Genomic DNA, 118,253 nt, shown 5'->3' on the forward strand with positions numbered 1-118,253 from the left:
GGCAACCAGGCCCATGTGCCACAACCACTGAGCCTAAGCTCTGGAATCCATGTGCCGCAACTACTGAAGCCCGCCTGCCCAGAGCCCATGCTCTGCAACAAGAGAAGCCCCTGCAACAAGCCTGAGCACTGCAGCTGGAGTAGCCCCTGTTCAGAACAACTGGAGAAAGCCTGTGCACAGCAATGAAGACCCAGGGCAGCAGACCTATTTAAAGAAAAAAGACACCCAAGTTAATCCCAGAATAAACATCCATACTTTATTTTAAAGCATGTGTATATGTGTATTTAACTGACATTTTATAACCTAAATGTACACTGGTGTGAGCTGGTTAAACTGTCTTACCTCCAAAGAATGTGGTCATTATAAAGGTATATGTATAAATTTTAAAAGGGCAATGTCCTGATAGGAAATGACTTCCAAAATATGTTAAGGGAAAAAATACAGAACTCTGTGTGTGTATATATATATTTATTTATTTTGAAGGAAGTGTATATACACTTGAATATAAATATGCAATGTATCTTTAGAAAGATACCTAAGGAACTGGTAATCACTACATCTAGAACAGAAGTACCTTTCATTGTATGGCCTTTGTTCTGCTTGAATTAAAAAAAAAAAAAATTCTGTGCATGCTCTTCCTACTTAAAATTTTAAGAGTATTTTACATGTTACTATATAGGACATGCTTATAAATCAGTAAGATGAAAGCTAAATACTCAAATAGGGAAATGGGCCAATGAAAAGGAAAAGCAATTCACTAAAAAAATATAAACCACCATATATAACCCATTACTAATAAAAAGTAACAAAAGCAAAAAGTATCATTTCTCCTCTCTTGATTTGGTAAAAATTCAAAAGCCTTATAGATCTGATAAGAATATGGGAAACTTTCATTGGTAGAAGTTAAACTTTTAAAGAAGGCAATTTGGCAGTATCCATAAAAACTGAAATGTGCACAGTCCAGCAGTCATGCTTATACAATCTATAATTACACTAAATCAAGTGTAGAAGGATATATTACCTCAGGATACAGGGGCAATATTATCATAGTGACCTAGAGCACAAGGACTGTTATCAGACTGCCTGGGTTTAAATCCCACATCCTAGCTTGGTGATATTGGCAAATTTCTTAATTCTACAGCTGTAGGGTCATATACCGGAGAAGGCAATGGCAACCCACTCCAGTACTCTTGCCTGGAAAATCCCATGGATGGGGGAGCCTGGTGGGCTGCCGTCTATGGGGTTGCACAGAGTCAAACATGACTGAAGCGACTTAGCAGCAGCAGGGTCATATACATTACAGAAAGATCATGCAGGTATCCATTAATAATAAAAATAATTACATGTGAATCAGTATGTGAAGTAGGAGTCAAACTCATTTTTTAAATATTAGATAACAGACCAGGATAAAGATGGAATCCCAACTTAATAGGCATTTATAAGAGAATACAGCAGATTTTCCATATTTACTTGCTAAAATTTCCTAGGGAAAAAAAATGAGAAGCATTTTTGCAAACATTTACCTTACTCTCATGCTGCCTCAGTTATTAGGTGCCATATTCCAAAGAGCAAATGAATTGCACATACCTATAACATTGAGTCCTTACCTTAGATATTATGGTGTATAGAAGTCATAAAATCGAACTGGAAGACAATTTTCTAGTTTGAAGCCTAGTCTCAGTTGGTTATGATTTTAAAATTGTACAAAATTATATTTTCCTTTATGTATAAAAAATTACACATTACAGATAAAGTTCCTTTTGACCACCCTCCACTTAGTAGTCAACGTCATCAATTTAGTGCATACCCTTAGCAAACCTTTTTCTGTTAGTTTACATACTTAAATGTAAGCATCAAAAAATGTATTGTTTTGAAAATTTTTGTTATTATTTTATTTGGCAACATACGTATATGTCTTGACTTTGTAGCTCTAGTTCTAAGAGAATTCTTTTTTTTGGCTATAAAAGTTGAGTTTTGCTCCTTTTTCTCCTCCCTCTCTGGGAAACTTGTGTAACTAAAGAGCCTTTGTGCTACTGAAGGACCTCCCCTCAAGCTTATGTTCTTCACAGATGCTTATGGTAAATGCCAAATAACTTTTCCCCCCAGCCATGCTGTGCAGCATGTGGGATCTTAGTTACCCTACAAGGGAACGAACCCATGTCCCCTGCATTAAAAGTGCAGTTTTAACTACTGGATTGCCAGGAAAAGTCCTCCAAATACATTTCTGAGAGGATTAATGAAAAGAGATTTTTATGAGAATCCAGGAATTACATTTTTTCCTTTATAATGAATACACAACAGCATATTTAAAATTTCAAGCACACCTTCATCACTTTACACACTTTTCTATAACTGCCAGAAGATAATATATTTAAAATAAAAATAAAATATGTAGTCCAAGAACATCTCAGTGATTTTTACATTGATATGTGCTCAGAAATAAACATGATGCTAGTGGTAAAAGAAACCACCTGCCAATGCAGAGACATAAGAGACAGGGGTTTGATCCCTGGGTTGGGCAGATCCCCTGGAAAAGGTCAAGGGAACTACTCCAGTATATTGCCTGGAGAATCGCATGGATAGAGGAGCCTAACGAGCTACTGTCCATAGGGTTGCAAACAGTCGGACACGACTGAAGCAATTTAGCACGCAGAAATAAAACATTTCTTTGGAAAAAATTAAATAGATTGATTACAGAAATAAAGACAATTTAAAAACCAAGTCCAAATAATCTAATTTTAATAGGAACAGTCACCTTAGAGCAATTAAAAAGCATCTGACTAAAGCAAAAGGTTCAATGGTAATACTTCTAAGATAAACATTTCATTAAAAAAAATTTTGGGGGGGGCCACATGGCATGCAGGATCTTAGTTCCCTGACCAGAGATCAAATACGTACGCCCTACAGTTGAAGTACGGAGTCCTAACCACTGAATCACCAGGCAATTCCCATAGATTGATAAAATTTATTGATAACTGATTTATTCACTGTCATGCCACACAGTGTGTGGGATCTTAGTCTGCCAACTAGGGATTGAACTCAGGCCCTCAGCAGTGAGAACACAGAGTCCTAACCACTGGAACACCAGGGAATTCCCTTAAGATGAACATTTTAAAAATGATTAATATATTTGCTGTAAACTGTATAAATTGGTAATTAAAAAATTTTAAATTAAGAAAACTGTTAGGCTGCTTGGTCAAAAAACATTACACTGGCTTAAGGTGAATTACTTAGCATTATATTAGAAAATTACATTGTTTTACAATATATTACTTTAAAAAAGCTTATGTTTTTATTATCAAAAATGAATTAATGTTGAAAGAAATTATATGTACACGAGTGTGTATGTGTCCACATTCACTCTGCACACAAAACATTTAAAATACCACTCAAGGGACTTTGACAACAGTCCAGTGGTTAAGACTATGTGCTTCCACTGCAAAAAAAAAAAAAAAAAACAACCCAAAACACTACAACTTTAATTCATTAGATCTGTACCAAATCTTATTTGTAGCTTTGGAACATCAGGAAGCTCAGTTACCTGTATATCTCTCTCAGAGTATTCCTAGATTCTTTTCTTTTACTTAGCTTAAATATTAGCTCTGGATAATTAAAACCTGTATCAATGTAAATGTAATAAAAATAACTTCAAATGTAAATCAGATAAAAAAAAAAAGTAGCTGTAACAGACTCCAAAACCAAATATAAATCAGTTTTGATAGCTAAATGTGTTGGGTTACCAGTACATCTTTTATTCATCATATAAGTGAACAACTTTTATTCATCGTATAAGCGAACAACCACAACAATCAAGACAACTACAGCAAAATAATCATAGTTCACATTTAGAAAATATTACCTTGTCATTAAATGGCCAGGTTTATTATCTGAAATATCACGTTTTATTATTTTCTCTTTTTAAAGTTCATATTTTAAAACTAATCAGAAAAACTTTACTTCAAATACTACCAATAATATAAACAATTTAATATATTTAGTACAACCTGATTTTAAGGCTTTTCTTTAATGTTCAACCATATAATCTTTTAGGATCAAGATAGTTATGTTATATATTCAAAGGAAAAATTTCCCAAACTTGTCTTTGTAAATTAATAAAGAAATTGTTAATTGAAGAACTTAGAGTCAACAAAGGCTAAAATTAAAATATTTTTATTCATTTATATGGTAAATACTGTCTCCTACTAAAAAACAATGACATTAGTCTTTCAATCTGTCAAGCTTAGCTAAACAGAAAATCATATGTCTCTTTTTGATATCATATGTTGACATGATACAGAATGCAGGATGTAAAACTCAATTTAACACGCATATTAAGTAATTGTATAGATATGTAGAATCTTAGATAAATGGTCAAAATTATAAGTGAATGTTAAATGTGGGCACATGGATATTTCTATGTACACTGATGGGTTTAACAGAAAATACGTTTGCAATGATTTCTGGTAACCAGCTTGCTTTCTGTGAATCTTTAAATACCCAGTTCCAAATCCTCCAGCTCTTGGAGAAGGGCTTTCTCTTTCTGAATTTTCTCCAACTAGAAAAGTTTAAAACAATAAAGTTATTAAACAGGAAATGAAATAATTATTAGATCAATAGGCACATAGCGAAAGAGAAAAAATTTAGAGAAAGAATATACCTGAGACTTTACCAGATTTTTTGGTCACCACCGATTTAAAAAACACAGATTAGAGACAAGGTCTAATTTGTTGTTTGATATGAATCAAGTACTTGGGGGCAATCTCAAAAATGACAATGATTTCTGTTCATTTCCAAGGCAAACCATTCAATATCACAGTAACCCAAGTCTATGCTCCAACCACTAATGCCAAAGAAGCTGGAATGGTTTCTATGATGACCTATAAGACGTTCTAGAACTAACAGCAAAAAAAGATGTCTCTTTCATCATAGGCGACTGGAATGCAAAAGTAGGAAGTCAAGAGATACCTGGAGTAACAGACAACTTTGGCCTTGGAGTACAGAATGAAGCAGGGCAAAGGCTAATAAGAGTTTTGCCAAGAGAACGCACTGGTCATAGCAAACATCCCTTCCAACAACACAAGAAAAGACTTTACACGTGGATATCATCAGATGGTCAATCAGACGGAAATCAGACCGATTCTGTTCTTTGCAGCTGGAGAAGCTCTCTACAGTCAGCAAAAACAAGACTGGGAGCTGACAGTGGCTCAGATCATGAATTCCTTATTGCCAAATTCAGACTTAAATTGAAGAAAAGTAGGGAAAACCACTAGATCATTTGGTCATGACCTAAATCAAATCCCTTACGATTATACAATGGAAGTGACAGATTCAAGGGATTAGATCTGATAGAGTGCCTGAAGAACTATGGACAGAGGTTTGTGACACTGTATAGGAGGCAGTGATCAAGGCCATCCCCAAGAAAAAGAAATGTAAACAGGCAAAATGGTTGTCTAAGGAGGCTTACAAATAGCTGAAAAAGAAGAGAAGCAAAAGGCAAAGGAGAAAAGGAAAGATACATGCATCTTAATGCAGAATTCCAAAGAATAGCAAGGAGACATAAGAAAGTCCTCCTCAGTGATCAATGAAAAGAAACAGAGGAAAACAATAGAATGGGAAAGACTAGAGATCTCTTCAAGAAAATTATGAGATACGAAGGAAACTTTTCATGCAAAGATGGGCACAATAAAGGACAGAAATGGTATGGACCTAAAAGCAGAAGATATTAAGAAGAGGTGGCAAGAATACACAGAAGAACTACACAAAAAAGATCTTTATGACCCAGAAAATCACAATGGTGTGATCACTCACCTAGAACCAGACATTCTGGAATGCAAAGTCAAGTGGTCCTTAGGAAGCATCACATGAAAAAAGCTAGTGGAGGTGATGGAATTCCAGTTGAGCTATTTCAAATCCTGAAAGATGATGCTGTGAATGTACTACACTCGATATGCCAGCAAATTTGGAAACCTCAGCAGTGGCCACAGGACTGGGAAAAGGTCAGTTTTCACTCCAATCCCAAAGAAAGGCAATACCAAAGAATGCTCAAACTACCGCACAATTGCACTCATCTCACATGCTAGTAAAATAATGCTCAAAATTCTCCAAGCCAGGCTTCAACAGTACGTGAACCTTGAAGTTCCAGACGTTCAGGCTGGATTTAGAAAAGGCAGAGGAACCAGAGATCAAACTTCCAGCATCCACTGGATCATAGAAAAAGCAAGATAATTCCAGAAAAAAATCTACTGCTGCTTCATTGACTACACTAAAGCTTTTGACTGTATGGATCACAACAAACTGTGGAAAATTCTGAAGGAGATGGGAATACCAGACCATCTGACCTGCCTCCTGAGAAATCTGTATGCAGGTCAAGCCAACAGTTAGAACCCAACATGGAACAACAGACTGGTTCCAAATTTGGAAACGAATACATCAAGGCTGTATATTGTCACCCTGTTATTTAACTTCTATGCAGAGTACATCATGTGAAATGCCAGATTGGATGAAGCACAAGCTGGAATCAGGAGTGCCAGGAGAAATATCAGTAACCTCAGATATGCAGATGACACCATCCTTATGGCAGAAAGGTTAGAGAAGCTAAAAAGCCTCTTGATGAAAGTGAAAGAGGAAAGTGAAAAAGCTGGCTTAAAACTCAACATTCAAAAGATGAAGATCATGGCATCCAGTCCCATCACTTCATGGCAAATAGATAGGGAAATAATGGAAACAGTCAGAGACTTTATTTTGGGAGGCTCCAAAATCACTGCAGATGGTGAGTGCAGTCATGAAATTAAAAGATGCTTGCTCCATGGAAGAAAAGCTATGACCAACTTAGCATATTAAAAAGCAGAGACACTGCCAACAAAGGTCCTTGTCAAAGCTATGGTTTTTCCAGTAGTCACGTATGGATGTGAGAGTTGGACTGTCAAGAAAGCTGAGCGCCGAAGAATTGATGCTTTCTAACTGTGGTGTTGGAGAAGACTCTTGAGAGTCCCTTGGACTGCAAGGAGATCAAACCAGACAATCCTAAATGAAATCAGTCCTGAATACTGACTGGAAGGACATGCTGAACTTGAAGCTCCAATACTTTGGCTATCTGATGTGAAGAACTGACTCATTTGAAAAACCCTGATGCTGGGAAAGACTGAAGGAAGGAGAAGGGGACAAGAGAAGATGAGATGGATGGATAGCATCACTGACTCAATGGACATGAGTTTGAGCAAGCTCTAGGAGTTGGTGATGGACAGGGAAGTCTTGTGTGCTGCAGTCCATGGGGTCATAAAGAGTTGGACACAACTGAGCGACTGAACTGATGAATTAAGGAGACAAAAGACAGAGCTGTCTTACTGCATTCTCTAAGTCTAATAAATCTTCCATTCTACACTTGGGCTTCAAAGTGTGGAGGACAGGAGGAAGGAAAAGGGGAAACAGGACAGTGTGACCTGAGATACAGAAAAGAAGAAAATTTTCTATTTGTCTAACATAATAAGCCAGCAGCTACAGCATTAGTATGTCTCACAGGAAATAGGGACTCTCTCATTCACCACGATCCACGTTTTCCCCTATCCTTGCGTATTTCAAAAGAAGTTTTAAAATCTATATACTCTTTAATCTGATTAAATAGTTGCTTGTAATAAAAAGGGGAAGGGTGGTAGTAACTATGAGCCCAAATGAAAAATGCAGAAAAGACCTGATTTTTTTCTAGCTGTTTTCCAGTTGCTGCTTGTTCTTTCAGCTGTTCAATTGCTCTCAGTTTCTGTAAACACCAAACAGGAGTCAAAAGGAAGAAAGAATAAGTAATTTCAGAATGCACAAACTACTTTCAAAATTAAACATAAAACTGTGTACATTAAGAACATGAAATTTGGTATTTTTCAAAATTTTAATATTACTATATATGTACATCTATGTATATGTACATGTATGTAAATATATGTCTAATTTCACCATTTATTTCAGTACCTCATGGTACCTGGACCATGTCTTTAGCTTTAAGAGAAACTCAGTAATGTGGCCTGGGAAGCACTCTAGAAACCTGATTTTACCTCTAAGGCCACCATCACACAGTGGTTGCAATTTGACAATTAATAAACTTCCTTTGTCCCTCTTTCTTCATCTTTAAAAATGGGATGAATATCTGTCCTACCTGTCTCACAAGGGTATAATGAAGCAGTGAGTATAAAAATGTTCAAATGTCCATTATTTCTTATTACTCTAAAAATCAATAATAAAGAACTAATATCCCTTAGACATCTGTGAATAAAACTAAAATCAGTACCATTCCTAAGTTACAGTATTTCATGGTGAGAAAGCAACAACAAGGATTGCTACAAACCTCTCAGATGCCTGTCTTTAGGCATCTAAACACTATTTCCTTTATATAATTCTCATGTGTTCTTTCAATAAACACATGTGCTTTTCACTGAAGCCTCCCACCTTCTTTAGGTTCTTGATTTTTTTGTCTGTCTCAGGGTCCCCAGAAGTTGACTGAGAAATAGTATTTCGTGGTGTGCTTTGTGGGGCAGGAGCAGGTGGCATATCTGGACTCTTGTCAATTCTTGCTTCCTGCAGGAAATATTTTCAAGAATTCAGTTTTCAAAAATGAAATCATTGAAGTATTTCAACAAACATAGCCTTTTAGAAAACAAAATATGATTTAGAAAACATAGCCTTTTACACACTTTATATAAAGAAAGCAACTGAACTGCTGGCCTCAAGTATGTTATATCATCCCATAATAGTTATAATGAAGCTTAAAAAAATATTTCAGTACAATGAAATATCCAAAAGGCTAGATCTGTAACTTAAAGTAACATAATAATAAAATAAAAAATAGCATATTGGGGAATTCCATGGTGGCCTAGTGGTTTTAGGTCCCTGTGCTTCTACTGCAGGGCACAGAGGTTCAACCCCTGGTCCAGTAACTAAAGATCCCTCAAGACACGTGATGCAGCCCAAAAAAAAAAAAGGATTTTAGTAATATTAGCAAAATGTAATAAAAATATTATGTTAGTAATGTAAAATGTAATTAGTTATATAATAACAAATGGAAAGAAATGAAATGACCTTAGTAAACGAGATTACTGTTTCAGCCAATAAACATTCTAAATTTTTGGTTATTTTGGGATGTGCCATTATATGGATGATTTGGAAATGTGAGAGGGTTTATCTAACTAAGGTGTGTATGTGAAGTTTCACTCTTGGATATCCTCCAAAACTATGAGTATATAAACTCAAGTACATATAACAGATGATGTTACAGGGTAAGTCCCATAGAGATTTATTTACAATCAGATCAATTCAGCTCAGCAATACTGTGCCATGGAAAACTTTTTAAGTAGGGCTTCTACTTCTTCCTTACAGAGTTCCCCGTAGAATACACAGACTCTGCAAGACTCTAGAATCTCTTAGAGTTCTGGGTGGAATACTCCAAACTCCCAAAGCATCCTAGGGGAACATGGGACAGGGTATCACTTCTAGATCTCCAAATCTAAAAATGTCTGCCGGAGAGTTTTTAGACAGTGCAGAATTCGAGCATTTTATTTCTTTTTTAGAGTCATGTTGGTTCTAATTTGTACACTACAATCCACAAATGTTAATTCCTAACCTTCTATGTGAAAATATTACTGAGCATTTAAGAGTATTTAGAAAGAAATTATTTAGTTTTGACTCTTAAGGAGCCTATAAGTTCTGATAATATGGTGTAGTTTGGTATTTTTCATAATAAAAAAGGAGAAGACTGGATAAAAGGAGAAGAGACATACTTTGCCTACCAAAATTTACTTTTGAAATCTCATTAAAAAAAAAACTTTTTAAAATTATTTATTTTTATTTATTTTGGGGCTGTACTGGGTCAAATCATACTGGGTCCGATCTTCACCGCAGCATGCAGAATCCTTTAGGTGTGGCATGTGGGATCTAGTCCCCTGACCAGCAATTGAACTCGGGTCCTTTGCACTGGAAACGCAGAGTCTTTGCCACTGGATCACCAGGGAAGTCCTCCCAATTTTTTCAATTTAGTTGTTTGTGGGAATATCCTGGCAGTCCACTTTCACAGCTGAGAGCCTGGGTTCCATCCTTGGTGGCAGAACTAAGAGCCTGTAAGCTGGGTGGCATGTCCAAAAAAATAAAAATGTAGTTGTTTGTAATCAGGTGAGAATACTAATTTTCTAGGAAGATTCAGTTCAGTTCAGTCGCTCAGTCGTGTCCGACCCTTTGCGACCCCACGAACTAGAGCACACCAGGCCTCCCTGTCCATCACCAATTCCCAGAGTTCACTCAAACTCATGTCCATCGAGTCAGTGATGCCATCCAGCCATCTCATCCTCTGTTCATCCCCTTCTCCTCCTACCCCCAATCCCTCCCAGCATCAGGGTCTTTTCCAATGAGTCAACTCTTCTCATGAGGTGGCCAAAGTACTGGAGTTTCAGCTTTAACATCAGTCCTTCCAAAGAACACCCAGGACTGATCTCCTTTAGAATGGACTAGTCAGATCTCCCTGCAGTCCAAGGGACTCTCAAGAGTCTTCTCCAACACACAGTTCAAAAGCATCAATTCTTTGGTGCTCAGCTTTCTTCACAGTCCAACTCTCACATCCATGCATGACTACTGGAAAAACCATAGCCTTGACTAGACGGACCTCTGTGGGCAAAGTAATGCCTCTGCTTTTTAATATGCTATCTAGGTTGGTCATAACTTTCCTTCCAAGGAGTAATCATCTTTTAATTTCATGGCTGCAATCACCATCTGCAGTGATTTTGGAGCCCCCAAAATTAAAGTCTGACACTGTTTCCACTGTTTCCCCATCTATTTTCCATGAAGTGATGGGACCAGATGCCATGATCTTCGTTTTCTGAATGTTGAGCTTTAAGCCAACTTTTTCACTCTCCTCTTTCACTTTCATCAAGAGGCTTTTGAGTTCCTCTTCACTTTCTGCCATAAGGGTGGTGTCATCTGCATATCTGAGGTTATTGATATTTTTCCCGGCAACCTTGATTCCAGCTTGTGCTTCTTCCAGCCCAGCATTTCTCATGATGTACTCTGCATATAAGTTAAACAAGCAGGGTGACAATATACAGCCTTGATGTACTGCTTTTCCTATTTGGAACCAGTCTGTTGTTCCATGTTCAATTCTAACTGTTGCTTCTTGACCTGCATACAGGTTTCTCAAGAGGCAGGTCAGGCGGTCTGGTATTCCCATCTCTTTCAGAATTTTCCACAGTTTATTGTGATCCACCCAGTCAAAGGCTTTGGCATAGTCAATAAAGCAGAAATAGATGTTTTTCTGGAACTCTCTTGCTTTTTCCATGATCCACCGGATGTTGGCAATTTGATCTCTGGTTCCTCTGCCTTTTCTAAATCCAGCTTGAACACCTGGAAGTTTATGGTTCACGTATTGCTGAAGCCTGGCTTGGAGAATTTTGAGCATTACTTTACTAGCATGTGAGATGAGTGCAACTGTGCGGTAGTTTGAGCATTCTTTGGCATTGCCTTTCTTTGGGACTGGAATGAAAACTGACCTTTTCCAGTCCTGTGGCCACTGCTGAGTTGTCCAAATTTGCTGGCATATTGAGTGCAGCGCTTTCACAGCATTATCTTTCAGGATTTGAAATAGCTCAACTGGAATTTCATCACCTCCACTAGCTTTGTTCGTAGTGATGCTTTCTAAGGCCCACTTGACTTCACATTGTCTGGCTCTAGGTGAGGGATCATACCATCGTGATTATCTGGGTCGTGAAGATCTTTTTTGTACAGTTCTTCTGTGTATTCTTGCCACCTCTTCTTAATATCTTCTGCTTCTGTTAGGTCCATACCATTTCTGTCCTTTATCGAGCCCACCTTTGCATGAAATGGTCCCTTGGCATCTCTAATTTTCTTGAAAATTAATATCATATAAAAAATTATTAAAGTTAAGTGAAATATGACACAATTTCTTCGTATTTTAAAAAACAAAGAGTAAGTCAAAATGTCTATGTTACTGTATTTAAATTCTGGTCACTCTCTGGAAAGGCTATGCATATGATAAGATTAAACTCTTTGTTTCACTTATTTTTGATAAAGATGATAAGTTCATAGGATCACCATAAATTTATAAAAGTACTTGGTTAGATTATATACATCTGACTCCTTCTCTTTGGTTCCTTAATTCACAGTCAGGCATAAGAAAAACGGTCTGGTTAAGGTGAGGTCCTATCATAGATTGTTTACCTCATTCTACCTCACAATCATAACTTTTACTAACTTCAACCAGTTGTCTCAAAAAAAAAAATAATTCTTTGCATATTGATAGAATTATCTTGAAAGTAGAAAACAGTTTGCTCTCACTGAGAAAACATGCAAAGAGCAACTCTACAATGATGGGTTAGTAGTATCATCTTTAGTAAATAACGTGTGTCGGTGATTATATGGCTGTATGCAGGGGGGTGTGGGAGAGTGTTTCTGTAATTATTACGTTTTACAGTAAAAGCACGCATTGTTTTTTCAAAAGAGCCACAGGGCTATCATTAAGAAAGTCACTATTTTAATATTAGTTTTTCTAAATTAGAAAACTGAGTCTATAACCCTCTTCCCAAAATTTTATGTACTCAAGTATCAGAAAAACACACAAAATAAACGACTAATATTTTATTACAAAGGGAATTTACTTAGCTCAGTACCAGCAATGCTCATATTAAAAGTATCTTTTGATAAAGAGGAAGAAATATCACATAAAAATAGGATTCTGTGTTGAAAAGATTTCTGAAGACCCTTAAATCTCAATTAGAAGGAATCTTATACAGTCATTGTAAAAAACAGGATGGCAGTTCCTCAAGAAATTAAACACAGAGCTACCATATGATCCAGCAATCTCTCTTCTGGGTATACATCCAAAGGAAACAAAATCATTATCCCAAAGAGGTATCTGTACTCCCAGGTTTGTCGCAATATTATTTATAATAGCCAGGGTATGGAAACAAGCCAAGTGTCCATCAACAAAAGAATGAATATAGAAAATGTAATATATCAACATCAAACATATATAGAGTAGAATAGTATCCAGCCATAAAAAAATAAATAAATAAAAAGGAAATCCTACCATTTGCAACAACATGTATGAACCTGGAGGGCATTATGCTAAGTGCAAAAAGCCAGAAAGAGAAAGATAAACAGATAAATACTGCATGGCATCATTTATAAGTGGAATCTAAAAAAGAGAGAAGTCAAAATCACATAAATGGAGAGTATAAATGGTGGCTGTCGGGAGCTAGAGGAAATGGGGGATAGGAGAAATGGGAAGGGGCTGGTGAAAGGGTACAAACTTTCAGTTATAGGATAAATAAGATTTGAGGATATCATGTAGAATACGGAGACTATAGTTGATAATATTTTATTATACTGAACACAGTGATTGAAATTTGCTAAGAAAGCAGAATTTAATTGCTCCATCCCTCAGAATATATGTGTTATACATGTGTTAATTAACTTGACTGTAGGAATCCTATTACAATGTATATCTATATCATATCATCATGCTGGACACTTTTAAGATTTTTATTTGTCAATTACACCTATAATCATTAGCTGGAAAACCAACGACAACAAAAAAGGAATCTTAGCTACTAGTCTGTAACATCAGGCACCAGCAGAGGTCCCTACCCACTCTGATGAGAGACTAAGTCCTGCTTTTAAACAAGTCTAATACGTGGATTAGATTATTTTACTTGTAATCACCAAAGCTTAGGTTATTTACAGATATTTCTGGGGATAAAAATATATCAAATCATTATCATTGGTGTGTACAAAAGAACACACCAATATTTTAAGCTCAGATTTTAGCAGAATATGGTTACACAATGAAATTGTACTGGAGAAGGAAATGGCAACCACTCCAGTATTTTTGCCTGGAGAATCCCAAGGACAGAAGAGCCTGGCAGGCTACAGTCCCTGGGGTCACAAAGAGTTGGACATGACTGAGTGACTGAAGATGAAAGAAATTCTGTACCTTAAAATAGTAACTGTCTACCAAAACACCCAAGTAACCTAGAACTGTCAAAATCTAAGCATTAATAGGCAAGACCAAATTGTCTAAACCTCAAAAATGTGATTACCACGACTTTAACAACCATGTTTCTAGCAGCTGGTCTCACTACCACCATAAGCCACAAGCCATCACTATTTACTTGTCAATTGTTGTTTTTCAACTATGAAGTATATAAAAAAATTCTTTTAGAACAATTCCACTGTTTGGATACTTCTGGTATTTAGATTTCTAGTTGAACAATTTCCTGTAGCAATCTATTGAGTGACAAAATGGCTTTATAATCATGTAATTTCTGGTCTCTCCTAAATACATGGTTTAAGAAAGCAAACTATACCACATCACCCAGGCTCCTCCAAAACAGTCTGTTACAAGTAACACACTACATAATCCCACTAGGGTTTCAGGTCTTAAGGTCAGTCCCAGTTTCCTCAGTCCCACGTTACACATACAGGACTACTGAGAAATTCATAGGTAAACACAAAAGAGACATTTTGGCTACTTATGTCTAACTCCAACTACATTTTATAATCTAACAATCAAGTTTTTAGGACTACAATTCTTTAAACTTTAAGGCATAGAGCTAATTTAACTGGTTTGGTCTGTTTTGGTTTGAAAAGATAAGTGTCCCAAGTACCTGCTTTGCAGCTTTCTTAGCCTCATGCTTCCTTTGATTTTTAAGGGCTGTTTTTGATAATGGCTTCTCATTTCCTGGTTGTGGTTTCATATTCTGAGGTGGTTCTTCTTCGTGCTATGGAAAATACAAATAAATGATTCTGAAATGGAGTCCATGTTTTTAAAAACATATACAACAAATTATACAATTTTGCTAGTACATGACAAATTTATTTTATCAAATTTATCTTAAGTTTACTGACAAAGAACATTTCAAAACTCCTGTGGCAGGTTTACTTCAATGGTCAGGATGGATTTAATAAGGATCTTCCTATTAGTTGATATACGGTATCTTTCAATTACATAAGGGCCAGCAAAATTCACTTTATTTTTATTTAAACAATGGCATTTTTCCTAGTACTACCACTGACACATGATTTTTATAAAATTAGATACTAACAATAGCTTCTTCTGTGGTCCTTTTGGATCTGACTACTGCCAAAAGAAATTCAGTTGCCTCAATTATTTTCTTTGCACAAATAGTCAATTGATACATCTTTACTTGCAAAATCAGAGATTAGAAGATAAATGGAAAAAAAAAACCGACAGTAAGAAAACAAATTGAATAGGAAGGAGTAAATAAATTACATAATTATAAATCCAGCTAACATAATGAAGAAGTCTTTAAAAAACTAAGCAATTTGTCAGACTGTACAATGAAAACAAGCAATCATTTTCATCATCAGGTATTTCTATAATTATTAACTACATTCAATAAGAGGGTGAATTACAGGTAGGATCAAGAAGGATTTAATGTAAAACATGATGACTATACTTGATAACACTGTATTGCATAACTGTACAGCTCAAATTCCTTGAGAGCAAAATTCAAATGTTCTCAATAAATAAATAAATAAGGTGATGGATGTGTTAATCCCCAGGTGAGAGGAAACCTTTTCAATGTATATCAAATCACCATGATGTACCCTCTAAATATCTTATAATTTTATAGGTAAATTATGTTCCAATGAAGCTGGGGAAAAAAAAAGTAACACCAGAGTAATTTCAGGCAACATGTAGTATAAACAACAGTACTCAACTTCTTATCAGATTCATTTACTTATTGATTTCTCTCAACTGCTATAATCTGAATGCTGTCTCTTAAACTCTCCATACTCAGCACATCAAAAGGACCAGATCTCCATGAAGTTTTTTGAGTACTAGATCTCAGAGCTGTGTCGTACTTAACAAGTGCCATAATCAAATGGGCAGGGATCAAACATTTAAGATATAGTAATAGCAAAAAATCATAAGGTGATTTTTATCTTAGCAGCTGCACTAACTATAGAAAGCATCAAAGTTCTATGTGTGAACATACCCTACTTGAAGCAACTGAATATATGAGAATCCATATTTGTAGAAGAGACAAATTTGCAGAGCAAGCCTTTCACTTTTTTTTATATCCACTGCTCATAATGATAGTTAAGATATACTAATATTTACTGAACATTTGTGTTATACATCAACATTCTTTCAATTGTGAGCTCTTCTATATAGTATCTTGCTTTAGTTGAAAAGTTTCCACTCATGAGAACTTCAAAAACAGACAAAGCAATTAAGAAAGATGCAGTAAGAAAGCATGAAGTCTCTTCCACTCTATAACCACCATGTAGCCATTGACAGACTTTCATTTTAGATGAAAAAAATCCACACAGTTATTACGGATCACAGGCTTTTCTGGCTTTAGTATGTGTCTACTCAACTTTGCTATAATCTGAATGCTGTCTTTAAACTATCCATACTCAGCAATTTCATTCTTACTAATAAAACTTGTTTCTTCAGTAACATTAACTCTAACACTGTTTTGATGAACACATCATATAAAAGTGAAGCTTTTCCAAAAGCCAAGAAATACTTCTTTAATTAATATATAAACTTTTTACTTATAAAAAAAGTAACCTTTTTTCTTCAGGGGGAAGAATCCAAACACATTTTTTCCTCCTTCTTCTATGTAACCCTCTTTCTTTGTGAAATTATCAACCAGGCTATCTTTGTTTCTAGTAATTTCTTGACAATATTTTCTTTGCCATTTAGCTCTTTTCTGGAATTAAATACAAAAATTTCTCATTTATAGGCATGTAGCTCCTTCAACTAAAATGATGTGACAGAGTCACATAATCCCCAGGTTATATATAAAAGCAAAAATTTAGTGGAAATCTTAACTGTCAAAAAAGTTTAGTTTTAAGAAGCTCTCACATAGTTTTCTCCCACTTTTTTCAAAGTATATTCTATTTTAATTTTTCTCCCTCCACTGACCAAAACAAATTAGTTTTATGAGTCAGAGAACAAAAATATATACTATTAATAATTCAGAATTTCTTTCTCTTGTGCTAAATTGCACAGATTCAGAAAGCAGGATGGGTTGAGGTCACTTCTTTTTTTTAATCTTGTGTAAGAAAAATTTCAATTGAGAGAGAACAAATTTTAAGACTAATATATCCTTTTTAAAAATCTAAAGACAAAAATAGTAAATAGGGCTTAATTTGTTATATATTTTAACTAAATAACAATGCAACAAAAATGTTTAAATACCAAGCACAGCACAGCACATAAGTGGCATAAGTGAAGCACAGAAATATTTATCCTTTGAAAAAGTATCTACTTCCCTGAGTGCCTAATCATTTAGTGACTACATAGTTGGACACGACTTAGCGACTGAGCACAAGCCCAAGACCATGCATTAGGTGTATATTAGGACAGTACACCTAATGTATGGTCTTGAGCTTGTGCTCAGTCGCTAAGTGGTGATCAACTCTTTTTGACCCTATAGACTGCAATCTGCCAGGCTCCTCTGTCCATGGGATTTCCCAGGCAAGAATACTGCTGTAGGTCGCTATTTCTTCCTCCAGGGAATCTTCCCAACTCAGAGATCGAACCTGTGTCTCCTGCATTGGCAGGCAGATTCTCTACCACTGAGCCACCTGGGAAGTACCTTTCTATTAATACCAGTAATTTTGTTATTCATTCTTTTTTTATTTTTTGTTGTTGTTCATTCTTAGAGTAACTTTATTCCTCAACATCATCACAGAAACTCATGTCATTAATAAATGCTCTCTCCTGAGCTCTGAAACATCTTACAGTAGATCAGAATCTGACGAATACTCGAACCACAATTTTGCATCAGAGGTAAGGATCTAATGGTCCAAGGACAAGTGTGTTTTGTTTGATCAGCAGTGTCTTAAAAAAACTGAGGCATTTCATACAAGCATCCAGACTTGTTTTGTCTTGAAAAATCAAACATTTTGGCAAACTGGGCCTAAAAATCTCCTGTGGAAACAAAAGGCTACTGTTGTGCAGTTGCTATGGCCTTTAAAGAGGGAATGTTCTCTCTCTTCACCCCTCCCCACCACTCACCACTGTCTCACACTACCAGCCTAGCTTGACAGGCATTTGAATTTGAGCCCACACTCTACAGCCAGTTAAGTCACACCCACTCATCTTTCCCAAGATTTTACATTAATTACTTTGCCAAGTTAACAACCTTTCACCATCTTCAGCAGCAGGTCCTCCACAATTTCTACCCTAGAGTTTATATCTTCTAATCAGATACCAAGTAACACAAAAACATGCATAAGAAAAAGATCTAGGGCATAAAGAATGGATGTATGGATACCAGAGCGGGGAAGAAGGGGAGGGATGAATTGGGAGATTGGGTTTGACATATACACTACTGATATTATGTATTAACTAGATAACAAATGAGAACCTACTGTATAGCACAGGGAACTCTACTCAGTGCTCTGCAGTGACCTAAATGGGAAAGAAGCCTAAAAAAAAGGGAATATGTATATACATATAGCTGGTTCACTTTGCTGAACAGCAAAAACACACACAACATTGTAAAGCAAGTATACTCCAATAAAAATTAATAAATAAATTAAAAAAAAGATCTAGGGAACTCTGCATTGAAAAACCTTTTCCTACCAAAGTAGTAAAACTCTACTTACCAGTTTGGAATTGGTGACTGGTTTATTTCTTAAAGCTGGGGGTCTATAAGCTGTTGCAACTTTAGGTTCTTCACTAGGCACATCACTTGGAACTACTTGGTAAGTTATTGCTTTTTCTGGAAATATTCCATCTAAGAATGGCTGCCAAGAAACCTGCCATAATTCTGCATTTGATGGTACATCATACTTGTGCAAGACAGAGCCTGTATAATGCCAAATCTTGTACCCATTATTAACACGTAACCGTGGGGCACATGTGGCTGTTAAAATATGCTCACCATCTGGGCACCAAGCAAAATATGTAGAATCAGAGGCCACTGGTTTAGAGATAAGTTTGTACTTTTTAACATCCCACACTTCCATTTGTCCCCTCAGATTCCCAAATCCAGCTAGTACTAATATATGTCCATGAGGGCTGTAGTAGGCTGCATTACGAGGGCCAGTTCCAAAGTCAAATACGGGATCACACTTCAGGTTGAAAACTGTCGCTTTGGCAGGCATGAACCCATACACGGCACAAAACTCAGTAGAACTAGAATTCCAAACCACATCGTAGATGGGGCCGTTTTTCGCTGGAAAAAGAAGATAAAATCTGTTAGAGATAAAGAATTCTATACAGGAATATAATATTTAGTAGTACAAGTTATAATCATACAATATTCATAAACAAGTCAAACAAGAAAAATCCAAAACTTTCACAGTATGATAAAATTAAGATTTTTTACATGACATACTGTGGGAATTAATGTATATTTCCTTTAAACATTTTGGAAATTTGGACTCATAGAAGCATCAGCTATTATTATTATTAAACTATTGACAGTTTTCCTTGAGAGAGGCAATATATGTATATAGCAATAAAAACACAAAAAAGACATGCCACAAAAATAAGCCTCTCTGGTGGTTCAGTGGTAAAGAACTTGCCTGCCAATTCAGGAGATGTGGGTTCCATCCCTGGGTCAGGAAGAGCCCCTGGAGAAGGAAGTGGCAACCCACTCCAGTATACTTGCCTAGAAAATCCCACTGACAGAGGAGCCTAGCATGCTACAGCGTGGGGTCGCAAAAGAGTCAGACACAACTTAGAGACTAAACAACCATGACACAAGGACAACCAATCCTCTATCATATTTCCTGCATATTATTTCAGAATATTTTTGTTGAAATTAAGGTTCTCTCCCTTAAATACATAAATGCACACACACACACAAAAGTTTTAAACCTTTCTTGTTTCATTTAATACTCCTATCTTGGAAATTCTTCCGTAAAGGCACACTGAGCTTTGCCTCATTCAGCTGCACTGCGTTCCATTACAAACCCTGCTATTTACTTTCCATTTGTGTAAATTTACACAAATAACACCTGTAAGAGAGAAACTGCCTGGTCAAAGGACACATAAATTTACTTGATAATGTACACTGAAATGCCCTTTAAAGAAGTTGCACCAATTTACACTACCAATAATTTTTGATAGCAAAGACTTTCCCCTCATTCTCACTCACTGTTTCATATTTTTATCTTTGCCAACCTACTAAGTGGAAAACTGTGTCTGGTTTCCTTTATTATAAGCTAAGCACCTTTTAATACACTTATACATAATCTTATTTCTTTTTTTAGTGCCCTATAATATAGTCCTGTGGACTATTTTTTACTGTCCTATACCTATTTTTATTTCCTATTATTGGTCTTTGTTATACTTAATATACTATCAAAAATCATCTTTTCTCATAATCATCCCTTTTCTAAAAATATTTTTCCCTAATATATTGTTTGTTTTGCTTAGTTTATGGACTTTTTTCTTCCCCCAATGTAGAAATCTATAATTTCATATACTCAAACTTACCACTTGCCCCATATGACTTCTGTCGTGTTTAGAAAGTCTTATTCTACTTTAAGATTAGAAGAAAATTCTCCCGCATTTTCTTCTAGTTCTATAGTTTTAGACATAATTTTTTGGCCCAGCCAGAACTTATTTTGGTAAACAAGTAGTAGCAAAATCTTTTTGTTACAAATAGCCAACTGTCCCCAAAGCATGTATTAAAAGAGCAGCATTTTTACCCATGATTCAAATGCTGACTTTATTATAAGTCAATGGCTACAGAAGTATGGATCTATTTCTGAATCCTGTTGTTTTCCACTGATTATCTGCCTAACCATAACACAGAACGAAACTGTCTTCATTACAATTGCTTTATATCTTAATAGTATCAGAATCCCTCTTTCCTTACTCTTTTTTTACATAGTTTTCAAACCATTCTTGCATGTTTACTTTTTGATAGCAACTTTGGAACGAGCTTATCTAGTTGTAAAAAAAGAAAATCCACTGGCATTCTAATTTAATTTTTAGATCAGTTTGGAGAGAAATGACATCTTTGTAAAATTCTCACGAAAGGTTAGTTTGCCCTTCGTTAGTTTTAGTTTTCTTCCTATCAGCCCTATATATTTCTTGTTTTTTTGTTGCCATATATGGAATCTTTCCTTCCATTATGCTTTATAAGAGGATGCTGTTTATACTGTGACAATCTGTATGAGCTGAGGTGATTTGCTTTTCACCTTTCAAAACGTATACTTATTCTTTTGATCAGGAATACTGACTAGGTCTTTCAGAATGTTCAACAATAGTAGAAAGTGCATGGGGGGAGTCATCCTTGTTTGGTTCCTGACTTCAATGGGACTACATACTGTTTTAAAAGAAAGTTTACCTTACCCTTAGATGTTCAATTCAAAATAAAAAAGATTACTGAGTTGCAGGAATTTTAAAACTATTAAGTTACCTTAACTCCTTGAAACAAAGTATGAAGTGGCTAACACTCTTCAGTTCTGAAGATGATGCTAAACCCACTAGATCAACTTGCTGTCATAGTTAAATAAGCTCCCAAAGAGCTAATACAGTGGAATTACCTCACTCAGCAAGTTCCCTACTCAACTTACAGCAAAACTAAATTAACTAATTGGATTCTGTCAAAATAGGGTATGTTTGGGGATGAGTTAAATTCCTTAATGAAGATAAATTTTATCTTAAAGGTTGTTAAAATACGTGAGTTCTATCACTTGATCAACAACTTAGATGTGGACTTCCCTGGTGGTCTGGTGGTTAAGAATTTGCCTTGCAATGCAGGGAAAGTGGGGTCAATCCCTGGTCAAGGAACGAAGATCACACATGCTGTGGAGCAGCTAAGCCTACTGAGCCTGTGAGCCACAATCAGAGAGTCTGTGTGCTGCAGCTAAGACCTGACACAACTTAAAAAAAAAAAAAAAAAAGAACTTCGATGGTAACATTTTTATGGCACAGTATTTTTGACTATCATCGATTCTCCCAAAGGGAGACTCCTGGAGCACTCACGTAATTGTACCACGGCACTTTCTCCATTTGTTGCAATGTAGTGCAGCGTCTGTTCCCCATAGTAGGAAGCTCCTGTCTTGTCAACATCTGTACTAGCTATTACCAACACAGCAGTAGCTAAAAGGATAAAAACTTTCATTAGGTTTAAAACATAAATTAACCTAATGTTGATAAGAAGAGCATTAAAAAGTGTAACAGACCATATGTAAATTTTCAATAAACAAACACTGGTAATTTTTCCTTTTTCTATACACACAGGAATATAAGTCTCAATTAATGCTTGATAAACAAAATGGGAGATAAAAAGATATTTCTCATACCTTTTTTATTCCATAGCATTGTGACCTTATCAGCCTTAAAGAAACTTTTATTGGCTAAAGCTGCATGAGGCTCATCAAAGTTGGGGTACTGATATAATCTAACAAATGAAGGTGCACCCTTACTTCCTGGAACATAGACAGCCACCTAAGATACACAGACATAAGTAAATACTTAATTTTTTGAAGCATATAAACTAAGATGGACATGTCTTTAAAGTCACCAAAAACTAGGAAAAGGCTTAATCTCAAACCATTCCACATGAACAAACAAAAACATTAGCAATTACCTTGTATGGTTGGGGTCCAGGTGATAACACAAAATCATTAATTTTTTTCAAATGCAATTTATTTGCAATTGTGTCTAAAAAAAAAAGTAAATGGTGTTAGGTTAATGAGCAAAAGGTAATAGATATGTGTCAAATTCTGAATATATCATAAAAGGTTAATGTAACTATACACAAAATGTAGTCTCATGTAGGCCAGGCAGAGCTACACAGTAGAAAAAGCATGGGGTGAGAGCGAGATAGACCTATGCTTGAATTCTTACTCAGACACTACTAACTGTGTGACCTTCGCCAAGTAAGAGAATCACATACTTAATTCCTAGTACACAGTGCCAGGCACAAAGTAGGTATTAAATAGGTATCTATTCTCTTCCCTTAAACCTCTGAACTAATGTTGTCGTAGAGCCCATCTGATGGGAAAGATGACTAGCTTGCTACTGTAGAATGTGGATATGAAAATTCCGTAATTAACATGATACACAGATCCATAACAATGATAATCACAACAATAGTAACAATAACAATGGCTGGATATTTGTTGAATGATTACTCCGTGCCAGGTAGTAAGAAACCATGTTATCAACACTACTGCTCTCATGGTCAATGGGATCAAGAGCTATTACTCTCCCTTTGTTCAAATATGAGATCAACAGCCGTTCAAAAGTAGCATACCCAGCTGCTAAACTGGCAGCCCCCTCCTTTCAGCATGCTCATGAAGTGGCAAGTAAGATAAATAAGCAAGCTAACCCCAAATCAGCGGGAACAGATTAAGTCTCAAAAGCAGGACATTGAAGGGTACAGCTAAATGACTGTGTGGATGTTATCAAAATCAGCTTGCACACCATCTCTGGTACATGTGAACAGTTTCTAATTCCCATTTTACTTTCTCAACTTACAACATGGTTATGTCCTGATAAACCCATTTTAAGTTGAAAATATCATAAGCTGAAAATGCATGTAATACACCTGATGCATCGCTTATGTTAGACTATCCTAAATGTGCTCAGAACACTTAATGTTAGTCTGTAGTTGAGCAAAATCATTAAACACAATGCTGATTTTATAATAAAATGTTGGATATCTCATGTAATCCATTGAATACTGAACTAAAAATGAATAACATAATCGCTGTAAGAGTCCAGAATAGCTGTAAGTGTATCAGTTGTTGACCCTTGTGATCACATGGCTGACTGGGAGCTGTGGCTCACTGCTGCTGCCCAACATCATGTATCATACCACATATCTCTAGCCCAGGGAAAGATCAACACTCAAAGTACAATTTCTACTGAATATATATAGCTTTCATTTTATTATAAAGTCAAAAAAGATAAGCCAAACTATCCAAGTTGGGGACTGTCTGTACTGAAAAGTGTTCAGTCACCAACAGAATGCTCTAAGGACAAAAGGAACTACAAAATTTCTTCTTTAAAGTATTTTTCAGTAATCATGTTATTGGTGTTATATTGCTGGTACTGCTATTCTAAAAACACTATGTGGTCGAGTAGAACAAAGCAAATGAATAATTATATGGATGTACTATTCTCAAACTATCTCCCCTGGTAGCCCAGAGAACCAGATTCTCAGTGTTAGCAAAAAAACAATACAGATGAAAGCTAAGAAAGAAGAAAAAAAAGAGTAGAAACAATGATCAATCAACACAGTAGCAAAGAGAATCCTCTACACCCAGACTGTAGTCTCTAAATACCATTTTCCACCAAAAGAGAGCAGAGTGTACTAGAGAATTGGCTGATTATACGTATATAGCAAGAAATAAATAAGATAACCCTAGAATGACTTGTCCCACCATACAGCAAAGAAGTCATTAAAGACCAATGACAGGACAATTTAAGCATTAATAAAAATAATTTTTAAATGGATTAATAAAATAATAAAATTTTAATAAAATTAAAAATAATTTTTAAATGGATTAATCATATATGTTTATTAGGTTGGGGGGAGGCTAACTTGTCTAAGGGATCTAGTTGCTAGTGAAAGAATTCATTTCGTTAAAAGTGATAAACGAAAAGAATATTTATCTTGCCTTTCCGATATAAAAAGTAACACTAGGTAACCAAATAGTAGAAAGGGGAATTCTCTTTATAGTGGTAGTATAAACTAACAAATGAGATGAGAAGGAGGGAAACTTTAATATCAGCAATTTCTAACCACTCATAAAATAATGGATCAAGGCACTGAATATTAATGCCAATTAACTATACAAAATTAAGGACAATGAGACATTAGGTGCTTCTTGATAAAAAAAAAATACTGCCTTATGATGATGTAGTCTTGCCCTCATATCTCCCAAAAAGAACTTAAAACTGACCAACTCTAGATTCAAATAGTTATTTACTATTTGAATAGATGAATATGGTAAATTACAGAATAGGATACAAGAGCAAAACTTAAATTATGGGAAGATATATAATACAAGTAACCTTGTTCCTAAAATAATAAACTGCAAGGGGAAAGAAAGAATAGAGAGGAAATCTATATTTAAAGAAACTTATATATATATATCAACTGTAATATGAAAGACATTATCTGGATCTTAAGTTTTAAAAAACTTACATTTGCAATTATTAGAAATTTGAAACTGACCAGATATTTTATAATCTGTGATAACAGTATTATGACTACCTTACTGAAATATTTACAAGTAAAATTATATGATGTTTACGATTTGCTTAAGCAGAGTAAGAGAGATGGTAGGTGAATAGATGCCTGGATGAAGAAGGACTGGCAACAGGCTGATGATTACTGGGACTAGGTGTCTACTTTTGTGTTTGAAATTCTACACAATATTTTAAAAATTCATATCACAGAATTTCAATAGCAACTAAACTCAGTAAGAGCTATTCAAATATATTAATTTAGTAGTAATTAGATGGTAAAAACTTATTATAAAATAGTATATTTGTGTTATAACATTTTACTAGCATTTAGACTTCAGTTACTCAAATGAATTCCTATAACAGCAACTGTTGTTAACATAAAAACAGGATTTAGGAGAACCATATGATGCCATATAAGGCAATAAAAACTGTACACATTTATAGTAAATAATAAAATTATTTCGTAAATCTTTCCATACTAAAGTTGTTGTTTTCAAAAAAGTGAACTTCATTGTTCACATTTCGGGCACAAAGCGTTTCATCTTCTGACCAGGAAGGACACCTACAATGAAGAGCAAGAATATAACTATAGCATGTTAAAGTTTATTATATTGTTTACCATTTAAGGAAGAATACTTATAAACAAAGATCAAGATCTTACTCTACTGTATTTCCACATACAAAATCCTTAAAGATCTGGATTTTGATCTGACAAGTTATATTCTAAATTATACCAGAAAAACAAACAATATACAAAAAATATATTTAAAATATTTAAAAATAACTAATATTTTAAAGCACTTATTTACCAATTTTGCATTTTTTTCTGAATGAAGGACTTCAAACATGTTCCAGTTTTCACATCATAAAGTTGCAGATTGGGTAGCCCAGCTGTATCATCTTTAGAAGCTGCCATAAAAATAAATTTTTTTTTTGCAGTAACTGTCTCCTAACACCAGTAAAAAGATTTCATTCTTAGAAAAAATTTCAACAAGATTATAAAGATCAGGTAAGAGATGCTTTAAATCAATTTTCCCCCTCTAACGTAAGTTATAGATTTAATCGCCCATTCCTAAAGCCATGACGATATGACAGCTGTTTGAGAAGTTCAGTATTTCTGAAATGAGTCAATTACTACAGTTTTTAAAAATACTTAGGAGATTTCTTGTTTGTTAAGTCTGATGTGGTTTGCTGTTAAACAGATTAAACTGTCTTATTATGAAAGCTGTGTCTATAAGTCACACGCATGAAAAAAAGTTACATAAAACCACTCATAGTTCTCAACTGATTCTCCAATTCTTGTTTACTTACCTGGAAAACTAAGATTCATTACAGTCCATGCCTCTTAGAAGAACAAACTCAGAAGGTTTATAACCCTATAATGAACTACTAACTGATGCTGGGAGGGATTGGGGGCAGGAGGAGAAGGGGACAACAGAGGATGAGATGGCTGGATGGCATTGAGATGGCTGGATGGCATCACCGACTCGATGGACGTGAGTTTGAGTGAACTCCGGGAGTTGGTGATGGACAGGGAGGCCTGGCGTGCTGCGGTTCACGGGGTCGCAAAGAGTCGGACACGACTGAGCGACTGAATTGAACTGAACTGAACTGAACATATATTTATTCAACAATATTCATATTATTACATAATGCTTTTAAAAATAAGCTCTATACAAGTGCCCAATATTTTATCACTCATCTACAAAGCAGTTACATAAAATGCTCATATAAAGTATATTAGATCTTTACTTGTTCCAGAAAATGGCACACCATTTCCTACTCTGTCATACCATCCACATTTCTTAGATGATGTGTCTACTGTACTTCCTCTTTATGCTTATATAAAACATTTTATCTTAAAGTTCATTATTATTCTTAATTTTGAGATCTTCTTTATCCAGTGATTATTTACTTTATAAATTTTCCCTTGAGCTTTTTCTTTTCCTCTATCTCATGACAAATCTTCTAACTTGAAATCATTTAAAGTACACTGTATTTGGGGAATGCAAGATTCATTGTTGATTAAAAACATTCTTAAACACTGCTTAGTATTATAAAGATTAATTACTTTCCTATAAGGCTATAACCTTCTCTTTTTTCCCCCACTGAATTGCATTAATCCTATCAGAATATTTTTACAATTGGAATATACTTACTAGTGTAAGGCTGCCATGTTGCCAGGACAGTGTTTTTTGGCGAGAACTCAAGGCAAACTGCCTTTGGAAGGTTGAAGGAGTGCAGCAGTCCCTTTTTAGTGACACTGATAACATTTATTCTGGTTTCAAAAGAAATTACTTCAGCAATGAAATACTGTTTCACAATAGTCAGCACTATCCAAAACATTCATACTTCTTTTTAAATACAGGTCACTCTGAAGTGTTCGTTTTTCATAAAGATCAATTTTCAGTTAGTTCTAGAAAATATCCAATAAATACTCTAACATAAAAAAGTATATGTTTTACCAAAAGGCCCCTATTTAAGGCTGGTGCTGGGAATTACTAAGAGTCAGACACGACTGAGCGACTTTACTTTCACTTTTCACTTTCATGCATTGGAGAAGGAAATGGCAACCCACTCCAGTGTTCTTGCCTGGAGAATCCCAGGGACGGGGGAGCCTGGTGGGCTGCCGTCTATGGGATCGCACAGAGTCAGACACAACTGAAGCGACTTAGTAGCAGCAGCAGCAGCTGGGAATTAAAATAGAATTTCCAGGGAGACACAATAGATGATACCACCTTTAGCCAAAAACAAATAACAGGCCTTTGAGTGAACACAGTGCAAACCCAGACAAGCAAAGGAATATCAAATTCAAGAGAAAACAAAAAGTGTATTTTTTAATTTGAGTAAATGGAAACTGCAGCAGCTGGGGAAATCATCAAGGAGAGTTTTGATGTCTATTAAAATCTCAGAAGCATTCTCCAAAAGACACTACTATAAGAATTGTCATGATACAATAAAGACAAAAATGACAATAACTGTATATTAAAAAAGCAGTTTCCTTTTTTTTGGAATATTTTCTACGTACTATGTTCTGTTTTAACCACTTTATGTACATTTTCTCATTTAATCCTCACAACAATCTCATAAAATAGATATTAACATCTCCATTTTACAAATGGTAAAACTGAAGGTTAGGAAAAAAAAAAAGTGATATGATTTGATGATTTGCCCAAGATCATACTACTAATAAATGCCAGAGCAAGGCTTTGAAACCTGTTTGGCCTGACTTGCTCTTGTGTAGGCCTTAGGATTTAAAAAAAAAAAAAAAAAAGATATTCCTTCTCACTGCAGAAATTCCTTAAGTTATTTTATTCAACTCAAGTTTAAGAACACTGGGTTATGATAAGCAAAAACTGCTTAAACACACAGATACACATGCTTACAACTGTAGATTCTTTACAATTTACTGTAAATTACATATTTTAGAATTACATGAAGTTTTCTGTTGTTGTTAATAAACTTTGAAGTTATTCTTAGTTTAATGAAGGGTATATATTTTATATGCATATATTTAAGGAAAAATCAGCTATAGCTTCTGACTTAATTAACCATGGACTCAGCAAAGACTACAATCAATACTCTACATCTGTTTCTCTCGCCCCAGGAACAATATGTATTGCTGTGGCTGTAGCACCTTAAGGAAATAAATACTAGAGCAAGGTATGAAAGAATATATTAAAAAGATGAATGGACACAACATGTGGGGACATAGTAAAAGGACTGAGTTGAATTCAACAGAAAGCAAAGTGGAGATATGACATGTAAAATAATTAATGATAATTGCCAAAGTGAAAATAAATTTACTTAATAAACTCTAAGTTATCAGAATAAAGGATATATCAAAAAGATAATAGGCAATGAAAAGATACATGGTATATCCTATCAGATAGTAAATTTCTATCAACTTATTACCCAAATAGTACAAACTAAAATATGGATTTAAAAATAATACAACCCAACAGGTTACACCTAAAGAAATAAGTTGAAAGTGCATCCTTTCTTTTGAGACTAAGACTGTTAACATTGTGAATAAGACCCAATATAATTACATTCTTAATAATTTGAGAGTAGTAGTTTGTTGATTGTATTTAGCAACTTACAAAAATATACTAATGAACATTTTTAATTATAAAAGTGAATCCTGCCAGCTACTTATAGTTGTAGAAGTGAATCAACTAACTCAACACAATCTTTCTAGCACTTTTAAAAATCATATGTTTAATCCAACTTGACCTGATAGTCGAAAGACCCGAGAATATATTACCATGGTGTAAGAAACATTTAAAATGCACTTTTCGAACTCATGTAATCGTTTTTCCCCCTTTAAAAATCTAAGCTATTGTATCTGGCTAAACACAACAACACTAAAATAACTTTAAATCAAGCAACAAATATTCGGGCATTTTTCCTGGTTCTGTTAATTAAAATATAGTGACTATGGAAAATGGAAAAGGATTAGTTTTCTGAGTGAAATTATGACACTGAAATCTAAATACTTATTTTTCTTAAAACCAATTTTATAATCTGATTATTTTATGTAATATAGACTATACCAAACATATTTCTGAATAACTTATACTTAATGACACGCTGTTATCTACAACAAAATAGCAATAAATACAGCTGTTAAGTAATTTAACAGCAAAAATATAAAGTATCTAAGATAAAGAAGCAAAGAGAACTACTCTCTAAGTATTAATGCAGAACTCAAGAAACCCTAACCAGTAACTTAGAGCACCACTTAAAACAAACTGCTGGCATTAAATTAATAGCCCGTTTTCATATGTTCCTTTTTAATTCTAAGAAACTAGAGAACTCAAACAAGTTTGACACACAAATAGAAACTAACAACTTTGGAGATGTTCTGTGAATGTTATACTGGAGATAATACCTAATTGTACCAAGACTATAAAGATGGAGTTTATAAATGACATCCAAATACATGTTATTCAAATAAAACAATTATGTTTTATATTCATGACATATACAAAAAAAGTTGTATAAATAAACACTAACTTTTCTCCATTGCCCCAGGCAAACAAGGTCCCATCTTTACTAAAGGTATAGGCTTTGCAATTTTTCCCAGATTCTCTGAAAAATGACAAGAAAAAAAAAAAAGCTTAATAAACATTATTACTTAAAAAAATCTAATCAAAAATCCACAATCTTACTAATTTAGTGACTAAGACCTTACATAGATTTTAGAAAATAATTCTAACATGCTTTCATTTGTCCAAAATACTTTCCCTCTTAAAATGTAGCATTGACCACCACTATAAAGTAAGCTGGAAATCAATTTTTATACCAACAGATCAATCTTAAGTAAGAAATAGAGCCCTTTGGGGTGAATAACTAGTTTGTCTGAAAACCCGAAAAAGTAAGTATATGTGGAAACTAGGAGTTCCCAGGTGGTTCAGTGGTAAAGAATCTGTCTGCAATGCAGGAGACCTGGGTCTGACCCCTGGGTCAGGAAGATCCCCTGGAGAAGGAAATGGCAACCCACTCCAGTATCCTTGCCTGGGAAATCCCATGGACAGAGGAGCCTGGTGGGGCTATTCCATGGAGTCACAAAGGAGTTGGACAGGATTTAGCAACTAAAAACAAACAACAATGTGGAAGTTACCAGCTGTCAATCCTTATCCTGAGACAGCTGAAGGATTTCAACACAGCTTTGTAAAGAATTTCCCAAACTACCAGCGAACAAAACAATGGTGGGTACAATATCCTCAAGTAGCCAACAAGTGCCCCTGGAAGACAAAGATCTTCCATCAATTTCTCCTGTGCAGAGAAAGTATTAACAACCAGAAGAGGATATGCACATTAAATAAATATGGATGCAGGATTCTGTACAAAAACTAACCTGTGGAACTTGGACTTCTTGGCAATCTTCTATCAAATGATGAAAACTTTAAGCACTGTATCTCTCAAAAGGAGATGGCCACTGTGAGCACATCTCCCAGAGATAATGAAGACCCATAAAGAAATATGTGTGTGTGTGTGTGTGTGTGTGTGTGTTCAGTAATGCCCATACATGTAGTCACAACATCAGATCAGAATTTTGTAGCTAATAAATATTTGACTTGTCAAATAACAACACACTGAGAACTCACCAGTACACCCCTTCTAAACAGGGCACTATCTTTGCATTAATTCATCTGATGATGACATTTGTGTTTCTGCAATCACACAATGCCCAGATCTAAAAGCCTGACTAGAAGCAGGTTTTTAAAAATCTTCATAGAAGGTAAATACTACACTGTTCCTATTGCAACTCACCAAGAGACACGCACTGGCTCCTTGTTCTACTCTTAGTGATGCTGAGATTGTACTGGACTCACTATGCGCCTCCTCAGATCCAGTGAATCCTTCCTGCTCCCAGGCGCCAGCCATTCAAGGAAGACGTGGCCACCTCATCTCCTTAACACCACTGGTTGTCTCAGACTCTTCAGGAATGAGGGCCACATTTCAGCATGGCTTCCATTACACCTACCGCAGTAGCAGGAAGAGGAGCACTAGCACTCAGATTCAGCCCAAACAGATCAAGAGAGACTCTGGCTGTAGTCAATTCTGTACCCATCCTCTTAACAATAGGTTGTTCGAAGGCACAGTGGTTTTATACAACCTCGCTGGAGAGATTTGCATGACCAAGCAACCCGGCTGGATTTTGTGAACTGGTGGTCAGCTCAGTGTATCCTATTCTGTGTTTCCTTTCACTTCCTTTTCTCATTTCCCTTTCTCCCTCAGTCCTGCTGCCTTGGGACTGCACATCCCAGTGAAGTGCAGCACAAAAGCTTTAATCCAGACTCATTTTCTAAAGTGGTACTTTTCAAATATTAATGTGCATACAAATCACTGCAGACCTGGTTAAACTACAGATTTTGATTCAGCAAACTGAGTAGGGCCTGAGATGTTATATTTCTGCACTGACTCGAGGTGTTGCTAATACAGTTGACCTTGGGCCCTTATTTTCTGTAACAAACTTCTAGAGAACTGGAGCTCATAAAAAAAATCATCAATAGAGTCAGACGATGACAGTCTGATTATAAAGTTCCCTATCAACAGTTCATCTAACAGTTTCAGCATCTTTTGATGATCATTTGCCTAGATCAGTTGTTCTCAAAGTGTTGTCTCTAGACTTGAAGCATCAGCATTAACTGGGAACTTAAAAATTCTTATTCTTGGGGTCCTGCCCCAGATTTACTGAATCAGAAAACCTAAAGAGGCAACAGTATCCTGTGTGTGTTTTTTTTTAACAAGCTCTTCAGATGATTCTGAGGCATGCAAAAGCTTGAGAACCACTGATACGTGACTTCTTTACGATAAAGAAATAGTGATTATCTAAGCCCAACCTTCCTTCTGGGTTTATTACTGCTCTATAGAGAAGTTTTCTTCATCAACAGTTTGGTTTCTCTGAAAAAGTTTGTACAGGAAAGGTAACATAAATGCTTGATTTTTTTTATCAGTTTTCAAAGTAATGAATAGGATCCCATCAATGTCTAACACTGACCAAAAATATTTGGAAGGAGAAAGATTTTGGAGGGAATGTTTATATACTTGACATGCCTTAATTTTTGGTCATTATTCTCCTTAATCCTCAAATTGTTTTCTCTAAGGTTGGCAGGAACTCTTTCAGGTTGACTCCTATCACAGTTTAGCAAAACCCCCTCAGGCTGTAATTTAATGGAGATGATAGGCAGTGGTCTGGCTATCACATTCACAAGTTTCTCCTCATTCCTCTAAGCCTCAGGCATGAACTAAATTACACTGTTGTCTAGACCTTTTAAATGTACTCAAGCTATTGTTTTCAAATCTAAAGGTCATTTTTTTTGATAGAGAATATGCATTCTTCCCATCTTCTGTTAACATTATGTGATATGTCCCAAGAAACTAGCTTATCTGTTCTTTCTTTCTTTTTGTTCTCTATAACATTACTCAACAAAATAAAACCGTACCTTGGGAACACTGTGCTTTCTGTAAAATGTGGTGGTCCATTTACCATGTACAGCCCTTCTGATCCTCGGACTAGAGGAAAAAAAGGGAAAGAATCACCATTACTTTGTTAATAAATACTCAGTCATCACAAATGTTTAAAAAAGCAAAAAGTTTCCAATCAAAATACTAATAAAATCACTAAATATTTCATAGAACTATTAACATCAGCATTAAATGGGTACATTTTTCTTGCTCTTCTGCATAAGATCATTTAACTGCTGGGAAATAAATAAGTAATGCAATGAGTTGAATGTTTGTGTCTCCACAAAAGGCTCATGTTGAAACCCTAACTCCAATGTGATGATACTTGATGGTGGAGCCTTTCAGAGGGTTATTAGATCACAAAAGTGGATTCCTCATAAATAGGATTAGTACCCTTTTAAGAAAAACACAGAGGATATGTGAGGCTACAATACACTGGCAGACAACAAACAAGAAGAGGGTTCTTACCAGCACCTGACCATGCTGGCACCCTGGGCCAGACTTCCAGCCTCTAGAATTCTATCTTCTGTGGTTTACAAGTTACCTAGTATGCGGCACTGTTATAACAGCCTAAACTGACTAAGGGGCTTCCCAGTTGGCGCTAGTGGTAAAGAACCTGCCTGACAATGCAGGAGACATAAGACATGCAGGTTTGATCCCTGGATCAGAAAGATCCCCTGGAGGAGGGCATGGCAACCCATTCTAGTATTCCTGCCTGAGAATCCCATGGACAGAGGAGTCTGGCAGGCTGCAGTCCATAGCGTTGCACAGAACCGGACACGAATGAATCAATTTAGTGGGCACACATGCAAACTGACTAAGACAGTCAATATTATTCTTATTTTTTTTTTCTGCAGAGCATACTCATTTAGTCTCTGAGGAGATTACTTCAATAAACCCACTTTTATCTATTTTACAAGAAATCTATGAATGCACGTTGAAATATAACATTCATACTTATATCCTTTCATTCAAATGGGAAAAAAGTGATCTTAGTATTATGTTTTCACATTATTTTGTAATCTTATTTCAAAATGTATGGCTGTTGGAAACAGAACTAGAAGCTGAGTCTAAGTTAAATCTTTGTATCAGCTTACTGTTTCAATTAAGTTTTATAAATAAAAGCTCAAAATTGTAACTGTAACCAGTGAAAAGTAGTTGTACTGTAACAGAGAGGACATGAACTCAAAGGCAGATCTCAGTTCCTACTTGTCTGTGGAACCTTAGATACATTACTACCTCAAAGTCTGTGCCCTAATCAACAAAATGAAAACTTTAGAACACTGTGTACTTTATGTAAAATAATAACATGAAAATACAGTATAAATTCATGCAAAGTTATTAAAAAAAAAAATAACAAAACACTATTAATATAGTCACAATTTCTTAAACTAAGAGAATAAGTAGGACGAGACACTGACACCCTCAACGATACTACTGTCCTAAAAAATTAGGTGGGAACAAAGTTCAAGATTAAATAAGCAAAACCATCTACAGGACTAGATTCTACTTTGTTTTAAATGGCTGAATTAGAAGCTTATAAAGCTGAACCAAACAAAATGATCCATTCATTCAACAAATGTTTACAGGGGAAAAAAAAAAACTACCTCTCATGTTGAGTACTACAGATACAATAGGGAGGAAAATCACTCTTGTCCCTGACCTCACTGATCAAATCATTAGTCAAATAGATGGAAATCTATAACTGCATTTGGTGCTACAAAGGAAAGACAGAAGAGGCTACTCGAGTGAATAATTCGGAGTTTTAATCTAAAAATTGAAGGATAGGAAAAGCATCCTTGACTAGTGATTTGTGTGCTGATATGAAAGATAAAATAGCAGTTAACAAGCAAGGAGTAACAGTAACAGATACAGATGCTCCATGGCAGGAGAGATGACAGCATCGCAGGAACGGAAAGAAAGCCTGTGTGGCTGGAAGGAGATGGATCTACAGAAGAAAACAGGGCTCGGACCAAACAGGATCCCGGGGCCTGAGTTAGGCAACACTGGACTGGAGCGGAAGAACCACGGGAAAATTCAAAGAAGTTTTGTGCAGATTTTTAAAACCAGATTTGAAAAGGTCAACCTGACACAGTGTCGACAGAGACCCAGAAGGCAGTGAGAGGGCGTGAAGAGACTGAGAGGCCGTGAAGAGACTGCTCAAGATGGTCTGCAGGAGCCCCGCAGGAGAGATACACAAACTGGGTGATTCTCTGGTGGTCCAGTGGTTACGGACTCTCGTGTTTCTACTGCTATGGGCCCGGGTTTGATCCTTGGTCAGGGAACTATGATCCTGCAAGCTGTGCAGCATGGCAAAAACAAGACAAAAACCTTGGACTAGGGCCAGGCAGTGGAAATGCAAAGTGGAGAATCAGCATGCAATATTCAAGAGAGAAAACTGACAGAACTTGGTGATGAGTTACTATTTTATCAGCTAGAATTCTTGCTAGCAGCTTCAGTACACACCTGAAGAAAAGGTTTTACTGAAGTGCACCCGCTTCCTTTTCTACCAGCTATTTCCAAATCTCCCACTCTTCAGCAGCAAAGCTGGTACCCAAGGGCCACTCGGGCTCCAACTCTGATCCCATTTCCTCTCCCTTCCCAAGGGACAGTTATCATAACACTGATTTTCTGCCTATAGATTAACTAGCTCAATTTTCAGACATTGAGAATTGCTATTTACTTTTCAAAGTAAATGCTTTGAAGTTAGAATGAAAGTAAAAGAACCAGTGACAAACAATCCATGTACTCAACGGAGCTTTCATTGTAGTGGAAAAATGAGAAAAAAGTTGAGTAAACACATAACTGAATGATAAGTTTCTTGTCTACATTCACATGTATACAAGTGGATACCATGTTTCCTCATATACTAAACTGAATTGCCAAACTGTTGTGGCTAATTTGCCCTTGAACAGAATGGAGTCTAGCAAAGTGTTCTACATACCAGTTCAGTTCAGTTCAGTCGCTCAGTCGTGTTCGACTCTTTGTGACCCCATGAACTGCAGCACACCAGGCCTCCCTGTCCATCACCAACTCCCGGAGTTCACTCAAACCCATATCCATTGAGTCCGTGATGCCATCCAACCATCTCATCATCTGTCGTCCCCTTCTTCTCCTGCCCTCAATCTTTCCCAACATCAGGGTCTTTTCCAATGAGTCAGCTCTTTAAAACGGGTGGCCAAAACATTGGAGTTTCAGCTTCAACATCAGTCCTTCCAATGAACACACAGGACTGACCTCCTTTAGGATGGACTGGTTGGATCTCCTTGCAGTCCAAGGGACTCTCAAGAGTCTTCTCCAACACCACAGTTCAAAAGCATCCATTCTTCTGTGCTCAGCTCTCTTTATAGTCCAACTCTCACATCCATACATGACCACAGGAAAAACCACAGCCTTGACTAAGCGGACCTTTGTTGGCAAAGTAATGTCTCTGCTTTTTAATATGCTGTCTAGGTTGGTCATAACTTTCCTCCCAAGGAGTAAGCGTCTTTTAATTTCATGGCTGCAATCACCATCTGCAGTTCTACATATATCAAAACCTAAACTCCTCATAGGACTGCCCACAAGGCTCTCTATCTGGCCCCTGCACAGCTTCATGTGCTACGCATAAGGGTTTTTGTTTTTTTTTTTCACTGTGCAACCCACTTCAGTGCCTGCAGCCTACAGGCAGAGGCTGGGCAATGGTTCGGGGCCAGTTTTTTCTGGCATGGGACACTATGAGAGGCCCAGGGGGACGGGCCTGCCATAAATCCAAACCCATGCATTGTACTAGGGATCTTAAAAAATGAGTCCATCACCGCACTCAAGATAACGGTTTCAAATGAGCTCAGTCCATTGCTACACCTTGAATGAAACATTGATGAATACCTATTCTAAAAATCTCTAATATTTGGTAAACATTTTCTGCCAAAAAATGTTATCTTAGATGACTTGAAAACTATGAAGTTTAATTCTTAACATCAGAAATTCTCAACTGTTTCTTGGTTTTTTTCCTATAGTTTTTGGATGTGGACCATTTTTAAAATCTTTATTGAACTTATTATAATACTGCTTCTGTTTTATGTCTTGGTTTTTGGGCCATAAGGCATGTGGGATCTTAGCTCCCCGACAAAGGATGGATAAAATCTGCACCCTGTTGCACTGGAAGGCAAAGTCTTAACCACTGGATAGCCAGAGAAGTCCCATTCTTGGCCTTTGACTAAAATCAAGTATTCCGTCAAAATTCTCTTACTACACAGGCAAAGCTGTGCTCTTTCCTGTCACCAAGTCAATCACCTGCTGCAATACAATGTATGATACACTGATTTAGAAGAAAAGACACCATTCTTAATACTACAATTACGGTTTTAATAAATATTTGAAGGATTAATAAAAAATGAATTTCCCAAACTAGGGCATATACAGTTATCAGATTCCATGTTATAGCTAGGTTACATAATACTCCATCAGCCTAACAAGTCCCTCTCACAAACTGCAGTGACAGTTTAACTCACTAAGCACTCTCTCAGAATTCTCACACTCATCTAGGAAAACAAAATGGTACATTGTCAGCACAGACCCAATGAATTCACAAATACTTTTTAAAATGTGCCATATGCTGAATGCAATCAAACCATGTTCTACCCAAAATGACTGGCAAAAAAGAAAAAAGCCATCCCCGGCTCGTCTCAACTTCTTATGCTCTCATGGAATTTGTACCTAGTGACCTCGGTCCTCTGTATCTGTTGATTCTGCTGTTATTACCAACCCAATGTTGACTTGATGAAAATTCAAAGGTTTTGTATATTATACTAAACTGGCAGCTGTATCTCAGAACCCAAGAAGGTAGCCTTCTGCCACAGCAGTGGGAACTTTCAGGGTATTCAGGGCAATCAGTACAAGTATAAGATTTTCCTCTTACAAAATTCCTGTCATACTTATATTCCAAACTAAGATAAGTAGAAGATCCCAAAAGAGTTGCTATAGACTGAATGTCTGTGTACTCCGACCCCAAATTCATACACTGAAACTTAATTCTTAATGGTATTTGGAGTGGCTTTGGGGAGGTCATTAGGTCAAGAAGGCAGAGCCTTTATGAATGGGACTAGTGCCCTCATGAAAGAAGCCACCCAGAGCTCCCCTGTCTCTTTTGCCATGTGAGGACATGGTGTAGAATGACTGTCTATAAACCAGGAAGCTGGTGCTCACCAGACACCGAATCTGCTGGTGCCTTGATCTTGGAATTGCCAGCCTCCAGAACTGTAATAAATAAATTTCCGTTGGCTACCACCCAGTCTTGGAGTAGGAAATGGCAACCACTCCAGTATTCCTGCCTGGATGATTCCATGGACAGAAGAGCCTCGCGGCTGCAGTCCATGGGATCACAAGGAGCTGAACACCACTGAGAACTGAGCGTGCATGTACCACCCAATCTATGCTATTTGTGTTACAGGAGCCAGAATGGACTAAGACAGGGAGCAAAACTCCCACTTAACCCTCACTCTTTCATGCAGATTAACCCAAAATCTCAGGAAGCAACACTGACAGAAAAGTCACTGTGAAAACTGCCATGTCCTTCTTGCTCAAGTAGCATTCACTTTTGTGGTTTTCAGTTACTGGTTTTAATATGATTCTGGAGAAGCAAAATCTGAGTCAAATTAATCAACTCCTTTTCAACATGCATATGTTCTCATTCTAAATAAAGAACACTTTAAAAACAAAAATCCACAGTGGTCTATGATCCCGTTTATACAACACTCTTGAAATGACAAAGTATCATGATAGAGGACAGATCAGTGGATGCCAAGGGTTACAGGTGGATGGAGGCTCCAACTAGAAAAGGGTGACAGAGTAGTCCTTTGTGCTGATGGAGCAGTTCTATATTCTGATAGTGGTGGTAACATGAATCTGCACATGTGGTAAAATACATGCACGCACAAACGAGTAAAATCCAAACAGGACAGCAGTTTAGTGAATACTACCATACCAGTATCAATTTCCTGGTTCTGACAATACACTATAGTTATATAAGATATTATCATTGAGGAAAGTTAGGTGAGGGATACACGGGAACTCTCTTGACTCTTTTTGCAACTTCCTGTCTTAATTTACTTCAAAATAAAAAGGCTTTTTAAAAGCCCATCATTTTTCAGTAATATTTTGTTTACAATATTTCAAGAAATGAAACCAATCAAAAGTCTGCCAACATTGTGCAAGAATGGATTTGCTTGGGAATACTGAACAAAAGTGTTAAATTAAAAATCGCATTGACCAAGAATTTCTGTACTAAGATAAAAACATATTCTGCAAGATAAAAGTACATATTAAAATTATTGTAGATGGTGATTGCAGGCATGAAATTAAAAGACGCTTACTCCTTGGAAGAAAAGTTATGTCCAACCTAGATAGCATATTCAAAAGCAGAGATATTACTTTGCCAACAAAGGTCCGTCTAGTCAAGGCTATGTTTTTTCCTGTGGTCATGTATGGATGTGAGAGTTGGACTGTGAAGAAAGCTGAGTGCCGAAGAATTGATGCTTTTGAACTGTGGTGTTGGAGAAGACTCTTGAGAGTCCCTTGGACTGCAAGGAGATCCAACCCGTCCATCCTAAAGGAGACCAGTCCTGGGTGTTCATTGGAAGGACTGATGCTGAAGCTGAAACTCCAGTTAATTTGGCCACCTCGTGTGAGGAGTGACTCATTGGAAAAGACCCTGATGGTGGGAGGGATTGGGGGCAGGAGGAGAAGGGGACGACAGAGGATGAGATGTCTGAATGGCATCATCGACTCGATGCACATGAGTTTGGGTGAACTCCGGGAGTTGGTGATGGACAGGTAGGCCTGGCGTGTTGCGATTTATGGGGTCGCAAAGAGTCGGACAGGACTGAGCCACTGAACTGAACTGAAAGCTACTTTATGCACTAATGATACAGTTGGTTCCCATTAAATTAGACAACTTCTTTATACATGATGCTTTACAGTAGATATGTCTATTATAGGGGAACTAAATATCAATTATATTCATCATAAAAATCATAATGAGTCATTATAGCTTTGTTCATACATGTAAATCACTATTTAAAACAAATATTTTATTATATATTTCCCTACACAGAAATACAACTATAAGAAAGTGCTGTAAAAAATTTTGGAACCACTAAGATATACTACTGATAGTATACTGTATTATAAGTTTGAACAACTTCCACAAATTTGAATACACAGATATACAAAGTTTATCAGATGAAATGCAAAATCAGGTTCATAACAGAACATAAACTGCATTATAAATTAATAAAAGCAAAAATATGGACTCAAAACAAACTCTTTTCAATAACTGAAACAATCTTTTTCTACATGCCTTTCTAATGAATTCATTTTAATTGGAAGTGACTAAATGTAAAACAATGAGTAAAGTGTGGGGATAGCTTAATATAGTGTATTGACATGACATGATTCCTTATTTTTAATGATTTTCCCCTTTAATCAAAAAAGGATCAACATGTTCTATAAAAAAAGAAAAATCAAGTTACAAATGGTTTTCATTAAAGCAACAAATAAACAACAAAGTTCCACAAAAAATTACTGTTTAAAAACAATAATTACGTTAAATACTGTGCCTATATAGTATATTTTAAGCCTTTCTAGATACGTACCATTCATTGCTCTAGGCCTGAGTTAATACGCGAAGACTATGAGGCTCAACAAAAATTGGCCCTAGGTCTGGGATATAGTGATTATATCATACTATTTCCAATCCTTCTACCCACTGAAGTATATATCAATTTAGGAAAATGACTCAATCTTGATTATCTCAATGGCCTCAAGTAGGCAAGCTGACTGAACAACATGAGCTTCATGTAAAGGTTATTGTTCTTTTATGGCCAAACATCCTGGACCCCCTTTACAGGAGACCTTTGTTTTCCTTTGAGAAATATCCAGGGGTGAGAATAATTTGGTTCTGGTGATCCGATTAAAAACTGACTAATTTAGGACTTCCCTGGTGGCACAGTGAATAAGAATCCACCTGCCAGCAGCAATGGAGACAGAGAAGAGATGTGTGGTCACGGGTGTGGGAGGGGTGGGACCAATGGCGAGAGTAGCATGGAAACATATACATTACCATATGTAAAACAGACAGCCAGGGGGACTTTGCTGTATGACTCGGGGAACTCAAACCAGGGCTCTGTGACAAACTAGAGGGGTGGGATGGGGTGGGAGATGGGAGGGAGGTTCTGGAGGGAGGGGACATATGTATACCTATGGCTGATTCATGCTGATGTATGGCAGAAACCAACACAATATTATAAAGCAGTCATCCTTCAATTAAAAATTAATTAATTAAAAAACCAAACAGAAAAAAAAAGTAAATCCTGAGAGTTCTCATCACAAGAAAAAAAATTTTCATTTCCTTAAATTGTATATGAGAAACTTACTGTGATAATCGTTTATTGAAAGAAGTCAAATCATTATGCTATACACCTTAACCTTATATGTGCTGTCTGTAAATCATATCTCAATAAAACTGGGAGAACAACAAAAAGAATCCACCTACCAATACATGAACTTCCTGATGTTCAAGCTGGTTTTAGAAAAGGCAGAGGAACCAGAGATCAAATTGCCAACATCTGCTGGATCATGGAAAAAGCAAGAGAGTTCCAGAAAAGCATCTATTTCTGCTTTATTGACTATGCCAAAGCCTTTGACTGTGTGGATCACAAGAAACTGTGGAAAATTCTGAAAGAGATGGGAATACCAGACTACCTGATCTGCCTCTTGAGAAATCTGTATGCAGGTCAGGAAGCAACAGTTAGAAGTGGACATGGAACAATAGACTGGTTCCAAATAGGAAAAGGAGTACATCAAGGCTGTATATTGTCACCCTGCTTATTTAACTTATATGCAGAGTACATCATGAGAAACACTGGACTGGAAGAAACACAAGCTGGAATCAAGATTGCCGGGAGAAATACCAATAACCTCAGATATGCAGATGACACCACCCTTATGGCAGAAAGTGAAGAGGAACTCAAAAGCCTCTTGATGAAAGTGAAAGTGGAGAGTGAAAAAGTTGGCTTAAAGCTCAACATTCAGAAAACTAAGATCGTGGCATCCGGTCCTATCACTTCATGGGAAATAGATGGGGAAACAGTGGAAAATGTGTCAGACTTTATTTTTCTGGGCTCCAAAATCACTGCAGATGGTGACTGCAGCCATGAAATTAAAAGACGCTTACTCCTTGGAAGGAAAGTTATGACCAACCTAGATAGCATATTGAAAAGCAGAGACATTACTTTGCCAACAAAGGTTTGTCTAGTCAAGGCTATGGTTTTTCCAGTGGTCATGTATGGATGTGAGAGTTGGACTGTGAAGAAGGCTGAGCGCCGAAGAATTGATGCTTTTGAACTGTGGTGTTGGAGAAGACTCTTGAGAGTCCCTTGGACTGCAAGGAGATCCAACCAGTCCATTCTAAAGGTCAGCCCTGGGATTTCTTTGGGAGGAATGATGCTGAAGCTGAAACTCCAGTACTTTGGCCACCTCATGCGAAGAACTGACTCACTGGAAAAGACTCTGATGCTGGGAGGGATTGGGGGCAGGAGAAGGGGACGACAGAGGATGAGATGGCTGGATGGCATCACTGACTCGATGGACGTGAGTCTCAGTGAACTCCAGGAGTTGGTGATGGACAGGGAGGCCTGGCGTGCTGCGATTCATGGGGTCGCAAAGAGTCGGACACGACTGAGCGACTGATCTGATCTGATCTGACCAATACATGGGACATGGGTTCGATCCCTGGTTCAGGAAGATTCCACATGTCCTGCAGCAACTAAGCCTGTGTGCCACAACTACTGAAGCCCAGGCACCTAGAGCCTATGCTCTGCAATAAGAGAAGCCACCGCAACCAGAGAAAGCCTGTGAAAAGCCACGACCCAGAGCATCCAAAAATAAATAAATACATGGGGGAAAAAAAGACTCTTAAAAGATAAATAAATAAATCTGACTAATTAAATGGCGAACAAGAGCCAAGTCAACTCAAAGACAGCCAACCTTAACACAGGCACAGATGTGCACTTTCCTTAGGGGCTGCTGAGCTGGCTGAATGTAAACCTGGAGATCCCAGTTAAAACATTAGCCTGAGAAAAAATTTAACCTGAAAGAAAGCAAGAGCTTAGGGATGAAGAAAAACAGATTTCTGGAGTCATGAGAATACCCAAATGTAACAGTAAAAGCTTTCAGGTACATGAGATTTTTTTTTTTAATCCTTTCACTTGTTTTAGCTTTCTGTCATTTCCAGTGAAAAATAATAACTAATACAATTTATTAGGTAATCGTAAGTTAAAATCATTAACAACTCCAAAATCCCATAAATTTAAACAAGATTTTGGAAGTAAAAGGATCCATTGTTGACTGAAATACCTAAACTCAAAATGTTTAAAAGATTAATCAGTATGTTCCAATGAGAGAGTTCCAGTGAAAGAAAAATGAAACATGGGGTTGAATGATTGAATATAATTCTGACTTCGCCAATTTGTAATGTGAATCTCACCACTTAATTTCTCTGAGCTGCTATAAATGTGAGAATATAATGAGAAGACTGATAACTCTTAAGCTCTTGATTTTAACTTAAGTCCTTGATTTTAAGCATTGTAAGAAAACTGTCACTCTTGGTTAGTCTGACTACAAATAAAGGGGTTATCTTTCATTACTTTATTTTTCCATTAAATATTTAGTGTCTCTTGTATACCAGGATTGTATCTGGTATTGAGGAGACAGGGATGAATAAGACTCTGTCTCTGCCATTAAGGAGTTCACAGTCTACCAGGGGAGAAAAGCATCTGAACAAGTAGATTATCATCCTATGTGATGAATGAGAAGGAAAAAAAAAGTATATACGAGGTACAAAAACAGCCTGAGGAAAGATTGACTATCTGGGAAGATTAAGGAAAGCCTTCATAAAGTAATGACGTCTAAAATAAAATTAAAAAGATAAAAAGAAGTCAGCCAAATCAAGAGAAAGAGGATAGTGTTAGACTAAGGAAACACGTGGCTCAAGGGTTTTAAAGTTCAATATTGATGAAGAACAAAATAGGATGAGGTTGCAAGGAGTAAAATGAATGACAAGAGCTATTCAAAAGATTATAAAGGGTTCCACATGCTGTGCTAAACAGCAAAGAATTTACCCTGTAAGCAGTTACTATAAGGATTTTAAAAGGGAAAAGATAAAACGATTACATTCAAAAATGTATTAATTTTTAAAGTTCAAAAAAGCATTCAGGATTCCTAAATTGTAAGTAACATACAAGCTACCTTTGTGAAATTAGAGAAATAAATTCATTTAGTTAGGTAATTATGCTTTTAGGCAGTACCTGCCTGGCAAGGTATCGAACAAATCAGTCAGTATTTGACAAACGTTTGATGAAAGAACTGTGGTAGCCACACTGAATATGAGTGAGCCTGGTGCTTAACACTGACAACAAAGATCTCCAAATGCAGAATGGCAAAAGGTGCAAAAGTTTTTTAAGGTTCCTTTCAAGTCTCAGGGGGAAGTAACCCCTTTCTCAATGGCTTCTTTTCCTCTACATGTTATTAAGTTATTGGTAACTTAATTTAAGCCTTCTTTTCTCTCCCAACTCCCCTCTCCTTACTTGAAGCTCATATATGAGACTCCAGCCACTACTCTAATCCAGAGTCATCGCCAATATTATCTAAGAGTAAGTTTATTATCTTCTGTAACATTATAAACTGTGCCTCGGCTTCAAAACCTCAGGAATCACAATACTGTTCTAATGTTGCTACTTTGTAATGCTCATTGCTACTCCTCTAGACCACACTCTCATCTACTTAAAACTTACACTAGCACAGCTCCACTCGGTCCCACAAACTGCATTAAAGCAAAGAGAATAGGATTTGTCATTAGTTAAATTTCGGTGTATTTAACGTGCGCGGTTACTCTAGTATTAACAGACTTTCCTGTTACAGAGCTAAATGACTTCACACTGTCAACAGGGCCTGTGACCTGGTAAGCGTTCGAGTACCACCGGTATTGCAGACCCAGGTTAACAAATTCCACTGGCACTCTGTTCTTACGCCCCTTTCGCTATTCCCGTAGAACCTTTAGTGTTAGGAAAGAATGATGGATGGGCAAAAGCGGGGGGCGGGATGCTGGAGCCTCGATGCTAGGGCCTAACTTCCGATTGCCACGCTACATCAAGAAATCCAAAAGGCCCTCCGGCTCTACCGCAATCCACAAAAAAAGGCGGATCTGACGCCAAGGCTGCTCGCGTGGTGCCCAAGGTCAAAAAAAGAAAAAAACTCTGCTCTAAAGAAATAGTCCCTCGCTCGTTCAGAACTCACCTGTCAGGAGTGGCGTGGACGGCGCCATCTTGTCCCGGAAAGAGAAACTCAGATACTTGAGTCAGAGTTCACGAGGGCCGAACCCGGCCCCAACACGTCTCCTCCGGCGTGGAGACGGCGAACTTGTGTTTCCTAGGTCATGAGCCTCGGGGCCAATTCACTTCCGGTCGGAGCGAGACGCTAAAAAGACCTCGAACGCGCGCACGCGCAACTTTGGGGCCGCGCTTTACGGTGCGTGGAGGGGCGGGGCTAGGGTCGGTGCTCCGGACTTCACCTTCCCTCTCCGTCTTCCTCAGCAGGCGGAGCCTGCACTTCCGCGGGGCGGGGCCAGTCCAGTGCTGACGTTGGCAGCGGATCCCGAAGCAGTTTGAGGCGACGGGCTGCTGCACTGTCTCGTTGTTGCGTTGTGTTCGTTTCCTTCCTCTTACATTCCACGCTCCCGGCGGCGGCCAGAGCGGCAGCGCGAGACTATTCTGGCGGCCTGCTCTGCACCTCCCGCGCGCCCGCCTCGCTCGGCCGGACAGTCCAGCGTCGTCAGTCGGCCCGCGCCCCGCTAGGGTTCAGACCCGGAGCCCGCCTCGCCCAGGCCCAGTGGTCGGAGCTAGCGCCCCGCCTGAGAGCCCCCTCGCTCTGGCGGCGCGGCCACCGGGAGCGGAGCGTCGGTCGCAGCGGCCCGAGACGAAGCGAGCGAGCGAGACCGAGGGGTGGCCGGGGCAGGTGGTGGCGCCGCGAAGATGGTTGCCAAGCAGCGGATCCGTATGGCCAACGAGAAGCACAGCAAGAATATCACCCAGCGCGGCAACGTCGCCAAGACCTCGGTAAGGGAAGAGCGGGCGCCTCTCTCCGTTCCGCAGCCGGTTCTGAGGCCCGGGAGCCAGGGCCGCGTCGAGCTCTCTTCCCCAGGCTCCGGCCCGAGGCCGCGAGCTGGACCTAAGTTGGGAGCTTAAAAGATGGGTGCGGGATCTGGTCAACTCGGGAACGCGGGAGAGACCTGTGACGTGCGGGGACCCGGCCACCTGGCCCGGGGTGCGGGCGGTGAGAGCCCGGGCTCAGGCGGGTATTTTATATTGCAAACCGCGGATTTTCCATTTTGCAGAGAAATGCTCCTGAAGAGAAGGCGTCTGTAGGACCCTGGTTATTGGCTCTCTTCATTTTTGTTGTTTGTGGTTCTGGTAAGTGTTTTGGGGTCGACCGTCGGGTTGGGTGTTGGATGACGGGTTTGGGGATGACGTGGTGACCCGTGAGTGGTGAGTCCTACCCGCGTAGTTCTCAACCCACCTGCCGGGAGATCCATATAATTTTCTTTCGTCCGAACCAAATTACTTGCCCCACATATGTACGGAGGGTAGTGCTCTAGAAACTTCTACCCGTTTGATTTGCGCTCACAGGAGAACAGAAAAGGGGGTCAGGTTCTCAGTAATTATCGAGTTGAAAAACATTAGATCAAAACAAAAAAACACCTCCCAGAATGAGAATGTAGAATGTTTAGCAACTTTTGCGAAAGAGAAGCTTGTGAATTTCACGTTCATGGAATTATTCGAACTTAATCTAACGTGTTGCAAAATATAATGTCTTTAAGTCAAAATTGGTTATGTTTTATAAAGTAAAGCTAGTACAAGGAATTAATCCACTGTAGAGGAATTTGTACCTGATTGGCAATTTAATGTGTGAGACAAATGTTTTTAGTTTAATGAAAGAAATGTTTGGCATATGGTAGGAAGAATTAGTTGTCAGGGCAGACTGCTGTTCGAGTGGTAGACTCTTGTCTCTGCGAATGGATTACAGAATGTCTTTCCTCTCTTCATTTATTATCTTAATATGCAGGTTCTTAATATGGAAATAACATGTTTCTGCTTTCCTTGTCCTGACATTTTAAAGTCACTGGAGGTTTCTTTTAACCATTTCCCTTTGTCTGTCTCCTGAACGTTGGCGAAGCTTTCCTGATAAATGGCCAAGAGCCAAGCAGTTTATGTAACGTAAAGATAATTGAATTTCAGCTTCCTAAGAATGAGGAAATATGCATATATTACAGGTCAAGTACACCTGATATTTAGGGTTAAACCAAAATACTTGTATGCTAGAAAAACCTGTTCACTTTGGTACTTTAATTTCTTTCTTAAAAATCACTCCTTATGTGATAACTCTTAGACATTTAGACATAAAATTCAGGAAAGCTAAGGCATAGAAAAGTAATTGTATTATCACAGTAGGCTTGTCTTCATAATACTTGAAGTTACATAGTATTTGCAAGTAATTGTCAGGGTGTTCTTGGATTCTTGAACTACTTTAACACTTGTCAGTTGCCAGGCCTGTTTTATTCAAAGCATGTTTTAATTTTTGCTCTTTCTTTTTACAGCAATTTTCCAGATTATTCAAAGTATCAGGATGGGCATGTGAAGTGACTGACCTTAAGATGTTTCCATTCTCCTGTGAATTTTAACTTGAACTCATTCCTGATGTTTGGTATCCTGGTTAAAAACAATTCAGTAAAGCATCCTGCCTCAGAATGACTGTTCATATCATCCTTCATGTGTCATTCCAAGGTTTCTTCACAAGTCATTCCGAGTTTTCTAGTCCATACCACAGTGCCTTGCAAAAGCACCACATGAATAAAGCAATAAAATTTGATTGTTAAGCTACAGTAGTGGACCCTACTTATTCAGTCAGTAAAGAGTAAGTTTTTGGTTTTTTTAAAAGGTGGTTATTAGAACAAGATATAGAATAGAAAATTAGATTAAATCTGTGTAGACAGGGTCTAGATTTTGTTAGCCCAAATGTGTAAATGCAGTTAGCTTAATTTAAAATTGGGACTCCTACAGTTTTTATATAGCTAGGCACTTTATTACTATTTCTTGAATTGAAAGCACACTCCCACAGAGGGTCGTGTAACTGTCCTGTAATAAGGGACTTATAAATGGAACAACTACACGGCTAGCCTAGTTTTCCCACAATCTTTTAGCACCTAAAATTTTTTAAAAGCTTCTAAATGCCCGATACAAAGGGAGATGCTTACATCCACAATGTCTATTTTAACATTATTATTTCTATTACACTACCTTGGATTGCGCATGAGTGAATATACTAACCGAGGATGCCATAAGAAAACAACTTGGTTGAGCATTTTATAACTTAGTCACTTCAGTTTCACTAAAAGTAGCCATGGTGGAGTAAAGTCAGGGAAGGTTTTTTAATATCACCATTGATTGCACCAGAATTACTTTAATATATCAAAGGGGTCTATTATGGTGAACAACATTTTAGGGGAAAATACTACTAAAAATGGATGCCTCACCAGGACATACTATTGAGTCCAGTGCCATAAGACATCTTAGCATGTTGATAGCACTTTTAATACCAAAAAGGCACATCAACTGAAAAGTTACACTTAGTTTGGAAATACTTTTCTTGATTTATGGTTAAAATTCTGTTAGGATACTAGATATATCAGACTAAAGTGTCATTGGGAATTAAATGGATTTAACTGATAAGAATCAGTCCTTAGTCTTCCCTTTGTTATATGATTTTACAGGTTATGATTGATCAGACTTTGTTTTTACTAATGGTAAGGGTGAGAGATAAGGCAGGTTTGAGGTTTACTGGTACTGTTGAAAATTTCAAGTATTGGCTATTTAAATACTTAGCCCTAAGGTTGATGAAAAAAGCCTGAGAGGTGTCTGTGTGTTAATGAATTCGAGAGAAAGCTGCTTGTTTGCTTTGTTGATTGCCTCAGGATATCTCTTTAAAATAAGCTCTTTTAAGAGGAGCAGAAGGGAAATCTACTACCTAGTCTATACAGTATGAACCTCAAAGCTTCTGATAGCCCTAAGTATGGGGGAGAGTGAGCGAGAGGAGAGGTTAGGATGGTCCTTGACTACTCTGGAATAGGAAAGGAATCCGCTGACCTTGGACCAGCAGGTTTTTATCTGCATTGTTAACCTGCCTTTCTCACCCAGGAAATCAACCCCTGTGTTTGTTTCCCTCTTGGTTAACTAATTCTATTTTGTACCTTTAAAAATGAAATTTATTGTTCTAAATTCATAGCAGGTGCCTTAGTCTTTGCTTTTGAGTCAAACTATTCCATATCTCCATATCAGAATTTCCCTTTGGTTTACTATAGATAGTTGGCTTTAAAACATTTGATTTTTTTTTTTTTAACAATGTCTATTAATTTGATTGTTGAATTGCCATAGTGAGCAATCATTTTACATATGTAAAGTTGCATTCCCTTTGTATTTCATATGTAATTACCAATTGGGTGCATTTTATATTAAGGATGGATTATGCATGTTTGGGTCAATGAAAGCTATGTCTTATTTGATTTACCCTTTAAAAATAAAGATCGCTGAATAGTTGATGTTTTCTAAAAGGAAATGATTTTGTAGAGTTCTTAATCTGAGTATACTTTTTATAGTTAATAGAAGAAGATTTTAAGGAACGCCTGGGATGTTGTACTTGAGTTAGAAGAAATAGTACCCAGAGGCACAAATTTTAAGGTTTATAACTGGTAATAGGTACTAAGAAAAATATATAAAAGCACAATGAGTTAAATACTTTCCCACGTGGAATTTACCCTCATCTCATTATTTGAGTCTGGTACAAGGAAAAAGCACAGTTTTTTTGATCTCCCTTTCCCAGTTGAATTTTATATGTCACCTAATGTTGAGTACAATGTAGAGAATAAATACTTTATTGGGGTGGTCTGCATTATCCAATTACTCTTTTGTAATTTAGCTATAACATTTCAAGGAGTTGTCAATGACTTCATTTTATCTGTTGGGTTGTATATAATGTTGCTCAAAGTAATTAAGTGGGTTTCCAAAATAAGTGAAGATTTTCATTGTAACAGGATGCATTGTAATAGACTTTTATTTACATTAAAGAAGTGTATATATTCAACCGCAAGGCCATGGCTCTTCTCACTGAGGTTCCTGGAGTTTTGGCACATGGGAGATTCCACAACAAAATTATATTATGCTTTAACATCTCTAAAATTTAGGATATCATCAAATTTTCCACTGGAAAATTGTCTTGAAATTTGATTTAACCTTACCTACCTTTTTAGTTTCTTGTCATTTTAGATGCAAACCACAACTTTTAAGAGATAGTTCAGTTCAGTAGCAAATATTACGACACTCCCTCAGAGAATCCTTTCCTGTCTGAACAGTCCCACTCTGCTTGTATTACTATATCTTCAAGTTGAGTTAGAACAAAAATGTCTGAATTTGGACAGAGTTCTAATGAGCAATAAAAGGCTAGAAATTAACTTGAAGGGAAAAATTCCACTGTCTGAACTTAAATAATTCAAAGTAAATTCATATATATCACAGAATCTTAAAGATAGAAATAACATGGGAAATTTAGCACAACTGCCTCAATTTACAGATAAGAAAATTCATTTATTCAGAGGTAACTTAGGTGCCAGCTCTGGAAATAGAGCTGTGAATATAGAGTCCCAGCACTCAGATGTCTTCCAGTCAAGTGTGTTAGTCACTCAGTCATGTCCAACTCTTTGTGACCCCATAAACTGTAGCTGTCCATGGGATTCTCCAGGCAAGAATACTGGAGTGGGTTGCTATTTCCTTCTCCAGGGGATCTTCCTGACTCAGGGATTGAACCTGGGCTGCTCACTTTGCAGGTAGATGATGTACTATCTCAGCCACCAGAGAAGCCAGTAGTAAGGAAAAAATGCAATGAAAACAACTGTAATTGTGATAGGTATTTCAAAAGAAAAGTAAAACCAGATAAATGGAGTCTTTGCCCTCATGGGGCCAGTTGAGGTAGAATAGAAACTAGAGCCAAGGTTTCCTGGCTCACTAAGCCATCTAGAAACCATAGGACTGATTGCAATACATCCACACAAGACACTTCTGTTTTCAAGAACTTTTTGCTTCTGCTTTTAGAAAAGCTCAATTTTTTTTTTTTTTTTTTTGGGCTGTACTGAGTCGTCATTGCTATGCATGCTTTTTTCTAGTTGTGGGAAGCAGGGGTCACTCTCCAGTTGCTGTGCTTGGGCTTGTCGTTGCCGTGGCTTCTCTTGTGGAGCACAGGCTATAGGGCACCCAGACGTCAGTAGTTGCAGCTCCTGGCTTCAGAGCACAGGCTCGGTAGTTGTGGTGCATGGGCTTAGTTGCTCTATGGCATGTAGGATCTTCGGGATTGAACCTGTGTCTCTTGCACTGGGCAGGCAGATTCTTTACCACTGAGTCACCTGGGAAGCCCCTAAATTTTTTTTTCCTCTTGCCAATTGAAAGAAAAAGAGAATTTGTCCTTTTATGGATGCAATTTCTTTTGAAAATGAATTTGTGACCAATTTACTATTAGTTTCCTGTACAGCATGAAATTAACAAAGATTAAATCAGTAATGTTATTCACTATAACATATTTAAGGGTACATTTTTTTTAAAGTAGTTTTGTTAACACTTCGTTTAAATTTTTTAATCTGTGATGTTGAAAAATATTTTTTGTTAGCCCAATAGTCAAAAAAGATACATGCTCTTCACAGATACAAGGTTCAGTGAACAATGCGTGTGTGACTTACTTTCCTATATACAAATTTCCACTTTGGGATGAAGATAGAACTTAATCTGCACATTTTAATAATTAAAGCTATGATTTCAGTATGCTCAAATGGGTTAGTAACAGGTTTTTCTTTTTTTCTTACTTAGGGAGAAAGTCAAACAGGAGAATGAGAATAATTTATTTTGGAGCTAAAAGGAACTCTTCAAATGATCTTTATTATCCCCCTTTATTTACACTTGAGGAAATTATGGCCTAGAGAAGTTATCTTTCTCATCATCAACAAACCAGGAGCAGAGCAAGGATTAGAAAACTGGACGTGGGGTGACCAAACTGGCTCTTTATTATGCTGAATGCCAAGAAATTATAATTCTTTAGGAATCTCTCCTTTTACCTTAGAAGATTATATGTTAATTTCATGAACCCCCTTGAGTGAGTGATAAAGGTAAGATCTGGGGATTAACTAAACTTCAATGGCTTCCTACTGCCATTGGAATGAACTAACTCTTTAACTATGATTTTTAGGCCAGTTCATAACATGGCCCAACCTTCCTTTTCAGCCTTGTGACACATAATCTTCCTTTCAGAGACTTGTTCTTGCTCCATGAGTACTTTCATTTTTCAGATACCTTGTGCTATTTTTTTTAATGCTTCCTTCCTTTATTTATATAATTCATTAAGATTCTTGTACCACAGTTTTTCAGATTGAGCATTCCAGACATGGCAATGAATTGTTTTCCTTTATGTGGAAAAAGAACAAACAGAATTGATCTTAAATACAGATATAAAATGGCCATTTGCCTACACACTTTGACCTGAGGGAGGTTACAAAAGCAAAAACAAAAAGTATTCTTTAACTCCTGGTTTTTGGCTCAAAATTTTTTATCGTTTTGAGTACTGTCTTCTCCCTGGAGTCCTGTTAAGATTGTATGTACATGTAAGGCTCATTATATTATCCAGGTTCAATGGACATGAGTTCTATTGTATGACTTTTATTTTGACTGGGGTAATTGGATTAAAATCATTTTTTTCTTCTAGAAAGAAGGATGAACTCTGAGAGAAAACTAATCCCTATATACAAGCATACCTCAGAGATACTGTGGTACACTTCGTGGCCACCACAATGAAGTGAATATTGCAATAAAGTGAGTCACAGGAACTTTTTGATTTCCCAGTACATATAATAGTTATGTTTATACTACACTATAGTCTGTTGTGTAAAGTAGTAGTATGTCTGAAAAACAATGAATATACCTTAATTTAAAAAATATTGCTGAAAAATGCTATCATCTGACAATGCAGGGTTGTCACAAACCCTCAATTAGTTTTAAAAAAAGCACTCTGCCTAGACTTTTTATACTCTATTGCCCTTCCTCCAGATACTGCATTTTAAAACAAAGGTTGAAGCAACCCGTGTTGACTGTAAGCACCATTTTCCAACAGCATTTGCTCACTTTACTAAATAATTTTTCTTCCAGGCATATTAAATTGGCATAAAGCATTGTGTAAGTTTGATTTAAGATCCCCTTCATGGATCACAGCCTTGTTAGGGTAAATAGGCTTGCGTAAACAATGGAATGATCTTGGTTCATTTCCAAGACAAACCATTCAACATCACAGTAATCAAGTCTATGCCTCAACCACTACAGCTGAAGAAACTGAAGATGACTGGTTCTATGAAGACCTTATAAGACCTTCTAGAACTAACACCAAATATGTCCTTTTCATCTTAGGGGATTGGAATGTAAAAGTAGGAAGTTGAGATACCTGAAGTAACAGGCAATTTTGGCTTTGAAGTACAAAATGAACAGGGCAAAGGCTAACAGTTTTGTCAAGAGAACACACTGGTCATAGAAAACACCCTTTTCCAACAACACAAACGACAACCATATATGGACATCACCAGATGGTCAATACAGAAATCGGATTGATTTTATTCTTTGCAGCCGAATGGAGAAGCTATTGTACTGTCAGCAAAAACAAGAACGGGAGCTCACTATGGTTCAGATTGTGAGCTGCTTATTGCAAAATTCAGGCTTAAATTGAAAATTTAATTTCCTAGTGGGAAAACCACTAGGCCATTTAGATATGACCTAAATCAAATCCCTTATGATTATACAGTGGAGGTGATGAATAGATTTGAAGGATTAGATCTGGTAGACAGAGTGCCTGAAGAATTATGGACGGAGGTTTGGAACTTTGTACAGAAGGGAGTAACCAAAACTATCCCAAAAGAAGAAGTGCAAGAAAGCAGTGGTTGCCTGAGGATGTTTTAAATTAGCTGAGAAAAGAAGAAAAAGCAAGGGAGAAAGGGAAATATACCCAACTAAATGCAGAGTTCCAGAGAATAGCAAGGAGAGATAAGAAAGCCTTCTTAAGTGAACAATACAAAAAAGTAGAGGAAAACAATAGAATGGGAAATAAGAGCTATCTTAAGAAAATTGGGGATATCAAAGAACATTTCATGCAAGGATGGGCACAATAAAGGACAGAAATTATAAGAACCTAACAGAAACAAAAGGTTAAAAAGAGGTGGCAAGAATACATGCAAGAACCACACACAAGAAAGCTCTTAATGACCCAGATAACCATGATGGTGTGATCACTTACCTAGAGCCAGACCTCTTGGAGTGTGATATCAAGTGGGCCTTAAGCATTACTACAAACAAAGCTAGTGGAGGTGATGGGATTCCAGGTGAGCTATTTAAAATCCTAAAGATGATGCTATTAAAGTGCTGCATTCAATATGTCAGCAAATTTGGAAAACTCAGCAGTGACCACAGGACTGGAAAAGGTCAGTTTTCATTCCAGTCCCTAAGAAAGGCAATACCAGGTATCGATCAGAGCTGCCTGGGTGGTCGAGGACGTGCAGAAGCTCGGTCGCAGCTGCCAGACCATGCTGAGTGGAGTGTGCGCCCGGCTCGCGTGAGCGCTGCGAGGGACACGCGCGCCGCCGTCCGCGGTCGCCCTGAGGTGTCTGCACGCGTCCAGCTCGCGGCCGTCCACAGACAAGAGCGATAGGACGGAGAGACCACCCCGCGCCTTCCACCAGGTCTTGCTGGAGTTCCTGGTGTGTCCGCTCTCCAAGAAGCCGCTCAGATATGAAGCATCGACAAATGAATTGATTAATGAAGAGTTAGGAATAGCCTATCCAATTATTGATGGGATTCCTAATATGATACCACAGGCAGCTAGGATGACACATCAAAATAAGAAGCAAGAAGACGTGGAGCAGCATTAGATCATACTTAAAAACAACACACATTCTAAATATTCTAAATACCACCTACTTTTTAAAAAGTCAGAGTGGCAGGTATTAAGTGGAGGAGAAGAATGTTTCTGTCTCTTCCTACGCTGACTGTCCTGATTGCACTGGTATCTTTAGCAGGACTGTTTTACTCAGCCTCTGTGGAAGAAGACTTCCCTCAAGGCTGCACTCGCACCACCAGTCTGTGCTTTTACAGTCTGCTCTTGCCGATTACCATACCTGTTTATGTGTTCTTCCACCTTTGGACTTGGATGGGTATTAAACTCTTCAGGCATAATTAACGCAGTCAGAGCCAAGATGGTGTATCCTAAAGATATGCTTGAGTGCCTGTCTCTGAAGGCTCGTCTACATGGGAATACTGGAAACCCGCTTAATTTGCAGGAAAGATACTTTGCCTAGCTTTCTGTCAGGGGTCTAGGTCTATGAGAGGCTTAAGCTGCAGAGGAGTCTTTATTGTACTTCGGTTCTGCCCTTGTTTTTTGAAGGTTCTCATTTATACCTGGAGTATCAAAAGGAACAATACAGAGTGTCTTGTTGGAAATTAACAGCCCCAACCATCACTTGATGGCATATCCCATTCATAATTAAAAATTACTATTTTGAAATTTTATGTTTATTTTAGATTCAACGGCTTTGGTAATGTCACATGTTAACAATGACTAAAATAATTCCGAAGGAGCTATGTTGGAGTAGTTGTAGAGAAATGCATTTGAACTAATGTGATATAAAACTATAATAAAATGGAAATTTCATGAACTTGCCAAAATTCTGAGTTTTTAAAATCACCATTTCTTTGGCATCAAATGCTTACATTAATTTTAATAAAATAATAAATAAAAAGATATTGACACTTGCCATAAAAAAAAAAAAAGAAAGGCAATACCAACAAATGGTCCAACTACCATAAAATTGCACTCTTTTCACATGCTAGCAAGGTAATGCTCAAAATTCTTCAGGCTAGGTTTCAGCAGTACATGAACCCAGAACTTCCAGAAGTACAAGCTGGATTTAGAAAAGGCAGAGGAACCAGAGATCAAATGACCAACATTCATTGGATCATAGAGAAAGCAAGAGAATTCCAGCAAAACATCCATTTCTGCTTCATTGACTATGCTAAAACCTTAGACTGTGTGTATCACAAAAAACCTTGGAAAATTCTTAAAGAGATGGGAATACCAGACCACCTTACCTGTATCCTGAGATACCTGTATGCAGGTCAAGCAGCAACAGAACTGACATGGAACAACGAACTGTTTCCAAATTAGGAAAGGAGTATGTCAAGGCTGTATATTGTCACCTTGCTTATTTAACTTACATGCAGAGTACATCATGTGAAATGCTGGGCTGGATGAATCATAAGCTAGAATCAAGACTGCTAGGAGAAATATCAACAACCTTAGGTATGCAGATGATACCACTGTAATTGCAGAAAGGGAAGAGGAACTAAAGAGCTTTCTTGATGAGGGTGAAAGAGGAAAGAGAAAAAGCTGACTTAAAACTCAACATTCAAAAAAGTAAGAACATGGTGTCTAGTCCCATCACTTCATGGCAAATAGGAGGGAAGTGGAAACAGTGACAGATTTTATTTTCTTGGGCTCCAAAATCACTGCTGATGGTGACTGCAGCCATGAAGTTAAAAGATGCTTGCTCCTTGGAAGGAAAGCTATGACAAACCTAGATAGCTTATTAAAAAGTAGAGACATCACTTGCAAGCAAAGGTCCATATAGTCAAAGCTATGGTTTTTCAGTAGTCAATATGGATGTGAGAATTGGACCATAAAGAAGGCTGAGCACCAAAGAATCGATGCATTTGAACTTTGGTGCTTGAAGAAGACTCTCAAACAGGAAGGAGATCAAACCAGCCAATCCTTAAGGAAATCAATCCTGAATATTCATTGGAAGGGAGGATGCTGAAGCTCCAATACTTTGGCCAACTGATAGGAAGAGCTGACTCATTGGAAAAGACCCTGATGCTGGGAGAGATTGAGGACGGAGGAGAGGGGGCGACAGAGGATGAGATGGTTGGATAGCATCACAGACTCAATGGAAATGGGTTTGAGCAAACTCTGTAAGACAGTGAAGGACAGAGAAGTCCAGTGGGTGCAGTCCATGAGATTGCAAAGAGGCGGACACCACTGAGAACTGAATGAGTTTCAGATCTAGAGCCTAGGTAGTTCCCTGGCAGTCCAGTGATTGGGCTCTGTGCTTTCACTGCTGAGGGCCCAGATTCGATCCCTGGTTGGAGAACTAAGATCCTATAAGCTGCATGGCATGGCCAAAAAAGATGTAGAGCATAATGATTTTACCTAAATACATCATGAAATGATTACCACAATAAGTTTATTGAACACCTATCATCTCATACAGTACAAAATTAAACAAAAAAAATTTTTTTCCTTGGGATGAGGACTCAGGATTTACTCTTAACAACTTTCATATATAATATGCAGCAGTGTTGATTATATTTATCATGTTGCACATGTCATCCCTCGTATTTATCTTATAACTGGAAATTGTACCTTTTGATTGCCTTCATCCAATTCCCCCTTCCCCTAACCCCACCACTGCCTCAAATCTGATCTCTTTTTTCCTATGAGTGAGTTGATTTGTTTTTGAAACATGTTTGACCTCCATCACTGTGTTAGTTCCTGGTACCCAAAATGGTGATTCAATACATTTCAAAATGATCATCCTGGTAAGTCTAGTTATGATCTGTCACCATACAAAGACATTACCTAACTATAGACTGTATTCCCTACAGTGTACATCTGTCTCTATGACTCATTTGTTTTGCAACTGATATTTTGTACCTCCTAATCTCCCTCACCTATTTCTCTCCTCTCCCCCTGCCACTCCTCCCCTCTGGCAACCACCTGTTTGTTCTCCAGATAACCTGTACTATTTTTCTTCGTTTTCCTATATTATCATACTACATAGCCTTCAAAATCTACCTTAAATTTCACCTCCTCTCAGAAGTTTCCCCTTCCTATTGGAATCAGAAATACTCTCTTTGGAACTGATGACCCTGGACCAGTCAGCATTTATTATGTTACCTTGATTCATAGTTTTGTTTCTTAATTTCTCAGCTAGTATATGAAAATATTTAAGAACAAATGCCGTATCTTTCCTTTTTATTATTTATTTCTCATATCTTTCATTTTCAATCTTTTTTCATTTACTCTCACTACCACAAAGGCTGGTGTGAAACTTTGCACTCACAGGGGGAGCTTGACATTTCAGTTGCATGATAAAGTGAAAGAGCAATGAGAGCTCTATTATATCAGAATCACGTTTAAAGTAAGACTATGTCTTATAAGATCATCTACCCCCGGAATAACATGTCCCAACTACTTCCAATCCTGGCCACCTCTACTTAATGGCTGGACTCAGAATTCAGACTACCTTAGTTAGACATAGCTTCTCCCAAGATAGGCTTGATATTTGAAAATATATCAACAGCTGTATTTGCCCTTCAGTCACATTTGAGAACTGTTCATAATAACTGTAATTGAGAAGACCAAAGCCTGCTTCACAAAGAAAGCTGACACCTCGCTATACCAGTCTGTCCAGTTATAAGGGAAGAGTCAAACCAGCACACTTGCTGTTTAGAACAGGTGCCTATGGGCTGCCTGCTGCCCTCTCAGCCCCAACCTAGGGCACAGGAAGGGGCAAGGATGCCACACTGGGGTGTTCTTCTGCACCCTAGACTGGGAACCCAGAATGGCTGTTTCTGCCCACCCCCACGCCCCAAACCGGGTCCAGTCCCTGGGAGAACAGCTGCTTCTCCTCACAGAGGAATTCCCTACAGCAAGGCCACACCACATTGCTTAGCATTTATTAATAGGATGTGGTGTGGTTACCAAACCAGATCTTACAGCTGAGGCAGAGGAGGCTGCCAGAGCCCCACTGTGTAAATGCCAGTTGTGCTGCAGGGCTCCTGAAGAGCACCTAGCTCCTGTCACCCAGGGGTGCTGGGGAGCCAGGTGAACCACAAAGGCGCTGCAAGTTTGTTTTATTTGATGCACTGCTGATAAACAACTAGATTGTAAGGTGCAAATGCAACCAGGATTGCTACAGACTCTAACTTTTGACAAAGCCTAAATCATGAACACTGGAAGTACCCAAGCATATTTCCTCCTGATTCTAGTCTTGGTTATCCATGCACGGCCCATCTGTTAATTACATATACAAAGAAGGAAGGTGGCCACAGAGAATGAATACACAAAATCGTGTCAGCTTGCTTAAGTCATATCTGCTTGCTTAACAACAACGTCAGGATTTTCTCAAGGTGATAGCCCTTTCTTCCCCTGTTATCGTTTGCACCGCCAAGTACACACAGGGAAAGCAGACCAGTGAAGTTTAGTACCTAGCCCGAGTCAAAGGGTTAACCTCCCACTACTCAGAGTGTGGCCTGGAGATCAACAGTAAGGAAACCTGTTAGCAATGCAGCAGCTCAGGCCTCACCCAAGGCCCACTGAATCACAATTTGCATTCTTACTGGATCCCCAGGTGATTTGTACGCAAATTAAATTTTGAGACTTTCTGAAGAGGGCTCTGAGTTCTAGAAGTAGATGTTCTAAAAGAAAGCAGTTCTGAATTCATTGGAAGGACTGATTCTGAAGCTGAAACTCCAATACTTTGGCTACCTGATGCAAAGAACTGACTCACTGGAGAAGACCCTGATGCTGGGAAAGATTGAGGGCAGGAAGAGAAGGGGACGACAGAGGGTGAGATATTTGGATAGTATCACCGACTCGATGGAAATGAGTTTGAGCAAGCTCCGTGAGTTGGTGATGGACAGGGAAGCCTGGTGTGCTGCAGTCCATGGGGTCGCAAAGAGTAGGACATGACTAAGCAACTGAACTGAACTGAATTCTAGATCTTTGGCCATAAATCCCTTAAGCTTCTTAGCCTAAGGAAAAGGAAACTCTCCTGTCACAGGCAACTGTTATGAAACCTAACGATGGTAAAAGCACTTCGAAAAGTTAAAAATACTCTATGCAAATAACATTCCCCTACTTCATGAACCGCAAAAACGAAAAGATCTCTGATAGGGTAAGGGGCCTTCCTCATTGAAAACAAAAAAGGAAAGCAGGCTCCATATTTAACTTGGCAGGAAGTCACCAGCTTTCTTTTTCTCAAAGCTTGTGGGGCTGTAAAAAAATGTAGATATTTATACATTGCTTTCTTGTTCAGATAAAATACTGTAGAATTTCCCTAGTCTAGAAGTGGAATTTCTGAGTGTGAGGTATGTGCCTCTTCAAATGTATTGAGTGGTGAAATCATTATCCAAAAAAGGCTCTAAAAATTAAACAATGTGTAAGAGTTCTTATATCCTCAAGAGCTCACTAAAATGTCATTTTATTCAACCTTAACTTTTGCAGTTCTAATAAGAAAATAAAGTATCTCAATGTTCTTTTATCAATAATATGCATTTCTCTGATTCTTAACAAGGTTGACCAGGTTTTCAGATGCTGCCCCTGAAGCCTGGGTTTGTATCTCTTTTTGGTTACTTTGTTTCTGTGTAACCTTCGGCAATCTATTTAAGTCTCAGTTTTGTCAATTATAAAATTAAATGAACTGATGCATGTCCTATGTTCCAGCCACTCAGGATGGCTGTCTCTTGCCCTCTCTACATCCCCTGCCCAACTAGTGCCTGCTTCATGTACACCCTGCTCACAAGACTGATCTTCTGAGTGCTTGCCCCAGGCCCCAGCTAGTGATAGCTTCAGATCAGATCAGATCAGATCAGTCGCTCAGTCGTGTCTGACTCTTTGCGACCCCATGAATCGCAGCATGCCGGGCCTCCCTGTCCATCACCAACTCCCAGAGTTCACTCAGACTCACGTCCATCGAGTCAGTGATGCCATCCAGCCGTCTCATCCTCTGTCGTCCCCTTCTCCTCTTGCCCTAATCCTTCCCAGCATCAGAGTCTTGTCCAAGGAGTCAACTCTTCGCATGAGGTGGCCAAAGTACTGGAGTTTCAGCTTTAGCATCATTCCTCCCAAAGGAATCCCAGGACTGATCTCCTTCAGAATGGACTGGTTGGATCTCCTTGCAGTCCAAGGGACTCTCAAGACTCTTCTCCAACACCACAGTTCAAAAACATCAATTCTTTGGTGCTCAGCCTTCTTCACAGTCCAACTCTCACATCCATACATGACCACTGGAAAAACCATAGCCTTGACTAGACAAACCTTTGTTGCCAAAGTAATGTCTCTGCTTTTGAATATGCTATCTAGGTTGGTCATAACTTTCCTTCCAAGGAGTAAGCATCTTTTAATTTCATGGCTGCAGTAACCATCTGCAGTGATTTTGGAGCCCAGAAAAATAAAGTCTGACAGTGTTTCCACTGTTTCCCCATCTATTGCCCATGAAGTGATGGGACCAGATGCCATGATCTCCGTTTTCTGAATGTTGAGCTTTAAGCCAACTTTTTCACTCTCCACTTTCACTTTCATCAAGAGGCTTTTGAGTTCCTCTTCACTTTCTGCCATAAGGGTGGTGTCATCTGCATATCTGAGGTTATTGATATTTTTCCCAGCAATCTTGATTCCAGCTTGTGTTTCTTCCAGTCCAGTATTTCTCATGATGTACTCTGCATATAAGTTAAATAAACAGGGTGACAATATACAGCCTTGACGAACTCCTTTTCCTATTGGAACCAGTCTGTTGTTCCATATCCAGTTCTAACTGTTGCTTCCTGACCTGCATACAGATTTATCAAGAGGCAGATCAGGTAGTCTGGTATTCCCATCTCTTGAAGAATTTTCCACAGTTTCTTGTGATCCACATAGTCAAAGACTTTGGCATAGCCAATAAAGCAGAAATAGATGCTTTTCTGGAACTCTCTTGCTTTTTCCATGATCCAGAAGATGTTGGCAATTTGATCTCTGGTTCCTCTGCCTTTTCTAAAACCAGCTTGAACATCAGGAAGTTCACGGTTCACATATTGCTGAAGCCTGGCTTGGAGAATTTTGAGCATTACTTTACTAGCGTGTGAGATGAGTGCAATTGTGTGGTAGTTTGAGCATTCTTTGGCATTGCCTTTCTTTGGGATTGGAATGAAAACTGACCTTTTCCAGTCCTGTGGCCACTGCTGAGTTTTCCAAATTTGCTGGCATATTGAGTGCAGCACTTTCACAGCATCATCTTTCAGGATTTGAAATAGCTCAACTGGAATTCCATCACCTCCACTAGCTTTGTTCGTAGTGATGCTTTCTGAGGCCCACTTGACTTCACATTCCAGGATGCCTGGCTCTAGGTCAGTGATCACACCATCGTGATTATCTGGGTCGTGAATATCTTTTTTGTACAGTTCTTCTGTGTATTCTTGCCATGTCTTCTTAATATCTTCTGCTTCTGTTAGGTCCATACCATTTCTGTCCTTTATCGAGCCCATCTTTGCATGAAATGTTCCTTTGGTATCTCTGATTTTCTTGAAGAGATCCCTAGTCTTTCCCATTCTGTTGTTTTCCTCTATTTCTTTGCATTGATCGCTGAAGAAGGCTTTCTTATCTCTTCTTGCTACTCTTTGGAACTCTGCATTCAGATGTTTATATATTTCCTTTTCTCCTTTGCTTTTCACTTCTCTTCTTTTCACAGCTATTTGTAAGGGCTCCCCAGACAGCCATTTTGCTTTTTTGCATTTCTTTTCCATGGGGATGGTCTTGATCCCTGTCTCCTGTACAATGTCATGAACCTCATTCCATAGTTCATCAGGCACTCTATCTATCAGATCTAGGCCCTTAAATCTATTTCTCACTTCCGCTGTATAATCATAAGGGATTTGATTTAGGTCATACCTGAATGGTCTAGAGGTTTGCCCTAACTTTCTTCAATTGAAGTCTGAATTTGGCAATAAGGAGTTCATGGTCTGAGCCACAGTCAGCTCCCAGTCTTGTTTTTGCTGACTGTATAGATCTTCTCCATCTTTGACTGCAAAGAATATAATCAATCTGATTTTGGTGTTGACCATCTGGTGATGTCCGTGTGTAGAGTCTTCTCTTGTGTTGTTGGCAGAGGGTGTTTGCTATGACCAGTGCATTTTCTTGGCAAAACTGTATTAGTCTTTGCCCTGCTTCATTCCGTATTCCAAGGCCAAATTTGCCTGTTACTCCAGGTGTTTCTTGAGTTCCTACTTTTGCATTCCAGTCCCCTATAATGAAAAGGACATCTTTTTTGGGTGTTAGTTGTAAAAGGTCTTGTAGGTCTTCATAGAACCGTTCAACTTCAGCTTCTTCAGTGTTACTGGTTGGGGCATAGACTTGGATTACTGTGATATTAAATGGTTTGCCTTGGAAATGAACAGAGATCATTCTGTCGTTTTTGAGATTGCATCCAAGTACTGCATTTCAGACTCTTTTGTTGACCATAATGGCCTCTCCATTTCTTCTGAGGGATTCCTGCCTGCAGTAGTAGATATAATGATATCTTAGTGATAGCTTATCAAAGTTTTAACCACTGAACCACCAGGGAATTCTGAGTGATAGCTTATCAAAGATGTGATAAGTGATAGCTTATCAAAGAGAGGCATGTCCCTCTACTGGTTTCCCTGGTAAACCCACCTGAGGTCAGTTCCCCTATAACTGGTATTGCCCCACTGCTACGCCCCAGGAGGGGAGACTGCCACCACGTCCTGCTCACAGACCTGCCCACTGCACATGGTGGGGTGTCACTCCAGTACCTTGTTTCAGACGCATTAGCTCCCCCCATCCATTAAACCAGTGAAGTCTCTGTTGCTGACTGTGGACTTTTTCTTCAGTCTTGAAGCTGAGCAAGCACGGGCCTTGTGTTGGGTGCAGCCCAACACATGTAAAGCACACAGAAAAGAGACTGGCATAACAGGTTACCCCAGAGTCACCTGAGCTATTTGCTGCCCAAATACGGATTCGGCAATTTTCTCAAAGAGCCCCTGGTTCTTTGTATGAATGTATGGTATTTAGAAATCACAGCCTGAAGTCTATGGGTGTTCATTACCCCCTATGTTCTCGTTGCTGCTAAGACTTTTGATGAACAAAGATAGAAAATATGTACTTTAAAGATAAATGCATTTACATGATTTTATATTGATAATTCCAGTTCAGATGTAAGATTATAGGCTTTCACATATTTCTTGAATTTTGTGTTTATATCCTTTTTTCTTAAATTGAAAACCTTGGCTCCCAAGAACATTAATGTAATTATATAGTTACTTTATCCTACTAAATATACAGTAGCTTCAAAATACAGTAACAATTTTATTAACATTTATGACTACTGAAAACAGTATTTTAAAATTTTTCTTTGCAAAAAAAAAAATTAAGAAGAAAAAAACGTTTAAAAGAAAAACAAATTGCTTTGCTGTTCTTTTTGTCCTTGGCAATATTTCATGAGGGAGATAGAGTCAATATGTTTTATATACTTATATATTTAGTCAGTGGAGTTTTCAACAAGGATGCCAAGACAATTCAGTAGGAAAACAAAGAGTCTTTTCAACAAATGATGCTGGGACAACAATAGCGACAAACAAAGGAATAAAATTGGACCCTTGCTTTATATCATATACAAAAATAAACTCAAAATTGATGAAGACCTAAATGTAAGAGCCAAAGAAAAGTAAAGAAGAAACCATGAGCGTAAATCTTTACCACCTTGGATTTGGCAATGAATTCTTAGTATGACACTAAAAGCACAAACAACAAAAAGTAGATTAATTGGGCTTCTGTCAAAATTTAAAACTTTTGTGCTTCAAAAGACGCTTTCAAGAAAGTTGAAAAGGCATCCCAAAACTGGAAGAAAAAACTTGCAAATCATATATCCAATAAAGAACTTCTGTTTAGAATTATATCAAGATCTCTTGCTGCTGCTGCTGCTGCTAAGTCGCTTCAGTCGTGTTGGACTCTGTGCGACCCCATAGACCGCAGCCCACCAGGCCCCGCCGTCCCTGGGATTCTCCAGGCAAGAACAGTGGAGTGGGTTGCCATTTCCTTCTCCAGTGCATGAAAGTGAAAAGTGAAAGTGAAGTGGCTCAGTCCTGTCCGACTCTTAGCGACCCCATGGACTGCGGCCTACCAGGCTCCTCCTCCCTCCATGGGATTTTCCAGGCAAGAGTACTGGAGTGGGTCTCCATTGCCTTCTCCAATCAAGATCTCTTACAAATCAATGATAAGAAACAAATAACTTTTTTATTGGGCAAAAGAGATCTCATGTAAGCATTCTTTCTTTGATGGTTACCAGAGTCAGGGGGTGGGGGTGGGTAAGTGAAAAGGAGTCAAAAGGTATAAACTTCCACTTATAAAATAAATTAGTCAAGGTATGTAATGCACAGCATGATGACTATAGTTAATAATACTGTACTGAGTATTTGAAAGTTGCTAAGAGTACATCGTTTTGCTTTTTTAAATGATTTTTTTGGTGTCGACCATTTTTAAAGTCTTTATTGAGTTTGTTGCAATATTGCTTCTGTTTCATGTTTTGGTTTTTTGGCCACAATGTTCCATGTCAAAATGTGGGATCTTAACTCCCAGAGCAGGGATCAAACCTGCACCCCCCTGCATTAGAAGGCGAAGACTTAACCACTGGACTGTTAGGGAAGTCTCGATTATTGTGGTGGTCATCTTGCAACATATCGATGTATACAAATATTGAATCATTATGTTGCACACCTGAAACTAATGTTTTATGTCAATTATACCTCAGTTTTAAAATGTTCTTACTAAAGTCAAATATAAATAAGCACAGGTCTGCATAAATATCTCACCAAAGAAGATACACACCCAGGCAATAAACATATGAAAATCATCTGCCATCAGGGAAGTGCAAATTAAAACCACAATGAGATACCACTTCACTCCCACTAGGATGGCTGGAATCAAAAAGACAATAATAAACATTGACAAGAATGTAGAAAAACAGGAACCCTCATATACTGGTGGGGATGTGAAGTGGTGCAGCCGCTTCAGAGAACAATCTGGCACGCCTCAAAAAAGTTAAGGACTTAAGCAGTTCTACTGCTAGAGAAATGGAAACATATGTTCACACAAAAACTTGTACACAAATGTTTATAGCTGCATCATTCACAATAGTCAAAGGTAAAAAACAACCCAAATCTCCATCAGTTCATGAGTGGATTCACAAAATATGGTATATCTATTTAATAGAATGTTATTCAGCCATAAAAAGGAATTAAGTGTTTGTACAGGTTACAGCATGGATGCAGCTAGTCACAAAATACCACATATCAAATTATTCCATTTATGTGAAATGTCCATAATTGGCAAATATATAGAAAGAGAAAGTAAATTAGTGATTGCTTTAGGCTATGAAATGAATCGGAGAAGGCAATGGCACCCCACTCCAGTACTCTTGCCTGGAAAATCCCATGGATGGAGGAGCCTGGTAGGCTGCAGTCCATGGGGTTGCTAGGAGTCTGGCACGACTGAGCGACTTCACTTTCACTTTTCACTTTCACACACTGGAGAAGGAAATGGCAACCCACTCCAGTGTTCTTGCCTGGAGAATCCCACGGACGGGGGAGCCTGGTGGGCTGCCGTCTATGGGGTCGCACAGAGTCGAACACAACTGAAGCGACCTAGCATAGCATAGCATGAGGTGAATAACTGAGTGGTAATTGATAAAGGGTACTAGGTTTCTTTTTGAGGTGCTAGAAATGTGACTGTGATGATGGTTGTAGGACTCTGTGAATATCATAAAATCCACTTAACTTTTCACTTTAATAAAATCGGTGATTTATATGGTATGTGAATTATATATTAGTAAAGCTGTTAGGAAAAAAGAAAAGTCTGAAAATAAAGATCAAATGGAACAAATGAATCTAACAGTGTAACAAATTAATGGCATAATCACAGAGGAATTTCAGGAATTTATTTATTTATTTGGCTGTACCACAGGCTTGTGTGGTCTTGGTTTCCTGACCAGGGATTGAAACTGTGCCCCCTGCATTGGAAGGTGGAGTCTTAGCCACTGGACTGCTGGGAATTCCTGCTTTTCAATTTGATTTTATTTATATGTGGCTTATTTACATGTTTCTAAAGTAAAATCTATTAACATAAATATATTTAGAGAAATCCAGTTTCTTTTCGTATTTTTTCTATTCTGTTTCTTCTTCCTATTGATACGGTTAAAGCATTTAAAATATTTAGATATAGTTAATATACCATAACACCCACCCTTTAAAATGTATAAGTCATCGTTTTTAGTATATTTACAAAGTTGACAACTATCATCACTATCTAATTTTGAGAAGAATATTTTATCTTCTCAAAAAAAAAAAAGTAACTCCCTATTCCCCATTCACCTTCCCCCTAACCCTGGCAAGTACTAATTTACTTTCTTTCTCTCCAGGTTTGCCTACTCGGGACTTTTGTTATCAATGGCATAATTTAATCTATGGCCTTTTGTGATGGTCTTCTTTCACTTAGCACAATGTAGTCAAGATTCATTTATTTTGTTGTATGAATCAATATGTTATTCTTTTTTTATGACTGAATAATATTCTGTTGTTTGGATATAACAGTTTGCTTACTCATTCATCAGTTGATGGCCCTTGGGGTTGTTTCCATTTTTTGACTGTTACGAACAGTGCTGCTGTGAATATTCATGTTGAAGTTTCTGTATGAACATATGTGTTTCCTTCTCTTTGGGGTATGTCTAAGAGGAATTGCTGGGTTACATAATAGATAACCTTTTTAAAAAAGTTTTTGTTCTTGCAAGACAAAATAGAGATATGAATATTAATATTATGCAGATATCATCATTTTCTTAGCCAAATGGTAACACTCCACATATATTTTTTCTTCTCTTTGCTTTCTTCCCTTAAAATGTACCCTCCAAAACAAAATACAAATTTTGTATGCTGGGCATCAGTCCATATCAGTATGCAGATATTCCTCGCTTTTTTTTATAGTTGCATAATCAGGATGTGCCATGTTTATTCAGTTCAGTTCAGTTACTCAGTTGTATTAGACTCTTTGCAACCCCATGGACTGCAGTACGCCAGGCTATCCTGTCCATCACCAACTCCCAGAGCTTGCTCAAACTCATGTCCATCCAATTTGTGATGCCATCCAACCATCTCGTCCTCTGTCGTCCCTTTCTCCTTCTGCCTTCAGTCTTTCCCAGCATCAGGGTCTTTTCCAATGAGTCAGTTCTTCGCATCAGGTGGGCAAAGTAATGGAGCTTCAACTTTATCATCAGCCCTTCCAATGAATATTCAGGACCGATTTCCTTTAGGATTGACTGGTTTGATCTCCTTGCAGTCCAACGGACTCTCAAGAGTCTTCTCCAACATGTATGGATGTGAGAGTTGGACTGTGAAGAAAGCTGAGTGCCGAAGAATTTTGAACTGTGGTGCTGGAGAAGACTCTTGAGAGTCCCTTGGACTGCAAGGAGATCCAACCAGAGATCAGTCCTGCGTGTTTATTGGAAGGATTGATGCTAAAGCTGAAACTCCAATACTTTGGCCATCTCATGCGAAGAGTTGGCTCATTGGAAAAGACTCTGATACTGGGAGGGATTGGGGGCAGGAAGAGAAGGGGACAACAGAGGATGAAATGGCTGGATGGCATCACCGACTCGATGGACATGAGTTTGAGTAAACTCTGGGAGTTGGTGATGGACAGGGAGGCCTGGCATGCTGCGATTCATGGGGTCTCAAAGAGTCGGACATGACTGAGCGACTGGACTGTACATATATATATGTATTTAATGGTACTTGCCAGATGGCGCTCATGCTAAAGAACACATCTGCTAATAGAGGTAGGCGTAAGAGACACTGGTTGAATTGCTGGGTGGGGAAGATGTCCTGAAGGAAGGGCACAGCAACCCACTCCAGTATTCTTGCCTGGGGAATCCCATGGACAGAGGAGCCTGGCAGGCTGCAGCCCAAAGCATTGCACAGAGTCAGACACAAGTGTAGTGACTTGGTATGCATGCACACACATATATCTTTAATACATATATTCATATATATATTCATTTCCTTTTGGGTGCTGTTTATGCTGTGTCTATTTCTCTTTTTCAATCTTTCTATGTTATTCCGTTTAAAGTATCTATTTTAAATAGCATATACCGGAAATTTGATTATGTTTTTATGTAGTTCTTTAAATGGAGAAGGAAATGGCAACCCACTCCGGTACTCTTGCCTGGAAAATCCCATGGGCAGAGGAGCCTGGTAGGCTGCAGTCCATGGGGTCGCTAAGAGTCGGACACGACTGAGAGACTTCACTTTCACTTTTCACTGTCATGCATTGGAGAAGGAAATGGCAACCCACTCCAGTGTTCTTGCCTAGAGAATCCCAGGGACGGGGGAGCCTGGTGGGCTGCCGTCTATGGGGTCTCACAGAGTCAGACACAACTGAAGCGACTTAGCAGCAGCAGCAGCAGTTCTTTAAAAGACCTGTTTCATTTACACTTGTTATTATTAGTGACATTTTAAGATTTATTTCTACTGTCATATTTATTGTTTTCTCTTTACCATGTATTTTAACTTTAATCACTTAAAAATTACTTTATTTTGCTTATGTTTAACTTCTATTCCTGCCTTCTAATGGGTTGTTGGGATTTGGAATTTCTGAGCTTTTTTATGAATAAAATTAATCTCAGCAGCATGACATTTTCTTTGCTATAATTTTTACCTATGTCATTTTTTTCTTCAGAATTGGAGACCATTTTCCCAATAAGTTTAGTTTCTTCGTTTCCTCTCAGCTTAGGGATATACTTGAGAAGGGCTTTTTGTAGAAGTTAGTATAAAATTTTTTAAATTTCTAAACCATAATTTAAGTACACATAAAGCACACAAAACCTACAATGTGTGAAGCTTTGGGGAAAAATTTTTATCTTAATCTTTTTTACTATAAAAATTTTTCTAAATACCATCAGAGACTCTTGAATATCCCTATTATCAGGAAATACACACTAAAATATTCAAGAGTAAAGACTCCTTATGTATGTAACTTTTCTGCAAATAGTTTAGGAATATAATTATAGTTAGGTAGAAAAAATTATTAGGGCTTCCCAGGAGGCTTAGCGGTAAAGAATCCTCCTGCAATGCACAGACATGGGTTCAATCCCTGGGTTGGGAAGATCCCCTGGAGAAGGAAATAACAATTCACTCCAGTATTTGTGCCTGGAGAGTTCCATGGACAGAGGAGCCTGGTGGGCTACAGGCATGGTATCTCAAGACTTAGTGACTAAACAATAGGAACAACAACAAGAAAAAATTATTAGAACGAGAGAGAGAGAATGATACAAGTGAATGATGTAAAATGTTCACACTAGGGAAATTAGTGTAAAGACTATAAGACTGTTTTGGTATTATTTTTATATTTGCAAAATTTTATAACTTTGAAATTATTTCCAAAGGAAAAAATGATGAAACTTTATGTTCAGCAAAATATTGAACAGAAAATTTGTGTGTGAAAATTTCCACACATTAAAAAAGTGACTATAGTTATATTTTTGATGATGATTGGGTGCCATCCAGTGTTCAATTTCTGCAACTGCTAATCTTACAAATTTAAACCCAACTGTTCCTAACTGTATTTGGAAATGGCTTTTTGTTGATTTCTTTATGCTGGTACCATAAGACTATAAAAATAATGTACCTGATCAAAATTAGTAAAACAAATCTATTAAATATGAAAAAAAATTGCCATGCTTTGTGAGATAAAATGCAGGTTTCTGCCTCTCTGGAATTTTATCAAAATCTTGAGAAGGAGTCAAAGTAGCTGGAGCATACGAAAAGCTAATGATCAGTGCCCAGACTAATCAAAACTACAGATTTACATATAATCTGTGATGATCCTAGGGCATAAAATTTATTTTAAAATAATTTTATTTTTAAATGTTTATTTATTTACTTATGGCTGTGCTGGGTCTTTGTTGCTGTGCATGGGCTTTCTCTAGTTGCAGTGGGAGGGCTTCTCCTTGCAGTGGCTTCTCTTGTTGGGGGGCACAGGGCTCTAGGGTGCGAGGGCTTCAGTAGTGGCAGCTCGAAGGCTCAGTAGTTTTGGACTTTCAGACAGGCTTAGTCATTGTGGCGCACAGGCTCAGTTGCCCCGCAGCCTGTGGGATCTTAGTTCCCTGACGGGATCAAATCCATGTCCCCTGCATTAGAAGACAGATTCTTAACCACTGAACCACCAGGGAAGTCACTAACTTATCTTTTTAATTACAGCCAGTTCTGGTACTTGTATGCACGGACTCACTTATGGTGGAATATTTCCTTATGCTTTAACAAAGTTTTTAGATTTAACTCATCTTTAATGGGGGCTTCCCTGACAGCTTGAACGTGAAAGTCACTCAGTTGTGTCTGACTCTTTGTGACCCCATGGACTCCATAGAATTCTCTAGGCCAGAATACTGGAGTGGGTAGCTATTTCCTTCTCCAGGGGATCTTCCCAACCCAGGGATCGAACCCAGGTCTCCTAAATTGCAGGTGGATTCTTTACCAGCTGAGTCAGATAGCTTAGCTGGTGAAGAATCTGCCTGTAATGCAGGAGACCCCAGTTCAATTCCTGGGTCAGGAAGATCCCCTGGAGAAGGGGCTACCCACTGCAGTATTCTTGGGCTTCCCTTGTGGCTTAGCTGGTAAAGAATCCACCTGCAATTTGGGAGACCTGGGTTCGATCCCAGTTTGGGAAGATCCCCTGGAGAAGGAAACAGCTACCCACTCCAGTGTTGTGGCCTAGAGAATTCCATGGAGTCCACGGGGTCACAGAGTCAGATACGACTGAGTGACTTTCACTTTCACATCTTTAGTGGGGGTTGTGTTTTCTGTGAAAAGAGTGTATTATTCCAGAGAAGAGCACTGGATGTTTCACAGAGCTGGGAGATATCATTAATCTCTCAGTATTTTATATTAATTTTTCAGCTGGGGTGGCAGTGGGCATTGAGTTCTTGAGTCATGAAATTCTTACATCAAAACTGAACGATGTATTAAGCCCAGGGCTTTAGAATTCTATACAAACAAATAAAAATAAGTAAAAATCCAAACTTAGAAAAAAAAAAAAAACTTTTCTCTTTTTTTGATTGTGCTGCATGGTATGCAGGATCTTAGTTCCCTGACCAGGGATCAAACCCATGCCCCTTGCAGTGGAAGCTCTGAGTCTTAACCACTGGACCACCAGGGAATTTCCCACATGTGCTTTTAACCAGAGTCTAGAGCAGGGACAGACAAGCCTCCTTGACATCTTGCTGGCTTGGTGGACACATTTCCTTCTGATCCACTCTGTCACTGACGGCATAGACCCTAAAAGGGCTCCATTTATTTACTGCATTCCTCCCTCAATCCTCGAGAAACAAGGGTTTGTCTCTAGTCCCTTTGTCACTTCTAGAAGAGCCAGAGAATTATCTCCTGTGTTTACTACCTCGGTTTTCCATTCCTTCTTTATATTGGCACTTAGGAATTCTCCATTATAATCTGCAAGTTTAGCCACTTGCTTAGGGAGAGTATTGTTATATTTTATTTAGCAGGTCTTTGATGGAAGGCTAGATTTTTCTAGTACTCTTATTGGAATTGGGAAGTTTGACATTGTTAAAGTATGATTTTCAAAAAAGTCTAAAATCATAACTCTTATTTAGATAGAATATAAATATGTGTTTAAGATTTATTTAATCTGTTTTTAATGAAGAGGCATGTAAGACACTAACCAATTCAAATAGGAAGTCAAGAAACACAAACAAATGGAATAAAGGAATGTTGAAATGAATTTACAAATGAATAGGGGAACTGACTATTTCCATGGGGAGGAGAAAAGTCAGTTAAACATCCATCAGACAGAATATATTTATGTCTCTAGACAAGACTTTCCTTGCATTTCTGTCATTCACCCATAATTTACAGACTTGTAAAATAGGTAAAAAAGCAATGAATGGCTAGAATCAGGTAACCTGAAAAGGTAAGCTCTAAATATGCCAGTTTTTCACTGGAGACTCCTAGTAATCCTCTTTATTTTATTTTTGGCTGCACTGGGTCTTCACTGGTGTACACGGGCTTTCTCTAGTTGCAGCTAGCGGGGGCTACTCTCGAGTTGCGGTGTGCCAGCTTTTCATGCAGCAGCTTCTCTTGTTGCAGGCACAGGCTCTAGGGCGCGTGGGCTCATTAGCTGCAGTGAGTGGGTTTAGTTGCCCCATAGCATGTGGAATCTTCCTAGACCACAGTCTGAACTCATGTCCTTTGCATTGGCAGGTGGATTCTTAACCACTGGACCATAATGGAACTCCCCCAATAATCTTTCTTGCTATTTCCAAATATACTTCAACTGATTAAGAGTCTTTCTTTAACCAAACTTTAATGAGGCCCCTCTGAACTCCCTTGTGGACTAGATGTTTGTGTCTCCTCCAATTCCTGTGTTGAGATTCTTATCCCCAACATGACGGTATTAGGAGGTCTGGGTCTATGGAAGGTCATTAGGACATTAGAGTGGAACTCTTGGAAATGGGATTAGTGCCCGTTAAAAGAGACCCCAGAGAGCTCCCTCACCTTTCACCACCATGAGGACACAACGAGAAGATAGTCTTCTATGAATGAAGAAGAGGGCCCTCAGTTTGGTTCAGTTCAGTCACTCAGTCATGTCCGATGCTTTGTGACCCCATGGACTGCAGCATGCCAGGCTTCCCTGTCCATCACTAACTCCCAGAGCTTACTCAAACACTTGGCCATCAAGTCAGTGATGACATCCAACCATCTCATCCTCTGTCCTCCCCTTCTCCTTCCACCTTCAATCGTTCCCAGCATCAGGTCTTTTCAAAGGAGTTGGCTCTTCGCGTCAGGTGGCCAAAGTACTGGAGTTTTACCTTCAGCATCAGTCCTTCCAATGAACATTCAGGACTGATCTCCTTTAGGATGGACTGGTTGGATCTCCTTGCAGTCCAAGGGACTCTCAGGAGTCTTCTCCAACACCACAGATCAAAAGCATCATTCTTCAGCACTCAGCTTTCTTTATAGTCCAACTCTCACATCCATACATGACTGCTGGAAAAACCATGGCTTTGACTAGATGGACCTTTGTTGGCAAAGTAATGTCTCTGCTTTTTAATATGCTGTCTACATTGGTCATAACTTTTCTTCCAAGCAGCAAGCATCTTTTAATTTCATGTTTGCAGTCACCATCTGCAGTGATGTTGGAGTGGTAAAAAATAAAGTCTGCCACTGTTTCCATTGTTTCCCCATCTATTTGCCGTGAAGTGATGGGACCAGATGCCATGATCTTCATTTTCTGAATGTTGACTTTTAAGCCAACTTTTTCACTCTCCTCATGCACTTTCATCAAGAGGCTCTTTAGCTCCTCTTTGCTTTCTGCCTTAAGTGTGGTGTTATATGCATATCTGAGGTTATTGATATTTCTCCAGGCAATCGTGATTCCAGCTTATGCTTCAAACAGTCCAGTGTGTCTCATGATGTATTTTGCATATAAGTTAAATAAGCAGGGTGACAATATACACCCTTGACCTACTCCTCTTCCAATTTGGAACTTCTAACCATTGCTTCTTGACCTGCATACAGACTTCTCAGGAGGCAGGTAAGGTGGTCTGGGCTTCCTATATCTTGAAGAATTTTCCACAGTTTGTTGTGATCCACACAGTCAAAGGCTTAGTCAATAAAGTCAAAGGCATAGTCAATAAAGCAGAAATAGATGCTTTTCTGGAACTCTCTTGCTTTTTCAATGATCCAACAGATGCTGGCAATTTGATCTCTGATTCCTCTGCCTTTTCTAAATCCAGCTTAAATATTTGGAAGTTCACGGTTCACATACTGCTGAAGCCTGGCTTGGAGAATTTTGAGCATTACTTTGCTAGTGTGTGAGATGAGTGCAATTGTGTGGTAGTTTGAGCATTCTTTGGCATTGCCTTTCTTTGGGATTGGAATGAAAACTGACCTTTTCCAGTCCTGTGGCCACTGCTGAGTTTTCCAAATTTGCTGGCATATTGAGTGCAGCACTTTCACAGCATCATCTTTTAGGATTTTAAATAGCTCAACTGGAATTCCATCACCTCCACTAGCTTTGTTCATAGTGATGCTTCCTAAGGCCCACTTGACTTCACATTCCAGGATGTCTGGCTTTAGGTGAGTGATCACACCATCATGGTTATCTGGGCCATGAAGATCTTTTTTGTATAATTCTGTGTATTCTTGCCACCTCTTCTTAATATCTTCTGCTTCTGTTAGGTCCATGTTATTTCTGTCCTTTATTGTGCCCATCTTTGTATGAAATGTTCCCTTGGTATCTCTAATTTTCTTGAAGAGATCTTGAGTCTTTCCCATTCTATTGTTTTCCTCTATTTCTTTGCACTGATTACTGAGAAAGGCTTTCTTATATCTCCTTGCTGTTCTTTGGAACTCTGCATTCAAGTGGATATATCTTCCTTTTTTCCTTTGCCTTTCACTTCCCTTCTTTTCATAGCTATGTGTAAAGCCTCCTCAGACAATCATTCTGCCTTTTTGCATTTCATTTTCTTGGGGATGGTCTTGATCCCTGTCTCCTGTACAATGTCACACCTCCATCCATAGTTCTTCAGGCAATCTGTCTATCAGATCTAATCCCTTGAATCTATTTGTCACTTCCACTGTATAATCATAAGGGATTTGATTTAGGTCATACCTGAATGGCCTAGTGGTTTTCCCTACTTTCTTCAATTTAAGTCTGAATTTGGCAATAAGGAGTTCATGATCTGAGCCACAGTCAGCTCCCAGTCTTGTTTTTGCTGACTGTATAGAGCTTTTCCAAATTTGGCTGCAAAGAATATAATCAATCTGATTTTGGTATTGACCATCTGGTGATGTCCATGTGTAGAGTCTTCTCTTGTGTTGTTGGAAGAGGGTGTTTGCTATTACCAGTGCATTCTCTTGGCAAAACTCTATTAGCCTTTGCCCTGATTCATTCTGTATTCCAAGGCCAAAATTACTCCAGGTGTTTCTTGACTTCCTACTTTTGCATTCCAATCCCCTATAATGAAATGGACATCTTTTTTGGGTGTTAGTTCTAGAAGGTCTTGTAGGTCTTCATAGAACCGTTTAACATCAGCTTCTTCAGCATTACTGGTCGGGGCATAGACTTGGATTACTGTGATATTGAATGGTTTGCCTTGGAAATGAAGAGAGATCATTCTGTCGTTTTTGAGACTGCATCCAAGTACTGCATTTTGGACTCTTTTGTTGACTATGATGGCTACTCCATTTCTTCTAAGGGATTCCTGCCCACAGTAGTAGAAAAAATGGTCATCTGAGTTAAATTCACCCATTCCAGTCCATTTTAGTTCTCTGATTCCTAAAATGTTGACGTTCACTCTTGCCATCTCTTGTTTGACCACTTCCAATTTGCCTTGATTCATGGACCTAACATTCCAGGTTCCTATGCAATATTGCTCTTTACAGCATCAGACCTTGCTTCTTTCACCAGTCACATCCACAACTGGTGTTGTTTTTGCTTTGGCTCCATCTCTTCATTCTTTCTGGAATTATTTCTCCACTGATCTCCAGTAGCATATTGGGCACCTACCGACCTGGGGAGTTCATCTTTCAGTATCCTATCATTTTGCCTTTTCATGCTGTTCATGGGGTTCTCAAGGCCAAGAATACTGAAGTGGTTTGCCATTCCCTTCTCCAGTGGACCACATTTTGTCATAACTCTCCACCATGACCCATCCTTCTTGGGTGACCCTACACAGCATGGCTCATAGTTTCATTGAGTTAGACAAGGCTGTGGTCCATGTGATCAGATTGGTTAGTTTTCTGTGATTGTGGTTTTCATTCTGTTTGCCCTCTGATGAAGAAGGATAAGAGGCTTATGGAAGCTTCCTGATGAGAGAGACTGACTGAGGGGAAACGGTCTTGTTCTGCTTGGTGGGGCTATGCTCAATAAATCTTTAATCCACTATTTTGTTGATGGGTGGGACTGTGTTCCCTCCCAGTTATTTGACCTGAGGCGAAACTATGGTGAAAGTAATGAAGATAATGGGGACCTCCTTCAAAGGTCCCATGCATGCACTGCTGCACGCTGCCCCCAACCCTGCAACCGGCCACTGCCAACCCATGCCTCTGCTGGAGACTCCTGGACATTCACAGGCGAGTCAGGGTCAGTCTTTTGTGGGGTCACTGCTCCTTTCTGCCGTGTCCTGGTGCACACAAGGTTTTGTTTGTGCTCCCAGTAGTCTGTTACCTCAGTCTTGTGCAAGTTCTGTGGTAAGGTTAATGGTGACCTCCTCCAAGAGGGCTTTTGCCATACTCAGGTCTGCTGCACCCAGAGCCCCTGCCCCGCAGCAGTCCACTGCTGACCTTTACCTCCACAGGAGACACTCGAGCACAGTTCTGTCTCAGTCTCTGTGGGGTCTCTGGATCCTGGTGCACACAGGGTTTGTTTGAGCCCTCTGAAGATCTCTGGCGGCTATGGGGTTTGATTATAAATGTGATTTCACCCCTCCTACCGTCTTGCTGGGGCTTCTTCTTTGCCCCTGGACATGGGTTATCTTCTCAAAGTCACTCCATCACCACACAGCTGCTGCTCCAGCGCCGCGCAGCTGCCGCTCCAGCACCTGCCATCTTGCTGGAGCTTCTCACAAGTGGCCCTCACCAGATGTGGTGAGTGGGCCCTCACCAGATGTCAAATCTGTCAGCACCTTGATCTTGGATTGTTAGGTTTTAGAACCTTGGGAAATAAAGGTCTTGTTTAAGGTACCTAGTCTATATATTGTAGCAGCTCAAACTTATCAACTGCCTTGACTTTGGGGCTTCTGTGTTTGCCTTTTCATTGTTGGATTTCAGCAGGAATCCTGCCAAGTTACTTTAGCCATACTCCTTCATCCTCAATAGCTGATCAGGTTCCTTTTCCTCCACCATCCAGATGATATCTGATCACCCTGACTTGCCTTCAGCAAGAATCCTGCCAGTGCAGTTTAGCCAGAGTCCCCCTTACTGCTGATGTTCCCTCTTAGTTATTTTCTATTCACTGATTCCCACCCTGTTCCTTGGCTTCAAATTCCCACTTTTCCTTATTGCATTTGAAGTTGAACCCTATCTCTCTCTCCTGCTGCAAAACCCCATTGCAGAGTTCTGTACACATGTAGACATAGCTTTGTAGTCTGCCTTACCATTCTTTCACTGCATCATAAATAAAATGTTTTTAAAACACAACCTTGGATTTTTTAGTATTTTTTCAGAGAAGATACTCTCATCAGTCAGTTCAGTTAGTCACTCAGTCATGTCTGATGCTTTGCGACCCCATCAGCTGCAGCATGCCAGCCTTCCCTGTCCATCACCAACTCCTGGAGCTTACTCAAACTCATGGCCATCAAGTCAGTGATGCCATCCAACCATCTCATCCTCCCCTTCTTCCACCTTCAATCTTTCCCAGCATCAGGGTCTTTTCCAATGAGTCAGCTCTTCGTGTCAGGTGGCCAAAGTACTGGAGCTTCAGCTTCAGCATCAGTCCTTCCAATGAATATTCAGAACTGATTTCCTTCAGGATGGACTGGTTGGATCTCCTTGCAGTCCAAGGGACTCTCAAGAGTCTTCTCCAACACCATGGTTCAAAAGCATCAATTCTTCAGTGCTCAGCTTTCTTCACAGTCCAACTCTCACATCCATACATGACCACTGGAAAAACCATAGCCTTGACTAGACCAACCTTTGTTGGCAAATTTAATGTGTCTGCTTTTCAATATGCTATCTAGGTTGGTCATAGCTTTTCTTCCAAGGAGTAAGCGTCTTTTAATTTCATGGCTGCAGTCACCATCTGCAGTGATTTTGGAGCCCCCCAAAATAGTCTCTCACTGTTTCCATTATTTCCTTATCTATTTCCCATGAAGTGATGGGACCAGATGCCATGATCTTCGTTTTCTGAATGTTGAGCTTTAAGCCAACTTTTTCACTCTCCTCTTTCACTTTCATCAAGAGGCTTTTTAGCTCCTCTTCACTTTCTGCCATAAGGGTGGTGTCATCTGCATATCTGAGGTTATTGATATTTCTCCCGGCAATCTTGATTCCAGCTTGTGCTTCATTCAGCCCAGCGTTTCTCATGATGTACTCTGCATAGAAGTTAAATAAGCAGGGTGACAATATACAGCCTTGACGTACTCCTTTTCCTATTTGGAACCAGTCTGTTGTTCCATGTCCAGTTCTAACTGTTGCTTCCTGACCTGCATACAGATTTCTCAAGAGGCAGGTCAGGTGGTCTGGTATTCATTCCCATCTCTTTCAGAATTTTCCACAAAGAAAATATAAGGGACCATAAATGCATATTTGGTCCGAGTCCTGCACAGGATCTTAGTCTATCAGATTCTTTGTTTGATCTGATGGAAGAGTAGGTGATTGGTTAATGAGGGAGAGGGCATTGATTTCTGAAAGATGCACAGGGCATAAATGCTTTCATTTCCTGGGACAGAAAATCCATTCTCCATCCATCTACTACTCCAAACCACTCCCTTTGAAGCATATTTTAAAAACCACTACAGGAGTTTGAAAGGTGAAGATCATTCAGGATTTTCCTTTACATTTCAGGGTTGTACCTTATTACTTTTGTTTCTGGGAAGGAAGATTAGCAGATTTTGCCCAGGTATTATCAGAGAACTGAAGGCACTTTGGGGACAGCCCTGCATGCCCATCCCTGGGAACTCTAAGGGAGTTATAGAGACAAAAGCCTGCTTATGTTGGGATAAAAGGCAGGTAAGATAATCTCTTCCTCCAGCAATGGAGGAACAGCTGGCTCTGTTGTCACTGATTTTATGTCTTTGTGAGGCAACAACAGTGTCCTTCAGGCACTTGACTGAGGCAGTTGCTGTTTCATGTAGGAGAGATTAAAGGGATGGAGTAAAATGTGTAAGCATTCTATGATTTTAAATGTGGTGAGGAATGAAAAAAATTGACAAGGAAAAAACCTGTTAAGTTTGCTCTGGTCATTTGTGTTAAGTAAAATTTTGAGGAGTGGAATTATTAGGTTGAAGAATTTAGATATTTTAATCAGCTTTATGTGCTGGAGCAGCCATGAAGAGATACCCCACGTCCAAGGTAAGAGAAACCCAAGACGGTAAGTGTTGCCAGAGGGCATCAGAGGGCAGACACACTGAAACCATAATCACAGAAAACTAGTCAATCTAATCTCATGGACCACAGTCTTGTCTAATTAAATGAAACTAAGCCATGCGTGTGGGGCCACCCAAGATGGGCGGGTCATGGTGGAGAGGTCTGACAGAATGTGGTCCACTGGAGAAGGAAATGGCAAACCACTTCAGTATTCTTGCCTTAAGAACCCCATGAACAGCATGAAAAGGCAAAATGATAGGATACTGAAAGATGAACTCCCCAGGTCGGTAGGTGCCCGATATGCTACTGGAGATCAGTGGAGAAATAATTCCAGAAAGAATGAAGGGATGGAGCCAAAGCAAAAATAACACCCAGTTGTGGATGTGATTGGTGATAGAAGCAAGGTTTGATGCTGTAAAAAGCAATATTGCATAGGAACCTGGAGTGTTAGGTCCATGAATCAAGGCAAATTGGAAGTGGTCAAACAGGAGATGGCAAGAGTGAAAGTCGACATTTTAGGAATCAGAAAACTAAAATGGACTGGAATGGGTGAATTTAACTCAGATGACCATTTTTTCTACTACTGTGGGCAGGAATCCCTTAGAAGAAATGGAGTAGCCATCATAGTCAACAAAAGAGTCCAAAATGCAGTACTTGGATGCAGTCTCAAAAACGACAGAATGATCTCTCTTCGTTTCCAAGACAAACCATTCAATATCATGGTAATCCAAGTCTATGCCCCAACCAATAACACTGAAGAAGCTGAAGTTGAACAGTTCTATGAAGACCTACAAGACCTTCTAGAACTAACACCCAAAGAAGATGTCCATTTCATTATAGGGGATTGGAATGCAAAAGTAGGAAGTCAAGAAACACCTGGAGTAACAGGCAAATTTGGCCTTGGAGTACAGAATGAATCAGGGCAAAGGCTAATAGAGTTTTGCCAAGAGAACACACTGGTAATAGCAAACACCCTCTTCCAACAACACAAGAGAAGACTCTACACACGGACATCACCAGATGGCCAACACTGAAGTCAGATTGATTATATTCTTTGCAGCCAAAGATGGAGACGCTCTATGCAATCAGCAAGAAAAGACCAGGAGCTGACTGTGGCTCAGATCATGAACTCCTTATTGCCAAATTCAGACTTAAATTGAAGAAAGTAGGGAAAACCACTAGGCCATTCAGGTATGACCTAAAATCAAATCCCTTATGATTATACAGTGGAAGTGAGAAATAGATTTAAGGGACTAGATCTGATAGACCAAGTGCCTGGTGAACTATGGACAGAAGTTTGTGACTTTGTACAGGAGGCAGAAATCAAGACCATCCCCAGGAAAAAGAAATGCAAAAAAGCAAAATGGCTGTCTGAGGAGGCCTTTACAAAAAGCTGTGAAAAGAAGAGAAGCAAAAAGTAAAGGAGAAAAGGAAAGATATACCCATTTGAATATAGAGTTTGAATGCTGTTCTCCAGAATAGCAAGGAGAGATAAGAAAGCCTTCCTCAGCAATCAATGCAAAGAAATAGAGGAAAACAATAGAATGGGAAAAACTAGAGCTGTCTTCAAGAAAATTAGAGATACCAAGGGAATATTTCATGCAAAGATGGGTTCAATAAAGGACAGAAATGGTATGGACCTAACAGAAGCAGAAGATATTAAGAAGAGGTGGCAAGAATACACAGAAGAACTGTACAAAAAACATCTTCTTGACCCAGATAACTACGATGGTGTGATCACTTACCTAGAGCCAGACATCCTGGAATGTAAAGTCAAGTGGGCCTTGGGAAGCATCACTACGAACAAAGCTAGTGGAGGTGATGAAATTCCAATTGAGCTATTTCAAATCCTAAAAGGTGATGCTGTGAAAGTGCTGCACTCAATATGCCAGCAAATTTGGAAAACTCAGCAATGGCCACAGGTCTATAAAAGGTCGGTTTTCATTCCAATCCAAAAGAAAGACAATGCCAAAGAATGCTCAATCTACTGCACAATTGCACTCATCTCATATGCTAGCATAGTAATTCTCAAAATTCTCCAAGCCAGGCTTCAGCAATACATGAACTGTAACTTCCAGGTGTTCAAGCTGGATTTAGAAAAGGCAGAGGAACCAGAGATCAAATTGCCAATATCCACTGGATCATCAGAAAAGCAAGAGAGTTCTAGAAAAGCATCTATTGCTGCTTTACTGAGTATGCCAAAGCCTTTGACTGTGTGGGTCACAATAAACTGGAAATTCTTTAAGAGATGGGAATACCAGACCACCTGACCTGCCCCTTGAGAAACCTATATGCAGGTCAGGAAGCAACAGTTAGAAGTGGACATAGGACAACAGACTGCTTCCAAATCGGGAAAGGAGTATTTCTAGGGTGTATATTGTCACCCTGCTTATATAACTTATATGCAGAGTGAATCAAGAGAAATGCTGGGCTGAATGAAGCACAAGCTGGAATCAAGATTGCTGGGAGAAATATCAATAACCTCAGATATGCAGATGACACCACCCTTATGGCAGAAAGTGAAGAAGAACTAAAGAGCCTCTTGATAAAAGTGAATGAGGAGAGTGAAAAAGTTGGCTTAAAGCTCAACATTCAGAAAATGAAGATCATGGCATCTGGTCCCATCACTTCATGGCAAATAGATGGAGAAACACGTGGAAACAGTGGCAGACTTTATTTTTCTGGGCTCCAAAATCACTGCAGATGGTGACTGCAGCCATGAAATTAAAAGATGCTTACTCCTTGGCAAGAAAGTTATGACTAACCTAGACAGCATATAAAAAGCAGAGACATTACTTTGCCAACAAAGATCTGTCTAGTCAAGGCTATGGTTTTTCCAGTAATCACATATGGATGTGAGAGTTGGACTATAAAGAAAGCTGAGCACTGAAGAATTGAAAGAAAAGCTGAGCACTTTTGAACTGTGGTGTTGGAGAAGACTCTTGAGAGTCCCTTGGTCTGCAAGGATATCCAACCAGTCCACCCTAAAGGAGATCAGTCCTGAATCTTCATTGGAAGGACTGAAGTTGAAGCTGAACCTTGTGTACTTTGGCCACCTGACGTGAAGAGCTGACTCATTGGAAAAGACCCTGATGCTGGGAAAAATTGAAGGTGGAAGAAGGGGAGGATTAGATGGTTGGATGGCATCACAGACTCAATGGACATGAGTTTGGGTAATCTCTGGGATTAGATGGATAGGGAGGCCTGGCGTGCTGCGGTCCATGGGGTCGCAGAGTCAGACACGACTGAGAGACTGAACTGAACTAAACTGAATATTATATTGCATATATATACTACAGTTTGTTTACCCATTCATCCACTTCTACCTTTTAACCTTTTGTAGTATTTTTGTTATGTGTGTGTGTTAGTCACTCAGTCATGTCTGATTCTTTGTGATTCCATGAACTGTAGCCCACCAGGCTCTTCTGTCCATGGGATTTCCCAGGCAAGAGTCCTGGAGTGGTAGTCCTGGAGTGGTCTCTTCCTGACCCAGGGATCATACCTGGGCCTCCTGTCTTGCAGGTGAATTCTTTACCACCTGAGCCACCAGGGAATAGTAAATATATTGTGACTTGAAGACAATGTATATTTTGGAGGAAAAGTAAATAGAAAGGGGACAATGGGCCATTTTTGGTATTTGTGTATTTATTCTAAGTGACTATACAGTTTTAGAAGGAAGTCTTTATTACATTGTGTTAGATTTTGTGACCCTCTAATCACTTGCATTACCCTACTTGTATGGTCCCCAGTTCTTTGGTGCCTAATGTCTAATACAACATGAATCACTTGGCTAGTGTGGGATAATTCAGCTGAGAACTGAGTAAAGGATTACAGGGTAGCATCAAATATAGCCACTAATCAGAGATAAAATTTCTTTCTAGTTGAGACTTTATGAAAGACTACATGTTTGCAAAATACTGTGTGATCAGTTTAATCAGATAGGCATTTTAATAGTCTTCTGTGATTTATGTTTTAATCCGTGAAATCTTCAGATCTAACAGGAGATAAGGAAAAAGGGTTACTCCTGGCTTGGGGAAGTGAGAGGGAAAGACAGCAAAGGGTAAGAGAAACTTTTCAATTCCTTTTAGTGAAACTGACATGCTACAAAGCAAAATTTTCTCTAAGACTACAAAAAATGAAAAAGCAGTATTTGGACATGTGACTTTGAGTTTCTAATCTACTCCTTGTTGTTTTCAGTTGCTAAATCGTATGTGACACTTCTGTGACCCCATGGACTGCAGCCCTCCAGGCTCCTCTGTCCATGAGATTTCCCAGGCAAGAATATATTTTCCTCTCCAGGGGATCTTCCCCACCCAGGAATTGAAACTGCATCTCCTGCACTGGCAAGTCTACTCCTCAATTATGTCTAAAGTTCAGTAAGAGAAGCAAATAAAAATCAGATGCATCAAAAGAATAGCAGCAGCCAAGGCCTAAGGGATCCCTGGTCAAATGACCAAGAAAAGTAGCTCCAAATATCCAGGAGGGGAATTTTTCAGGTAACAAACATAGCAGACTTAGTAGTTAGCCACAGACCTTGTCAATATCTTGACGGTCAGTAACCTAGAGTTTTAAAATTCCTTAATTGATTTACTTTCTTTCTGTCTGTGCTGGGTTTCTGTTGCTGTGCATGGGCTTACTCCAGTTGCGGAGAGGTGTGTCCACTTTTTGTTGCGGTGTATGGGCTTCGCATTGTGGCAGTCTCTCTTGTCCAGGAGCATGGGGCGCTAGAGTACAGGCTCAGTAGTTGTGGCTCACAGGCTTAGACGCCCCTCGGCATGTGGAATCTTCCCGGACCAGGGATGGAACCTGTGTTCCCTGCATTGGCAGGCAGATGCTCAACCACTGGACTACCAGGGAAGTCTCAGTAATCCAGGTTTTTAAATGCACCTGTCCCCAAGGAACAACTAAACAGAATTCACAGTGGCTCCCAGGGTCTCACTGTACCCAAATGAAGTATGGTATTTTGTACCTTGGCCACCCTGCCATCTCTGGCCTTTTCATCTTTGCCTTATTTTGCCTTCTCATTCCTGATTGTTCACTGCAGCAGATGTCCTGTATCCAAGCTGTTCCTCTAGCTGTGCTTTGAGTATCTTGTCTGGGACTTTGCTTTCCTGTTCATTTGGTTTCTCTTCTTTGTGTAGTCTGATCCCTACCATGATCTGCTCTTCAATCAATGGCTTGCTCCAATTTAAGTACAGTGTTACAAGACTTGAGAGTGGGTCTGCACAGGATTATACATTAACTTAGTACTCCCACTGCCTCTTTTCGTAAGAGCTAAAGAGTCAGGAACCCAAACTTTAGATCACCATTTCCAAAGGGCTGCTGCTGCTAAATCACCTCAGTCATGTCCAACTCTGTGCGACCCCATAGACGGCAGCCCACCAGGCTCCTCCGTCCCTGGGATTCTCCAGGCAAGAACACTGGAGTGGGTTGCCATTTCCTTTTTCAATGCAAGAAAGTGAAAGAAAGTGAAGTCACTCAGTTATGTCCAACTCTTAGCGACCCCATGGACTGCGGCCTACCAGGGTCCTCTGTCCATGGGATTTTCCAGGCAAGAGTACTGGAGTGGGGTGCCATTGCCTTCTCCATTCCAAAGGACAGGTGTCTGCAAATTGTAGACCATGTCAGATCACCTGGAGGGCATATTGAAACAACTATTGCGGGCATGACTCCCAGTGATGCCCCTGATTGAGTAGGTCTGAGTGGGGCTCAGAATTTGCATTTCTAACATTTTCTCAGTTGATGCCAGTGCTTCTGGTCTAGGGACTACACTTTAGAATTAAAGCTCAATGATGATAATATTAATATCAGAGCTACATCTCACAGTTATCAGCGCTTTACGTATTTTGTGTTTAAAGCAACTTTTGTTTTTCTTGTTTTCAAATGAGGAGTCACTGAGAAATTAACTACTTTTCCCCAAGTCACACTGTGAGTGCTGGTGCTGGGCTACGAACCTTGATAGTTTCAGAGCCCAAGGGTTTAAATTAACTTCTATAATATCAAGTAACATATTTAACAGTTTGCGATGAGTATATTGGCATACATTTTGCATTTACTTATGGGTGAACCTCTAAAAACTCAGAGATGCTTAAGAAAAACAATTGGTGTTGTTAATATTGAGCCAGTTGTTGCATTTCTCCCCAGTTCTATTCATTTTTACTTACTGTCCCCACTGTGGACCAGAATGATGAAGAATGAGGGATATAAAAAATGTTTAACTGAAAAATGTAAAAAAGATTTACCTCTCAAATGAAGAGTTCTCTTGCATATTATTTCTCTTTTAGCTCGCCTCCTTTTGAACCAATTTTCAGCCATTGTAGTATTTTTTTTCATGCACTTCAATCACCTGTGGAGATGTGGGTTATTACTTTTCTTCTTCCCAGAGAAGGGCACTTTGTCTCTGCTCCACTGATGCTTTAATCTGGGCTTTCCCAAGAGCTGAAACTGAAAAACATTATTGATTTGAGAGCTTACTGCTTGAATGACTATAAATTGTGACAAATTCTCTCCTCTTGGGTATCCACATCCATGACCATAGTAATTTAGAGCAAAAGAAAGGTCTTGAACCAATACGACTGTTATTTCAAGTCCAACTGTACCTAATTGTGGAAAGAACTATTATGTTATGTATCATTAAAAAAAAAAAAAGAATTCTGCCAGTTGACTATGACACAGTGTCTCAGCTGAAGTTCTTAGGCGATAGTTGGTCACACTAATCTCTCATGTCTTTCATCTCTTCTGAAGGATTCGGCAAGGGCTCCAGATTTATTCAGGTGCATTTCTTAGCTTTCGATATATCAGGCTGCTGCTGCTGCTGCTGCTGCTAAGTCGCTTCAGTCGTGTCCGACTCGGTGCAACCCCATAGACGCAGCCCACCAGGCTCCCCCGTCCCTGGGATTCTCCAGGCAAGAACACTGGAGTGGGTTGCCATTTCCTTCTCCAATGCATGAAAGTGAAAAGTGAAAGTGAAGTCGCTCAGTCGTGTCCGACTCTGTGCGACCCCATAGACGCAGCCCACCAGGCTCCCCTGTCCCTGGGATTCTCCAGGCAAGAGTACTGGAGTGGCTTGCCGTTGCCTTCTCCGCGATATATCAGGCAGAGCTTTTCAAACTTGACCTGTCATATGAATCACCTGGGAGCCTTGTTAAAATGTAGATTCTGATTCAGTGGGTCTGGGATGGGCTAACAGTCTGCATTTCTTTCTTTTTTAAACAGTATATATATCCAGTTTATTTTTAATTGGAGGATTAATTGTTTAAAATGTTATGATGGTTTCTGCCATACAAGAAAGTGAATCAGCCATAAGTATACATATGCTCCCTCCTTTTTGAACCTTCCTCCTACTCCCCACCCCTTCCTGCCCCTCTATGTTGTCGCAGAGCACCAGGCTGGGCTTCCTGTGTTATATGGCAACTTCTCATTTGCTATCTGTTTTACATATGATAATACATATTTTTTCAATGCTACTCTGTCAATTCCTCCTACTCTCTCCTTCCCCAACTGTGTCCACAAGTCTGTTCTCTGTGTTAACGGTCTACATTTCTAATAAAATTCCAGATACTGCTGACGCTACTGGTTGCACGCCACTTCTTGAGTAGCAATGTGGTAGGCAATTTTTTACATATATCTCCTTAACAAAATGTAATTCCTCTTCGTCTACTCTTGGCTATCTTGCTTCTTAGGCCTCATAAAGCACTTGCTTTCAGCTTTGCAGAAAGAAACAAAAACCCATAGAGTTCCTTCAACAACATATATTTACTTCACAAATATCAAACCTAAGTACCACACCTGCGTTCTGAGGGCTTTCTTCGTGTGCAATGACTTTCTGTTTCAATATTGAATCATAGAGTAAACATTTTGAAGACATTGTAAAGGGCAATAAAGCTGGACATATCCGATAGGACACTGCACACAACTCAACAGAGGAGAGGATCACATGCATAGCCATGACCAAGTACACGAACGCACAGGCGATGACAACCACGTCACAGCGGCCTCCTGGTGACAGTGAACGTGGGACACCATTAGGGTGCATGCCTTATTTGGATTTCTCTGCAATATTAAAATATGAAGAAAGAATATATGGAAAGTATAATTATGGTATATTAAAAACAAAACAGGGCTTCCTCGGTGGCTCAATGGTAAAGAATCCGCCTTCCAATGCAGGAGATGTGGGTTCAATCCCTGGGTCAGGAAGATCCCCTAAAGGAGGAAATGGCCACCCACTCCAGTATTCTTGCCTGAAAATCCCATGGACAGAGGAGCCTGGTGGGCTACAGTCCACGAAGTCGCAAAAGAGTCAGACATGACTGAGTGACTAAAAAACGATAGAAAACCAAGAGCAATAGGTAGGCAAGTAAAGACATTGGAAATTAAACTATATAAAGTGCTTTTCACTTACGGGTTTGGTCCTGATCTATTCTTTTATTTACTGTAGCTACAGTCCTGTACCCGGAGGAAACAGCAGTGAACAAGCAGAACCACAGCTTCTGCCTTCATGCAGCTTACAATTCAGCAGGGAGACTGACGTCAAAGAAACACAGGCAGAGGCCATTGTTTGTGGATTCTGTGTTTGCTGCGAAGTCACTTCAGTCGTGTCGGACTCTGTGCAACCCCATAGACGGCAGCCCACCAGGCTCCCCTGTCCCTGGGATTCTCCAGGCAAGAACACTGGAGTGGGTTGCCATTTCCTTCTCCAATGCATGAAAGTGAAAAGTGAAAGTGAAGTCGTTCAGTCGTGTCCGACTCTTAGCGACCCCAAGGACTGCAGCCTACCAGGCTCCTCCATCCATGGGATTTTCCAGGCAAGAGTACTGGAGTGGAGTGCCATTGCCTTCTCCATGTTTGCAGGGAGGAATTAAAAGGAGTCATTTTTTTTTCTTTCAGTTCCATGAAGGGCTTGTGTTCTACTTTCCAACCACCAGATGGAGACCACACAAAACTAATAAAGGCAATCCCTGCCACTGCTAAGTCGCTTCAGTGTGTCCGACTCTGTGCGACCCCATAGATGGCAGCCTACAAGGCTCCGCCATCCCTGGGATTCTCCAGGCAAGAACAGTGGAGTGGGTTGCCATTGCCTTCTCCGAAGGCAATCCCTAAGTCTGCTTTATACTGAATTTTCTCAATTTCTTAACCTCAATCAAGGGCACAGAGAATTGTTTTATCTTTAGAGTGACCACTGACCTCCTAGAGAATAAAACTGTAAATCAAATCATGCAAATTCAAAACACAATTTTTTCCAAGAGAACCCACTGGATTCAAATCAATGATTTTTATGTATTTATTTTTGGTTGCACTGGGTCTTTATTGCTGCATGAGGGCTTTCTCTAGTTGTGACAGTCTTGGGCTACTTTTCGTTGTGGTGCACAGGCTTCTCACGGCAGTGGCTCCTCCTGTTGCAGAGCACAGGCTCTAGGCACGCGGGCTTCGGTAGTTTCAGCACATGGGCTCAGTAGCTGAAGCTCTTGGGCTCTGAAGTTGTGGTGCACAGGCTTAGTTACTCCCTGGCATCTGGAATCTTCCTGGACCAGGGATCGAACCTGTGTCCCCTGCATTGACAGGAGGATTCCCATCAACTGCACCACCAGGGAAGTCTATCAAACCAATGACTTTTAAAATAAAAATTGGGAAACCTGTATATTTTATTTTTGGCCACACTGTGGGACATGAGCAATCTTAGAGCCCTGACCAGGGATCGAAACTGCTCCTCCTGCAGTGCAAGCCTGGAGTCCTAACTGCTGGACCACCAGGGAAGTCCTGAAACCTGTATATTTTAAATAAGTTTAACAAAAGTGAATGTATTTTCATGTTACCTTATGTCCAGTTAGAGGGCGAGTGAGATGAACTAGAGAAAAATAGCAGCCCCTCACTCACCAAAAAAGAGGAAGAAAGAAAAAGCAGGCACAGACAGGCCTACACAGAGTGAAACATCAGCGGTTGAAAGCTGGGCTAGAGGGTGAGCAAGAAGAGGGAGCCAAGTCTGCTGTCTTGGGGCCCGCACTGTTTTGATCCTCCTCCTCGTCCCTGTGCAACACGGCCATCTGGGCCAGCAATCCCTTTCCTGATTAACCTCCCAGCATCCCCCTTTCTGAACGAGGGATTCTCTGTTTTTCTTTGCAAACTTCCAAGTTGAATGTTCAAATGAAGATTTCTGGGCTTCCCTGGTGGCTCAGTGGTAAGGCATTCACCTCCCAATGCAGGAGATGTGGGTTTGATCCCTGATCGGGGAAGATACTACATGCAGTGGAGCAACTAAGCCCATACACCACAGCTACTGAGCCTGTGCTCTAGAGCCTGGGAGCTGCAACTTCTGAAGCCAGGACACTCTAGAGCCCATACTTGGCCACAAGAGAAGCCCCCACAAAGAGAAGCCTGTGCACCGCAACTAGGGAGAAGCCTCCCCGCCACCCCCTGGCCCCTGATCGCTGCCACGAGAGAAAAGCCCACGTAGCAACAAAGACCCAGCCTAGCTCAAAATAAGTCACTACCTAACTAAATAAAAATTATAAAAAGTATGCGCGGCTCATGGGGTCGCAAAGAGTCGGACACGACTGAGCGACTGAACTGAACTGATAAAAAGTATGGGTCATTAAAAAAAAAATGAAGATTTCTTTTTCTATCCAACTTGAAAAATTTCCCCACCTCGTGTATAGCTATCACTTGTGTTTTTAAAGTTCCCTCTTTGTAATTGTATAAGTGCTATCTTTGGGGGTGAGATATTTACTATTCAGAAGCAGTCAAGTAGCCTTATGTCTGGCTTTTCTTTCTCTTTTTTTAGGTTGGGGCTTCTCGTGCCACGATATTTGGAAGTTATAATCATTCTAGTGGCCATATCACTGTTCTGAACCTTGTTGCCAGTCAAACCTCTTGTGTATGTGTGTGTGACAGCCATAGCGAGTCACAGGCACACTGCCTGATTATGCCCTGAGAGGATGTTCTGTGGTAGGAACAGAGATAAAATTGCCCTCTGGGGACCAACAGACCCTGTTTCCTGCCTCTTCAGGGATCCAACAATTTCAGTCACCACAGCTTACCACAAAGAGGGGGAAATAGCCCTGTGTCTACAGCTCACTTCTCCTTACTTACCAGAAACTAGACGCAGTGGAATTAGCAGCAGAACTTCTCCCTGAGGGTCTTGTTGTGCAGATGGTCTGGCAGCGTTGTCACCGTGACTAGAAAGCCGTGGGGGTATTGAAACCAGTTACACTGTTCAAAAAAAAAGCCCGTCTCATAGATACTGAAAACGACCACATTTTGAGGCTTCTGTAACATTACATCATAGGGAAGTTGGCAGCCTTTTGATGAAAATGTGACAGTGCTCATATTTCTTCCTGTACCACTTGGGGATTTAAAATGTGGGGCGGGGGATTCCTCTGGCAGCCCAGCATTTTATAATATCCAGTAGACATGGATATAGAATCTCCCATAAAATAGTGGTAAAGGGAATTCTCTGGCAGTCCAGTGGTTAGGACTCTGTTCATTGACAAGGGTCCAGGTTCAACTCCTGCTCTGGTAAGTAAGAGCGTGTAAGCTGTGTGGTATGGCAAAAAAAAAAAAAAAAAAAAAAAAAAAAGCTGGGCAAAAAGAAAGCTAACGCTGTCCTGTTATTTAATGAGTATCTCCTTACTTTTTAAGAACTTTAAAACAAACTCCCCAAAATTGCCTTACTGGAAGCCAGCTGTGTGACCTTGGGCTACTCACTGAACCTCTCTGGGCATCTGAGTCTCGAAGGTGGAGCATGCCCTTCTGGAGCCTGGGTGAAGATGATCCACTGGGGAGCTGGAAGAAATGTTACAAGTTTTATTTACATTTTTTTTCTATCTTATATGTAAGAAAAAAATATGAAGCTTTACTAATAAGTGATACATGGACCAAGAGAGTACAAGTATATAATTTATAAATATACGAAAGTTGGGACTGTATGCTCAAAAGCGTTTCTCTGAATGGCATATGATCAAAAAAGTGTGGAGATGACTGATCTACACATTTTGAAGATTAGGCTACATTCGGGTTTTTTCAAATTGCTGGTTGCAACCTGTTGTTGGATGGTGCAGTCCATTTAGAGAACTTTTAAAGAAGAAAAGGGCTTCCCAGGTGGCGCTAGTGGTAAAAGAACCTGCCCGCCAATGTAGGAGTTGTAAGAGACGTGGATTCGATCCTTAGGTTGGAAAGATCCCCCGGAGGAGAGCATGGCAACCCACTCCCATTTTCTTGCCTGGAGAATCCCATGGATTCCTCCTGCCAGAGAAGCCTGGCAGGCTATGGTCCATAGTGTCGCAGAGAGTTGGACATGCCTGAAGCGACTTAGCACACACGCAAATACGTAAAATTAAGTATAAAATGTCAGAGTGCATTGCTTGTAGTAAGAATTAAGTATTGTTTTGTGGAACTCCTCAGATGAACACATGTATGAATGCTAGGTTCTGGTGTAAAATGTGTCTCCTACTGTGTGGCTTGTACTTAAAGAAAATGGAAAGCAACTGGACGACAGCACTCATGTCACCCTTGAACCAGCAGCTGCATCATAGGAGAACTTGTTAGAAAGGCAGATTCTTCAATCTCACTCCAGATTTACTGCATCAGAAAGTGGGGGTGGAGCCAGGCAATCGTGTGTTCTAGGTGATTCTGCAGAATGCTAGAGTTTAGAGCCACTGGCTTAGACCATTTCTAGGCCTCATCTGGTTAGAAAACCTTAAGACTCTGTTAGATATTCATCTAAGGCAGTTCTTTTTGAACTTCCCGGTCATAAGATTCACCTGGTAATTTTAAAGTATCTCAGAGAACCTAAGTAAGCAGCTCTGGGTTGGAGCCTTGGAATCTGATTTTTAGCAAACATCTCTGGTGATTCTTGTGATCAGACAAGTTTGGGAGCTACTTTACCAAGAGATAGGGAGAATAGAAAGAGTCTGGAGAATGTAACTACTTTAGTGAACAGAAACGTGTTCTAGAGAAACAAAGTCCAAGGTTGGAAAATAAGCCATTCAAACCGAAACCAAAAAGCTAAAATTATTTCAACATTCCTAAACTGAATGAAATGACCCACCTTTCATTTTGAGTCAGCTGAGACTGTGATTCTCCTCTGAAAAGCTTGCTCTGGAGTTCTGCACAGCATTTCAACTCTAGCACGCACTAGCTATTCAAGAAGAGCTAACTGAGGGACTTGCCTCATGGTCCAGTGGCTGAGACTCTGAGTTCCCAATGCAGGGGGCCCAGGTTCGAGCCCTGATCAGGGAACTAGATCCCACATGCTGTAACTAAAGATTGTGCATGCTGCAACTAACTCCCAGCACAGCCAAAAAAAAAAAAAAAACAACACAAAACACCCATAAATATTAAAAAAAAAGAGGTGCTAATTGTATAAACCTTTCAGGAACTACAACATTTAGTCCTGGGGTCGGGGAGGAGGGCAGCTCTGGATTCAGAGAGTTTGAGGCAAATGTTGTGTGTGGGGAGTGTCTTCAAATTCCTTCGTGGTTGAACCAGACAAGTTTCAAGTGCCTTGATGTGATAGGGACCCCACTTTCAAAAAGTAACTATCAAATTCGACTTAGTTTTGTTACTGCTAAAACTCAATTCCCAGTTGATTGTAATTAAAAATAAAATCTTCATAGGGTAGAAACATAATGTCTGCATATTATAAATATATTCAATAAAAATGTGTATTCAAATGTGAAAATCCTCTGACACCCCCCTCCTGTTCTCAGCACCAAACCCCCAGATCATCATTGCTAACAATTTGGAGGATATTTTCTGACTTGTTGATATACATGAATGTTTTTTGACATACATACACATAACCATTAAACATCAAAAGTGTTATTGATGTAATTTTTCAGCAGACAATAGACCATGGATATGTTTTTCTGTGTCATTCTATATCTAGCCCAATTCTTTTGAACACCAGCAGATTTTAAATGTCTAATTTGCTTTTTCAAGACTTAAACTTTTTATTTTGTATTGGGGTATGCTGTGGTGTTGGAGAAGACTCTTGAGAGTCCCTTGGACTGCAAGGAGATCCAACCAGTCCATTCTGAAGGAGATCGGCCCTGGGATTTCTTTGGAAGGAATGATGCTAAAGCTGAAACTCCAGTACTTTGGCCACCTCATGCAAAGAGTTGACTCATTGGAAAAGACTCGGATGCTGGGAGGGATTGGGAGCAGGAGGAGAAGAGGACGACAGAGGATGAGATGGCTGGATGGCATCACTGACTCGATGGACATGAGTCTCAGTGAACTCCGGGAGTTGGTGATGGACAGGGAGGCCTGGCGTGCTGCGATTCATGGGGTCACAAAGAGTTGGACACAACTGAGCGACTGATCTGATCTGATCTGATCTAATAGCTGATTAACAATGTTGTGATAGTTCCAGGTGAACAGTGAAGGGACTCAGCCATACATACACGTGTATCCGTTCTCCCCCAAAGTCCCCTCCCGTCCAGGCTGGCATATAACTTAAATGTTTAATTTTTGGGAAACTTATTTGATCTCAGAATACTTAAAATTAGAATGCATTTTGATCGAATATCCCCAAGTGCTCAAGGCAGACAATGTATGCTTGGATAAAAGGAGATAGCAAAACAATGTCTTCTAAACAATGTATACTGCAAGAAATGATATAAATTTAATTTATTGCATTTTAAAATCTTTACAACAGGAAGAATAATGAGTGAAAAATTAAATTATCATATTTTACAAAGAACAGATTATGCTGAGATTAAGTAAAATGTTTTTCATTTGTTATAAAATGTGACATAAAAACAAACTAAAAGTAAAGACAGCATTTGGGGTTATTTCATTCCAAATTGGTAGCTGTAACACTGTTATGGGGGTAAAATTCATATATGTGGTTAAGATATCAGAGCAGTTGCTATATGTTATTTTATAATAATGAGATGTTAAAGGAATCTCATTATTAATATGAGGACACTGTAACAAAAGTACACAAGCCATACAAACATTTTATGGTCTCCAAGTATTCTTGATTTAAATCTTCTAAAAATCCTTAATTTTGTCCTGTTGAATAGCTCTCTGCTGACTTTTTTAGAAATGACTTTACTAGAATGATGAGTACGATCATTCATTTTCGTGTTGACTTGCTCAGCAATTCTGTTCTTTTAATCTGCACAAAGCTTTTGAACTACAAGGTTGTGTTCCATTGGAACTCTTTTTTCTTTCAGCCTTTAGTCTGTGAGGAGAAAGTTTGTGTATTATGTGATTAAGAATACCATAAGTATCAAACAATAACTTCAAATATGTGTATCAGTATGAGGTAAGACATGTAGCATGGAGCAGAGCCATTATCATCCAAAGAGGATGTGCAATGAGGCATTCAGAGACTTAGATACTAGGCATCTTTCTCCTGCAACTTCCTACCATTCTGGGGTAGGAAGCAACTTTAGAATTTGATGAAAGTTTATGGTTTAGGATCCAACTGTAATATATAGTAAGGGAGTAAACAAATGCTAGTAAGATGCTATAGATTTAATTTGGGGGTCAATTTTTTCTAATTTCAGAATAAAACTCTTGAATCTGGATTCTTCAGCCCAGGACTCAGGCCTAAGGAAGGATATTCCTTTACAGAATTTATTGAATTTATTATTTATTTAATTTATTATTAATTTATTAATTCAATTATAGCAGGTGAGGAGGAAAGAAAACATCCTTCCATAATTTTCATCAAGGCTTTATAACTTTATTTTATAGTCTACAGAAGTATTGTCTATAGTCTATTTCATTTAACCCTTAGAAACACACTGTGAAACAGGTATTATTGCCATTTTACAGATGAAGAAACTGAGGCTCAGAGTGGTAAAGTGACTTGTTCACAAGGCCATTCTCTACATCTGTGTCTCTATTCCTGCCCTGCAAATAGGTTCATTAGTACCATTTTTCTAGATTCCAAATGTATGCATTATACAGTATTTGTTTTTCTCTTTCTGACTCACTTCCTCTGTATGACAGACTTTAGGTTCATCCACATCACTACAAATGACCCAGTTTTGTTTCTTTTTATGGATGAGTAATATTCCATCATATATATGTACAGCATCTTCTTTATTCATTCATCTGTTGATGGACATTTAGGATGCTTCCATGTCCTGGCTATTGTAAATAGCCTGTGTTCTTAATAATTAGCAGCATTCCTGGCTTCTACCAACTAGATACCAGTAGCACTCTCCCCTGCTTTGCCCCGCTTGGCCCCTGGCAAGTTATGATAACCACAAATGATCTAGATATTTCCAAAAGTCCCATGTAGGGAAAAATCACCTGAAGTTGAAAACCACTGTATTAGGTAATAATTTGTGTGAGGAGTTAAAAAGAAAATGGAAATTCAAGGAGAAAAGGAATCATGCAATTTCTGCTTATTACAGAAGAGCCTGTTCATTCTTAGTTGATAACATGTGTATAGTCACTAAGGGATTTCTATTCTACTACTCTATATCACCATATAAAGGGAAAGCCAGTTTTCTTTAATATTCTGGGTTGAATTGCACCCTTCCCCAAAAAAATATATTGAGATTATAGCTCCCATGACACCCAAACATGACATTATTTGGAAATAGAGTCAATAAAGTTAAAGTGAGGTTATAGGGTGCGTCCTAACCCAGTCTGACTGGTGTCCTTATAAAAAAGGGAATTTAGACAGAAACAGAGATATGCACAAAAGGGAGACAATGTGGAGATGGCCACATGATGCTGAAGGCAGAGATTGGACTGATGCAGCTACAAATCAGGGATTGTTAAGGATTGCTAGTCAGCACAGGAAGCTAGGAAGAGGCAAGGAAGGAGTCCATCCTGAGTCCTAGAGGGGGCATGGCCTTCCCAGCACCTTGGCTTTGGACTTCAAGCCTCTAAAACTAGAAGGTAATTTTTTTTTTAAGTTATCCAGCTTGTGGCCCTCTGTTATGGTAGTAGCCCTTGTAAACTAGTATATTTGTCATAAAAGTAAAACCATTAAAAACAAATACAATAGAACAAAACAATGCTCTTAAATATTATTAAATTCCAGCTAGATGCTTAGAAATCCACTAAAGACAGGCTTGAGCCACAGTTCAGTTCAGTTCAGTTCAGTCACTCAGTCGTGTCCGACTCTTTGTGATCCCATGGACAGCAGCACACCAGGCTTCCCTGTCCATCACCAACTCCTGGAACTTACTCAAACTCATGGCCATTGAGTCGGTGATGCCATCCAACCATCTTATCCTCTGTCATCCCCTTTGCCTCCCGCCTTCAATCTTTCCCAGCATCAGGGTCTTTTCCAATGAGTCAGTTCTTCGCATCAGGTGGCCAAAATATTGGAGTTTCAGCTTCAGCATCAGTCCTTCCAATGAATATTCAGGACTGATTTCTTTTAGGATTGACTGGTTGGATCTCCTTGAAGGCCAAGGGACTCTCAAGAGTCTTCTTCAACAGTTCAAAAGCATCAATTCTTCAGAGCTCAGCTTTCTTTATAGTCCAACTCTCAAATCCTTACATGACTACTGGAAAAATCATAGCTTTGACTAGATGGACCTTTGTTGGCAAAGCAATGTCTCCTTTTTAATGCTAAGTTGGTCATAGCTTTTCTTCCAAGGAGCAAGTGTCTTTTGATTTCATGGCTGCAGTCACCATCTGCAGTGATTTTGGAGGCCCCAAAAATAAAGTCTGTCACTGTTTCCCTGGTTTCCCCATCTGTCTGCCATAAAGTGATGGGACCAGATGCCATGATCTTACTTTTCTGAATGTTGAGTTTTAAGCCAACTTTTTCACTCTCCTCTTTCACTTTCATCAAAAGGTTCCTTAGTTCCTCTTTGCTTTTTGCCATAAGGATGGTATCATCTGCATATCTGGAATGCAAAATAGGACCTAAGTCAAGAGATACCTGGAGGAACAAGCAAATTTGGCCTTGGAGTACAAAATGAAGCAGGGCAAAGGCTAACAGAGTTTTGCCAAGAGAACGTGCTGGTCATACCAAACACCCTTTTCCAACAACACAAGAGAAGACTCTACACATAGACATCACCAGATGGTCAATACTGAAATCAGATTGATTATATTCTTTGCAGCCAAAGATGGAGAAGCTCTATATGGTCAGCATAAACAAGACTGGGAGCTGACTGGCTCAGGTCATGAACCCCTTATTGCCAAATTCCGACTTAAATTGAAGAAAGTAGGGAAAACGACTAGACAACTTAGGTATGATCAAATCCCTTATGATTATACAGTGGAAGAGATAAATCAAGGGATTAGATGTGATAAACAGAGTGCCTGAAGAACTATGGATGGAGGTTCATGACACTGTAAAGGAGGGAGTGATCGAGATCATCCCCAAGAAAAAGAAATGCCAAAAGGCAAAATGGTTGTCTGAGGAGAGCTTGAAAATAGCTAAGAAAAGAAGAGAAGCAAAAGGCAAAGGAGAAAAGGAAAGATATACCCATTTGAATGCAGAGTTCCAAAGTATAGCAAGGAGATATAAGAAAGCCTTCCTCAGCGATCAATGCAAAGAAATAGAGGAAAACAATAGAATGGGAAAAACTAGAGATCTCTTCAAGAAAATTAGAGATACCAAGGGAGCAATTCATGCAACGATGGGCACAATAAAGGACAGAAACGGTATGTACCTAACAGAAGCAGAAGATATTAAGAAGAGGTAGAAAGAATACAGAGAAGAACTGTACAAAAAAGATCTTCATGACCCAGATAATCACGATGGTGCAATCACTTACCTAGAGCCAGACATCCTGGAATGTGAAGTCAAGTGGGCCTTAGGAAGCATCAGTATGAACAAAGCTAGTGGAGGTGATGAAATTCCAGTTGAGTTATTTCAAATCCTAAAAGGTGATGCTGTGAAAGTGCTGCACTCAATATGCCAGCAAATTTGGAAAACTCAGCAGTGGCCACAGGACTGCAAAAGGTCAGTTTTCATTCCAATCCCAAAGAAAGGCAATGCCAAAGAATGCTCATACTACCACACAATTGCACTCATCTCACACACTAGCAAAGTAATGCTCAAAATTCTGCAAGCCAGGCTTCAAGGGTATGTGAACCATGAACTTCCAGATGTTCAAGCAGGATTTAGAAAGGGCAGAGGAATCGGATCATTGAAAAAACAAGAGCGTTCCAGAAAAACATCTACTTCTACTTTATTGACTGTGTGGATCACAAAAAAGTATGGAAAATTCTTCAAGAGATGGGAACACCAGACCATCTTACCTGCATCCTGAGAAAACTGTATGCAGGTCAAGAAGCAACAGTTAGAATTAGACATGGAACAACAGACTGGTTCCAAATTGGGAAAGGAGTACGTCAAGGCTGTATATTGTCACCCTGCTTATTTAACTTATATGCAGAGTACACCATGTGACATGCTGGGCTGGATGAAGCACAAGCTGGAATCAAGATTGCTGGGAGAAATATCAATCACTCTGGTTTGGGATGGCAGAGTAGAAGGACGTGAACTCATCTTCTCCTGCGAGAACTCCAAAATTACAACTTGCTCCTGAACAACTGTCGACAGGAAAATGTTGGATCCCACCAAAAAGAGATATCCCATGTCCAAGGGCAAAGGAGAAGCACCAGCAAGATGATAGGAAGGACAAAAGTGCATTTAGAATCAAACCCCATAACCAACAGAGACACTCGGAGGTCTCAAACAAGGGCTCTCCTTGTGCACACCAGGAGAACCCAAAGAGACTGAGCCAGACCTGCCTTTGAGTGTTTGAGCATCTCCTGCAGAGGTACGGGTGAGCAGTGGCCTGCCGCAGGGGCAGGGGCTCTGGTGCAGCAGACTTGGGTATGGCATAAGCCCTGTTGGAGGATGTCGCCATTATCCCCACCATAGAGCTACCAGAACTTACAAAGGGCTGGGGAAACAGAGTCTTGGAGGGCACAAACAGAACCTTGTGTGTAACAGGACCCAGGAGAAAGGAACAGTGACCCCAAGAGAGACTGACCAGGCTTGCTCATTAGTGTGCAGGAGTCTCCAGTGGAGGTGTAGGTCAGCGGTGGCCTGCTGCAGGGTCAGGGGCACTAAGTGCAGGCAGTGTGACCTTGGAAGGAGGTCGCCATTATCTTCATTACCTCCAGCATAGTTTGGCCTCAGGTCAAACAACAGGGAGGGAATCAACAGAAAATTGGATTAAAGATTTACTAAGTATGGCCCATAAGAACAAGACCCTTTCCCACTCAGTCAGTGTCTCCCATCAGTTCAGTTCAGTTCAGTCACTCAGTCATGTCTGACTCTTTGCGACCCCATGAATCGCAGCACGCCAGGCCTCCCTGTCCATTACCAACTCCCGGAGTTCACCCAGACTCAGGTCCATCGAGTCAGTGATGCCATCCAGCCATCTCATCCTCTGTCGTCCCCTTCTCCTCCTGCCCCCAATCCCTCCCAGCATCAGGGTCTTTTCCAATGAGTCAACTCTTCGCATGAGGTAGCCAAGGTACTGGAGTTTCAGCTTTAGCATCATTCCTTCCAAAGAACACCCAGGGCTGATCTCCTTCAGAATGGACTGGTTGGATCTCCTTGCAGTCCAAAGGACTCTCAAGAGTCTTCTCCAACACCACAGTTCAAAAGCATCAATTCTTCGGCGCTCAGCTTTCTTCACAGTCCAACTCTCACATCCATACATGACCACAGGAAAAACCATAGCCTTGACTAGATGGACCTTTGTTGGCAAAGTAATGTCTCTGCTTTTCAATATGCTATCTAGGTTGGTCATAACTTTCCTTCCAAGGAGTAAGCGTCTTTTAATTTCATGGCTGCAGTCACCATCCGCAGTGATTTTGGAGCCAAGAAAAATAAAGTCTGACACTGTTTTCACTGTTTCCCCATCTATTTCCCATGAAGTGATGGGACCAGATGCCATGATCTTCGTTTTCTGAATATTGAGCTTTAAGCCAACTTTTTCACTCTCCAGTTTCACTTTCAAGAGGCTTTTTAGTTCCTCTTCACTTTCTGCCATAAGGGTGGTGTCATCTGTATATCTAAGGTTATTGATATTTCTCTCGCCAATCTTGATTCCAGCTTGTGCTTCTTCCAGCCCAGCATTTCTCGTGATGTACTCTGCATAGAAGTTAAATAAGCAGGGTGACAATATACAGCCTTGACGTACTCCTTTTCCTATTTGGAACCAGTCTGTTGTTCTCTCCCATCAGGAAGCTTCTATAAGCCTCTTTTCCTTATCCATCAGAGGGCAGACAGAATGAAAACCACAATCACAGAAAACTAATCAAACTGATCACATGGACCAGGCCTTGTCTAACTCAATGACACTATGAGCCATGCTGTGTAGGGCCAACCAAGATGGATGGGTCATGGTGGAGAGTACTGACAAAACGTGGTCCTCTGGAGAAGGTAATGGCAAACCACTTCAGTATTTTTGCCTTGAGAACCCTATGAACAGTATGAAAAGGCAAAAAGATAGGACACTGGAAAATGAACTCCCCAGGTCAGTATGCTACTGGAAACTTTACATTCTCCCTGACCCCCAGCCACATATAACTCCAGAAAAAATGAAGAGACGGAGCCAAAGCAAAAACAACACCCAGTTGTGGATGTTGAGTGGTGATGGAAATAAAGTCCAAAGCTGTAAAGAACAATATTGCATAGGAACCTAGAATGTTAGGTCCATGAATCAAGGTAAATTCAAAGTGGTCAAACAGGAGATGGCAAGAGTGAACGTTGACATTTTAGGAATCAGTGAACTAAAATGGACTGGAATGGGTGAATTTAACTCAGATGACCATTATATCTACTACAGCAGGCAAGAATCCCTTAGAAAAAAATGGAGTAGCCATCATAGTCAACAAAAGAGTCCGAAATGCAGTAGTTGGATGCAATCTCAAAAATGACAGAATGATCTCTGTTCATTTCCAAGGCAAACCATTCAATATCACAGTAATCCAAGTCTATGCCCCGACCAGTAACACTGAAGAAGCTGAAGTTGAACGGTTCTTTGAAGACCTACAAGACCTTCTAGAACTACCCCCACCACAAGAAAAAAGATACTTGAGCCTCACCATTTCTTTATGAAAAGGAAGAATAGTCAATGTGACACCCATGTTCATAGCAGCATTTTGGCAATAGAGGAAAGGCAGCAACCCGAGTGTTCATCAATGAATGAGTGAAAAAATAAAATGTGGTGTATAAACACAATGGAATATTATTCATACTTTAAACTACAACACTAATGAATCTTGAGGATATTACGCTAAGTGAAGCAAGCCAGAAAGACAAATACTGTGAATGATTTCAAGTATATGATGTACTTAGAGTAGTCAGATTCATAGAGATAGATGGTAGAATAGTGGCTGCCAGAGGGGTCTGGGGTCACGGAGAGCGTAAAGTTTCAGGTTTCCAACATGAAGATCATTGTGTGGATGAGTGGTGGTGGCAGGTGCGCAACGGGAATGAGCTCAGTGCCGCTGAACGTGCACTGTAACAGCTAAGGGACTTCCCAGTGGTTGAGAATCTGCCTTGCCATGCAGGGGATGTGGGTTGCTTCCCTGGTCTGGGACCTGAGACCCCACGTGCCGTGGGGCAACCAAGCCTTTGAGCCACAGCTAGAGTCCTTGCGCCGCAACTAAGACCCGGTGCAGTTAAACAGATATATAAGTAAACAAATATTTAAAAACCAAAATGGAAAATTTTATAATGTGTATTTTACCACAATTAAAAGGAAAAAAATGAATAGCCAATGTTAAAAGAGAGGTGTTAAAGGCACAATAGAGGTGATTAGGTCACACAAAATGGAGGTGACCTAATCACACAAACCACCAGTCCATTCTAAAGGAGATCAGTCCTGGGTATTATTTGGAAGGAATGATGCTAAAGCTGAAACTCCAGTACTTTGGCCACCTCATGCGAAGAGTTGACTCTTTGGAAAAGACTGATGCTGGGAGGGACTGGGGGCAGGAGGAGAAGGGGACGACAGAGGATGAGATGGCTGGATGGCATCACCGACTCGATGGATGTGAGTCTGAGTGAACTCCAGGAGTTGGGGATGGACAGGGAGGCCTGGCGTGCTGCGATTCATGGGGTCACAAAGAGTCAGACACGACTGAGCAACTGAACTGAACTAAATTGAATCACACAAACTGGACATTAGTTTGCATAACTTTCTATGTGAGTGAATATAATTTTTTGCTAGATAACTGTCTCAGTTCAGTTCAGTTGCTCAGTCCTGTCCAACTCTTTGTGATCGCATGGACTGCAACATACCAGGCCTCCCTGTCCATCATCAACTCCTGGAGCTTGCTCAAACTCATGTTCATCAAGTCGTTAATGCCATCCAACCATCTAATCCTCTGTTGTCCCCTTCTCCTGCCTTCAATCTTTCCCAGCATCAGGGTCTTTTCCAATGAGTCAGTTCTTTACATCAGGTGGCCAAGATATTGGAGTTTCAGCTTCAGCATCAGTCCTTCCAGTGAATATTCAGGAATGTCTTCCTTTAGGATTGATTGGTTTGATCCCCTTGCCAAGTGTCTACACAGAGTCATCTCACAGGGTGGAAAACTCAACCCTACATCATGTGAACTTCCCTAAAAAAGATTTAAGACATACAAAACCAGAGCCAGGACTTGACCTGTGTCCTTTGACTCAGTCTAGCACATTCCCTTATAACACAAAGGATGTTTATTTTGATAATAACACCTGGTCCTTAGTTACTGGACTGAGGATAAACTCTGAACCTGGTACGGTCTGTTAGGTAGTTTCGGTAGGAAAGTATTCTAGGGTGAAGGACAGAGAAAGAAGAAACTCTGGTATGATTGAGGTTTCAGGGAGAAACTTTCAGAGAGAGAGAGCAGCTGGGGAGAGAGAGACAGGGATCAGAAAAAATAAATACATTCTCATTACAGGGCAATTGAGGAGGAAAAGTGAAGATCCCTATTGGAAAACTGCATATTGTATGCCTCTTGGAAAACTACAGTTATTTGCCAGTTGTCTATTTTCTTCCTGTTTTGTTTGATCATTCAGGGGAACTGCAACACAGGTGATTCAGTGCTAGCCAGAGACAGAAGCTTAGCAGCAGTTAGTCTAGAATCAGAAGCCAGGAAGTTGAGGATGATTTTATTAAGAGTGAATGGGAATAGTGAAATATTTTCAGATCAAATATTATTTGAAACACTGTTTTTATGCCTGGCTTGGAAGACACATTTTAAATGTAGGTTTAAAATTAGTTTGGAAATTGTCTTTAAGAGGGGATTGCATAAGTTATTTTAGATTTGGGGCCTCATTAAAAATGCATTAAGGAACAATCAGATACTGTGGCTGCCAGTGTGAAGCAGTTTGAGGCACAGAGCACCAGGTAGCAAGCTTCTAGCCAACAATGTGCACTTGAATCTAAGGAGGCCCCTAGAGGTGCACTCCTGTTTACAGGTAATGGGGAGGGGAGGAGAAAGAAGAAAAGGTTAAATGATAACATTTGAACTGAGATTTGCTGTAAAAATGGGCTTCCCTAGTGGCTTAGATTGTAAAGACTCTGCCTGCAATGCAGGAGACCTGGGTTCCATCCCTGGGTCGAGAAGATCCCCTGGAGAAACACGTGGCAACCCACTCCAGTATTCTTGCCTGGAGAATCCCAGGGACACAGGAATCTGGAGAGCTACTGTCTGTAGGGTTGCAAAGAGTCGGACAGGACTAAGCGACTAACACTTGCTGTAGAGCACTTCAGTAAGGGGGGAGAAAAGTGAAAGAACTGTCCACTAGTTTCCTGTGGCTGCCATACAAATTGCCACAAACTTGGTGGCTTGCAATAACAGAGATGGATGTTACTGTAAGCCAATACCAAAGATGTAATATCATCTTACATGGAGAAAGAGGTGATCAAGTTAAGGTGGGCTTCCCTGGTGGCTTAGTGGTAAAGAGGACACGGGTTTGATCCCTGGTCCGGGAAAATTCCACATGCCATGGGGCAACTAAGCCCATGTGCCAAAACTACTGAGCTAGTGCTCTAGGGGCCACGAGCTGCAACTGCTGAGCCTGTGTCTGTGTTCCGCAACTACAGAAGTGGAGCACCTGGAGCACGTGGTCTGGAACACGTGGTCTAAAACACAGAAGCCACCCTAGTGAGAAGCCTGAGTACTGCAATGAAGAGTAGCTCCTGCTCGCCACAACTAGAAAAAGCCCACATGCAGCAAGGAAGACCTAGTGCAGCTAAAAATCAATCAAAAAATAAATGGGTCTAATGGCAATTTTATCAAAAAAAAGAACTATACACTGAGAATTACAAAATATTGGTAAGATAAAGACTTAAAGAAATGGAGAGGAATTCTATGTTCATGGATTAGAAGACTCAATATTGAGATGGTATTTCTCCCCAAATTGATCTACAGTTTCAATAAATCCCTATCAAAATATCATCAGCCTTTTTTTGGGGTAGAAATTGATAAACTGATCCTGAATTTTAAATGGAAATGTAGAGAACTTAGACTCACCAAAACAGTCTATGGTCCACACCACCCTTAATTAAAAAAAAAAAAGAAGAAATTTGAAGACTTAAACTATCCTATTTTAAAACTTGCAAACAACAAGGCCCTATTGAATAGCACAGAGAACTACATTCATATCCTATGATAAGCCATAATGGAAAAGGGTTTATATATACATATATATATTTAAATATATATATGCATAACTGAATTACTTTGCTGTATAGCAGTAATTAACACAACATTGTAAATCAACTATACTTCAATAAAAAAATAAGGAACGCCTTTCAAAAAAAAATAAAATGTGCTATAAAGCTACAGAAATTGAGCATATAGTATTTACACAAAGATACACATGTAGATCAATGGCACAGAATTGACAAAATTAGGGGTTATATTTAGCTTCCCTGGTGGCTCAGAGGTTAAAGCATCTGCCTGCAAGGTGGGAGACCTGGGTTCAATCCCTGGGTCGGGAAGATCCCCTGGAGAAGGAAATGGCAACCCACTCCAGTATTCTTGCCTGGAGAATCCCATGGATGGAGGAACCTGGTAGGCTACACTCCATGGGGTTATATTTACATTGTGTGGGTTTTACATTTATAATCAACCACTTTTTTACTAAGATTCTAAGATTCAATAGGGAAAGGGTAATTTTCATTTGGAATCCATATGCAAAAGGGTAAATTTAAGCTCTTATCTTGTGTGCATACTAACTTGCTTCAGTTGTGTCTGACTCTTTTGGACCCCATGCACTATAGCCCTCCAGGCTCCTCTGTCCATGGAATTCTCCAGGCAAGAATACTGGAGTAGGTTGCCATGCCCTCCTCTAGGGGATCTTCCCAACCCAGGGATCGGACCTATGTCTCTTACACCTCCCGCATTGCGGGCGGATTCTTTACGACTAGCGCCACCTGGGGAGCCCTCTTATTCCATCCTACATACACAAGTTAACTCAAAACGGATCACAGACTTAAATATAAAAGCTAAATACATAAAAACTCTGGGAGAGAACAAAGGAGAAAGTCATCTTGACTTTGGAGTAGGCAAAGATTTCTTAGATTAGACTGAAAGAACATAAACTATAACAGAAAATTTTGATAAAAAAATTTCATCAAATTAAAATGTTCTACTCGAAATGAAAACAGGCTGAGAGAAAATATTTGCAATACCTATCTCTAATGAAAGATGGGATACAGAATACATAAAGATATCTTACAACTTAAATAATAAGAAACTAAATAAGCTAATAAAAATGGATAAAAGATTTGCAGACACTTCACAAAAGAAGATATAGTCATGGCCAATAAGCACATGAAAAGATGCTCAGCATCATCAGTTACAAAGGAAATGCAAATTAAAAAAATCACAGTGAGGGACATCCCTGGTGGTTCAGTGGTCAGGACTTCGTGCTTCCACTGCAGGAGACATGGGTTTGATACCTGGTTGAGGAACTAATATCACACATGCCGCCATGTGGCCAAAAAAAGAAAAAAAAAGTCACAATGAAATACCACTACATACTTCTTTGAAGTCTAAAATTAAAGAGTGACAATACCAAGTCCTGGCAAGAATGTGGAGCAACTGGAACTCTCAGTGAGAAAGTAAGACATGTAAACACTTTGGAAAACATTTCGGCCATTTTAAAAATCAGCTGAACTATATACTTACGATATGAATCATTCCTGGGTATTTATCCAAGAGAAAAGAAAACAATGTATCCATACAAAGATCTGTACACAAATGTTCCTACAGCTTTATTTATAACAGTTCTAAACAGGAAGCAGCCCAGTTATTCACTGACACTGAATGGATGCACAGTGGTGCAACTCTATGATAGAATGCTAATCAGGGATACAAAGAAATGAATTACTGATAGAGCAACAAATATGTATTTCCAAAAATACTTCAACGAGCAAAAGAAGCCAGGTTCAAAAGATTAATTCTGCATACTTTAATTTATATGAAGTTTAAGACAAAGGAAACCTAAAATTTCAAACAAAAAGACTGAAAACAAAATCCTCCTGCAAACCCGAACAACAACAGAAAAAACAGCCTAGGGCAGCAATGGGTAGGACTCAACTTCAAAGGGGCAGGAGGGAATTTTTAAGGTGATAGAGTTACTCTTCATCTTGACTGTGGTTGTGGTTATATGAGTATGTACACTTGTCAAAACTCATCAAATTGTTTATTTAAAATAGTTTATGTTGCATTTTATTGTCTGGATTATACTGTTATGGAAGGATGTCCATGATTACTGTAGATTTGTAGAAAGCAAGGTGAAGAAGAGTATGTTTAGTATGATCCCATTTATGTTTAAAAAAAACCCCACAAAATGTGTATATGCATGTATTTCTTAATTATATGTAGAGAAAACTGTAAGCAGAGATTAAGTCTGCAGACTAGGGTTGAGGATGAGTCAGGAGATTTAGATTTTATATTGGAGTATAGCCAGTTATCAACGTTGTGATAGTTTCAGGTGGACAGCAAAGGGACTCAGCCATACATTTACATGTATCCATTCTCCCTTAAACTCCCTTCCCATTCAGGCTGCCACATGGCCATCTTTTGAATCATAGACCTGCCTCGATGAGATCAAATAGATGAATCAATGAACAGAAATACTTTGTGTACAGCTTCAATGTAATTTGTTCTAGAAAAGGAGCTTTTTCTTCCTATGACCTCTAACTCACTTAAGTACGATGGGAACAAAAACATGGGATGTGGTTTTTTTCCACAGTCTGGAATCTAGTTCTACCACTAACCAGATCTGAGATCTTACACAGATTACAAGATCTCTCTCTGGATTCTCTACATCTGTTTCCCTATCTGTCAAATGAGCAAAATATTTGCTTTCCCAAGACTTACTAGGCTAGTTGTGAGGATTTAATGAGATAAAGGGGGAAAAAGACTTTGTAGCAGGTGGTTTAACTTATCTAGGTGACCTCTATTATCATGGGTGCTATTCTCAGGTCCTAAAAATCACCCAATCTTTTCCTAGGGCTTTTGGTCGAGAAGTGCTCACTATGGGCCAGGTCCCAGTTAAGCAATGCATGTATTTCACCTCGTTTCATCCTCACAACAAGCCTAGGACTTATTATCTCAGGCTATGTTTACAGATCAGAACACTCAAAATAAAGAATGCATAACCTATGTGCAAGCCCTTGTTCATTTATCCATTTAGTAACAGTATTAGGTACCAAAAGTACAACTAAGGCAGAGTTCTGCTCGCACAGATCTTACCTCTGAGGGCAATCTGTCTTGAAGGTCCTCGGCTGTGAATGGCAGAGGGATTCTGTTGGGATTCTGTTTTTTAAAAAAGTACTTATTTATTACTATTTGTATTTTTGGTTGCACTGGATCTTCTTTGCTGTGTGCGCGGACTTTCTCTAGTGGCGGCGGGTGGGCGCTATTCCCGAGTTGTGTGGGCTTCTCACGGTGGTGGCTTCTCTTGTTACTAAGCACAGGCTCTAAGCACACAGGCTTCAGTAGTAGCAGCACGTGGGCTCAGTAGCTGAAGCTGGAAGGCTCTGGAGCATGGACTCAGTAGTTGCCCCTCTAGCAGGTGAAAACTTCCTGGCCCAGAGGCTGAACCTGTGTCCTCTGCGTTGGCAGGTGGCCTCTCATCCACTGTACCAGCACGGAAGTCCTCTCCTTCAGTTGCATACCACTCAGCTTCTGGCTTTAAGTATTGTAACCTTCCTGCCCCATGGTTTTTGGATTCTTCACCGTATGTCCGGGGCTTCCCAGGTGACTCTGTGGTAAAAAAATAATCTGCCCGCCAATGTAGAAGACTCCGGTTCCATCCCTGGGTTGGGAGGATCCCCTGGAGAAGGAAATAACAATCCACTCCAGTATTCTCGCTGGGCAGAGGAGCTTGGCGGGCTATACAGTCCATGGGGTTGCAAAACAGTTGGACATGACTTATCGACTAAATAGCAACTTTATATCCCACAAGTTGGTTCCAGAACACGGATGTCTTTTCTCTTTCTCCCCGAGATTCCCCACCCTGTGCCAGCAACATTCTTGAATATCCAGGGGTAGACGCCTTTGTTAACCAGTTTTTGTTGTTCCCCACCCCCCAAGGTGTGATTATCTGAGCAAAGCAAACCTCCAGGAAAACTGCATTCCCAGATGAGTCAGCCATCATCACAGCGATTACCTAATGCTGAGCTGGATGGGTTCAGAAAGTTGAAGGCAGGAAAAAAGCCAAAACTCACAGGTTTGGAACTCAAGGTCACTGGAAGCCAGGGGTTGGCCGTGTTTCTGCAGCTGGTGCCATTTTTACTTGCTCATTCTCTCTGGAGAGCAGGATGGGGTAGCCTTCAAGAGTCCCCTTTAAAAAGATGCTGGTATTTCTGGGAAGAGGTTCCTTCTCAATCTTTCCCAAAGAGCGTTTGTTTACCAAGGACAGTCAACAGGGGCAGAGTGGGGTGGGGAGAGGGGAGAGGAAAGGGCGAGAGGGTAGCGAAAGACAGGAGGATGAGAGGAGTGGTTACTAGGAGGTACTTAACCTCATGTCTCAATACTGAAGTCTCTTCTTGTGTCCAGGGCAAGACCATAAGAATAATAAATTAATTCTTGTTAAGAGTCAAGACATGGTTAACAAAGGCAATAAACAGAACACATGGGCACCAGTGTCGTTGATTTTATTGCCTTGCTAGAAGAAATGCGGCATAAGCTAAATGTTACCCACCCATGCTGTGTTTCTTAGGAAACTTCCTGGCTTGTTGTCAGCTTGTAAGGAGAGTATTTCCAGTCTCCATTTGGCATAGACTAAGCACACAATATTCCAGGACTCCGTTTGTGTAACTCTTCTTCACTCCCTGGGTCCTCAGGGCACCCTGACCTGCTTTCTCTGGTGGTGTATGCTGCTCTGACCCAGCCCCCAAGCTGCCCAGATACGGGCTTCCTGTCTCTATTCCCTCAAGGTACTCTTGACTCACAAGTTACTCCCAGACTCAGCAGTAAAGAGAAGTTTTCAGGTTGCCATTTCTCAACCTCAGCTTTTTGGGAGTAGTTATTTCCTGGTGTCTCCCTACCAGCCTCTGAAACAGACCAGCCCAGATCAACTCACTTTATTCTCTTTTTCTCAGAATAAAATATCAAGGAAGTCTTCCTCAATCACTCATTTACTTTTATTCCTTTCTAGATACTCATTATTTTGAAAACTGAGAAATTAAAGTAAAGCATTAAGTCCCTGACCTCCTTATATGAACCTCAAGGTCACTGTGACTTCCCTGGTGGCTCAGATGGTAAAGCGTCTGCCTACAATGTGGGAGACCTGGGTTCAATCCCTGGGTTGGGAAGATCTCCTGGAGAAGGAAATGAAATGGCAACCCACTCCAGTATTCTTGCCTGGAAAATCCCATGGATGGAGGAACCTGGTAGGCTACACTCCATGGGGTTGCAAATAATCGGACACGACTGAACAACTTCACTTTCACTTTTTCAAGGTCACTGAATTATTAAAAAGGGTAATTTTCTCTCTAGAGAAAGTGTTTTGCTAATGAGTGAGAAGCAATGAGAAGAGTTAATAGGTTAATGGGTCTAGGTAATGCTTATCAGTGTTGTCAAAATCACAAAATAGGGATACCCAGACCTTATGTGATGGAAGTATACACCACTACTTATGAATTAATCTTGACAAGATATGAACCCAAATCTGATTAAGCTCCTAGATCTAACTAATTTACAGGAAATGCAGGGATCAGGGACTCTACAAGAATGTAATCAAGAAAACTTGGGCAAGTTGTTGGACAAACAACTCTGATTTTTAATTTCAGAGGAAAAGAGGGGAGTGAGGAATCTGTAGATTAAAAGAGACTTAAGAAGCATGCCAACCAATTGCAACATATATACATTAGTTTGATTCAAATTCAAACAAATGCACTATGAAAAAAATTTAAAATAAGCAGGGGAACATAGACATTGACTATTTTTTAATGATATTAAGGAAGGAATTATTGTTACTTTTGTAGTGGAATAATAGTACAGTTATTTTTTAAAAGAAACCCTATATTTTAAAGATGTTTTATTTTAAAAATATATTAAGTGTTATGGTATCTTGAATTTCTTTTGGTATAATTCAGAGGTCCATGGGGGAAATGGGGCGCAAGTGTAAATAATAGATTAGATAATGGTTTAAACTGAAGGATAGGTACATAGAAATTCTTTATGCTGTTTATTTTTGTACATAATTGAAAATTTCCACAATAAAATGATAAAACCTGTAAGATAAATCCCTGGAAGAATGGACATGGAATGTATAACTTCCCAACCCTTAGAAGAGATAAAAATGAATAAGAAAACAAAAGGCAAGAAAAGGGAAAAAGGGGGGGCGGGAATCTAAAAAACATTTCAAACAGAAAACACAAAACAAGATGGTAGAAACATACCTAAAAGTGCTAGTGATGATAATAGATGGAAACAGCTAACTAATGTATTAAAATATAGATTGGGGAATTCCCTGGGGGTTTGAGAGCCCGGATTCAATCCCTGGTCGGGAACTAAGATCCTGTAAGCCAAGTGGGCTGCCTTCCACCATACCCAAAAGATAGATTGGGTTAAAAAAATTCAACTTTGTATACACACACACACACACACATATGTTACAAGAGAAACCCCTAAAAAATGAAAAGGAGGAAAATGAAGAAATAGAAAACTATCTGCTAGGCTAAACAAATGATAAAAAGCTGAAATTAGGTAAAACAGTTCAAAAGATAAGAATGAAATGCACTGAAAGGAATTAGTAGCAAAGTGACCACTGGGGATCGTGACAAAAATGGTCTGGGGTCACAGTAGGGACTCAATCAGATTGTGTGTGACATGCAGTGAATGGGAGAGAAAGAAGTAGAAAGGCAGAAGGAAAGGCAAGTGGAGGAGGCACATTCCTAGTTGGGGAAGAGGAGTTACTTATCGTTTGTTTATCAATTTGAGCCTGTGTAAATATTGATGCCATGAAGCCAGAGCAGAGAGCCAAGGAAAAGAAATGGGAGAGAACTGAGGGGAAAGCAATTGTGGGGAGCAAGGCTGAGCATAAGATCCAAAGCACCAGGAGAGACTTTAGCAACAGACAAGAAGAAAACATCTTCTATTTTATTTTATTTCTAATTTATTAATTGGTCCATTACACAAACAATACATGAATGCATACTCAAAAACATCAAACATTACAGGTAAAGCTAATGCACTCCACCAAACTACTGTGAACAGTTTGGTTAGTACCCTTCCAGACCTTCTCTATACATTTTTATAATACACAATTAGGTACTTAAGATGTACACTATACAGTATTTGTGTGAATGGGTGTGGTATGTGTTTTAACATCAGTGGTACCATGTGTATTTCATGTATTATCCATTTTCCCCTAAACTTTTAAAAAACTTAACATTGTATCTTAAGAGATCTTTCCATGTCAGTGCATGTAGGACTCTCGATTCTTTTTCACTGACTCCTAGTGATCTATAACATGTACCATGTATAACACGTACCATGCTCCATTCCCTAGATGCATATTTTGGTTTTTCCAGTTTTATAGTTACAACCAAAGGAACAACAGACATCACCATAGAAGCTACATTATGAATAAACGTATGTAAAATGTGTTTCACTAAAAATTAGAAATATTGGCATGTGAATTTAAAATTGTAATGGATACCATTCGGTTGTCTTTAGAAGTGGCTGTGCTAATTTATATGCTCCGTAGTAAGGTAGGAATTCTGTTTCCTCACACTCTTGATTTATATTTTAAATATTTTGCCAACTGGATCTGAGATAGTCTCTCGTGTTTTAATGTGCATTCCCCTTATTTGTCTAAAGTTGGGCATCTCTTCACAACCTACTTGCAAAACTTCTTGCTTATGTACATTTTCACAGGGATATTTCTAAATATGTGTATGTGACCAAAGAGCGTGAGTCCTGCTGGAATTAATTTTTGTGAGTTAGAGATCTAAAATTATTTTTTACCAAAAGGTTATGCTGTCTTGGTACTATTTGCTGAATAATCCATTCTTCCCTTATTGATTTGAAATGTCACTTTTATCATTTACTCAATATGTGTTTCTTTCTGGATTCTCAGCTTTATTAGATTTAATTTTGGTATTAGGTACCTGAGTTATTATTAACTTGGTTCACTGAATGGTAGCTGATTTTGCCAGCTAAAATAATGAATGTGTTGTTTATAAGACAATAGATGATATAATTCATGATACAAGAATTATTTTTATTTAAATCAATTGTTATCTACAAACTAGAGTATTAAGAAATGTGTAAACTTCTCTTTCAGACTAGTTCCTTTCTTAGGGGATACCTTGCAGGCTAAATATAGAGATGGAAGATCTTTTCGCCAGGCCCCCTTTTTCTAGAAGTATTTGATGTTAAAGCTTTTTGGTGATTTCAAGTTGTTTGCTGGTAATGTCAAAGGGTTTCACATGGCATGGCACTATTACTGTTCATTTATAAGAATGTTTCATTCCACAAATGAAATGAGGTCCACAAATCATGAGATATACTTTGAAAAACAACGTGATGCTCTAGCTTTTTACATTGGACCATGAACTCCTGAAGTGTTTAAATCATGCCTCATTTTTCTACTCCCAAACGTTCCATTCAGGTTGCAGGCAGTGCCTGACTTGAACTAGAATTGAATTGCATTTCAAGAGTGTTCCTATAAAATAAAAAAACAAAACTCAAGTTTCTAAAAAAAAAATTTAGGGGCGTAACAAAGTTATGCATATTTTTTTCTGTCCATCTGCCACCTGATTAAATTATATATATTTTGTGAATTTTTATTGTTTTCTTAACGTAGGAACACTAGAATTAGACACTGACCTGACAGTTCACACCCAAGCGTGAGAAAAATGTTCCCTTGCTGTTCATGGACTGCCTCAGGTATGATCTATCTATAGATACACTGCTTGTCTGCTAAATGACAGCAAGAACTGAGCTTTGGAAAACATTCTGAATTAAAGTGGGCAAGCATACTTTATGGTTGTTATACAGAAATATATCAGGCATGCAAAAGAATGAATTAAAAAGGTAAATTCAACTTTTTATGAGAAAGCAAAAGTGTTACATTTGCTATATTTTAAAATTCAGCTATTTTTATGATCAAAGTTAGCACACCTTTTCCTTCTTTCAGAGGAGTAACTTTGGCTCTCATGGGTAATACCTTAGTTCATAAACTTCAATGCTCTATTTAATAGCTCAACGTAAGACATTAGACCTTGGGAAAATTCCCCAAACTATTTAATCTATCAGTTTCCCTGATGAGGAGAAGGAAAAATAAATCTAACTCACACGATCCAAGAATTTTGAACAAGTTCTATGAGTCAAGTAGATTGTGCCAGTGCAAAATAGCAGCTTACTTTACCATTATCAATCCTGAAAGGCTGTCTTACTTTTATTTTTGATGATTCTGTTAAAAACAAAAAGGACATCTAAGGCCTTTAACTTTCTTTGTATAGTGCCCCGCTTAGCATTTTTATTTGTGAACACGTCAGTCCAATTGCAGACTACTAAGGAAATCATTAAGAAGCACTTTTATAAGAATGGATTCCTTTCATCCTACTGATGAAAGGAATACATGCTTATAAAGAGCTGATCTTACCATAAAAATTCTGAGACCTGCTAGAGAAATAAATGAAACTGGAATGCATTCTGGAAAGTCAAAAAGGGAAAAAATAGGATGCAAATATACATCTCTAAATAATAAACTATTAGTATTGCTAGAATATAGAAACACGGATTACTAGCCAGGAGGAAGTGGAAGAAAATGTCCAGTTTTGCTTAGGCAGGGGCTCATTGGGCAGAAAGAAACCTGAACTGAACTGTGTCAAAGAACGAAAGGCTACAGCCTAGCAGAACCCATTCTGATTTGGGTTGTCAAATGTCTGCAATGGAGGTAGAACCCATATTATCCTTTCTGGGGAGGAAAAGAGAGCTCTGAGGGGCAGACCTTGAATTCATCCTTCTGGGCCACTCTAATCCCTAGTCACTATAAAAGGGCTAAATCTGGCTTACCTTTAGGACTGGATTTACACAAAGGCATGAAAAGACAGCCAAGGCTCGTCTAGTCCCCCCTACCCTTTACTTAAATTCTTGAAATTCCTTAAACAGGAAACAAAGCCTTTCATTTCATAGAGATATAGGGAAGCAAAAGTCTTACTCAAACTTTCTAAGACTTAGAGTTCTCTCTGATATTTCCTTGGAGCAAGAAGCACCTGATGCTGGGAATGGAATGTTCATCATGGAGGAAAAGATGACACAGAAAGACTCACGACCAACTTCCTTCACGAATGTCAGAAGATTGCCTATGTAATTTTGCCTATCCATCATTTCTTTTACGTAATACTATTGTCCTTCCTAAATTATGTCAGCTTCTAGTTTTACCCCTCAATGACCTCTTATGTACTGCTGGAATGATTAATTTTCCTGAAATGAAATTCTAATTACAATCGCATTGCTTAAATTCACTAAATCATTCCTGCTTTCCTAATCAATGCCAGACTACCCAGGTGAGGGAGGCAGTCATTGACTGCCTGCCTCCTAGGAAACAACAGTTCTGTAGCTACCCAAGCCTTGCTTATACTCTCCTTTGAACAGTTTTTCTTTTGTGAACTTCAAGACTCAGGTGTCACCTGTATGAGGAAATCTTCCCTAATAAAGCCATCCTTGATGGTGCATAACAGATCTTTATTATTGTCATTTTCTCTCTTGGTTTGTCTATATCCTTAAACTCTGAATGTTGAGGGGTGGGCTTTGTCCTTTTCAATTGAATTCAATTATTAAAGAGAATTGAGTAACATCATAAAGTGCCTGCCATTGAGCTATAACTTCCTTAAAAAAAACAAAAAAAAAAACTTCATCTTAAAAATTTGCTTCCAGAAAACCCAGTGATATTTTAATTCTGGTTCTACAAAGAATTTTCATGAACAGATATTTTGGTTACTATAATCTTAAGTACACTGCACCCCTTTTCCCCCTTCCATGTTTTTTTTTTTTAAAGGTCCAGAAGTGACTAGTGTTTGGAACTTGGAGAAATACCCTCATCTCTGACCCATGACAGAATAATGAGTTTTAATTATCCATCATTGAGGGCTTGATGATAAAGCATTTGTGTCTTTATACTTGTTATGCTTAGTTCAGAACATTGGAAATAGAAATGGCAATATCCAGCTATTTTTGGACAAAAAATTATGAGTTAAAATAACCATGTATTTTATATTTCACAACCCCTTTTTTTGGGGGTGGTATAGTAAGCTATAAAATCACATTGTAGCTACCTAATTTTTTGGGGGGGGGCAATAAAGTTTGTACACATTGCCGTATCAGAAACAAAATGTCCTGATTTTGCAGTTGACTAAATAAACAGAAAACGTCTGTGGTACCCTGGCCTATGAGCATTTCACTGAGAAAATTACAGATGGCATTCATACAAAGAATGTGCTTCTAAACTGGCATCTTAGTAAATTAATATTCCAGCTATGTGTAACTGGAGACCCTAAATATCAGAGGTAACACTGAAATTTAAAGATTTAATCAACTGGAGGAATGGCTGATGTTGCTTTAAAATACAGTCTATCTGATGCAAACAAGCATATAGCTTTTCCACCCTAAGTTGTCCCTGACTTTGCAGTGAGGGACTCATGAGACTAGGTATGGATGGTACAGGCTTCCTTCACAGGTCCAAAGGGAAGGCAGGGAGTTGGGAAGCGAACGACAGGCACTACTATAGTTTCGCATTTTTGAACATGGCACCATTAGTTATCTTCTCACGTCATTAAACTGAAAAGTTTGTTAAGGCTCACTACATTTTTGCCAACTTACTTTTTAGACATTCACAGGAAGCTTGCCTTTCTACATTAGGTCCTGCTACTTAAAGACAAATAATTTTGTTAAATATTAATTTGTATTTCTTAGATTACTAGAGGTTGAACACTTAGAAACTGCCATTTATTTCTTCTGTGAACTATACATGTATTTTACTGTGATTTTTAAAAAATGTAATAGTAATAATTGCTTTTAATTACCATTTTAAACATATGAATCATTTCCTTTGTGACTATTACTTAGGAATTATAGTGTTTTTCTACTCCCAACACCAAAATCGACATTTTCCGAAAAATCCCAACTTTTTCTAATGCTAGTTTTTCTCCACCTGTATTAAATATACTGTTCGCACTTCAGGGGCACACCCAGAGAGCCTTTTGGTAAACATTCCAACAAGGAAGTTTCACTTTCTAGCTCATCTGATACAGCTCTACTTAGCAATCTTACTCCATATCTTCGGGTTGCTTCAAGCCTAAGGACTTAAGTTCCTTTAGTTATTTCTATTAACATTAAAATTCTGTTTTTAGTGAATATATCCTGCAGCATAACTAGAATATAAAATAATTGGAAGTACCATGTACACTCTGATTTTATGCATTTAGTTTGTGGCTTAAGTTTTTATTTTAAATAAAGAACATTTATCTTCTTTTAATGCAGAGAGCTAATTATTGATTCTCAGTAATTCCTGATTAGCTAGTTGGCTATAG

At 39.2% G+C, this 118,253-nt stretch overlaps 3 protein-coding genes, 1 long non-coding RNA gene, 1 other non-coding gene and 1 pseudogene across 11 annotated transcripts; 3 read left to right on the forward strand and 3 right to left on the reverse strand.

Moving 5' to 3' along the window:
* Positions 1-2,875: 2,875 nt before the first annotated feature.
* Positions 2,876-45,706, reverse strand: EIF2A (eukaryotic translation initiation factor 2A). Of its 7 annotated transcripts, none has more exons than XM_055569369.1 (14): positions 45,506-45,706; positions 33,151-33,220; positions 30,215-30,289; positions 27,355-27,473; positions 26,005-26,104; positions 25,675-25,757; positions 22,584-22,657; positions 22,297-22,441; positions 21,977-22,093; positions 18,637-19,208; positions 14,652-14,765; positions 8,434-8,562; positions 7,688-7,753; positions 2,876-4,555 (listed from the first exon to the last, which is right to left on the reverse strand). In XM_055569369.1, the coding sequence occupies exons 1-14, from the start codon at positions 45,531-45,533 to the stop codon at positions 4,490-4,492; spliced, it is 1,758 nt and encodes a 585-aa protein (XP_055425344.1). In that variant the 5' UTR covers positions 45,534-45,706; the 3' UTR covers positions 2,876-4,489. The 7 variants fall into 7 exon arrangements, 6 of the variants coding, with proteins under 6 accessions (XP_055425344.1, XP_055425345.1, XP_055425346.1 ...); XR_008710709.1 differs by having other exon boundaries at positions 4,487-4,555; positions 8,333-8,562; XM_055569370.1 differs by lacking the exon at positions 30,215-30,289.
* LOC129645158 (small nucleolar RNA SNORA42/SNORA80 family) lies at positions 36,803-36,934 on the reverse strand. The gene has a single exon (XR_008711246.1). It is a non-coding gene; the product is annotated as a small nucleolar RNA SNORA42/SNORA80 family (small nucleolar RNA).
* A 170-nt stretch (positions 45,707-45,876) lies between the features above and the next one.
* On the forward strand, positions 45,877-50,407 carry SERP1 (stress associated endoplasmic reticulum protein 1). Its single transcript, XM_055569377.1, has 3 exons — positions 45,877-46,323; positions 46,602-46,677; positions 47,862-50,407. Exons 1-3 carry the CDS (start codon positions 46,240-46,242, stop codon positions 47,900-47,902), a joined length of 201 nt encoding a protein of 66 aa, XP_055425352.1. The 5' UTR covers positions 45,877-46,239; the 3' UTR covers positions 47,903-50,407.
* Positions 50,408-54,902: 4,495 nt separating this feature from the next.
* Positions 54,903-55,262, forward strand: LOC129644039 (protein preY, mitochondrial-like; annotated as a pseudogene).
* A 79-nt stretch (positions 55,263-55,341) lies between these two features.
* Positions 55,342-56,164, forward strand: LOC129644040 (phosphatidylinositol N-acetylglucosaminyltransferase subunit Y-like). The gene has a single exon (XM_055569376.1). It carries the CDS (start codon positions 55,355-55,357, stop codon positions 55,568-55,570), a length of 216 nt encoding a protein of 71 aa, XP_055425351.1. The 5' UTR covers positions 55,342-55,354; the 3' UTR covers positions 55,571-56,164.
* Positions 56,165-70,745: 14,581 nt separating this feature from the next.
* On the reverse strand, positions 70,746-112,526 carry LOC129644042 (uncharacterized). Its single transcript, XR_008710710.1, has 5 exons — positions 108,958-112,526; positions 92,008-92,085; positions 91,393-91,512; positions 86,550-86,751; positions 70,746-71,396 (listed from the first exon to the last, which is right to left on the reverse strand). It is a non-coding gene; the product is annotated as an uncharacterized LOC129644042 (long non-coding RNA).
* Between the last annotated feature and the right edge of the window lie 5,727 nt (positions 112,527-118,253).

This window comes from Bubalus kerabau, chromosome 2 (genome assembly GCF_029407905.1).
Source record: "Bubalus kerabau isolate K-KA32 ecotype Philippines breed swamp buffalo chromosome 2, PCC_UOA_SB_1v2, whole genome shotgun sequence".
NCBI lineage: Eukaryota > Metazoa > Chordata > Mammalia > Artiodactyla > Bovidae > Bubalus > Bubalus kerabau.

What these genes read in the sequence shown, in the direction of transcription:
- SERP1 (XM_055569377.1), top strand. Translation starts at nt 46,240, where the DNA reads ATGGTTGCCAAGCAGCGGATCCGTATGGCCAACGAGAAGCACAGCAAG. An exon ending in GCAACGTCGCCAAGACCTCG is followed by an intron (nt 46,324 to 46,601) that starts GTAAGGGAAGAG and finishes TCCATTTTGCAG; the next exon opens with AGAAATGCTCCTGAAGAGAA. An exon ending in TTTTGTTGTTTGTGGTTCTG is followed by an intron (nt 46,678 to 47,861) that starts GTAAGTGTTTTG and finishes TTCTTTTTACAG; the next exon opens with CAATTTTCCAGATTATTCAA.
- EIF2A (XM_055569369.1), bottom strand. Translation starts at nt 45,533, where the DNA reads ATGGCGCCGTCCACGCCACTCCTGACAG. An exon ending in GTCCACGCCACTCCTGACAG is followed by an intron (nt 33,221 to 45,505) that starts GTGAGTTCTGAA and finishes TTTTTCCTCTAG; the next exon opens with TCCGAGGATCAGAAGGGCTG. An exon ending in CAGTCACCAATTCCAAACTG is followed by an intron (nt 14,766 to 18,636) that starts GTAAGTAGAGTT and finishes TATTTTCCATAG; the next exon opens with CACGAAGAAGAACCACCTCA.
- LOC129644040 (XM_055569376.1), top strand. Translation starts at nt 55,355, where the DNA reads ATGTTTCTGTCTCTTCCTACGCTGACTGTCCTGATTGCACTGGTATCT.